We start from the raw sequence: 111865 nt of genomic DNA on the forward strand, positions 1-111865 counted from the left end.
TTCATCCGAGAAGATGACATTTCCCATGGTGTGTTTTGCAGATACCCCCGATTTGCGGCCCATTTGGAAAGTCGATGACGATGCAAAAGGATTTGACCTTGGGAAGGTCGACGGCAGCGTAACCCAAAAGCAGCCAGGCGCCTTCGGACTGTTTGAGGGCTGATCTGACGTTGCCGTGTTCCAACAGTTCCCCTGGCAGTAGCAGTAGCTGATTGGAACCTGTCACGCAGATGCTGTAGCCAGGCGCCTTCGGACTGTTTGAGGGCTGATCTGACGTTGCCGTGTTCCAACAGTTCCCCTGGCAGTAGCAGTAGCTGACTGGAACCTGTCGCGCAAACGCTGTAGTCAGATGTGGCGATCTTGAGCAGCTCTGTTTCTGTTTTCTTGTGTAAGGCATGACATTTTTCTGAAGTGATGAATGCTGAAATTTTGATCTGTATTTAAAGGGCCAGAGTGCAGGAAATGCACATGCAAAACGTGTGACATGGGACAGCTTAAAATCGTGAAAAAAGACAAGTGTTCCGTTTGCACGAACAAAGTTCATTACCGAGAACAAATATTGGGTTCAAACCCAGAACTCCACAAAAAGAGAGCCAACAAAAGTTTCTCTTATGTGCCATAAGATAGGAAAGCCCAAGAAAACGTTTGTCAGAAATATTTGACGAATTAGGCATTGCATTTCTAATGGCTTTGACTGTAGTTCAAAATGTCATTTTACTTGTCTTTACTACACTAGGATCTGGAAGGGCTGTTATATGACACACATGCTGGATGATGTTACAGCTAGTTTTTGGCGCGTGGGGCACAGAACTGTGGGTGACGCACTGATTTGTTAATCAAATAACCGGTCAGATCATCATGTAGTAGAGGCCATCAAAAGTATAAAAAGATAGGTTGCCAGGCAACGAAACATATGCCCACTGCAGCTTATCGTCTGGGCAGTCAACAAGAGTTATCGCATCTTTTTACTTTTTCAGTAATGAAACATTTATAATACATTAAAATCTGATTAAGAGTAATTATCAGAAAATCATTAGAATTTGTTTGGTTTTTATAAATTTTCTTCCCCATGCTAACGTTTAGTATACGAAATATTTAATATCATGGATTTAGCTGTTCAAGTTATCAAAATTCATGAAAATCAATATACTTGTTCGTTTCAAGACCTTAAACTCTGTGTATCAATCTAAAGTGAATCGGATGATAACATAATCCTCTAGAGCTTCACAAGATTTTTCAAAGTGAACAAGGGCCATAACTTTGGCAGTAATTATCAGAAATTGTTGAACTTCAATAGGATTCTTCGTCTCATGACCTCAAACACTGCGTATAAATTTAAAGTCTGGCAGTAATTATTGGAAATCGCTGAAAATCAATAGGCTTCTTCGTCTCATGACCTTAAATGCTGTGTACAAATTTAAAGTCAATCGGATATTAACTTTTGCCTCTAGAGCCTCCACAAGATTTTTCAAAGTGATCAAGGGTCAGAACTCTGGCAGTAATTATCGGAAATAGCTGAAAATGAATAGGCTTCTTCGTCTCATGACCTTAAACACTATTATAAATCAGATATTAACTTTAGCCTCTAGAGCGTCACCAACATTTTTTGAAGTGATCAAGGGCTATAACTCTGGCAGTAATTATTAGAAATCGTTGAAAATTAATAGGCTTCTTCGTCACATGACCTTAATCACTGTGTATCAATTTAAAGTCAATCAGATATTAACTTTAGCCTCTAGAGCATCCACAAGCAATTGTGGACAGGGGCAACGACAATGTACGACCACATGTGGGCGTATAAAAATGAAACAAACTATGAATATGTATTTAAAACAAATTGTACCTTACTCTCATAAATTAAATTTTTCGTAACAAGATCCGAGTATATATTCTATTTACCTTGTAAACCACCAGAATGTTATTCTGGATAAAAATGAGGCACTATTTTCAGGACATGGATTCTGAAATTAAAGAAGTCTGTGTTACATATACATTAAATATTAAACGACATGACAACTTATAAAATCTTTGTCAATTTAATAGTATTTGTCTGCAATAGACTGGCATTCAAACCCTAGTTTAAGCCTTGACATGGAAATATAGCCCACCTAATGTTTTTTGATGGATTATACATGTATATCTTCAATATTTGTAAATTATGAATCAGGATGATGCCACCTTGGCACCCTCTGGGAAATTTAAATATTCAAGAATGCCATGAGGCATTTTCTGGTTATTTAGTTGGGTAAAATTCATGACAAATTCCCTCGGACCTGCAGAATCCAATGAGCCTGTGTATCCCTACCAAAAATTCTGCTAGGGGTCAAATTCAAAACAGGGGCTTATTTTGGAGGGAAAAATATAAAGTCCCTTATATAGGTGTGTAATATATAGAAATATTGGTTTTCGGGGTCACTTACTTTAGATATAAACATACAATTATATTCCGACCAAAAGGTATCCCAATATGACTGCAATATTCAAAATGGTGACCACATCTGGCGGGACATTTTGATGTCAGTAATGTGATGGTATATGTTAAAAAGTGGGTTTTTGGGGTCAACGAATTCATATCTGAACAAATGTGCTATGACTGAACAAAACACCAATATGGTTCTCAAATTAGAACAATATCTAAGTTAAGAAGACCATGGAAAAAAATAGTAATGGAAATAGTTCTGTATCAAAAAAAAATGAAATGAAATGGGGTTTATTGTTCTACTCCGACTGGCCTAATGAAGAAAGAGTGTATCAAAGTAGTAAGAGCATGGCAGAATGAGTGTTAATAAAAACAATCACATGGAGGACACCATGCTCCTTGTATTCTCATAAAGAAACAAACACAATCCACCATCGGACCATAGTGAGTTAAAAGAAAATGTTTCTAAAACTTAACTCATGCTTACATCCAATTTAATAGTACAGCAACACATTTATTTGGGGCAGATGCTGTGTCTGGCTATTTTAGTTGCTCTAAAAAAGCTGTCTAAGACTCAACAGTGAAGTCAAAGTGTACGAAAAGTACCATTTGACCAGGGACATGTGAAGAAAATGATGCAATATACAGTGCATTGTGTATGCAATAGTGATACATTGGCAGTTTCCCAATCTTCTAAATGGACTTCTATATGAACATAAGAGGTTTCTCAGTTTACCACCAGATACAGGGATATGAACAGAAGCTACGAGAGTGAATTATCAAGAATGTATTATGATCCAGTATGATACCCGTCCATGCAAACTTCTCCACTAGAAAACTTGAGGGGAATTAAGACAGAGAGAATGCTTTCCAGCATGATACCCCTGCTGTACGAGTAACCTAATAACTGCAAAACAAAGTTCATCCTTTTTGAATGATACAAACGAAAGTGAAAAATCAGACTGCTCTACTGAATCCGAGTATACCAGTGATTCAATTGAGGATGAGTAAGATAAATATGTGATGTTGTTTATGACAAATATGTGAGTCCAGTTAGCTTTTAGAAATATTTCCCTTTAACTCACGATGGTCCAAGGGTTGATATTGTTTGGCTGTGAAGAATACAAGGTAGAATATCCTCGGGGTAGTTTAAAGGTAGTTGTTCTTGTTCACGCTCATGCTGCCTTGCTCTAAGTCCTTTGATACAGAAGTTTTTTCTTCCGTGGTCTCCTATACTTAGCTATTATGTCGATTTTCAGAACCATATTGGGATTTAGCTGTCCAGATATGAATTCGGCGACCTCGATAAACTACAGTTTAACATATCTCACCATCAATACTAACATCGTAATGTCTCTGAAATGTGACTGTCATTTTGAATATGGCGGTCATATTGCGATACCTTTTAGTCCAAATATATTTGTATGTTTATATCTGAACTAACCTATATTTCAATATATAAGGATACCAAAGCTCACTGGTTTCTTATAGAAACCACCTTCAAACCAAGGTCCAAGAGCTTTGTCACAAATTTTACTCAATTAAATAACCAGAAAATGTCTCATGGCGGCCATCTGAATCTACACATATATAATCCACCAAAAAACATTAGGTGCACTATATTTCCAGGTTTGTCAACCTGCTGACAGGCTACATGTAAGGCCTTAAGTTCTCAAAAAGTTATCTGTTCTCGTATGATGTTGGATAACTGTTCAAACGAAAAATACACAAAACATACATAATAGCCGTTACAAATTACATTTTATTAAAAATTGGGGGAGGTGGGGATGAAGTGGATGAACTTAACACGACACACAAATTAAGTGGAATCAAGTGTTCTAAAATGAGTGTGGACATTCTGCAATGTGCACAAATAAACTGTCATTTACAAAACACTTGTCATAACTAGCAACATAAGTTATTAAGTATGAGTGTTAATTTAACAAAGTCATATATTTAGAAATAAAAATATACTTACTAAAGGTTGTTCTACCACTGTCATGGGCTCTCTATCAACAAATATTGATAAGACTAGTTGTATAACAATAACAGGATAACAAACGAAAAACAAAGCAAATCTTACTGGATCCTCAATATTTCCCTGCAATTCAAAATCCTTTTTTTTTTAATGAAATTAAAATCATTATGTCATTTTATTAGACATGCATTATCCAAGAGTTAAATCTACCTATTGTAGTTTTTTTTTCTAACTTTAAATGTTAGATAAATTATTATTTAGATATTTATTCACATGACAAGCCCATAATAGTAAACTATCTAGGTCATCAGATGGCTTATATATTGAGTGGATTAAACAATGCCTGCCATATCTTCATTAAATGGGAATAATATGGCCGCCACTCAAAGAGAATGCTGATTGAAGGACTGAAAACCAGAGACATTGTTTATCATCATGGCAGTGGTAGTACTTGACAATCGAGAATATTAACTGTCAATCAACAATTTAAGCTAGTACTACTCTGTATGAATCTAAATATATCTCTGTGATAAACTGACAGATTTGTACACAATCTAAATTGAATATCCATGATGCAACAGTGCAGTCAATTATTAAGACCAACAAAGATTTTAATGCTACTTTAATGATTCTAGTTCTACAAAGTATCAGAATTTAAATTACATGTACTTACATTAAGGACAGCATGTCGTATCTTTGAACGAAAAGTAACAACGCCACATAAAGTAAATAATAACCAGAATAAAAACAAAAATCCGCAATTACGAATTCCTTTTCTTCTTTCAAACTCAACAACAAAACAAAACAGAAGCTGTAAAAAAATACATAATCTTTTTCAAAATATTTTTTTGATGAAAGTTATAGCTTGTAAATGAGGAATTTATGCGGCTTCATTAATATCATGTATTGTGATTCTGACAATACATGTATGGTATATATAAACAATCTAGATATGGTATATAAACAATTTTGCACCTTACAAACTTACCATGGAAAAAATAAATATAACCGGTGTTACAAAGTTTACAGACGGAACATTTTCATCATCTGCATACTGTTGTAACGTAAATAAAAATTCCATCAACTGTATAATCCCCAACAGCGTACCAAATGCCTGCAAAAAAAATCACATATGGTACTTTAGTAAGATTGAATCATTGATGAGTTTCATCAAGTTATATATATTTACAAGGTAAAGTTTTCATCAGTAATGATTTAATGTATCAATTCTCACAATATATAATATGGCATGCTGATCAAATCTACAATTCCATACAACAATATCAGAGACTTAAACTGAAAAGATATAAAACTGGCATGGACACAGTTCTGATAAAAAATTACCAGTAATATGAAAAGGATAGGAATGAAGATGAAATACTGGTATCTAGTCATTTGGAATATAAATGGGGTTTAACATCCACTCGACACAAACTAGGTCATTTCGGGACTAATATATAGTTCAATTTTATTTCTATAATTCGTTTGTGCGTAGGGAGGAAAACGGAGGACTCGGAGAAAACCCACAAGGTGGGACAGGCGACCCTACTCCTTGTCACGTACAACTGGGGACTCGAAACCACGCCAGTTGACTCAATGACAGACCTTATACAACGTGCACACGCTAAACATTTGAAAAGCTTTGGAGAGATAATTTTCTAGTTGATCTTACATTGGGAAAGATAATCTTCTAGTTGTTCTTTTATTGGGAACGATAATTTTCTAGTTGTTCTTGCATTTAGAACGATAATTTTCTAGTTGATCTTACATGTATCAATGGTTTAACAGTTTAGTATTATATATATGTTGTGTTGAAGAGAAAAGTTACTATACATATTTGTTTTTAGTCGGACAGAAATTATCATACAGTTTAAGAGTATGAAAAGCATAGGTGTACAAGCTAGGGTGGCAAGCTGCCCGCCTAACTGTTGGGTAAACGATTAAAGTGGAAAACCAGCAGCTGCCAGGCAGGATACGCCCACATTTTGCAAGAGATGGATGTGAACAAGCTAAACAAAAAGCGATTTTTCGTACAATCAGGGGCCATAATTCAGGAAGTTATGGTCCGATATGCGCAAATATCGAAAGGAACCAAGATCTTTGGGTTATAAACTTAGATTTCAAGTTTCATCAAAATCAGAAGAAAATTGTCACCTCTAGAGGGTCCACAACCATCGTATTGCATACTTTTGCACAATTTGCGTACAAAGAGCGGCCATTTTGTCGGACAGTTTCATTTTGATTTTCACGAAATTCAAATTCAACCTTCATTATGGTGGAATGGTTGAATATTTAAATGGTTTTTAAAATCGGAAAAAAAATTGTGGCATCTAGAGAATTCGCAAGCTAAAAATGCGATTTTTCGAACAATCAGGAGCCATAATCCAGGAAGTTACGTTCGGATATATGCGATTATCAAAAGGGAGAGAGAGAGAGAAAAATGGGGTTAATCGTCCACCCGACACAAACTAGGTCATTTCGGGGCTAACATATGGTTCAATTTTATTTCCATAATTTGCTTGTGCGTAGGGGTTTTTAGCAGTGGGAGAAAACGGGGGACCCAGAGAAAACCCATGAGCTTGGAGATAATCAAAAGCAACCAAGATCTTAGTGTGTAATGGTGATATATTCACATGTTTTTTTCTTAAATCAGAGAAAAATTGTGACCTCTACATGGACAGCAAGCTAAAAACGTGACTTTTGTACATTCAAGGGACATAATTCAGGAAGTTACAATCCGATACGCGCGAATATCAAAAGGAACCAAGATCTTTGGGTTATAAACATGTATTTCAACTCTCATCAAAATCGGATCAAAATTTTGACTTCTAGAGGGTCCACAAGCTTGATATTATACCAGATGCTGTACACTATTTGCATACGAGGGGCGGCCATTATGTCCGGCAGTTTTGGCCCGATTTTCACAAAATTCGAACTCAATAAACATTACGGTGTAACACTAACAGTGATATTTTCGAACGTTTTTTTTTAAATCGGATAATAATTGAGAACTCTAGAGGGACCACAAGATAAAAACGTGATTTTTCATGCAATCAGGGGCCATAATTCAGGAAGTTACTATCCGATATGCCCGAATATCAAAAGGAACCAAGATCCTTGGGTTATAAACATGCATTTTAAGTCCAAAACCTTGATATACCAGATGTTTATACTATTTGCGTACAAGGGGCAACCATTTTGTCCAACAGTTTTGGTCCGATTTTCACAAAATTCAAACTCAACCATCATTAGGGTGTAACGGTGATATATTAAAAGTTTTTTTTTTTAAATCGGATAAAAATTGTGACCTCTAGAGGGACCACAAGCTAAAAGCGCGATTTTTCGTACAATCAGGGACCATAATTCAGGAAGTTACGATCCGATATCGAAAGGGACCAAGATCTTTGGGATATAAACATGCATTCCAAGTTTCATCAAAATCGGATGAAAATTGTGACCTCTAGAGGGTCCACAAACAAATTGTGGTCGGACGGACAGGGGCGACGACAATATACATCCTCATGAAAATGTGGGTGTATAAAAAGTTATTTTGACAATATCACAAAATCAATGTTTATAAATAATGTTATTTGAAAATGGAAATTACAAACATAACAGGCCTTTAAAATTCCATACATATTTAACTAGAAACATCATCATTAACAACTGTCACTGGTTCTAGATAAATCAAAACAACTATGGATAAATCTAAATTAGGTATTCAACAAAACATTTGTGTTTAAATGATTGAAATATTAATCTTTGGAGATGGAATACATTTAATTTCTGAAGCAATTTTGTATATTTATTTCTGCATTTTCTTCATTTGGAGTTAGAAATAACTAGAGCATTGCTAGCGCTGCAATATACGTCCACATTCCTGCTTTCATTGTTATGGTACTTTTTAAAATGAAGAAAATAAAATATGAAATAGCTGCAATGACTGTAATATCACAAGAGCCAAAGAAGGCTAGGCGTTGGGTTTGTTTTGCCAAATTTAGAAACTAAATATTAACCAAAAAGTGGGACTGACACAGGCCCAGGGAGGCAGGGTATGCACCAAAATAAATAGTTGCTGTCTTTACTGTATAAATGAAATCAAATGAAATGGGGTTTAACGTCCTACTGTTCTGCTCCTATACTGGGCTAATGAAGACGGGCATACGCCATACAGTGTGCTATGAGGGAAATTTTGCCCGGGCAGCGGCACTATCGCCTACTCTTATATCGAATTCCAACTGCCAGGGGATCTTTTACGTGCATTCCAATATATACACGGGACCTCGGTTTTTCGTATCATCCAAAGGACTAGACAGCTGTCCTTGTCAGGCCCTCCGTCACTGACAAGGGGAAACCACGCCGTAAAAGCTGGATGAACTTTTTCGGCCAATGCAGGGATCGAACACCCGACCTCCAGGCTAGTGAGCCAGCGTCTTGCCCACTTAGCCACGTGATCCCCTTTTACAGTATAAGGAATAAATATGCAATGTTCCAAGATGATCCATTCAGAATTGCAGTCTGTGGATGATAAATACAAAAATTGAGCGTGGCTCTGCCCTAGGGGGGGTGGATTTGGAACAATATAAATAGGTACCACCCTTTTATTGAAATGCTGAATTTGAACAAAATCTGTTAATTATAGCAACCTGTAGAGTATTTACAGACAAAAAAGTGGGTTTGGAACCACACACTTGGGGGTCAGGACATGTACCAAATAAATATGATCCATTCTGAATTCCAGCCTGTAGACACAAATCTTGGGCCTGGCTCTGCCCCTGTGGGTTGGACATTCACCAATATAAGTAGGTACACACCTATGATGGATCAATCCGAATTGGAGAAATTATACATATATAAGAGTAGGCCGTAGTGCCGCTGTCCAGGCAAAAATTTCCCTCATAGCACACTGTATGCTGTATGCCGGTCTTCATAAGCCCAGTTCGGAGCAGAACCGTAGGACGTTAAACCCCATTTCTTTTCATTTTCCTATTGACTTTAAATTTATACACAGTGTTTATGGTAAACAGACGAAGAAACCTATTTCAACAATTTCCGATAATTATTGTCTGAGTTAAGGCCCTTGATAACTTTGAGACTTGTGGATGCTTTAGTTATCATCTGATTGATTTTATATTGATAACCCATGTTTACACCTATATATAATCGTTTTAATTGACTTGAGGTTGATACACCGAGTTTAAGATCTTGAGACGAACATGTACATGTGTATTGATTTTCAATGATTTTTGATAAATTTAGCAGCTAAATCCATGATATTAAATGTTTTATATACAAAACGTTAGCATGGGTCAAATAAATTCTAATGATTTTCTGATAATCAGATTTTAGTGTATTGTAAATGTTTCATTCCCGACAAAAGTAAAAATATGCAACAACTCTTGTTGACTGCCCGAACTATTTAGCTGTTTTGTTGCCTGGCAACCTGTCTTTTGTTTAGCTTGTTCTCTATCCATCTCTTGCAAATTGTGGGCGTATCTTGCCTGGCAACTGCTCGTTTGGCGTTTTCATGGATACCAGACAAACCACAGCCTACAGCCAAAAATTATTCTATGGCTTTTTTGGAATTGCAATTAGCATTGTCCATGCCAATTTTGATGAAAATCCATGCAGGCATAACTGAGAAAATTTGACTTTTGTTGTCATCAGCACCCGTTATTATCATGCTTGTGGGCCAAGTTTGGAACAATTGGCATCTTTTGGTGATTAATATGTAGTTCATTACCCCAAATAACTTGAAATGTATGATTATAATCCAAAGATCTTGGGTCCTTTCAATATTTGTGCATATCAGACCATAACTTCCTGGATTATGTCCCTTGATTGTACGAAAAATTGCTTCGGTTTTTTTTTAGCTTGTTCTCTGTCCATCTCTTGCAAAATGCAGGCATATCTTGCATGGCAACCGCTTGTTTACCTGTATATATTGTCTCGTTATATTTTATCATTGCTTGATAATGGCTGAAGAAGCCTAGTCGAAATTAGCAGTAATTGTTGCTTTGCTATGTAAAAAAGCCTGCCGCCATTTTGTTCTCCACGAAAATTTAATGGTAGGCTGTTTAAAATTTGAATCAAAGCCTGCCCTGGGACATTAGTATTTTGATTTTGTTTTCTTTATTAAATATTAAATAATCAATCTGAGTAAATATTAGCATAGATTAAGCCGTGAAACGCAAATGGTGCATCATTACTTTAAGGATTCTTAGAAAATGTGGAACTGAAAAGTAAAGAGAAATTACTAGTCTGCAGAAAATCTTGTATTTTTATTTATTTATTTGTTAAATAATTTGTTTTAGAAAATTATTGAACATAATTCAGGAAGTTACGAATTTGCTCTGAATTTCATGAAATTCGAAATCAGCTGACAAAACATTGTAACGGTGATATATTCAAACGTTTTTCAAATTGGATAATAATTGTGACCTCTAGAGGGATCACAAGCTAAAAACTTGATTTTTCGTACAATCAGGGGCCATGACTGAGAAATACATACCAGTTTTGTTTTGCTAAGACATGACCATGGTATAGAATATTTATCAACTCCATATAGAAATATTAATCGAAGAATCACTGTTAAAAAGAGAAAGGTACAAGGTACCCATATCAAAACTGTCTTCTGGAAGCAAGACGTGAAATCAGGATCAGACGTATTGACAGTTAAATGGTGATCCTGGAAAAGAAAAAATTTCAATAACAGTACTAATACTAACTGATATTAATTTTCATACTGCTTAGGCTGCATATTACTACTATAGTTGTCATTTGCTGTGTTAATATGTAAAACTATGACAAGCCAAAGCGGAATTAATTGCTCTTGAAGGGTCACATGCTCTTGAAGGGTCACGTGCTCGTGATGTATGATTTTTTTCGTCTTGACATGTGAATTTTTCCGTCTTGACATGTGAATTCTTTCGTCTTGACATGTGTATTTTTTTGTCTTGACATGTGAAAAATAATTTTGTTGAATTGTTTTTAAAAACCGAATATAGTGATAAAGTATTTCTATGAACAGTATAATTGACTTGACTATAACAAAATACAAGAGCAGCAGTGGAAAAAAATAATCTTTATTGATATACATCGTTTTGTACAGTAAAAAATGCTTGGAAGGTGATGAAAAAATTGTTATATACTCTATTTTTTCTCTTTTCATACAGAACCAGCGGCTGCCAGGCAGGATACGCCCACATTTTCGAGAGATGGATATAGAACAAGTTAAAAAGAAAGTGATTTTTCATACAATCAAGGGCGATAATTCAGGAAATTACAATTTAATATGCGCGAATATCGTAAGGAACCAAGATCTTTGGGTTATAAACTTACATTTCAAGTTTCAACAAAATTGGATAAAAATTGTGACCTCTATAGGTTCCACAACCTTGATATACCATATTTTTACGCTATTTGAGAACGAGGGGCGGCCATTTTGTCTGTCAGTTTTGCGCCGATTTTCACTAAATTCGAACTCAGCAATCCTTAGGGTGTAACGGTGATATAATTATACGTTTTTTTAAATCGGATAAAAATTATGACCTCTAAAGGGTCCAGAAGCTAAAAACGCTATTTTTCGTACAATCAGGGGCCATAATTCAGGAAGTTATGGTCCGATATGCGCGAATATCGAAAGGAACCGAAATCTTTGGGTTATAAACTTACATTTCAAGTTTCGACAAAATAGGGTGCACAACCTTGATATACCATATTCTTACGCTATTTGAGAACGATCGGCGGCCATTTTGTCAATTTTGGGCCTATTTTCACGAAATTCGAAATCAGTCATCCTTAGGGTGCAACGGTGATATACTAATACGGGTTTTTAAATCGGATAAAAATTATGACTTCTAAAGGGTCCACAAGCTAAAAACGCGATTTTTCGCACAATCAGGGGCCATAATTCAGGAAGTTATGGTCCGATATGCGCGAACCGAGATCTTTGGGTTATAAACTTACATTTCAAGTTTCAACAAAATCGGATAAAAATTGTGACCTCTATAGGGTCCACAAGCTAAAAACGTGATTTTTCGTACAAACAGGGGCCATAATCCATGAAGTTTCGATCCGATACATGCCAATATCGAAAGCAGCCGAGATCTTTTGAAGATAAACCTATATTTCAAGTTTCGTCAAAATCGGATATGAATTGTGACCTCTAGAGTGTCCACAAACAAATTACGGACGGACGGACCTCCAGACATTCGGACGGACAGGGGCGACGGCATAATACGTCCACATGAAAATGTGGGCGTATAAAAAGCGATTTTTTCGTACAATCAGGGGCCATAATTCAGGAAGTTACGATCCGATATGTGCAAATATCGAAAGGAACCAAGATCTTTAGGTTATAAACATACATTTCAAGTTTGACCAAAATCGAATTAAAATTGTGACCTCTATATAGGGTCCACAACCTTGACATACCATATTTTTACACTATTCGCATACAAACGGCGGCCATTTTGTCTGGCAATTTTGGTTCGATTTTCACGAAATTTGAACCCAACCTTCCTTACGGTGTAACGGTGATTTAATCAAACGTTTTTTAAATCGGATAATAATTGTGACCTCCAGAGGGACCACAAGCTAAAAAAGGCGATTTTTCGGATAATCAGGGGTCATAATTCAGGAAGTTACGTTCCGATGGGCGCAAATATCGAAAGGAACTAAGATCTTTGGGTTATAAACATGCATGTCAAGTTTCATCAAAATCAGTTCAAAATTGTGACCTCTATAGGCCAATATCGAAAGCAGCCGAGATCTTTTGGGGATAAACCTTTATTTCAAGTTTCGTCAAAATCGGATAAGAATTGTGACCTGTAGAGTCCACAAATAATAGTCGACCGACGGACGGACATCCGGACGGACAGGGGCGACAGCATAATACATCCACACGAAAATGTGGGTGTATAAAAATTGTGACCTCTATAGTGTCCACAACCTTGATATATACCATATTTTTACGCTATTTGAGAACGAAGGTCGGCCATTTTGTCTGTCTGTTTTGTTCCGATTTTCACGAAATTCATAGTCAGCCGTTCTTAGGGTCCACAAGCCAAAAAACGTGATTTTTCGTAAAATCAGGGGCCATAATTCATGAAGTAATGGTCAGATATGCGCAAATTTCGAAAGGAACTGAAATCTTTGTGTTATAAACTTATATTTCAAGTTTCAACAAAATCGGATAAAAATTGTGACCTCTATAGGGTCAACAACCTTGATATACCATATTTTTACGCTATTTGAGAAGGAAGGGCGGCCATTTTGTCTGTCAGTTTTGGGCCGATTTTCACAAAATTCTAACTCAGCGTCCTTAGGGTGTAACGGTGATATTCTAAAACGTTTTTTTTAAATCGGATAAAAGTTATGACCTCTATAGGGTCCACAAGCCAAAAAACATGATTTTTCGTACAATCAGGGGCCTTAATTCAGGAAGTTAAGGTCTGATATGCGCGAATATTGAAAGGAACTGAAATCTTTGGGTTATAAACTTACATTTCATGTTTCATCAAAATAGGATTAAAATTGTGACCTCTATAGGGTCCACAACTTTGATATACGCTATTTGAGAACGAAGGGCGGCCATTTTGTCTGTCACTTTTGGACCGATTTTCACGAAATACGAACTCGGCCATCCTTAGTGTGTAATAGTGATATAATCATACGTTTTTTTAAATCGGATAAAAATTATGACCTCTATAGGGTCCACAAACCTCAAAACGCAATTTTTCGTACAATCAGGGGCCATAATTCAGGAAGTTACAGTCCGATACGCGCGAATATCGAAAGGAACTGAGATCTTTGGGTTATAAACTTACATTTCAAGTTTCAACAAAATCGGATAAAAATTGTGACCTCTATAGAGTCCACAACCTTGATATAACATATTTTTACATCTAGAGAGTCCACAAACAAATTGTGGACGGACGGACAGACGTCCAGACGTCCGGACAGACAGGGGCGACGGCATAATACGTCCACATGAAAATGTGGGCGTATAAAAACCGAATATAGTGGTAAAATATTTCCGTGAACAGTATAAATTGACTTGACTATAACAAAATACAAGAGCAGCAATGGAAAAAAATAATCTTCATTGAATCTTTATACGTCGTTTTGTACAGAAAAAAATGCTTGAAAGGTGATGAAAAAATTGTTATATACTCGATTTTTTCTCTTTCCATGCAGAAAAACGCTCTTGCAATTAATTCCGCTTTGGCTTGCCATATAAAACACAAACAAACTGGTACCGGTACTAAAAAGAACATTTTTTAATTACTTTCAAACCTCACCCACAGTATATTTATTTAAATGAAAAAACAACACAGAAGGATTGGAATCTACTAGGTGACAGCATAAACTGTTGGCAAAAAATCATAATGCTATCTGCTACTCTTATCCACAGAGAAAAGTACAAGACTGTCACTATAAGTTATATAACAAATGTATTCAATTTAAATACCATAACAAAGCATCATGACCCCTTTTCTTTTTAATGGTGTTTCTTGAATAGGGGAAATTGTGCTAGCACTATCAGAATTTATTCTTGGACAACATGCAGATAGAATGATTAACACAGAGATTAGGAGAGGTTAATAATCAGTTTATTTCCATTAAGATTTAAGACAAGATAATCCTTGAGTGATGAGCCGCAATGTTAATATGCAGCAATGTTAAAGGGGAAGACCAACGATTTTCAACAAGGTTTCCATAAATCTTAAATATATATTGATAAATAATCCCCTCTGTAACACAAGCAAAAAGGTTTTTTGTAAGCGAGAAATTAATTTTTATTAAACCGGAAGTGACATAGTTGGTTCAACACGCTCACTGGTCTCTATATTAAGCATACAGATTTGGCACAAGTTTTCTGCTGTATTTAAGGTTTATGGAAAGCTTGTTGAAAATCGTTGGTCTTCCCCTTTTACATGCTTCAATTAAATGTTGTTTATTTTCTTTATCATGATTGGATTTGATTCAAATACATTCGATATCAACTTTCTATGAGTATATGTCTGGTGCTGTAATCATGTTGATTTACACATGTAGAAAAAAAGTTGCTAAGAACAGTAAGATGTTTGGGAATAGCATCAATGTATGCTTACCCATTCGGTAACCATAATATCCCCATATCTATCATAATGGCCTAGATCCTGCATGATTTCCATCTTAAGAAAGATTTAATTAAATAAGTACGATTGTATACTGTGTGGCATGTTGTTGGGTGAAATTCAACAAATCAACGCAGAATTGTTCAAACAAGAATGCCAATTTTCATGTCGATCAGACTTGAATTGACAGAGAAAGAGAGAAATGGGGTTTAACGTCCACTCGACACAAACTAGGTTATTTCAGGACTAATTGAATTGACAGAGCTTTACGCTTTTTCAAAGGACCTCACCCCACATCCAGTTCCTAGTCCAAAAATGTACTTAAAGACAGCCTGCATGATAAAGCAAAATTTTTCCTTCAACAGATACCAAACAATGATGATTCAATTAATATATGGCAAATGTCCAAAGTCAACATGGATCCAACCTCAAATTACCACATTGAAAATTAATCAATCCAATGTAATTTTCTAAATATTTTATGCAATTTTAATATTTGATTTTTTCAGTGCTTTATTATTCGAGACTGACTGATCATAGAAATATAGAAAAGACCTATATATTATATTGATTTCTGTGGAGTAAAAAAAAAAAAAAATATGCTGAAGCTCTTCAAGCTAGGGTTTCTAGTTCTATCGGAGCTGTTGCTTGTTTTATCACTTGAAAAATTGTCATTTGAGGCTGTATTAGACATCATACCTGGCGGTGTGTGTGTGCGGGGGGGGGGGGGGGCAAAACAGGTACTAAATTGTATCATCCAATGTGGTACAGTGTGTCTAATGAGGTCAACGCCGACAAGGAAATACTATACAGAATGTCAACAAATGTCAAATGATAAGAATGCAAAGAACAACTATTTTTATAACAAAAGAAAAAATGGGGACAGAAGAAATATATTTGTGGCATAATTGTTCGGCGGTAACGTGTCATCTTACAAAATTCTTGCAAGAAAATGTATAATATATTTCATTGATAATCTTACCCAAAACGGCGAATGACAAAATTCTTTCGCGGCGACCGCCATGCTGGATCCTTTAGAAGGGAGATAACTACAGTCGTGGTACCGATTCCTCATTCGGCATACCTCGGTTTTAACTCCAGTAGATCTACATGTAGGGTACCGGATTCTGCCGAATGCCGATTTATACCCCCCCCCCCCCAACAACAACCAGTCTGTCTATAGCTACAGAAAACAAATGAAAGAAACCGACCTATATGAATGAACTTCACTGAACCGGTATGTGATTATTAAAGTGCACCCATATCTATAGGCGTCAAGCAAAATAATTTTTTATCGGGCGATCATCAAATTTTCGGGCAGTGGCCGAATGATGAACAATAAAAAAAAATAAATTTCATTTGTCGGAAATATCTGGAGTTTTCACCCAACACATACTTTGAACGAACACACCCAACAGAAATAAGAATGCGAGGTCAGGTGTCATGTACGTAACTTGTAACAAAATGAACCTTTGAGTCGATTTTGCGGTGGTTCTTTTCTCGAACAAATCACCAGAAATTGGCAGAAAAGACCCTAAAGTTTTTTGTCCTGTTACATTCGGCAAAACTTTCATTTCACCACAAACTCATTTCAAAATTCCTTTCGGCCCGTCCGGCCATGAACAGTCGCGGTCTTTACAAATTTCAATTCATAGTCTCCGTTCTGTATATTTGGAAATATTTCAATTTTCTTCGCTAGCCGTTTTTGATCTCATAATCAGCTGGGTGGAAAAATAAAGTGCCCGAAATTTAATATAAAACTAATTCTACTTTTCTTTTAATTGATTACCGCGAATTTGTACGTGCGCGTTGTATCATAAGGTCTGTCATTGAGTCAACTGCTTGAACTGCCGTGGTTTCGATTCCCCGGTTGTATGTGACAAGGAGTATGGTCTGCTCCCACTGCTAAAGGCCCCTACGCGCAAGCGAAATATTGAAATAAAAAAAACTGAACCATATTATAGTCCTGAAATGACCTAGTTTGTGTCGAGTGGACGTTAAACCACATCTCTCTCTCTCTCTCTCTCTCTCTCTCTCTCTCTCTCTCATACAGCCGTGGCTCGATGTAGTTTACCGGAGTCAGCCGAGGTTTGCCGAGTGCCATGATATTATGCGCACTCGGCAAACCTGCCCATATGACGACGCCTTTGAAGAATGTTTTATCCATCACACAAATATTTCTGAAGCTGTTTTTCTTCAAGTTAATCCGATTTTAGTCAAACAAGGACAACTTTGCACTAAAAATTCTACACACGCTTCGAACGGCGCAATTTGATAACTTCTTAGTTCTATGGCTAGATGTAGACTAACGGAATCTGTTGAGGTTTGCCGAGGGATTATGCGGAGAACGCTAGATCGGAGATATGTGTTAGGGTAGCCTAAGGGTTAGGCTTTGCCCAGGGTTAGGGTTAGGGTTAGGACTAGCCCTGTAACCCTTACCATGTCCATAACCCACAATCCACATATGACATCATATGTGCTAAAATATGCAGGACCGTCACCGATCTTATGCTGATAGCCTAGGCTATATCTGCTCATGAAAACATGAGTGACAACATCAACATTAAAATTATACATACATAGCCTACATACCCGTAACATTTAATCGATACATTTGTTAAAATATTATCAGTGTATTAACTTTTTCTTCTTTTATCTTATTTCACAAAATTAGTAAAATAGACCGAAATTATAACTACCTGTGTGGAGCGCCAAAACTTGGCAGCTGCTAAATACCACGTTTCAAAATACCATGCTCGTCCCTATTGCTTCTATAAAATGTAACGTGGTGCGAGATTTTGGTACCACGTACTTTTTAATTATGGCGATTTGACCTTATTAAAACCTAATGTTTATAAAAAATGCACGACGTCCATGCACATGTTATCAGACAGCCATTGATTCTGTTATAATTTGAACAAATGTATGTATGCATGTGAAAGTATCGAATTGGCTCACAACCCATTTCACTTGAAGGGTTTAGTAGGCCTACTTGTCTAAGACTACAGTCTAAGCTAAAGGCCGGGGAAACATGACAGATCACATGGCAGGTTTATCACGATGTAGTTTCTATGCTGAGCTGAAGATCTAAAACCAACTTAACAATAAATTTTGATATATATCCTCATATCAAAACCCTACACAAATAATGGTGTCTAATGGATAATTATTCTGAAGGACCCTATCTGATCAGTGACTAATCTTCTTCGAAATCCAGATTGTTCATACTTCTCAGAGACAACTGATGTGTTAAATGTGTTTTATGTTTTATTACCTTTTCTATGCGCGCACGTTTTGTTTTGTATTTTTATAATTATATGTATCCTGAATGCAGGTTGTATACTGCCTATGCATGTGAGTGCTCAGAATTTATGCCCGTCCATATTTGTGTACCCGTCCATATTTTTTCTGTAATAATTTGTATATTGTATGCTGTCCTCGAAGGAAGTTTCTATGCAATAAAAAAATCAACTCTCTTAGATTTACATCCCCTGCAAGTGTGCTCCTCTCCAGATCACTCGACTGATATCAGTCAAATGCCTCCCCAATTTAGACAGCCAGTAACGTATCCCTTCTAGTAATTACCCATTGTCTCCTTACTTCAATATTGATATGAATTGGTATGGTAATGTGGTGCCACGATGGCTAAACGAGTAAGACGCTGGTTCGCTAGCCTGGAGGTCGCGGGTTCAATCCCGAAGTTGGCCGAGAAAGTTCATCGGGATTTTCCAGCGTGGTTTCCCCTTGTCAGTGGTGCAGGACGGAAGACCTGACAAGGACATGCTGTCTAGTCGTTTGGATGGTACGCAAATCCGAGATCCCGTGTACGCATTGGCGAGCACGTAAAAGATCCCCAGGCAGTTGGAATTCGATATAAGAATAGGCCGTAGCTCCGCTCTCCGTGCAAATGTCCCCCATAGCACACTGTATGGTCTATGGTTGTCTTCATTAGCCCAGCCGGAGCAGAACAGTAGGACGTTAAGCCCCATTTCATTCATTTCTGGCAGTGTGACTTTCATTAAATTACAACTGAGTCTCCTCCATACATCGTGCTTTTCCAATGGTTTGGTACCGGCTTGTTGCAAACATTCCTTTTCTTCGCAACGATCACACCCATAACAGTTGTCCAAAATCTACTAGAGGTGTATTTGATTCTCTGTTCACCCGTCTGTAGAAATTCGAGTCTCCAATGGACCCTGTAATGCGGAAAGAATGTCCCCCTAATCACTAAATCGTCCTTTTCACTCAAGTGATCGAAATGCATAGCATTCGCATTCCCAACATATACTTACCCATAATAAAGTTCCAGACTTTGGTATCCATAGCCCCCGTGACTATATTATTGTATTTTTATTTTGTATTTTATCAGACACACACCAATTCTCTTCATAAAATTTACCTTTTGCTCAATGGTCGGCAAAGGTTGGTTGACGATTAGTAATACATAATGGCAACTTTATGAAACATGGATTGGAAACATAGCCGCAGGGCACATTCACTGTTTGGTTCCAAATATTTCTAGGCTTTCTTGCAATTGGCCCAACGGCACTTTTCTGTGATGTTTCATGGAAATGTCTTAATAATAGGACAACATGTACAGAAGATAAAGTACACTTTACTTCATTCATCCAATTTCTACCTATCCGTCTCGATAGTAACCAACGCCGTCCTACCCGAGACAGCCTTGGTAAGAGACGGTTCATTTGAGAATTTCAGTACAGTTATCAATGTTTTTGGCATAACTTACCAGACCATTGTTGTCAGTATTGACTGATTCAGTCTTCCTGCACCTAATGAAGGATATAGGATTGACTCCTATAGATTCAATGTTTGGTCCAATTTTTCTAGACTTTCTTGCAATTGGCCCAATGGAACTGTTCTGTGATGTTTCATGGATGTGTCTTAATAATAGGACAACGTGTACAGAAGATAAAGTACACTTTACTTCATTTATCCAATTTCTCCCTATCCATCTCGTTAGTAACTATAATGCCGTCTTTCCTGAGGCGGCCTTGGTAAGAGACGGCTCATTTGAGAATTTCAGTACAGTTATCAATGTTTTTGGCATAATTTACCAGACCAATGTTGTCAGTATTGACTAATTCTGCCTCCCTGGCCGGAAGGATAAAGGGTTGACTCTTCAAGATTGTCACAGTTTTGACAAAAATGGAAAAGTTGGAAAATAATATTTTTAAAAAGACTTTAACTCCTTGTTCTGTTTTTGAAATTGGAAATGGAACCAAATAATGACCCTGGTGCTTGTTACTGATAAACTTTCTAAATATATATTCGCAAAATATTAATATTATTGATACAAACTAATGGCATTTAGTAACTGAATAGAGAAACAACAAAAACACATACTTATGGAAAACAGCTACTAATGTATTTTAAGGCGACGTTTAGAAGAGTATTCTCTCAAAGTTAGCAATGTAGCTGTTTTCCATAAGTATCTGTCTTTGTTGTTACAAATGATTTATTTTACAGAACCGATTCAATTAGGCCAGAGTTCCATCTATCTTTTGAATTCCGGTCAACTTTAACCAGATTTACCATTAGCTCCTATTATTCCATATTCCTATCACCGAGTTAGATGACATCTGATTTTGTTAAATAAATTATTTATGAATCTTCCATATAAACTAATGTTTTATTGCTCTATAAGAGGTGAATGAGACCTAAGACGGCAGTTAAATTCATTGGTATCTAATATTTGAAGCAATTTTTTGGGCAGGGCAAACACAGCATAATTTGGGGTCGTAACAGATAAGATACGATTGGAACCCATGATTTATTTCTTTAATATTAAAAATGTAACACTGTAAAAAAATTACTTCAAATAGATTTAGCAACGTCATGCCGGTTGGTATCACATATACACTACTAACGTTTCATTGAACTATGTTCCCAATGTATTTTCCAAGAGGATATACATTTTCACACTCAAGATCAATCTCCCAAACAGAGTTGTCTTCCCTTGCAGTCCAATGCTGGATAGTGAGACTTATGTGGCGAATGACTCAAGATATAACATATTGAACAAAAGGATATACATGTATTAGCGTGATACCCTTCAGGGATGAGGTGTTTTCTTAATGTCACACGTGTCGTAGTGCCATGTTTATACATTTAGTGCGATATGTCTATAAGCATTGTAATTAACACTAGTTGGGCTCTCATTTGCTAACAGCGTGTCAGTTCGATGAAAAGTTAATATAAATATTTGATACATTATTTGAATATTTTCACCAGTTCAAGTTTAGAATAATTGCTAATTACCAAGTAATTGACTCGAATTCGATTGACAGAAAGTTTGATGTGTATCTACGTTGAGTTGTCCAATTAAAATTAAAAGCAGTCTTTAAAAAGCAAAGAGGATATTATAGGCTATAAAGGAATTGCTATGTCAGTAAATTGAGATGTATTGATCTTTGTTTTACAGTATATCATGCGTCTGAAAATCATAATCATTTTTTTTTTACAATTCTATATATATACACTGTACGTGTACTTATACGTAATTGCCCAATAACCTCATTACTGTTTATTTTTATTTACCTTGCAAGTCCATTAAAACTAACCGTTTTTGGGAAACTTCTTAAACAAGATCTACTACTGGTTGATATTTTCCTTGTAATCTACAAAAGCTGACTTTATCATAGTGTCATTGTAATGTAGTCAACCAAAGCTAATGTGTTATAAATACCAAGCATTCAGAACCCCGTAGAACTGTTCTATTATAATCTGTTGATAGATCTTCAGTCTGTTGAATGTCGTGATATAGAGAAATGTTCTGGATCATTTAATGTCTAGGAAATATATAATTTTCTTTTAAGACGGGTCGATATATAATACTGATAAATATATAAGTGCATAGTCTATACTAGTTGGCGCATCGTTTTTATGACAGCCACGCACAAAGTTATTGGTGTGAAGAAGTGCCCTTTAATAAGTATGTCAAATGAACCATTTGCACTTTTGCTTTATTTTCTCGAGTAGGCATAATTATTGCTTTCCGTTTGGCTATAGTAAGCCTATATATTATAACCTAATTTTGTAACAGCGAAACTGGTTAGAAACAGAATGTTTGATTTTAAAGACACAAAGGGTAAGAAATAATAGTCAGTAATTCGTGTGGCTACCTCTGCGGTCACAAAACCTCACCACGCGGAGATGAGCCTTGGAATGCCCTTGGGAACCATGTCCATCATCGTTGCATTGCTGCGACCTGTGGTTTAAAGGCCACATATTATACTCCAATGTTTGCACCATAAAATCGTGATTTTCAACATCCCAAAGGTTTTGCACGAGTCTTTGCTAAATGTACAATTGACAGCGACTAAACCGATTGTTATAAAACATATCTGTATCTCTTATTTGCCTCAAATTTGTATATTCAATCTGATTATCGTACTGTATAATCAAATCAGGTCAAAACGAAAATCTTTTTTTTTTACCCAACTATCTCTAAAATGTAAAGCCTAAGTCACTCTTTAAGTTAATTTGAAAAAACACGATTCTGAACTATTAGTAAATCATTTAATACCGGCATATTCCCTCTCGTCGCCAGTATACGGCCGAAGAAACGCCTCACGTGTGTACAACTGTGTATTGATTCAATGAAATATTAAAATCCCAACTTCCTATTGTTGATTTCATGTGAGGACAACCCGTATCTGTAAAGATTTTCAGACACATTTTAGATGAAGTAAGCCATGTAGAAATTCTCCATTCACGGTAAATTGTTTGCAGGTTCAGAATTGTTCCGAATTCTAACATACACTGCAATAGTTGCTTGACAATTGTTCCAAGCTTACATGAAACGATAACATATACTTTGTAACGCGAGATGATATCCCCGGGCACAAAACTTAAAACGATTATATACTCTTCGAAAAACGTAGGGGATATTCAGAAACAATACAAAACTGCGGAAATGCACTGCTGTTTTTATTAGAGGTAACCAGTGTATGTTAATAACAGGCCACAGGCCAATTGCCTATGAACATAAGCAGTTCATATGGGCGGCTTATCTGACGGCCCCATTTCACTCGCAAAGAGATGAAAATGGACGTTTTTGATTTTTGTCTTAATATTGAGTAATTGCTCCACCAATCCTCAGACATTCAGCAATTCGTCGTGGCATGATCCTAATCAACCGTCCAATCACGATTTGGGACAATCTGACCCACTGCTCTTGCAGTGCCACGGCCCATTCTTGCAGTGTTGTCCGTTGACGTTGACGTCGACGAACGCAACAAGCACGCGGCAGTTTTCATCAACCCTTCCTTGAAGTGTCAAACTTGACAATGAACCCCTCCTGCGTGTATGGCGCTATTGCGTGTCACATGTGCAGTTCAGTGGTTCTGTTGGGGCGATAAGTTCTTCATCTGTGAACATACTCTCAAAGCATGTCAAGTGTCCATGACTATTTATCATATCACAACCTGCATAGGTATTTGCATTTCAATATCCCCTACTTTATGTTGCGGATGCATTTAATGAGTTTGGATTATAGAATACAACTGACTATTGGTGTAACTTCAAATTACGGATAAACGTGATATATAACTGAAACCCCCAAACTGGACTTGAAAGTAATAGATGTAAAGGGGACACTGTAATCAATACTCGAAGTGCCATGCAATTAGGAAGAGTGCGAATATAATCACGATTATTGCCTAACTGATATATTAAATTATGTGCATGCAATTAATATGTACTATATAATAAATAAGACCTTTTTTAATAATATAAAATGAAATCGGGTTTAAAGTCCTATACTTTAGTAATGATATTGGGCTTTGACAGCTGAATTGTAAACACAAATCCAGGGTGGTTAAGTGAACAGTCTAATTTACATAGTGTGTAGGCCTACGATATATCTACCACAGACTATACAGTGTCAGACAGACATATCAAGGAAATTGAAATAAGATGGAATAAAAGAGATAGGAAAGACAGAACAAGTAAATGTCATACATTGCGTGCTGTTTCGAACTAATCTGAATTGTCAGTCATGTCTAAAACTCGGGGGACTTTTCTCAACTCCTACACGACGTGAACAGCTGCTCATTTAATATCATTAACTATCCCCAGTGTTACCGTAATAATAATTCCTTTCTCAATCGTGTATATATAAAATAATCACAACACTAGCAGCATACCTACATTTTTATAAACCATCACAGAAAGGAAAGCCCGAAGCACTAATTCTTTTCAGATACTATTTATTTATATGTCGGATATTATGTCTGGGTTCAGGAATGCTCTTCAAGGTGTTGGCGCAAACGTCCTCTGATTCCAAATGACCCTTCGGGCTTCTGGTCTCCCGGATAAAAGTGGTTCGATTTCCATAACTCTACTTTAACCCTAGAATGTCACACATTTTCACGTCGCGTTTGTTTAGAACAGCGAGGACGAGAATATATTTTACACAAATTCGCTTTTCAGTGGAGACAAGAAAGCATTCTACACAAACCGAAGTACATGCGAAATACTAACTCGTTAATAGCGTTCAAATAACGACATGGATTATTATTATTATTAAAAGGACATTCGATAAAAGAAATAGAATAGTACAATCAGCATTTGGTGTCACCATTAATGAAAATGTGTCGCATCACAAATCACTTTGACTATAATGTATTTTTGGATTAAGAGTCGCTGAACCCTTTTTTTCGTTTACTGCTTTGTTCATTTAGCCAAACCCAAAGGTAAATATATCTAGATCTACAATGAATGATGCACCACTATCAAGGAGAATCAACAGGTATATGTGTTATAAATAGCTATTCATTAAAGGGGCATTAGATAAAGAGCTGGTCGGCCTCGCAGTAATATTTCAAAAATGGATAATGCAAAATGAATATATTGAAAATTTCATTCAAATTACTTTATTTGGAGCGAAGTTATCAATGGTTGTAGTTTGACAAGATGTGTGCATTGACCGTGACCACTGTACTGGCTAGTCGAGTCTTAGTCTCGCTTCTCCATTTTTAAATGAAATCATTAAATGGCCAAACCATTATAATCTACTTAAAATCGGAGCCACCCGATGGCATCGAAGGTTGGTTATGGTCTTGTTAATAAATGTCTAATTAATAATTTATGTAACATTTAAGGCCTAAACAAAAACCTGTAATAGGCAGATTTAGTTCTTACATAATGCCTGTTAAGAAAGATTCTGATGATTAGTGGGATCTAAATGTTGCAGAAACTGATCACAATAAAGGTTGGCTCTTCAGAAAATTTACATCAACACCCAACAAAGCTTTTCATACTAACCTTCGTTATATATATACTTATTTATGGTTTCCTCAATTGCACGATAACTTCATTCCATATGAGGGAGACACGGTGGCTAAGTGGGTAAGACGCTGACTCGTTAGTCTTGAAGTTGCGTGTTCGATCCCTGCATTGGCCGAGAAAGTTCATTAGGATTTTCCGACGTGGTTTCCCGTTGTCAGTGGTGCAGCATGAGGGGCTGATAAGGACAGTTATCTAGTCGTTTGGGTGGGACGAAAAACCGAGGTCCCATGGATATATTGGCATGCACGTAAAAGATCTCTTGGCAGTTGGATTTCGATATAAAACTAGTACCGCTGCCCAGGCAAAAATTTCCCTCATAGCACACTAAATGGCGTATGCCCGTTTTCATTAGCCCAGTCGGAGCAGAACAGTAGGACCTTAAACCCCATTTCATTTCATTTCCATTACCGTGATAACGATAAGATATATACCAGTAATGCTATTCAAAAATATTTTATTATGATATAGGGGTAGTTTATATATACTTTTACTGCCTTAACCCCGTACTTGTAGTGATTATGTTCACGTTATAAAGAGCTTATTTTATTTATGAATATAAAGATCTTACAAGTACTATTCACATGTTAGGTTATTCAAGCAGCACATAATAGAGTGTTAAATATACATAAAACATTAACATGCATTACACCTATGGCATTAATATACACAATTTTTTTTATGCCAATGTTTTATATTATAAGTCTAATATATGCACAAGCATGTTATCGTACAGAATTTACTTGATATGATATACTATATTATGATAAATATATAGACAGTTTGACAATCCCGCAAATAAATGGTCCCTGTCATTTATCATTTAAAGTTACGTATTGGGTACAATATAATACTTTATTATTTATGTGTATTTCACTAGAATTAGGCAAAAGTCGACAGGGTTAGTGTAAATCAATAAATTTATCAGATTACAATACTATACTACTATGGGGGTGTCCAACAAATGGGCACAAAGCCAGACCCGACTTTCCTATGCTAACACTTTGCGTAGAATACGTTGCCGAATGGTAATCAGATCCATCGTTGGGGGGTTGGATGGCTGAATGGTTAGCGTGCGGGCGCTGTATCATAAAGTCTGTCATTGAGTCGACTGGCGTGGTTTCGAATCCCCGGTTGTACGTGACAAGGAGTAGGGTCGCCTGTCCTCCCACTGCTAAAGACCCCTATGCGCAAGCGAATTATTGAAAAAAAATTAAACCATATGTTAGTCCCGAAATGACCTAGTTGTGTCGAGTGGACGTTAAACCCCATTTCTCTCTCTCTCTCAGATCCACCGTTGGGGCGTTTTCGAGATGTTTCGGGTCAAAGGTTAAATGAGGTCATTTACACTGAAAGTGAATGCGCAGCCATTCTTTTATCATGAAAACATTCTGAATATATATAATCGAAAGTAATCACTCTTTCAATAAAAATGCAAACTTGCTAAATTCACCTTTGTTCTTTGTGACCCCGGAGGTCTTAGCACCGTACGTTTATTTTGGAACGTCGAAAAAGATCTTGCACAACAGGACCAAAAGACTTGGAAACCCCTTTCAAAAACACGTAAAAACTGTCAAATCGAAATCTTACATTTTTATTGAAAGTGTGATTACTTTCGATCCTTTTCAGCATGTTTTCAGTGTAAATGACCTCATTTGACCTTTGACCCCGAATATCTCGAAAACGCCCCAACGGCGGATTGATTACCACTCGGCATCGTATTCTACGCAAAAAATTACTGTAGAAAAGTTGGGTCTGGTTTTGTGCCCATTCGATGGGCACCGCCCCCACCCACTCCCGCGCGCTGACTCTCCAGACTATACGTGTATAGCACTATCGGTATTTAGGACTTATTAGGGGTCGGACATGGACGTGATGACAATTCTCTAGAAACCCACTGCTAAAGATCCCAGCATAATAAAATGGAACTCGATATGTGTTTTTCCCGAAATGAGTTTATAATCTACGGCGCCTTTAATGTTATCATTTATAAAGTGGCATGATTAGTCTATATCAGAAGAAGTTTATTGTATCGCCATTTTATTCGGACATTACTCTGTCTCTAATCCTATTATTGATATAACAGGTGCCATTTGTAGCCAGACAGTTGCCAATATCCCGCAAGTTATTCTTCACTTCTCGCCTTGTAACGCTCCAGTGGTCGTGGAGTAGTTGAACACAGAAGCATTACCCAATGATTGACAATCGTCATTAGTTCAAGATTTGTAAATAGAAAATTTCCATCAACACTGAAAGCCGGTTATATATGTCATACCATTCCTGGTTTATTTCTACCACACTGACAATTTAAATGCTAATTGCATCGATAACTTTTAAATTAGATATAAAACTGAATGAAAATGATTCTTACTTCTCCTCATGTTTTGTAGCGATATTTGTTTTACATATATTTATTGATTACTAGTGATTACTATATAAGGGATTCGCGGACTGAATTTACCATTTTATCAATTCAGATAATGAATGGAACAACGCCCCCGATTCAGATAAGAACGGGGGGGGGGGTATATATAGAATTATCATATAGTATTGCGTGGGACTTTCAGTTGCCCAAAGCACTGCAAACATTAAGGAATCCACTAACTATACGCCAAATTAAATAGTACCAACAATGACAGTGTAGAGCCTTTTTTTCAAACCGGTAACAGAAAAGAAAATATTATACATACATGTACTAGAATGGGGTCACCAGTGTTGTTCGCTAATCTCAGATCTCCATAAAATTAAATTGATTAATAGCCCTCAGTTTAAACGAAACAAAATAGGATCTGTGTTTTAATCAGTTTGATCAGTATATATGCCAGTCTCCACTAGCCCGATTGGTGCAGATTGGTGTTAAAATAGTTTTCATTTCTTGAGCGCTATACAGCCCGGTCTTTCCAATATCCTAGTTTCTCATTCAATGACAGAAAACTATCATTAATACTGCCAATATTTCGTTCATGTTATTCGCCAACTATCAAATTTTGTTAGATGACCGGGACTTGAATATGATAGATATATTTGATGAAATGTTACCCAGAGGTATTTAGTCTATTGTATATGTAAAAGCTGGAGGGTTCAGGTTAATACTATAGTATTATTTCGTATTGTAAATGTTCATGTTTCAATTATTAGATAAATAGACTATATACAATAGATTATATTATTATTCTTTTCATCTGTATATTGTTAATGTGACTGTGTATTAAAGTGGCACTATGGCCATCTCAACCAAGCGTACTTACAATATAAAATAAAATAAAACCCTGTTCGACACTTCCATACTTATGATATTTCGCCGATTTAGAGATAACATTATCAGGGGTTGATAATATTAAAGATGCATTATGTAAGAGCTACATCTGCCCTTTTTCTGTCTTCAAATGCTATACATTATTAAACATTTATTAACATGACATGGCTCAGATTTTAAGTAGATTAGAATACCGCGGCTATTTAATGAAATAGATACAATAACCAGCACTCATAACTTATCTATTTTTAAAGTATTATATAGCAAGAACGTTCAGCTCTTTGTCTGATTCCTACATAATGTATCTTTAAATACCTTATTTAATTCACCAAGGTCTATATGTTTTATTGCAGATAACTGTCATACTTTATAATGTATTTAGCATGCTGAGTGTAATGTATAATTTACATGCTGCCCGAAAAGGGTGTTTTATGTAATAAAATCTATCTATCTTCCTATCTATCTATCTATCTATCTATCTACTTTAGATAAGGACTCAGACTAGCAATTATTTGCCCATTGACTTCAATGTTAAATGGCTGTAACATCACAGTCTGTAGCTTTTGGCTCAACATTCCGTTGGTTCCAATCTTTGTAGGCACAATGGGGACCACATTTGGCAATATCCTCATCATAAATTTGTAGGGGGTTGACCATTTAGATTTTTTGCTACGGGGATTTGAAGTTGACTGGGGTGAAAATCTCACTTCCGACACAATGATTGCTCTGCAGAAAGACACTTTACACCCCTATCCCTCCGCTGCAATATCATCAGTATTACCCAAAACTGCTATGAAATTGCAAATTTGATCCCTTTTCTCCAATTCTAGACCAAAAAGTCAACCCAAAAATGCAGGAAGAGGGGAGAAAAAAATTAAGGGAAAAATTGTCTATTTATAACTCGCACTACTAGTCTTAGTCCATAAAGGAAGCATCACGGAATATAACGTCTCGTCAACGCAATACTTTGGTCATATTTGGACTAGCATGATATCTTTTGCCATGATAGCGGTGTTTTAGTCTGCTCGTCATTGAATTCATTGCAAGATGTCAAAGTTTCTTTGACGTGCACGCAAATGTGTGCACGGGTGGACCTCGTCTATTATCGCGCTGTCCGAACGACAAGGCAAGACTTTACTTGCCAACCCCGCCGAAACTGCCCCTAACAAATGGGAAAACAGGACTAAATAATCCCGAGTTTCGAACCTGTGACATTCTAGTCGAGAGCCAAGCGGTATATTGCCCCGAACAGATGACCTAATTATGCTCAGTGGGCCATATCTTTAATTATTACTGCATTTCACTTTGTCTAATGCTTTATAGCAGAGTAGCTATGCGTTACGTGTACTAACATTATTTATTTATACGGTCAGTCTGAAATTAATGTTCATCTCCGATCGTTAAATTTGCAGTATATACGATTGTATATTAGTCGTAGTCGTAGTATAAGTATTTTTGACATTTGGAATTCCAGACTATCTCCCTCTTCCCTTGATAAAAAAGGGTGTTATGTCGCTTGCTGGCATATGTGTATATTCACTCATATATGTATGTTTTATTTTATGATCGCTTTTACTCTTAAAATCGATAAAACAGTAGTAACTAATATCCTGGATCAATACAAAATACAATTATAAACCAGTTTATTAAACAACATACAATTCTCTCGAGACATATGTTGATATAATAAATAAATCAGACTCCAGCATTGCTTCTCTATACGTGCTTAAATATTTTATTGAATGCTGAAACCACAATATTATTATAGATTCCACATCCCTGGCATACATCGATGTCATACTATTACACTTGGGATATTTAGAACCAGACCAAGGGGTGTCACTTAATCATTCTCGGTAACTCTGATTATTTAACCAGTGACACTACTGGAAAGGAAATTGGATCAGGCCCCCTAAAAGCCTTAATCAAAATATTCTATTTCGGTAGAGCAGGAAGGGGAGCAAGTAGAGTTCGATAACTGATTGTATTTCTAGGCTGGTTTTAACTCACCTATATTGTATCAATGCATAAATTATAGCCAAAATTATACAATGAGTAGCATAGTCCGAATCGGTGTGACTTGTATCGCGGATGGGAGCCACAGTTGGGCCATGCCTAAGAATTGAATAATATGAAAATAACTAAAGATACATCGTTTAAATGTATCGAAATGAAACTCAATGTTATTTTATTTTTTACATCAAAATATTTACAATTGATTTTTAAAATTGTATACTACATTGTATATAATTTAGGTATATAATTTAGAAATGAAATAGGGTTTAACACTGTTCTGCTCCGCCTGGGCTAATGAAGACGGGCACCTAATTTAGAATATCACGGAATAAGGAAATAACACGTTGCAGTTACCATATACAGTAGTGACCTACTGTTCTGGGAGGCCTAGTCTTACTGACACTGTACATATAGCAGTAAGACGAATCCCAATAATATTGTAAAATGTGTCGGTGACATTTGGAAATCTATCATACAGGCGCTGTCCTTGAAACGGTCATATTTCCATTCGTGCATGAACGTCATTGGCGTTGTATATGGCTGTAGAAGAGATATTTACCGCATCTTACGTTGAAAATGTGGTTTTAAACCTGACATTGATTTCGCATTTCACTTTTAAAGGTGCTAAACCTCTAATTCAAAATTTTCCATAACAATTGAAATTAAAAGCACGAATTAGAATTCAATTTTGGTCCATTTCAATCAATATTAATATTTTTAACTTGTCGTGAAAATGTTGGATTCTAATATCCGTATTAAATTTAAGACATAATGAACATTTTATAACCAATACAAGAGTCATATATTCTATGCTTTTGGGTGCTATTGGTAATGTACAAAGAAAAACAATGCGCAAGTAATTAGTAATGGCTGATTCACAAACGATAAAATAATAATTAAAAAACGTGTAGAATGTCAATTTGGACTTTTCGGGTATTTCACCGAACATAACTGATTAGAAATTACAATATTTCTTTTTAAAAAAAAATGAACATTAATCACTTTATATGCTTTCATATTACATTAACATGTGCTTTAGACCCATCTTCGTCTATTTTAAGGTTCCAAAAAATAGAGCCATGCGCCCTTTAAAATTAAATATTGATTGGATTATCAAGGCTATATTTAATGTTGACAAAGCTTGGAATGGGAATTCATTTTGAAAAATTACTTGCAAGAATTTACCCTTTGATCGGATTAAAAATGATAAACCTTATAATACCATGTTTCGAATTAGTATTATTATTTTGTCTATGGCAAATTGCATGCATTATAGACGTCGACAGATATATCTTGTAATATTCCTTAAGTGTCATATTATTTTGTATAGTACGGCATGGGGGATTTCAAATTTACTCAGAAAGAAAATAAACACGTCATTTGCTCAAAACCAGTTTAACACAATACAAACCTGTTGCTAAATCTTTGAACAAATTACATAACAAAACCATTGCAAATTGCTGTATATGAAACAGAGTGGCTAAAACATGCTACATTGTAACTCCCCAAAATATGTGTGGCCGGTAATGCGTTCTAGAAATAGTAAGCATACCCCTCTTTTAATGAGGGGCGCCTGTCCAACCTCGTGGGTTTTCTCCGGGTCCTCCGGTTTCCTCCCACTGCTAAAGACCCCTATGCGCAAGCGAATTATTGAAATAAAATTAAACCATATGTTAGTCCCGAAATGACCTAGTTTGTGTCGAGTGGACGTTAAACCCCATTACTCTCTCTCTCTCTCCTCTTTTAATGTATTGGTAAAATCGACAAAAATACACTTTTTTTAACATTCCGCAGACATGAGCGACCAGGCGATAAAATAATTTGGACGGAATGATAAATTTAGAAGTATGGTGTAAGTTCCCGTTCGTAAATAAACACGCTAAAATTGCTTTCGAAAGCATGAGGATGGGGTTGGATGATATTAATTGATAGTAACCAAAACTAACCGTTTCTTTATTTGAATAAATCTGGTTTAAAACCCAGGGCCCCGTTTCTCGAAAACTTAACTAATGATAAAATCCAAATTTTAGTAGATACTTCAATTTTGATTGGCTAAGCACTAAAATCAATGTAATATTATCCAATCAAATTACTAAAATTTGGATTTTATCTTAGTTAAAATTTCGTGAAACAGGCCCCAGGTAAGGTACGTGACATGGGAACAGATATGACTGTAATCAGTGTGCGTGGTTGGGTTTGTGGATATAACGGGATCGAGCGAAAATGATGGGCTGTAATACTTTTAGTAGAATTTTTGCTCGAGAAATAACATATTCGCATAATATGTGATATGTACTTAAAATACTTAAATCAACTTAGGGTTTGAATGACATATTGTGATATAAAAACACTTGTAGAGCCATAACATAACTGGTTCTATGTCAACAACATGTTAACAGATATCTCATGAGAATATACTCCAGTAAAATTCCATTCCACCATATAAGGGTGGGTTGTCGACGTCATTGGGCTCAATTAACCAATCTCTATAATTATTTACATCATATTTGACCAATTGGATAATTGATTGTCCAAAACCAGTAGATACAAAATTAGGATACTGGTGAGAATTCGCCAGACTTCTATTAGGTTCCAGAGAGCTTCCATCTGAGTTCCTAGACAGCCGCGAGGCTGGCCAAGGTAGAGAAATGGTTTTAGCTAGTATTGTTATCTATTATGCTTGTATACCTGTATTCAGCTATATATATATAAAAATGTAGAAGCAAACTGTCGTATTGTTATTCCTGGTAAGACAACGTCTTAAGAAACTGTAAGAAGTAAATACACAACGTGAAGCAGAAGTAAAGACAGCTAGAGACAAATTCTAGACGATCACAAGGCTACAGAAATATGTAGTAAGAAAAGGTGAATGGGTCGTATTTAGGATGTGGCGACCGGTGTAATACTTTTAGTAGAATTTTTGCTCGAGAAATAACATATTCGCATAATATGTGATATGTACTTAAAATACTTAAATCAACTTAGGGTTTGAATGACATATTGTGATATAAAAACACTTGTAGAGCCATAACATAACTGGTTCTATGTCAACAACATGTTAACAGATATCTCATGAGAATATTCTTCAGTAAAATTCCATTCCACCATATAAGGGTGGGTTGTCGACGTCATTGGGCTCAATTAACCAATCTCTATAATTATTTACATCATATTAGACCAATTGGATAATTGAATGTCCAAAACCAGTAGATACAAAATTAGGATACTGGTGAGAATTCGCCAGACTTCTATTAGGTTCCAGAGGGCTTACATCTGAGTTCCTAGACAGCCGCGAGGCTGGCTAGGGTAGAGAAGTGGTTTTAGCTATATAGTATTGTAATTTGTGCTATGCTTGTATACCTGTATTCAGTTATATGCTATATAAAATGTAGAAGCGAACTATGCATTATTATTCCTGGTAAGACAAACGTCTTAAGAAACTAGAAGAAGTAAATACACAACGTGAAGCAGAAGTAAAGACAGCTAGAGACAAATTCTAGACGATCACAAGGCTACAGAAATATGAAGTAAGAAAAGATGCATGGGTCGTATGTAGGATGTGGCGACCGGTTCCCTTAAATCTGCTCTCCACGTCAGACAGAAGGCTCATGGTGCTACACCGGTTTCCGACATATGCCCGCTCTCCACGTCAGACAGAAGACCTGTGGTGCTACAGGGCATGTTCAAGTATACTCCGAATGTTGACTTTGAATAAAAGGGGAAATTCACATGACTGTCTACATCAGCACTGCATATATATACTTCACTATTCATTATAGAAAAATCTTCAAAGAAATAAAAATCATTTTATTTTGACAGTTATATCTTTAATTCAAAGGGTTACATATATTGAAGAACAAATTGTCAACATGGATAGCTGGGATAAGAATTGCATTGCAGCATACCAGTAACCATTAATAATTTATCTTGCTGGCGTTGAAATATCACTCGATTAGATTTTATTACATACTTCGAGAAGGTATTTGTTGAGTAATAAAACCTTCTAGTATTTTATCGAGGGCTGGCCGTCCGGATAAACATTCACGGCAAATATAAAATCGTAATGTCCGAAAATGTGTTGGCTACATTGCTTTTCACGCCACCCAACTCCCACCACTGCCATCATGCATCCATACCGCACCCAATGCGTTGCTGGTTGGCTGGCTATAATACTGTATATTTTCATTAATCATATCATAGTTTTATTTGAACATTATATTTTTAAAAAAAAAGCAATAACCCGTAGACATACTTCATACATAACATGTTTATTTTTGTAGCATTATTGTTTTTATTCTCGCTGCAGATGAAGTACTGAAGTAGATAACGATGAATACAAAAGAAACAAAGCAGAACAGAACATAACAATAATATATACAATGAATTAACAATGAGCTAGTGCATGTTTTGTGTTCCCTTGTCATGTATAATATTGATTTGCTGTATACCATTATTATTTAAAGGACGAGTATAATGTTAAATTAATATTTGAAATCGTCGGTTTAAAACCAGGCAGTTTAAAACGAGACCTTAAAAGATCATATTGTTGTCACTGTCGACAATAGTCTATATTTGATTTAATACCCATGACCTATCGAGAATTTAAAGTGCAAATGCGCTAAACAATTTATCAAGATACTGTGTATTAAACATGCATTATGCATGAGCAAAATCTACTTATGACAAGTTTTTCTTTAGGCCTGAAATGTTATCTAAATTATCAATTAGACATTAATTAAACATGCATAATGCAAGAGCTAAATCTGATTATTGCAAGTCTTAATTTAGGCTTCGGATGTTATAGAAATTATAAATTAGATCTTTATTTAAACAACAAGACCAAAATCAACTCTGTAGACCCACGGATGGCTCGGTTACAGCTCGGATTTAAATAGGATTTCACTAATTGATTAAATCAGATAAGGGGTAACCTGATGAAAATACGTCAGTTAGATCGAGGCTAAATGATAGAGTGTACTTAGCGAGGCCGCTGTAAAGCGTTTCCGTATGCCATTGAAAACTTTACTTGGTAATCGAGATATGTAGGTGGAGTTAACGCCTGTCAATCAAACGTTCGGCGAAGGTGAAGACACATTTCGCTACCATTTCTAGGCAAATATTACAACGATGATAACTATGTTCAGAATAAAGTAATTTGACTAAATTTTTCAATATATTCTTCTTTCATCATCTACTTTTGAACTGTTATAGCAAGAATGGCCAACTCTCTATAAATATCTCCCATAATGTATCTTTAACTTATCCAGACCATAATAAACTCTCGATGTCAAGGCTAGCCTTCGATGTTGGCTGGATTAGATTACTATATGCCGCTTAACGGCCATTGATAATTAAATCAAAACAGTGGATAATCGAGACTATGCTGTTTATATTAATGATTTTAGTAATGATGACCGAGACTATGCGAAAATTTCACCCGCTTCGTTCTCGGCTCATAGTGGATCAATTTGACTGAAATTTTCAGCAAATTATCTCCCATAATGTATCTTTAAAGTATATCTGAAATGATATGTTCAAATCGCTCCCCCATACCACCCCGAACCATTCCCCCCAAACCAACTCACGACAAAAATATCCTAAAACAAAATAAAAACACGCTCACTGCTCTTATTTTCAAAATTAAAAAAAAACAAAAACATTTCCTTTAATACCCATCTTCCTCGCATGAATTATTTTATATATCTTTTCTAACATCCCTATCGATTTTAATTTCTATAAATCAATAGTTTGTGATGGGTTCCGTGACGACTACAGAGATATAAAATATTATGCAATCAATTTGTTAATAGGAGGGTTATCCTAACCTAGAAATTTGATTTTAAAATAGCCTGCATAATATCAGTATAGTCTACGATATAATACCTGTCTACTGAAAGGGGATTTAAGATCAGACACTGTCTATATGTATACCTTTTAATAATTTGATCATGGGCCTTGTCAATTTTATCTAATTAATCATGAATTTTTCCAGAACACCCTGTACCACTGTCAATGAGATTTTCTCAGGCACTTTGTCCTCTTATTGTTGCTCAATTTTGTTTCATTTGTGACATATTACTTCATATTTAGTGCGTGCATTATTCTGGGTTACTCGTCGAAACGTTGATAATGCTGAAGTATTAATTTAGAATAGGATCAGAAGTTCATGTACCATAGACCAATTCTCTTGGGCATCATAATTCTATCAATGCAAATGTCTTCCAGAAGAAACACTGGAGATACGGAGAATTCGTTGCTTCATGATAATAAGATATAAATGACATAAAAGTGTCCTTAAGTTTGATATGAGGGGTAAAAAACCGCGAGTAATTGTGTTTTTATCAGATCTATCACTTCGATGACAGAAGTAGTAGAATACGAGTTAAATCAATACCTATATCTTGTCTATATTGGCAACCAGGCTACAATTCTCAAAGGACTCACAGTGGATTTATCATATTATACAATAGACTGAATAGACGACCAGAAGAGTCATTGGCATTGTGTATAGCGTTCATTCAGCAGGTTTATAATAATATAGAGCTTACGAGCCTTGGTTCTTAGGTAAAATTTCTACTGAGATTATAGACTGCAGGTCCAGGTCACACTAGACAGATTTGAACGTTGAAATGTCCATAAATTCCCTACCCATGCGGTTATCATTCTTTAGATTATTGCGCAAATTTTGTCCATCTTTATGGTTTAAAAATATACAGAAATTGATCTTTTTTTCAGTCAGATGTGCTTGATATTTTAAAATGGATGTAGGCCTAACAAGTTAAATGATCTTTATGAGCGGGCCATCTTTTCGAAACAAGGGTTAGATTTGTCCGACTGGTACTTGTCGTCAATTCTATAGAATTTAGATTTTTTTAAAAAAGAAAAACCCTTAAATCCCGTTAATACCATATTCCTGAAGCAATGGTCCGAGAAATCCCTCTCTGCCCATTGCTGGATTGGCTTCTGATACGTGAGCTTTTGAGGTAGTGTGTGTATTTTCCGTTCAATCAAATCAATCGCAAATGCAGCAACATGGCAGCCCTTCGTTTAATCTGGGCTCTTCCCTAAAACTTTGGACGGTGATTTAAGGTATTAAAAACGGTGAAAGTATTCTTCGTCTCCATATAGTATTGTTTACATTGTATTCGTGTTGATAGCCTCGTTTGTCACACAATTAGTTTTTCTGCAATATTCTGCTATGCACAGGTTAATTGGGCATAATAAAATCGTGAGTCATGACGTAACGTTATGTAAACATATTTGGTCCAATCTGGAGCTTTGTTTAAAATGTAACGATATTTGTTACGCAGTTAGCTTTTGGTTGTTAATCGGACTATTGACCAGTCATAATTTGGAACAGAAATTTGCTTCCATTAAAGCAGTGTTTAGTGAGATTAGCTCTAATCAAACGAAACACTGCGAGGAGTATGGTTAATACGGGAATTGATATGTTGCCTTGTATACATTGGGTCAACTATAAAACCCATTTAACAAACCCTTTTAGTAATAATACTTGCAAGCTTGCTAACCAATCACCAATATTAATCTTTTACCTTCTGCAACTTAAATTCTAGAACATATTTTTTGTTTTTGAGGTATGAGAAAAATAAATAAAGGTGTTTGAAGTATATTAGGATAAAAAATATTTCCTATTTAGTGTAAATGGTGAATAAAATGAGTAAACGGCATCATTCTGTCCGAACCAGTTTACGTTACTATACGTCTTATGTAAACAATGCACGCGCCATGGAGCCAATGATCGACGCCGTGTAATGTGACGTCACGTGTCGAAGGCATTTTAGGCTAAAGGTCAGCCAGAGAAGTCTTTCCCAATATCTCTGTGTAACTGATAGTGGCGTTCCTAGTGTAGTCATAGATCGTATACTACATTTATATGGTGCAATGAAGACAAGTGAAACGAAATTTTGCATCGAAAAAACGAAACGAAATAGGATCTGTGTTTCAATCAGATTACAAGAGAGAGAGAGAGAGAGAGAGAGAGAGAGAGAGAGGGGGGGGCTAGAGGGGGTTTAACGTACACTCACTCATCACAACTAGATCGGAGGCTCAGTGCAGGGGGTGGGGTGGGGTCCATCAAATGGGCACAAAACCAGACCCAACTTTTCTAGAGTAAAATTTTGCGTAGAATACAATACCGAGTGGTAATCATTCCGCCGTTGTGGCGTTTTCGAGATATTCGGAGTGAAAGGTCAAATGAGGTCATTTGCACTGAAAGTGAATGCGCAGCCATTCTTGTCATAAAATCACCTTTGTTCTTTGTGACCCCGGAGGTTAAAAGGTCAAATTTTCCCTTGTACGGGGAAGATTTAAAGCAATAAAATGTCAGCGTAAAATATAAAAACTAAAGCGAAACCTGTTCGAATTAATAATAGGAACATTTAAAACTTATCTTAAGGTGGTCTTAGCACCGTACATTTGCTTTGGAACGTCGAAAAAGATCTTGCATTACAGAACCAAAACACCTCGAAACCTGTTCCAAAAATAAGTAAAAACTGTCAAATCGAAATCTTCGCGATTTAGTTTAACAATGATTGTTACACATAATGAAACTAGTTGTCCGAAAAACAATTGAATAGTTTTATGGTTGGTTTCCAGTCTGCAGGCCGCATGGATTTCCGGGAATACCAATCTGGGAAAACCGACGTTATGAGTTTTCATGAATTTCATTGGAGTGGAACATGGACACAGATAAAACCGACGATTGCATTGTACATAATGGCTCACGGAATATAAATGCCGTATTGGTAAATATTACCTAGATAACAAACCTCATCTCTCAACCCTCCGGCCGTGTTTCGAGATAAGAGATGGTGCTATATAGTTCCACGTATCAAAGCCCAACGCAAATAATATCGGGTCTCAGTAAGCAAAATTTACAATATTTTTCATCAAAACAACGATTGATTATTGTTATTTATAATATTTCTGTCACATCCGACTACAGTTATCAGGTATAAATCATCGTATTTAAAATCGATGCGTTAAGCCGTTACTACGAACGCAAATTTTTAAACGGGCGATGTATGACGGTGTATGTCGGATAAAAACAACGCTTCATTAAAGATGCATTATGGGAGATTCGATAATGAATTGGCAGTTCTCACTATAATAGTTAAAAACTAGATAATATAAAGGCAATTTGCTGAAAATTTAATTCAAATTGATCCACTATGAACCGAGAACTAAGCGATTGAAATTTCCGCCTAGCCTCGATCATCATTACTAAAGTCAGTACGATAAACAGCATAGTCCCGATCATCCATTTAATCGTTAAATCGTGAAGGAAAGTTATGCAGTAAATCGGCTCATATTCCACTAAAGATCGCAGGCTAGCGATGCCATCTAGAGTTGATTATGATCTGGATAGGTTAATTACTGTCTAATTAATAATTTAGATAACAATTCAGGCCTAAAGAAAGACCTACAATAGACAGATTTATCTCTTGCATAATGTATGTTTAATTTAAACGCGAATATTTGGAGTTAGGCGATAGTTGTTCCACTACATTGGCCTCTGTAGGTTTAATTAGTCATAATAGTATTAAATTATCTTATTTTTAAGATGTTACATGCATTAATAAAGAAATTGAGTTTGCCACTTGGCACTAAAGGCACCCAATCGTAGCTAAAAACAAGAACATCAGTATATCTCAACTGACAACTAACTAGTTTCATTATGTGTAACAATCGTTGTTAAACTAAATCGGGGAGATTTTATTCCTATTATTAGTTAGAAGATGTTTCGCTTTAGTTTTTATATTTTAAACTGACATTTATTGCCTTAAATCTTCCTAGTGCAAAAACGGAAAATTTGAACTTATGACGTCCAGGGTCACAAAGAACAAAGGTGAATTTAATAAGTTTACATTTTTAATGAAAGGGTGTCCCCCCCATATATCTAGTCTTCCCTCTGTTTACCCCCCCCCCCCCCGCCCACCAATAATTTTAGAAAATAAAAAAAAGTATTTGTGGTATGTTTCGGTAATCCATCTACGGTGATTAAAGATACATTATGGGAGATTTTAATAGAGAGTTGACCATAACAGTTGCTATAACAGTTCAAAAATAGCTGATGAAAGAAGAATATATTGAAAATTTCAGTCAAATTACTTTATTCTGAACAAAGTTATCACCATTGTAATTTTTGACTAAGTTTGGTATGATGGCGCGGGGGGGGGGGGGGGGCGGGCATTTACCCGAGGGCGACACTCCTTGGGGGTGGCAAATACAAGAAGTATTCAAATAAAATAAAACCAAGTACGAATAATCCAAACCATAAGACAGAATTCGAAGTCCTAAAAAACGTTATAGGCAAAATAGTGTATTCAAGCAAAATAGTGTAATCAGCAAATGGACTGCTCCTCGGGTTATAGTGTGGTATGACATGTCATCAAAACAGCTCCCGTAGGATTTGTATGCTAAAATTGATTTTTTTGTTGTTTTGGGTTGATGTTGGATCAATCTATTCAAAAATGTTGGGGTTCAAATTTTCTGACCCCTTAACCCCTCTGGGAGGGTCATTTTTGAAATGGAGACCCCTCTGAACGAGAACATGGCTATCTCCGCTAATAATGGTTGGATTTTCATGAACTGAAGTCTGTTATCGTGTTTTTTCATCATTCCGATCCCATCTATGATACACTTAAAGCGATTGGAAGTAGTTTTCATTGACTTCCGGTGGTGGGGAATACCAATTTCCGGTGTCAAACTCGGATTGATTTCAGCCAATAATCTTTGGATTTTCATGATCTGAAGTTCATTCTGGTTTTTTTTCATCATGCCGACCCCATCTATGATACACTTAAAGCGAATGGAAGTAGTTTTCATTGACTTCCGGTGGTGGGGAATACAAATTTCCGGTGTCAAACTCGGATTGATTTCAGTCAATAATCTTTGGATTTTCATGATCTGAAGTTCATTCTGGTTTTTTTTTCATCATGCCGACCCGATCTATGATACATTTAAAGCGAATTGAAGTAGTTTCCATTGACTTCCGGTAGGAAATATCAATTTCCGGTGTCAAACTCTGGTTGATTTCAGCCGATAATCTTTGGATTTTCATGATCTGAAGTTCATTCTGGGTGTTTTTCTTCATCATGCCGACCCCGTGTATGATACACTTCAAGCGAATGGAAGTATTTTTTATTGACTTCTGGTTGGAAATACCAATTCCCGGTGTCAAACTCGGATCGATTTCATCACACAGTACCACTTTTTTGGACTCCTGAATCGATTCGCATGGTGAATGCCACTTCTAGGCCAGGAAGTTTCTGCATGTTTGATGTTTTCTTCATACTCTGACGTACAGCAATAGCTTAAATGATGAGAAGTTTGGGTGGTGTGGCCTGTGCTGTATCTACCAGGCTAGCATGACACTGGTTGAGCCTTTGCTCCTTCAACAGCATATCCTAGCATGTTTGATACTTCAAAGGGTTCTCATCATTGAGAAACTCTTAGATCTTGCATCTGTAGCTGAGAGTTACTGGCGGGAAGCACGTGTTTGGTCACGTGACGCCGATGACCTCACAATTCTCATGGACCTTGTCTCCCGGGGTCGTCTCGGTATTCGTAGTCATCTCAGGTTTGTAACCGAGAAGGCCGCAAAACACAGAGGCCTAGAGATAGATGTGATCGAGGGAGTGTATGTCATTGGAAGTCATAAGTGTCAAGGTCTGATTGGACTTCGCAGCTTCTCTGGTACTGACTGGAGAGGTAAACTTGTGGGCACCACAAAGAAAACAAGGGCTGGTGCATACATGGAGCTTGATGGTGATGACTCTGTTATCATCTGTTTCAAGAAGTTTGGAGAAGGGTGACTTGCCTTTGCAAGTCAAGGAATTGGAGAGATTTGCCTGCCAAGTCTACTCTTCACCTGTTCCTTTAAACCTTACGGCACTTAGATGGCAATTGTTCAGTTCAGAAACCCTGGGAGAGATAGAGATGCTTCCACTGACTCGTACTGCATTGTCGCCCCATATCGCAGGAACAAAGTACATCGCGATACGCGGCAAGTCGTAGCTAACCCGATCCCTGAACCTTCCTGCCATTTAAAAACAGCGGCTGGCAGTTGGACAAGGGCATTTATGTTCCTGTGCCGAATCTTGATCTGCCTGCCCATCGTGCTGCATAGGGCGATGCAGTTGCTAAAAATGGTCTGCCTTATACATCTTTCTACACGTGTTTTGATAAGGACCGTACCAATACGATTAGGGTGTTAGGAGAACGAGGATGATGAATAACTGGTGTATTTATTTCCAAGATAGGATCGTTTTGTTTCATTTCTGGCGACTTCTGGCTTGTTAAGATTCTTTATGTTTTTGATAATAAACTTGTTTACTTGTTACAAATGTCAAAGTGTCTTGAATCTCATGACAGAACATTCCAGTCACCCAAAAGTGGCCATATTAATCATTTTACCATGCTTCAAAATCCACAAAAGGTGGTAGGCTGAGACACCGGAAATTGGTATTCCCCACCGGAATTCAATGAAACTCCACCCATTTGCTTTAAGTGTATCATAGATGGGGTCGGCATGAACTTCAGATTGTGAAAATCCAACCATTGTTGGCAGAGATTGCCATGGACTCGGTCAGAGGGGTCCCGATTTAAAAAAAAAACCTCCCAGAGGGGTAAAGGGGTCGGAAAATTTGAACCCCAACATTTTGGATAGCTTGGTCCAACATCAACCCAAAACAACAAAAAAAATCAATTTTAGCATACAAATCCTACGGGATGACATGTCATACCACACTATAGAGCAGGAGCCCAGGGGGTTAACCTAGCTGAAAAGTGTACCAATTTTATCCTATATGGTATCAATGTATGTATATCTGGTATCATCAGAATGTAAGTCTGCCGGGTTTCTGGTGGTGGGTGGGGTATTCCACGCCCAAAATGCGATGCCCCCCCCCAACTAGTCTAGATTAGCTCAAAAGTGTACCACATGAAAATCGCACAGCAATGTACCGTACATCTTCAGGTATTACAAAAATACTCTGACAGACATTTCTAGTGGTGGGGTACCCCTGACAGAGCTATGTAATTGCCAGACATTTGTAGTGATGGAGTATCCCTGACAAGAGTTATCTAATTTCCAGACCAAAGCTAGGCTAGATTAGCTCAAATCTGTACCACCTAAAACAGCTTTGGAGTTGTTCAGTACCACCACAGGAATCCTGAATGACCACTGCCAGGCAGTTTGTGCGGTGGGTTGCCCCTAACAGACACGCCCAAAATAACACGACCCCCCACTAGGATAGATTAGTCGGCACTGTTCCTGTGGTCCAAAAAATTAAAAATTGTGCCAGGATGCGTAGAATACTAATACCTAGCACATATGGAAGAGGTGATAAACTGCGGTTGTAGGAACAATTTTATTTTTGAAAAACGCATTTTTAGCCCCATAAAATGTTTTTTGCCCAAAAATCAATTTCTTGCAATCGCAGTTTATCGCCTCTTCCATACGTGCTAGGTATTAGTATCCTAAGCATCCTGGCTAAAAATCTAATTTTTTAGAACACGGGAACAGTGCCTGCGAAGCTAGCCTAGTTGGGGGCGTGGCATTTTGGGGCGTGTCTGTTAGGGGTAACCCACCGCACAAACTGTCTGGCAGTGGTCATTCATGACTCCTGTGGTGGTACTGAACAACTCCAAAGCTGTTTTAGGTGGTACAGATTTCAGCTTATCTAGCCTAGCTTTGGTCTAAATATTAGATAACTCTTGTCAGGGATACTCCACCACTATAAATGTCTGGCAATTACATAGCTCTGTCAGGGGTACCCCACCACTAGAAATGTCTGTCAGAGTGTTTTTGTAATACCTGAAGGTGTACGGTACACTGCAGTAAGATTTTCGTGTGGTACACTTTTGCGCTAATCTAGCCTAGTTAGGGATCATGGCATTTAGGGCGTGGAATACCCCACCCACCACCAGAAACCCGGCAGACTTACATTCTGATGATACCAGATATACATACATTGATACCATATGGGAGAAAATTGGTACACTTTTCAGCTAGGTTGACCCCCTGGGCTCCCGGTCTACTATTACCCTTTGAATATTTATAGACTAGCAAATCACCAGCCTTCTCTTCCCTTAAACCTGTGTAAACTAGTTCATAATTTAGCAAATAGAGAAGGTAGAGTTATGATTTTTCCAAGATAATTATAGGGTTCTTAGATCAAATGGAGAGTTGAAGGGAAATAACCATAACATTTTTACATATAGGTTGATTTAATAAATAGTTATTTAGATAAACTGTTAAAAGTATAAAAATTGTATTTTAAAATTTCGTTAAGCATAAAAATCAACAGAGCACAGGGGCACTGAACAAATCAGTTACCGTATGCAATGGGGGGGGGGGGGGTCGTCACTGAAACTTTTGCCTTGGGGCGCCATATTATAGGCTTGTGATGGCCCTGCGAAACTTTTATCCTTGTTTGTGCAACTACAAGCGGGGAATCGAAACGACCTTATACCGCACGCCTTATATCCCCCCCCCCCCCGGCCCACCCGCCCAATGCAGGATGAAATAAATATACAAATCACACAAACCACGTTAAACTAATCTAGCGAACTTTCCCAAGCGGCTCAGTATTTTGATTAGAAATTTTCATACACTCTACTGTTAAATCTCGGACTTCCTCTTTAAATATTAATGATCCATATAGATTGTATACGTTGCCGTTATTGGGGGGGGGGGGCAGGGGTTGAAAATGAAAGTCGCACAGATGGGCCTCGATGTGCTAATATTATGTGGACCGCGCGTTAGGCATCATGGCCACGATGGCCTGCTGCAAATTGGTTTCATTGTTTATTTCAAAAATTTTCGCGACATGTAGGGCCTACTTGGCAATATTCGACTTTCAACTTTCTAATCTGGAATTCATATTTCATAATGGACTGGTGCGCCAATTAAACAGGCGACGTCAAAATGCGAAACAAGCCACATTAAGGCATAGTTTGGCAAAAGGCAATAAGATATCCATAGTCTTTATTAACCAGCCTTTCAAAAATGTTGATGAGATTGCGAATAAGGAAGTAGGTCATCTTGGATGCCTCCCGATTCCTGACAAACTTGAACGTCTATGATGATAAAATGTTTTTGTATTTTGTACAGCTATTACAATACCAATTGTTAATAAAATGTTTTCATGTGTTTTAATCTAAATGCAAGTCCATTCTTTCTGATTGACGGTAGAAATGAAATATTTTATATTATTTTATCGGTTAGTAGCGCCATCCAATATTCCCTGGGCGATGGTAAAGTTGCGCAAACCAATGCGCAGTAATGCATTTCTGTATGCAAATACTATGTTGTGAACGCCATCTTGAATCGGATAGGAGAGAGTAGCTGTTTTATCTAGAAAATATCGTATCAATAGAGTGCCATCAACGGCACATTTACTTTTGTTTTACTGTAGGTGAGCCCGAAGATGGCTTCTACAGACAGTAAGCTTTCGACGACGGAAAGGATTGTCAAAAGTAAGTTTTATATCTCGCCGTTTCTCTATGGTCCGACTCTATCGCCATGTTAGCCTAGTTGTCAGCCATTATCATAAACGCGCAGATGTTAGAAATGTCAAAAATATTCAGAAACTGTATAACGTTTTACACCAAAATATAGTGCATTTTGAACTAACATGGCTATTTTTTGTGTTATTCATATTAAGATTTTTAATGCCTTGAAATTATCCGATACTGGAGTGGAAGATCTTTGTGTGTAGGCCTAGTCAATGATGAATAAAATAATACCTCGACTCATAACTAGTACTGCCAGTGACAGGACATAACACCGTCTGACTTATAGCTCAGTAATACGATTTGCGAAGTTATTGCCAAAGTATAAAATCGAGGTTTACTATCAATATTAATGGTACTGAGAATTTAGGCAATTTAATTTGATAGTAAATATAACTATAACAATAACCCGTATCTTCATATAGATCTAATATTATAAATAAAGTTCTTCCGAATGATTGAAATTGAAATACTCATACTCATACTGTACACATGTACTTACTGCATACATGTTCCTAGTATTATTTCCATTTCTTTATATTTGTAACTTGGCATTGTCATTGATTGAATTGTTACATACAAAATAAGTTCAATGCTAAATTTCAAATGTCAACCAACCTAGATTTGTCCATGACAGTCATTAGGCCGATTAGTATACTATTACTATGTTGTCTACAAAATTGGATTTTGTACAATTTTCTTTCAAGTTGCCAGGCAATGAAACTTAAGCTTGCAGGTAGGTTACCATCGGTGCTGCAAAGTGCTAAAAACACTGATGACAACACAACATTGTAGCTCAATCTATTTGTTGAATGTTAATTATGGCAATTATGCATTAAACGTATTGTGAAAGTTGAAACTCGAAACATATCAATCCAAACATTTTTCAATTCTGGCCCTCTTTTAGTTTTCAAGCACCTGTTTAATGGAATAATCTAAAAGATGTTGTACATCTCTATCACTGACTAGTCTATGATGTATGTATTCTCTTAAAACACATTTATTTATTTATTCAGGCTTTTAACTGACTCTGTATACAACTGTTAACATGTCCATAATCTTGTTGTAAGGGTTTCAGGTCAAAGTTTTAAATGACAAGAACAAATTTTTTAAAACTATTTTGTGAAAATTTACATAAAATGCTACCCCAAATTCTTTATTTGTTTAAAAATTCCAATTAGATCCAAAGTTTTGGTATTTTAAAATCTGAGGTCGACGTCAATATTGTACCGTAATCAAAATGCTCTATTACAGTCAATGTCTGCCATGGCACCAAAATAAGTGCTTTTCAGTCATATCTGAGTGATGTCATTTTATAAGCGGTATTTTGCCTTCAGAATTGCTAGTACCAATTTTAAAACTGAAATCTGCACGTTATAGTCCGCTAAGATTTATTAAAATCGTAATAATTTGAATGATATGTCAAATATTTATAATCTGGATGATATTGATACCACAAAAAAAGTAGGCTATATTTCGTGAAAATTTATGAAATTTCATTCAGCAAACAGAAAAATCATGTTTTCTACGCCTGTAGTTGTTGTAGCTCGGGGTATCGAGCACCATAATAATCACAAAAATCGGGCCTCGAAATGTCTAAAAAAAGGTTTCTTTTCTTCATACCTGTCGCTTCAGTAAATAACCTGTCACTCTCAATTATCAAACTCAAAGACTAATCACATCACACATATCCATACATGTAGGTACACACGCACGTGATTAGGTCAAACACACATGGTTAGGTCTTTGACGTACATATCGTAATATGAAACCTTTTTATTTCTTCGACATCGGATTGCCTAAAAGTTCTTGAAAGTCGGCGAATCTGCTTTGGCTCAGCGACTCGAAGATTCGTACAATTCTATCATCCGTATCCACGTGAATTCCGCAAAGTATCATGGTACCACACTTCCGTACTAAATCGAATACTTCACCGTTGAGTTGTAGAATTCAGATTTTAAAATATCCGTAATAAATTGAATATCAAAACAGGTGCATGGCACTGTATTTACATCTACCGCGTGTGAAGGACAGATAACGCCACCTGGGATTGCCTTCTCACATATCCGGACTATATTTACGCTGCAAATTATATATAAATATATATGAAATATTTTTCCAACCTGATTTTTTGATTTTGTCAAATTGTCTTATAAATTATTCATAGCCTTTAATTATGGAAATTGTTTAAAACTTTTTAAATGATTAAATACACCAAGCAACGAGCCGCGTGCATTTCCATTCCAACCACTACTATATTTACTGTGGTGTCGTTACGGTAGAATTATTTCAGTTGACTTGGGGGTGCGTTTTAATTTATTTAGATATTATACTCCATAATGCTATAAACTAGTGTCAAGCAGATGAAAACAAGCGTAGATGGTGTGAAATTCATTGATATAAAATTGTCTACTTCCAAACTGTGGGAGTAACTGTAGCCTACGACAGAGCGAAATGTAAACAGTGCAAATGGCGGCTTTCCGCGGTATTTATTATTTACGTGCTTAATTGAATAATTCTTGCATTTAGAAACAAATAATTAAATTTACGTGACGTGGACGTGAGTATTGTGGTCAATTTACTGAACATCAAGTAAAATTTAGTCCACCTGTTGCAAGCGACAGGTAGTTTTATTTGCTACCTGTCAGACGAAAAAATCGCCTGTCGGCGACAAGTAGACAGGCAAACATTTCGAGCCATGCACACAGGTCATTGGAACCATTCATCATGGCGTGTGTGTAAATGTGTAGTAAATTCTTTGGAAATACCTGACATGTTAAATAATCAAAATTATCTTGTATTTAAAAATACAAAGGTATGCTTTCAAATATTTATGTCAGAACTAATCTAATCTTATAAAAGTATAAGTGAGTCTTTTGGTTTTAAATCAACCTGATTTCAACTGGTTTATAGTAACCTGTCAAAGCGTGCAAGATGGAGAAATGTCAAGAATGAATGAATAGAAGGGGTACAAAAAATGTCCATACAGCTCTAAGTTTTACTACAGAAAATCTATTGTTATGATTGAGTTTTCCTTGGAATTTGAGAAATAAATGTGCGATGGTTTACAGTTTATTTATCTATATCGTCACTAGTTTAATTCACAAATCAATGAAAGGGCACTAGCCCAGGACTAGTACAGCTAAATGATCACTAGCCCGTAAGTTATTTTTGGTAGCCCCGGGCGTTGGGCTAGTGGATTTTTACAATCCTGACTCGAACACATCCTGGCACGCCATTGGTGTGTTAATTTAAAAATTTTCATTTTGTCTTAAATATTAGATATCAGAAGCCTATCTTTTCATGGTAATATAACATCAGTGTTAATTTAAATTGACCAATAAGTCGTGTTTGAAATGTCAAAGACTGGGTGATATTGAGTTAGATTTTACTGCCAATTTAGCCCTGATGGAAAATTAGATATTTTCAAAAAAATGCAAAATTAGAAGCGGCTCTAAAAAATTTCAACATTGAGATATCATTTGTAATTGTATTGACATAATTTGTACATTTGACATCATGGTTCACTATTTCAATTCTTTCCATTCCAGGTGTACCCTTTCCCCCTAGTCATAAGCTTACTATGAGTGAAGTATTTGATGCCAAAGGTAAACCAAGGCCAGATGTTTTAAAACAACATTTTATCTTAGAAGGTAGAGTAACAGAAGATGTAGGAATAAGACTGATCAATGAAGGAGCTGCTTTATTACGACAAGAAAAGACAATGATAGAAATAGAAGCACCTGTAACAGGTATATTATGATTTTTTGAAATTAGTCTTTTATAATATTGACAGTTTTGATGAGATGCAAGTCTAGACATTGTTGTAGACTTGATTATAGTGCCGATATGGTGGTTCAGTGTGTACGGTAATTGTTCCAGCAGCCAGGAGGTTCGATCGCAATGTTGGCCGAAAAACTTGCTTCTTTATATTTTCCAACCAGTGATGAAGGAAGGATGATCTGCAAAGAAAAAGATGTCATTGCAAACGAGAAACCCCAAGTCAACCAATACTACATTGTGTCTTACATTTGGTTAAAAAGGATTTCATTTCAATTAGTTAAGAATAGGGCCATCAAAAAGAATTAATATACTTTTATTGCTGCCTGCTGTATGAGTTTCTAGTGGTTTAGACATGTAATATTACTTTGGTGCTTTACGACACAATATCAAGCTTCTAGTTGAGATTGCAGCATATTTGAAATCTTATTTTTTAAAATTTTGTTTTCAGTATGTGGTGATATTCACGGTCAGTTTTATGACTTAATGAAATTATTTGAAGTTGGTGGCCCACCTTCAACAACTCGCTACCTCTTCCTAGGAGACTATGTAGACAGAGGTTACTTTAGCATAGAGGTAAGTTTATTATTCTTTCACATTGAAATGGGGGTCATATCTTCTTGTCGCCCCCATCCCAGGGTCCATGAATCCCATTAATTTGAATGATGATTTTCAATAATTGCTGTCGATAGTCCTTGATCAATTTGCAAAATCTTGTGGAAGCTCTAGAGGCTAAAATTAAATGAATTTGAAATTGGTACACAGTAGGGGTATAAAAAACAATTTGAATCCACTAGCCCAGGGCTATTAGTCTACTGTCGGACGCCCGGCTCTTAATTTTCACTGCTTTCTGTACCTTCTTATCTTTTAAACGGATTTCTTCGATTATGAACAAACTATGTTATTTTGGATATTGTAAACTTACGTGTGTTTGAAATAAATTCGGTTGAAGATACATTCTTGGGTACAAACTGGGTGATTTGATGATATATTTGGACTAAAAACATATTCAAACTAATTAATTTATCATAATTTTGCTTCAAATCCTGAACAAAACATTGCAATTGTCAGGGAATAGCCGACTATAAAAAATCGATCAAAGCGAGGTCGGGGGAGAATTCGTTGCATACACAAAACGATGTTGCCTTTATCGTTAAATATTTATTACAAATATCGAAGCCTAAGGCCGTGTTGAATTGATTCCTTGTTTCTCCTCGCCAGTGCGCTTAGGTCGAGGACCCCGAAAATCGTGGCTTAGGTTTTTAACATCTAAAAAAAAGTTCTATCAAACATCAGAAGTCAATTCTCGTTGTTTATTCCTCGTTACGAACTAAATAAGTAAGTGCAGGGGGGGCGCACTACAAGCAAAACAAAAATCTACAAGATAAACCTGCGGACAAGACAGAAAATAGGCATTGCACCAAATAAACAAATATCAAATCAAGTGAATGGATCCGGTTGATAATACACATGTAGGGGCCCGCATACTATGGAATAAGTTACACTGTATATGATTGGATGAATTCCGCAAAATGGCGCATGTAACAGTCATTTCGGCTAATGAGAAAGCATATTATAAACTGTAAGACAGTCGCTAATATTCAACCGGGAACCTGAATAATCAATTTTTTCATTGGCTAAAATTATAACACGTGTCATTATTATTCAAGTATTACCCAATCATATCTTGTGTAATAAATAATGCACGCCTTACAAAATGGTGAGCTATGCCGGGACATAGGTAAATTCGCGTACCGGTCGGCCTAATTTATTGATATTCAAGGAAATAATAGTGGTCCCGTTCGTTCGTTTCTGGAGTTTAATGAACGAACGAACGGGACCACTATTATTTCCTTGAACATCAATAAATTAACGAACGAACGAGACCACTAATATTTCCTTGAACATCAATAAATTAGGCCGACCGGTACGCGAATTTACTTATCTCGACTCGACTTTGGTGTGTATTCCCAGCACTTTCACGTTCGATGATATTGTCGAAACCATCTATAACTCAACAAACGAATCAAATTTCGTCTAACTGGAATGTTTCCATTGTATTGTAACACAAGAATAAGGAAAATTTATATCAAAATATGGTTATTTCATTTTTTAAAAAGTTAAACAAAGAAGCCACTTGTTACCAAATTTTAGTTTATTAAATTTATTTAATTAAATAAATATTATCTGTGTTTTTATTCTAACCAATAATATAACTAGATAATATATAATATTATTAAAAATGGTACACAACCCTCAGACTATATAGGTATTATGCCAGACCACTTTGTGTTTTGAAACCCACTTTGTGTTGTGTTTACCGCACTACCGCACATGATTGCCAGAGTGGTGGCAGGAGAAACAAGGAATCAATTCAACACAGCCTAATTAAATTCTCGGATTATCCACTGTACGACTCTTTTTCCGTGATTTTTTTCTCGGAAAGTGTTTTACGTCAAGCGCTCAATCGTTATAATCGTCGGACTGTCAATTAGGGAAACTGGTACATTTTTGTCCTGTATGTGCTCCATGAGTGTTTTTCAGGGAATCCATTATTTTTCTAGTAAGATTGGATATTTCTACTTGCCATATATACCAAAATTGTCATACTTTTATTGAAAATAACCACCCAATAAATACTTTTCTGGGAACATAGCTTTAAATACAATCTGTTGCACAATTCAATATCCCAGCGAAAAAAAAAGTACTCTCTTGAAAAATTTGGCATGATTACGTATATTTTCGACCGAGTACAAGACAACACTGCTTTCGTCACACGTTGGGCGAAACCAGTGAGGCTGTTGCGGGGGTGGGTTAACATTGACAGAGAGTTTGATAACCGCAAGTTGCAATGAAAACAAACCGCGATCGGCTCGATTGTTTGAGTTTGGGCAACGAAAAGTATCAACTGAAGGCAATTACATGTACATAAAAGATTTATATTGAAACCATTGATGGCCAGTCTACCAAATTGTATTCACAATGAAAATATCAATGATTGTAAGGATACTTGAAAAAATAAAGTCATATAAACTAAAACTTTCCTACATGTATCTTCTTTTTCTTATGAATAATTTAACAAACAAAATGGGTACAATTTTAAAGCCTGTTAAACGAATGTCATTATTTTTGTGCCGCATTTGTGTTCAAAAGAAAATTCTCCCATCCGACTAATCAAATAATTATAACAAAATATTTTAAAAGAAAATTTATAAACATGGATTTTACTAGAATGTAAAAAGATGGTAACAAAATAAAGGGATACGGGCAGTATGTGTAAATGCCCAAATTCAATACTGAGCTGAGACTGATAGCTTATACACCTTGAATTGTTGTAAATGTACTGCAAACCGTTTCGATGTGGCATGCTGTCACCCCTTTATATGAAATGATCTCTCCCAAAGAGTGACGTTATCGGGCTCAATTTTGGTATTGCCTGATGTCAACGGTTTGTGGTAGTTTAATTTTTCAAGAGAGAACTTTTTATTTGTTGGGATATTTGATTGTGCAAAGGATTCTATTTAACCAGAGTTGATTTTCAAACACACAGGTAAGTTTATAATAACCAAAGTTAATTAGTTTGTTCACAATCAAATTCTGTCTAACTGAACTGTATACTTATTCTCAGAGTCAGATCTCAATTATTTGGGCGTATGTTTTGTTGGCTCCCAACCTATCTTTTTAATTGCATAATAATTAAGGATGTAATAAATGGTTACTCCTTTAATGGATTATGGTGCAGTTGCACTGGTGAACCGGTTCAAAAAATGACTAACCAATATTCGTTTTCATATCATATCTGACCTTCAAACCCAGGAATGGTAGCCACAACAATGTTTTCTTTCATTAAAGACCACATAAATACTTCATGTAGTCTTGTCATTTGTAATAAGTCATGTGCAGGAAGTTAATGCTTTAGATTCCTGCTGCAAGTTTTGTATACTTATAAGCACTCGCTGCCAAGCATGAAGCTATCAAGCATGTGATAGCCTTCACTGATTGAGAAATTAATTGTTTATATTAATTATCACTCCAGCGAGGTAAAAGTTAACGACATACAGGTTACTGGTATCCTACAGCAATTCTGTAATCAAAATGTTTTTGTATTTAAAATTCCAAAGGCAGGCTTTCAAATATATGTCAAGACTAATCTTATGACGTATTAGTGAGGCTTGTTCAAATCAACCTGCTTTCTGAACTGGTGTTTAGTGAAGAAATGAAATGTCAAGAATGAATGAATAGAAGGGTGCAATATCCATACTGCTCCAAGTTATAATTCACAAACTATAAAAGATCAGCAGTGAAAGTGCACTAGTCCAGGACTAACACAGCTAAATACAGGTCACTAGCGTGTAAGTTACGTTTGGTAGTCACGAATCACGATCATCTAGTATCTAATACCTATTACTGCTCAAAGTAAAGTTTTAGCGCCCCCTATATTACGCGGAGTTACACATAATACTGCCAGAATTATGACCCTTGATCACTTTGAAAAATCTTGTGTTCGCTCTAGAGGCTAAAGTTAAAGGAGCTAAGTCGCTAATATTTGGGACCTACAAATTGACGCAAATGGGTTGCAACACGTACAATAATGTAATATGAATGTATATAAATTGATTTACATTCAATCGTTTCTGTTTTTACTGTAATTTCAAATCAGTTAGATTCGGCGACATACGCCAGTATTCTCAATTGAATTTCAATCCTAGCTTCTGGCTATTCCAGTCTACGCCGATAGTATTTATTGGGCATGCTCTCCAGATAAGAATATACATGTAGCATCACCGTTTGACATGACTTGTGGAATATGCCTAGCCTCGTTTTTCGAGTCCCTTATTACAAATAGGGCTGAAACGCATTATGGTACACGATTCGTGTACCAATTGTAAAATGTTTATCTTGTCTTAAATATTGGATATCAGAATGCCATCTTTTCCCGGTAAGATCACAACATCAATGTTGATTTAAACCGACAAATAAATCGTGTTTTCAATGTCGAAGATTTTGGATGATATTGAGTTAGAGACTTAGCTACTTTAATATCCGATTGCATTTAAATTTATACAGTGTTTAAGGTCATGAGACGAAGAAGTCTATTCATTTTCAGTGATTTCCAATAATTACTGCCAGAGTTATGGCCCTTGATCACTTCAAAAAATCTTGTGAATGCTCTAGAGGCTAAAGTTAATATCCGATTGACTTTTAATTTATACAGTGTTTGAGGTCATGAGACGAAGATTTCCGATAATTACTGCCAAAGTTATGGCCCTTGATCACTTTGAGAAATCTTGTGACGCTCAAGAGGCTAAAGTTATCATCTGATTGACTTCAGATTGATACACAGAACAAGTATATTGATTTTCAATGAATTTTTATGACTTGTAAAGCGGCATGCCTATGGTGTCCTGCGTTTGCACGCCTTTAATGTGACAATTTTTTTCAGTTGGTTATATACACGTAAGCTTGCGTAAGGCACTTCAGTAAATAACCTGTCACTCTCAATTATCAAAGACCAATCACATGGCACATTATCCATACATGTAGGTACACACATACGCTCTTAAATTGTTTATGTCTTGACGCACATTGCTCCATATAAACATTGTAATATGAAACTTTTTTATTTCTTCGACATAGAAATGCCAAAGAGTTTTTGAAAGTTGGCGAATCGGCTTTAGCTGAGTGGCTCGAAGATTCGTACAATTCTATCATCTGTATCCATGCGAATTCTGCCAAGTATCATGGTACCAAACTTGCGTACTAAATCGAATACTTCGCCGTTGAGGTGTAGAATTCAGATTTTAAAATATCCGTAATACATTGATTATCAAAACACGAATCACACCTGTGCATGCTCCTGCATTTACATGTACCGCGTGCGGAGGGCAGGTAGCGCCCCCTGTAATTCCTTTCTCACATATCCTGTCTATATTTAGGCTACAAATTATATTTATATATGAAATATTTTTCCAATCTAATTATTTGATTTTGTAAATTTTCTTATGATTCATAGCCTTTATTTATGGAAATTGTTTTAAACTTTTTAAATAATTAATCACACCAGGCAATGAGCCGTGTTGCATTTCCATTCCAGCTACCACTATATTTACTGTGGTGGTGTTACGATAGAACTATTTTAGGTGACCTGGGGGTGCGTTTTAATTTATTTAGATACATGTATAATACTTCATATGCTATAAACTAGTGTCAAGCAGAAGGAAACAAGCGTAGATGGTGTGAAATCCATTGTTATAAAATTGTCTACTTTCAAATTGTGTGAGTAACTGCTGCCTACGACAGAGCGAAATGTAAACAGTGCAAATGGCGGCTTTTCACGGTATTTCCATGCTTAATACTTGCATTTAGAAACGAATAATTAAATGTACGTGACGTGGACGTGAGTATTGTGGTCTTAAGTCAATTTACTGAACATCAAGTAATATCTAGTCCACCTGTCGCAAGCGACAGGTACATGTAGTTTTACTTGCTACCTGTCAGACAAAAAAACGCCTGTCGGCGACAGTAAACAAGCGAACTTTTTGAGCCATGCGTAACGTGGGCAATTCCACGGTAACAGCCGTACATTTTGAACTCGTCATATTTTGAATACTTCCAATATTATCTAACCATGTATAATTAACTGTTTGGGTTTATATAGCATTAAAGAACATATGTTTTAAGTATAATTGACATATGATTTTATTTGTTCATGAACACCTGAAATAAATATTGGCTCCTCAAAGTATAGGTAACGGACATACAGAAATGAACACCATGATTTGCCTTCATGAACATTGCAAAACTCTGTGCATTGTCCTGTGGAATTCAAAAGTTTTAATCCCTATAAGATGTGTACTGTATGATCACTTCTCACATTTGGATCCTTCAGGGGCGTAAAAAAATTTTTGAATCCACTATCCCAGGGCTAGTAGTCTACTGTCAGGCACTAGCCCGGCATTAATATCCACTAGTCCATAGTTTGACATGGTACAAAATTTAATTTTCAATATTTTGGCATATATTTTGTTGCCTGCCAACCTATTGTTTTTAATAAAGATCGTAGACTTGATTGCCTAATAATTAATGATGTATATGCTACACAGTAAACCGGTCACGGTTCGGTTGCACTGGTGAAACGGTTAAAAAAAACTACAATCCGATATTCGTTTTCATATCATATCTGACCTTCAAAACCAGGAATGGTAGCCACAACAATCTTTTCTTTCACTAAAGACCATATAAATACTTCATATAGCACATGTCATTTATAATATATCACGGTAAATTAACGTCCTTTAATTCCCGCTCAAAGATTTGTATATGTTACGTTATTATTAACACTTACTGCAAAGCACAAGATAGCCTGACATGTTAAATAATCAAAATTATCTTGTATTTAAAAATACAAAGGTATGCTTTCAAATATTTATGTCAGAACTAATCTAATATAAAGTATTAGTGAGTCTTTTGTTTTTAAATCAACCTGATTTCAACTGGTTTATACGTGACCTGTCAAAGCGTGGAATATGAGGAATAAATGTGGGATGTTTTACAGCTTATCTATATCGTCACTAGTTTAATTCACAAACCGGTGAAAGGGCACTAGCCCAGGACTAGTACGGCTAAATAGATCACTAGCCCGTAAGTTATTTTTGGTAGCCCCGGGCGTCGGGCTAGTGGATTTTTACAACCCTGGGATCCTTGTAACTCAGTAAATGAGAAATTATTCTGGTAATGGATGTACGAGTGCAAATTGCTAACCCATTACATGAGATATGTAAACTTTCAAGTAATGGGACTGATAGATAATAATATTAATGGAGCTGTTACTTTCCTAAAAACATTACTTCTTGAATAAGATATTTTCGGTCGGCGAAGCTTGTAATTTTGCTTGTTTGGGTGGTGTAGCGTCAGTAGCATGACTATCATCATTTTTCCCCAACTGAGACTCACTGCGAGACGAAGTTACTTTACTAGTAAAGTAAGACGATATAGGTTTGATTCGTCTGCTAGCCATGCTGTCAGCTGTCTCGCAAACTTCCGATAAATACAGCGCATGCGCAATGAGAATTTCCTCGCAAAGGACAATGAGATTGACCCAATTTCAAACCAGGAAAGTAACAAGAGTGACATTTGACTGGGATCATTGCCGATTACGTTATCTTTACGGAGAAAAGTTCAGATAGCTATAGTGTTAATTGGGGACTTCAAGATTTTTGTTCACTCGCCAGAAACCTAGCATTTATAAATATCTGGTGGCCATTGTCAAAATTCACTCAGTCGCATTGTAGAGCCTTGTCAGTTATGGCCCTTGATCACTTTGAAAAATCTTGTGGAAGCTCTAGAGGCTAAAGTTAACATCCAATTGACTTTAACTTAAAAGACACAATGTTTAAGGTAATGAGACGAAGAAGCCTATTGAATTTCACCGATTTCCGATAATTACTGCCAGAGTTGATCAGTTTCAAAAATCTTGTGGCACTCTAGATACTAAAGTTAATACCCTATTTTTAAAGGTGAGGAGGCCTATTGATTTTCACCGATTTCCAATTATTACTGCCAGAGTTATGGCCCTTGATCACTTTGAAAAATCTTGTTGACGCCCTACATGTTAAAAGTTAATATCTGATTGATTTTAAATTTGTACACAGTGTTTAAGGTCACGAGACGAAGAAGTCTATTTCTGATTATTACTGCCATAGTTATGGCCCTTGATCACTTTGATAAATCTTGTGGATGCTTTATGACCATAGATGTCATCTGATTGATTTTATAATTATACACCATGTTTACACATATAATCGTTTCGATTGACTTTCGATTGATACAGAGTTTAAGGTCTTGAAACGAACAAGTATATTGATTTTCAATGTTTTTTGATAATTTCAACAGCTAAAATCTATGATATTGAATGTTTTGTATATTAACGTTAGCATAGGCCAAACAAATTTGTATGATTTTCTGATAATGAGTTGTTACTCTAAAATCAGATTTTAGTGTATTATAAATGTTTTATTACCGACAAAAGTAAAAATATGCGACAACTCTTGTTGGCGGCCCGAACGATTTATCTGCTGTGGGCATATGTTTCGTTGCCTGACAACCTATCTTTTACCAAACTGCTATGCAATACCGATTATCATATTCCCTGTAGATACATTGTACTGTCTGGCATATGCCCGTGTTCATTATCCAGTTGGAGCAGAATAATAGGAAGTTAAACCCGATTTCATTTCATAATACATTGTATCCTGCTTTCATTAACCCAGTCAGTGCAGAACATTTGGGCATTGAACTCTTTCTCTTCATTTATTGATAAATTATTAAAGTAGCCAAGTATCTAACTCAATATTATCCAAAGTCTTTGAGGTTGAAAACACAAATTATTTGTCAGTTTAAATCAACATTGATATTCTGATCTTACTGGGAAAAGATGGGCTTCTGATATCTACAGTACACTTCAGGCGGAAGTTCTAAATTTCCCCGAGGTCCGACCTGGGCGGAAATGAAAAATCGCCAGAGTCAGTCAATCAATCCGCTATGGCCACGCTCAAAATTCCGCTCTAAATTTCCTCCGCGAATTTAAATAAACCGCCGACCTCCGCGATTATTTTAAACCGCCGCCCACCGCAAAATTTTAAAAAGTCGGACTTTCCACGCATGTACAGTAAGCACATCCATAGCTGGTTTGAAATGGGTATATTTATCGTGCGATTCCACGGCAGTGATATCGTAGTCGAATATCGGCTAATACGGCATGTTAATTTAACACGGTTCGACACACAGATTTTACTGGCTTATATTGAAAAGAAACTAATATCAAACAGGCTTTTAAATAATAAAATTATGGCGTACCGATACATTACTTCATCAATATGTTCGACATTTTTAAGACTTGCATCGATCGACTATTTCAAACTCATTCAAATTACGAAAATTTCAAAGTTTACACACATAGATGCTGGTCTTACCGTGGGCGAAAGTTTTGTCCATCGAAATAGCCATTTCCATTCTGACAAATAAGTCACACAATGCATTTTAAATTGATAAATCACAAATCTGTATCTTAAAGTAAAATACAAAACTGAAATAAGTAGACAGTCTTCCAGCTTCTATCCAATACATGACATTTGATTTTGGGGACATAAAATATATACTGAACGTTGGTTGCCGAATCGTCATTTTAATTGAATTACATGTATTGTTAAACTAAATATCGGGGAGAAAATATACCTTACTCGCAAGTTGTGCCAATTCGTTTATTTCTACGAGTATCGTTAAATTCTTGTTCATAATTAAAACTGATAATAAATCAGTATATAAAAATGTTGTTGTTAGTTAGTTGTATTTTACGTGACATCCGCTTCCACTGAGGTGATATCGCAGACAAGTATATATATAAAAAAAAAAAAATCTCCAGCATATTTTAAGACATTCACGTGCAAATCGCTACCTTCTAAATATGTTTATTGTCGTCCATTTTCAGACAATGTTATCAGATGTACATTATAAATGAATTCAGCATTACGGACATTTTAGGAAATGAATGCATTTCATTGGTACACTTTAGTTATTTGTCCAAACGCAATTTGAAAAGAGTATTATGAATATATGAATTACCGGTGAACTAAAACGACTAATATACTCATGATATTGTTCCATTAAATATGTGTTTCTTTCTAATAACCTTGTGACAATATGGACTAAATTACTACGACTATTTTGAATCACGGTGGACCATAATCCGCCGCGAATTTTATGTTTCCACCGACTATAATCCTCCGCGAATTTCATATTTTCGCGGACAATAATCCACCGCGAATTTTATATTTTCGCGGACTTTTTTCCTCCCAGAACCTCTCTAATTCTGCGAAGTGTATATGAGAAAAACGTCGCGTTTTATGAGCGGAAAAAAACGCTCACAAGGACTAATTTCATACTTCCGCTCGAAGTGTACTGTAATATTTACTATAAAATTTTACCATTGGTACACGAATTGTGTACCACAATGCGTTTCAGCACCATTTGTAACAAGGGACTCGAAAAATGATGCTAAACATATTCCACAAGTCATGTCCGACAGTGACACCATGTGATTATCTGGAGAGCATGCACAATAAAAAATTATCATTGTAGACTGGAATAACCAGACGCTAGTGATTGCCATTCGATTGAGACTTAAGGTGTTTTTCGCCGAACATAGCTGATTTGAAATTGAGAGTAAAAACGGAAACGATAGAATGTAAATCAGATTATATACATTAATATTTGTCCCCCGCCTTTCGAAGAAAGCAGGGGACTATTAAAATGGGTTCGTCCGTCTGTCTGTCTGTCTGTCTGTCTGTCCGTCTGTCTGTCCTTCTGTCTGTCCGTCTGTCTGTCCGTCACACTTTTTGGGACACAATAACTCTCTTCCTAATTGAGCTAGAATGTTCAAACTTGGTGTATGTGTTTATTAGGTCAATGCCTTGATGGAGTTCGAAGATGAGCATTTTCCGCTTAGGGTAAGCAGAGATAAGCAATTTGATTGGTTGATGCTTTGGGACACGATAACTCTCTTCCTAATTGGGCTAGAATGTTCAAACTTGGTGTATGTGTTGATTAGGTCAATGCCTTGATGGAGTTCGAAGATGAGCATTTTCAGCTTAGGGTAAGCAGAGATAAGCAATTTGATTGGTTGATGCTTTGGGACACGATAACTTTTAATTGAGCTAGAATGTTCAAACTTGGTGTATGTGTTTATTAGGTCAATGCCTTGATGGAGTTCGAAGATGAGCATTTTCCGCTGAGGGTAAGCAGAGATAAGCAATTTGATTGGTTGATACTTTGGGGCACGATAACTCTCTTCCTAATTGAGCTAGAATGTTCAAACTTGGTGTATGTGTTGATTAGGTCAATGCCTTGATGGAGTTCGAAGATGAGCATTTTCAGCTTAGGGTAAGCAGAGATAAGCAATTTGATTGGTTGATGCTTTGGGACACGATAACTTTAGTTCTAATTAAGTGAGATTGATGAAACTTGGTGTATAGTTTCATTACAGTAATACCTTGACTAAGTTTGATAATGAGCATTTTCTGCTCAGGGTAAGCAGAGCGATACGCAATTTGATTGGTCGAGACTTTGGAAAACAATAACTCTCCTACTTTGATTGTCCCCCGCCTTTCGAAGAAAGCAGGGAACTATTAAAATGGGTTCGTCCGTCTGTCTGTTTGTCTGTCTGTCCGTTCCGCTTATGGTAAGCAGAGATAAACAATTTGATTGGTTGATCTTCGAATTGAGTAAATGTTCATGCTTATTGTCCCCCGCCTTTCGAAGAAAGCAGGGAACTATTAAAATGGGTTCGTCCGTCTGTCTGTTTGTCTGTCCGTTCCGCTTAGGGTAAGCAGAGATAAACAATTTGATTGGTTGATGCTTTGGGACACTATAACTTTAGTTCTAATTAAGTGAGAGTGATGAAACTTGGTGTATAGTTTCATTACAGTAATACCTTGACTAAGATCGATAATGAGCATTTTCTGCTCAGATTAAGCAGAGCGATAAGCAATTTGATTTGCTGAGACTTTGGAACACAATAACTCTCTAATTATTTTCCTATTTCGGCGGGGGACATCAGCCTCACTGTTGGCTTGTACATTATTATATGCATTGTAACCCATTTGTGTCAATTTCTTGGTCCCAAATATTATCGATTTAGCTTCTGTAAAGCTAACAAATTGATTATCAGATTTTGAAATTATAGTTTCATTTTGTAAGTTTTTAAACAGTAACTGAGTAACAGTATCTGGATTAAACAGTGCTTGTTAATGTACATTTAGAAGAAGAAATAGAATCTTTAGACATCGTATGATGCTGCATTGTATCTATAATGATTGGAATATGCTGTAAAATTTTATAAAAGAACAGGCAGTGATAAGCCCCCAAGTGAACTACATGGATGTACTGTGTATTGTTAGATGTTGGTTGAATATTGAATTGATCTTGCTGTTTCTATATTCTGCCGTGAGTTTGATGTAGAATGAATTGCTTAGGAATGGAATGAGTCCAGGCAAAATTTTAGTAGGAAGAATATTGATTGTAATTTTGTAAAGAGATTGAAGATATCGTGGTTGTGGGCAGGAATATGGTTGTAAATCCAGTTATAACTGTACAAGCTAAAATGGAGAACTTATTTATTTCTAAACATACCATGTACATGTATTTATTGGTTCCTGCCTTTTAGTGGACTATTAGTATTATGGGTCTGTCCAGTTCATTTTCTGGAACACAATACCTCTGCTTGTACATACAGGACATGTACGTGTTTATTTTTCGATGCTTTGATTATAATTTTCCCCGGTCTTTGAAAGCTTCCAACTATTGAGGTACATGTAGAATGTTCAAAATTGGTGTAGGTGTCTATTATGTGAATGCCTTCACATAGTTCGTTCATGCTCATTTTCCACTAAGGCTAAGCAGAGATGAGCAATTTGATTTGTTCAGACTTTTGTACACGGTAACTTTGGTTCTAATTGGGTGAGAGCAATGAAACTCTTGAGTATAGATTCATTATATCAATATATTGACTAAGTTCGATGATGAGAATTTTGGGAGAATACCAACCCAAACTCTTTTTAAAAGACTGAACTTGGATCCAATTTACCTTTTACCCCCTCTTAAAAGGGTTAGGGTTGATATTCCCCAAAATAATCATGCGGCCATTGTGGACTCAATTTCATTCCAATTTACCATTGGAAATAACCTCCCCAACCAGCCTACAATTAGTATTAACCCAGGTCGCCTAGGAACAGTTAAATAGAGATTTTTCTGATCACGGACCTTCTTGACACATAATGAACACTAGATAGTTGGCATTATTTGTACGTCTGCCTTATCAAAAGTTTGATAACAAAATCAATGATTCCTTTCACAAATCAAAGCAATGGTAATACCGTAATGAAAATACCCATTTACTCATATCAGACCGTAACTTCCTGAATTATGGCCCCTGATTGTACGAAAAATCACGTTTTTAGCTTGTGGACTATATAGAGGTCATAATTTTTATCAGATTTTGTTGAAACTTGAAATGTAAGTTTATAACCCAAAGATCTCGGTTCCTTTCGATATTCGCGCATATCGGACCGTAACTTCCTGAATTATGGCTCCTGATTGTACGAAAAATCACGTTTTTAGCTTGTGGACCCTATAGAGGTCATAATTTTTATCCGATTTAAAAAAACGTATTATTATATCGCCGTTACATCCTAAGGACGGCTGAGTTCGAATTTCGTGAAAATCAGCCCAAAATTGACAGACAAAATGGCCGCCGTTCTCAAATAGTGTAAAAATATGCAAATATGGTATATCAAGGTTGTGGGCGTATCCTGCCTGGCAGCCGCTGGTCAAATATTTCTGATAATTACTGCCAGAATTATTGCCTTTGATTACTTTGAAAGATCTTGTGGACACGATAGCGGCTAAAGTTAATATCCGATTGACTTTATACTAAATGTTAGTATAGAGAAGAACTACATGTATGTAGAAGCCAAATGTGTTGTTACTCGTCAGATTTTAGTGTGTTTGTAAATGTTTTCATTTCTCAAAAAAGAAAAAAAATATGCGAGGCTCTTTGACTTCCCGGACATCTTGGCTCAGATGACTTGGCTGTTGTGGGCATATGTTATGTTGCCTAGCAACCTATCTTTGTCATCTGTTTTTGGCACTTATCTATATTTTAGACAAAGTCTGACCCTTCTTACTCTTTCTTAGTAGAATTTCAAGTTTGCAGGGATTGTTCATTGGGTTTCAATAGAACGAAGAAAGTCACCCCTGTTGAAATTCATGAAATCTTATGAATATGATGCTGAAGTACCATTTAGTGATGATCACTGTGACATTGAACTGTGAATAAACAGCAATATATCTTTTTTTCTCTTTTTTTCCAGTGTGTATTATATTTATGGGCTTTGAAAATACTGTATCCCAACACATTTTTTCTTTTACGAGGAAACCACGAATGTAGACATCTAACAGAATATTTCACATTTAAACAAGAATGTAAGTATATTTTTGGGGGACTGTGCCGGTTTGATAACCTTGCCTTGAGCAAGATATTTTTTTACAAGAGCTTGTTAAGTTAAAATCAGAGCCATTGATTTACTCCCTAGACTAACAATTATCAACATTCATAGCTCCTATTCTGAAGTTTCACCAATGATCAGATGTCATGATTAGGCACAAGCTGACAGCCGTGATTTTGAAGAGGCATTTATTGGATTTCTACAATTCAAAAAATGTACATGTCCTTTTAATATTAACTAATTAATGCAATTATTCTAATAGTGTTATATTCTTGAAAAAATTTAATACCGGTAAATGAAATCAACTTAATCTTAGTTGTTGAATCTTATTACGGTATTTATTTTTATACGTTGAATTTCAGCATTCTACGACATTTGGTTCCCCTGTCATTCCAACAGCAAAATTTCTTGTTATTTCGCTAGAGTTTTGACTGTTTTTTGTACGCCCACATTTTCGTGGGGATGCATTATGCCGTCGCCCCTGTACGATTATTTTTATGGTAGGACCATAAACATCCGTCTGTCCACAATTTGTTTGTGGATACTCTACAGGTCACAATTTTTATCTGATTTTGCCAAAACTTGAAATATAGGTTTATCTCCCAAAGATCTCCATCCTTTTGATATTGGCATGTATCGGACCATAACTTCATGAATTATGCATATTTATGTCCCAAAGATCTTGGTTCCTTTTGCTGTTTGTGCATATCAGACCATGACTTCCTGATCGTATGAAAAATCATGCTTTTTATACGCCCACATGGAAATGTGGTCCTATATTGCCGTCGCCCCTGTCCATTGGTCCGTCCGTCTGTCCATCATCCACAATTTCTTGTGAACACTCTACAGACTACATTTATCATCTGATTGTTTTGAGATTGATATATGTCGTTTGCATTAGTGAGATGAAGCCCATTTAATTTCAAGAACTTGCGTTAATTTCTTCTGGAGTTATGGCCCTTGTTTCACTTTGTTGCACCTTGTGACAAAAGTTATCAACCGATCTGTATGAAATTTATATGCATCATTCAAATTAGTAAAACAAAGAATCCTTTTGAATTTCAGCAATTTCCGTTAATTACATCTAGAGTTATGGTCCTTGTTTCACTTTGTTGCACCTTGTGAATGCTCTAACATCAAAAGTTATCTGCCGATCTGTATGAAATATACATGCGTCATTTAAATTAGTAAAGAGAAGAATCCTATTAAATTTCCGCAATTTCCGTTTATTACTTCTAGAGTTATTCAAATTGCCCTTGTTTAACTTTGTTCAGCCTTGTTAATGCTCGATTGATGAAAGTTATCGTCCGATATGTATGAAATTTATATGCATCATTTAAATTTGTGTAACAAAAAAGCCTGTCAATTTCAACAATTTCTGTAGATTACTTCCAGAGTTGAGACCCTTGTTTCAATTTGTAGAACCCTGTGAACCTTCTAACGGCAAAAATTATAATCTGATCTGTATGGACTGTCTTGTAATGGCCCTCAATTACCTACAAATTAGTACAAAGGAATAAATATGCGACAACCCTTGTCGACCGCTTGGACGATTTAGCCACTGTGGGTGTATGTTTCGTTGCCTGGCAACCTATCTTTTAGTTAAGTGGATCTAAGTAAATCACACCTTGATAGATGTTCTGTAGCTTGGTGTTATAATAACACTAAGTCATAGAACAGTTGCCCACTATTTTATTGATTTTAACTTGACAAAAGCAGAAATATTTTAAAAAGAGTTTAAAAACAAATTGACACAAAATGTTTGTTGGAAATATAACAGTAAAGATCTGTTTGTTCCCAAAGACTGGTGTTGTAGTAATAGCCATTGCAAAATGGAATCAGAGAAGTGTTTCAGTATGTGTGAAATGTTAACTATTGCTGTTATCCAGCCAAATAATAATTATATCAAAACTGTAGAAGTCAAAGCATCAACAATTTTAACTAAAATGGGAGAGAAAGTCTATGTCAATTTCCAAGATCGCTGATTAGGATGCCTAGTTGCACGAGCGGGTGGGCTACTGTATGATACAGGCATAGAGAACATCAACCCTATAAAATATCAGAATGAAGCCTAGTTATTACTAATATAAGTTTTGATATGATCCTGTGAGTGTTCAACACTATCTAGACCGGTCTTCTACATATGTGTGTGTGTGTTGTTTTTATTTAAAGATCGTGACAAATTGGCATTTTCTCAGAACACATATTTTGCACCTTACGAAACCAATAAAATAAAAACTATTATACCTAGAACAATGAAATATGGCATGTTTTTAGCCATATTCTCACTAGATAAGAGAACATGAAAGAAAAACAGAAAAAGTCCATGCATTACCATGATTTTATTAAGTATAGAACGAATAAAAACAAGTACATGTATGGACTATTTCTGTTGTTCTTGTGTTCTCTTATCTAATGACATTCAATTACTTTTTTGAATTGTCAGATATTCTCTTACAATCTTCCAACAATTATTAGTGAGCAGAAATTAGCCTGTTTAGGCCTATCTGTTATCACTCGTCACTTCTGTCAGTTATATAGAGGGATAACTCATGTTTTTCTTTTGCGTTCGTCACTTCCGATTGTTAAAACCTTCATTACGCACCTATCGTAGCAATGATCTCAGTGTTACAATTATATTTGGAACGTGTTTAACCAGTTCTATCACATGTGATAATGACTGACACCAATATTGTCCTTTAAGGTCATGAGAAGAAGCCTATCAATTTTCAATGATTATGGCAATTGATATTAAATGTTTTGTATGCTAAATGTTGGAATAGGGTAGAACTAGAAGCCAAATGGGTTGTTACTCGTAATCAGATTTTAGTGTGTTGTAAAAGTTCTAACAAAAGAAAACAAAATAATCAACAACCCTTGTTGACTCCCTGGATGATTTTTCTTTGATTCTTATCTCCCCAATTTGGGGGTTGTATAAAAAGTACCAAGTTAAAAGACAAAGGCTTTCGAAAGCACTAGACTATTAAAATGAATGCGTCTGTCTGTTCGTCCAACTGTCACACTTTTTGGGACACAATAACTCTTTCCAATTGAGCTAGAATGTTCAAACTTGGTGTAGGTGTTTATTAGGTCAATGCCTTGATGGAGTTCGAAGATGAGCATTTTCTGCTTAGGGTAAGCAGAGATAAGCAATTTGATTGGTTGATGCTTTGGGACACGATAACTTTAGTTCTAATTGAGTGATGAAATTTGATATATAGTTTTATTACAACAATACTTTGACTAAGTTCGGTAATGAACATTTTCTGCTCAGGGTAAGCAGAGTTATAAGCAATTTGATTGGTCGAGACTTTGGAACACAATAACTCTCATTCTATTTGAGCTAGAATGTTCACACTTGAAGTAGGTGTTTATTAGGTGAATGCCTTGATGGAGTTCAGAGTTAGAAGATGAGATTTTTCTGCTTAGGGTAAGCAGATATAAGCAATTTGATTGGTTGATGCTTTGGGACATGATAACTTTAGTTCTAATTGAGTGATGAAATTTGATATATAGTTTTATTACAACAAAACCTTGACTAAGTTTGATAATGAGCATTTCCTGCTCAGGGTAAGCAGAGCTATAAGCAATTCGATTGGTCGAGACTTCGGAACACAATAACTCTCATTCTAATTGAGCTAGAATGTTCACACGTGACGTAGGTGTTTATTAGCTGAATGCCTTGATGGAGTTCATAGTTAGAAGATAAGAATTTTCTGCTTAGGGTAAGCAGATATAAGCAATTTGATTGGTTGATGCTTTGGGACACAATAACTTTAGTTCTAATTAAGTGAGAGTGAGGACACTTGATGTATAGTTTTATCACATCAATCACATCAATACCTTGACTAAGTTCGATAATAAGCATTTTCTGCTTAGGGTAAGCAGAGCCAAAAGCAATTTGATTGGTCAAGACTTGGGAACACAATAACTCTGCTTCTAGTTGAGGTTGAATGTTCAAACTTGGTGTAGGCTTTCATTAGGTGAATGCCTTGATGGAGTTCGATGATAAACATTTTCTGCTTACGGTAAGCAGAGATAAGCTATCTGATTGGTTGATGCTTTAGGGCCAATGACTTTGGTTTTAATTAAGTGAGACTCTGAATATTGATTCATTATATCATTACCTTGACTAAGTTTGATGATGAGAATTCTCTGCTTCGGCTAAGGATCGATAAGCAGTTTGATTGGTCAAGACTTTGGATGATAACTCTGCTTTTAATTTAGGTAGAATGTATAAAGTTGATGTTGATGTTCATTAGGTGAATGTCTTGACCGAGTTCAATGATTAACATTTCGAGCTAAAGCTAAACAGAGCTAAGCAATTTTATTGTTTGATGCTTTGGGACCAGATAACTTTGATTCTATCTGATAGAGAGTGATGAAACTTGGTGTATAGTTGATAATCGGTGCGATTAAACATACATTATGCAAGAGCTAAATCTGCCTATTTCAGGTCTTTCTTTTTAGCCCTGAAATGTTATCTAAATTATTAATTAGACATTAATTAACCTATCCAGGTCATAATCAACTCTAGATGGCAGCGCTAGCCTGCGATCTTTAGTGGATTGTAAGCCGATTTACTGCATAACTTTCCTTCTCGATTAGACGATTAAATGGATAATCGAGACTATGCTGTTTATCGTACTGACTTTAGTAATGATGACCGAGGCTTACTGGAATTTCAGTCGCCCAGTTCTCGGGTTCATAGTGGATCAATTTGAATGAAATTTTCACCAAATTGCCTTTACATTATCTAGTTTTTTATACGCCCACATTGAAATGTGGTCGTATATTGTCGTCGCCCCCGTCCGGCGTCCACAATTGCTTGTGGACACTCTAGAGGCTAAAGTTAATATCCGATTGACTTTAAATTTATATACAGTGTTTAAGTCCATGAGACGAAGAAGCCTATTGATTTTCAGCGATTTCCGATAATTACTGCCAGAGTTATGGCCCTTGATCACTTCAAAAAATCTTGTGGACGCTCTAGAGGCCAAAGTTAATATCCGATTGACTTTAAATTTATGCACAGTGTTTAAGGTCATGAGACGAAGAAGCCTATTGATTTTCGGCGATTTCCGATAATTACAGCCAGAGTTATGGCCCTTGATCACTTCAAAAAATCTTGTGGACGCTCTAGAGGCCAAAGTTAATATCCGATTGACTTCAGATTGATACACAGAGTTTAAGATCTTGAGACGAACAAGTATATTGATTTTCAATGAATTTTTATGACTTGGAACAGCTAAATCCATGATACAGTATTAAAAGTTTTGTATACAAAACATTAGCATTGGGCAGAACTTTATAAACACCAAAGAAATTCTAATGGTTTTCTGAGTTGTTGCTCTTAATCAGATTTTAGTGTATTATAAATGTTTCATTGCCGAAAAAAGTAAAAATATGCGACATCTCTTGTTGACTGCTCGGACGATTTAGCTGCTGTGGGCGTATGTTTCGTTGCCTGGCAACCTATCTTAACTGTTATAGTGAGAACTGCCAACTCGTTACCGAATCTCCCATAATGTATCTTTAATTAATATGTGTCATCTATTTATTTTGGGATTTTGGCGGGGGACATCAGCCTCACTGTTGGCTCGTTATCTTGTGTTATAAGCTCAGGTATATAAGTTTATTTTGCTGATATACAATTTGAATTGACTTCATTGTGTTATTCATATCATTAGAAATATGATTTATTATTTATAGGTAAAATAAAATACACAGAAAGAGTATATGATGCGTGTATGGAAGCCTTCGATTGTCTGCCATTAGCAGCTTTAATGAATCAACAGTTTATCTGTGTTCATGGTGGATTATCACCAGAAATACACACATTAGAAGATATTAGAAAGGTAAACTTTTAGAAATGAAATGTTCACAATTGTTTTAACTTTTTGATCTTGGTGATGCATTTTAAATTGTCATTCACATAATATGTGGAGATACTTGATTAACTATAGTATTATTGTCACCCGTCTTTCGAACAAAGCAGGGGACTATTAAAATGGATTCGTCTGTCTATCCGACCCTCACACTTTTTAGGACACAATAACTCTTCTAATTCTTCTTATTGAACTAGAATGATCAAACTTGGTGTAGGTGTTTATTAGGTCGATGCCTTGATGGAGTACGAAGATGGGAATTTTCTGCTAAGCAGAGATAAGCAATTTGATTGGTTGATGCTTTGAGACACAATAACTTTAGTTCTAACTAATAGTATTGAAACTACTATTCGGATATCCTTTAACGGATACAAAATGACGATTACCGAATCATTTTACTATCCGTTACAATTTTCTGAAATTCTGTTATGTTCTATATATAGTCATTTTTACATATGATCACGTAGCCGTAGGCAGCTCTGTGTACTTTTTAAACATATCAACATTGTGTCATTTTATTAAGCAATACTAACTAATAAAGAATGTATTTTAAACTATTTACATTTTTGTATTTTCCATTAAATCCACTTGACACCAATTTTGTCTTGTGCGGTTGGTTCATCCACATGCAGTCAAATCTCGATCCCGACACAGCGAACAAACTTATTTTTCTTTGACAAGCGTTAAATAATAAAAAAAAAATAAAGTAGGCTAACTATTGTGATCACGTATATCAAAAGTGGTGAATATTAGAAAAGTATTTTATTATTTTTTTATCTTTTCTCGTTACCTCTTGCTGACTGTTGAATTTAATATTTGTTTATACATGTATTGGAACGAACCCTTGACATGAGTGACGTGTAATAACAAAATTGGGTAAAAATTATACTATCCATGGGTAGATCCTGGACATTAAAATGGGTTCATCCGCCTGTCCATCCGTCTGTCTGTCTGTCCGTCACACTTTTTGGGACACAATAATTTCTTTCTAATTGAGCTAGAATGTTCAAACTTGGTGCAAGTGTGTATTAGGTCAATATGTCTGTCTGTTCGTCCAACCGTCACACTTTTTGGGACACAATAACTCTTTCCAATTGAGCTAGAATGTTCAAACTTGGTGTAGGTGTTTATTAGGTTAATGCCTTGATGGAGTTCGAAGATGAGCATTTTCTGCTTAGGGTAAGCAGAGATAAGCAATTTGATTGGTTGATGTTTGGGACACAATAACTTTAGTTCTAATTAAGTGAGAGTGATGAAACCTTGACTAAGTTCGATAATGAGCATTTTCTGCTCAGGGTAAGCAAAGCGATAAACAATTTGATTGGCCGAGACTTTGCAACACAATAACTCTCCTTCTAATTAAGCTAGAATGTTCAAACTTGGTGTAGGTGTTTATTAGGTGAATGCCTTGATGGAGTTCGAAGATGAGTATTTTCTGCTTAGGGTAAGCAGAGATAAGCAATTTGATTGGTTGATGCTTTGGGACATAACTTAAGTTCTGACTAGAACTGCGAAGCAGTAATGAAGGGTTTCACTGGTGCCACGTTACCACAACTTATGTCACTTTCGGTGCCACGTTACCCTTAAACTCATATCACTTCCAGTACCATGGAACCGCTAAACAGATTTCCACATAAACATTGCAGACATGTTATAAAATGGACGCAGAATCAATCAAACCCAGCAATATCAATTCCATTCATACATTTGTTACCATGTGTAACTGCTTTTTTAATCAAATGATGTCACTTTTGTGAAAGTCCATTAATAATTGACTATTTTACAGGCAAAACAACAAAAACAGTGACTTATGCAAAATTGCCCATTTCTAGTTAACGCCGTATATTACAAACTAATTTTAACATACATTTTCTTCGTATGGATTATAGCTAAAAGTTAATAAAAGTTATGTAGAAATATTCTTAAAATCGAATTCGCTCGAAAATGAAATCGAAATTAAAAAAACTGAGCTCACAATTTTTTGCGCTTTTAAAGATCACACTCTTTTAGTTACATGTACATCAGTTTTAAAAAAAAAATTTCTTTCAAAAAGTGGAACCAAACTGTCAAAATTGTAGTTTTTGGTAAAATTATGCCACTTCCTGGGCCGACAGATAACACTATCGGTAACAAAAAAAATGACAATTGAGACAACGGAGCATATGAACTTTGTTTTATACAAATCGAACAATAAATAATTAATCTAAGACTGAAAAACTGAATTAGCCAACGGTGACCAAGGAAAATTACTGAGAAAAAAATTTCACATTTTCGCTCAAGTCAGATGACTCTTTAATTTTGTCTAAAACACATCTAAAAAATATTCATAAATAAAAAAGTTTTTTGTAAAAAATTTAATTTTTTAAATTTGGCGCCTAATATCTGCGAAGATTTGCAGAAAATCAAAAGTAGCGTAGCTATGTAGCTATGTGCCCTGTCTCCGGCTATGCCAAAATGTATCAAAAGTAAAAATCCAACGATTATTGTTAAAATTACTGCAATATTTTTAAAAATGATAACTTCAGTGATTTCGGACATTTCACATTGTTGCAGAAAGATCAAAATAGCTTTATCCTGTAAGTCACACCCACTTTCCCAGTAAATCCGAAGAAATCGAAACGATGCGACAAGCAGTTGCTGAGATTAAATCAAAATGGAATTTGAATAATAATAAGAATAACTAGGTCTGCTAAGCAGATATTAAAGCTTTCATATTCACAATCACTTCCTGTCACATGTCATATGGGTCATATAAAGAATCTGAACAAGATAAAGAAAAACCCATTAAAATCGGTGAAAAACCTGCGAAGTTAATGCAATTTTTCACTTGTAAACAACTTTATCGGCACGAAAAACGTCAAAGGCAAAATTCGAAATTGTGACATTTTCAAATACCATAAATTCAACCCTGATCCCGGCTATCCAGAAATGTGTTCATTTTGGAAATAGGAGGCATATTCTCCAAACTACGGCCTATTGTTTTCATCTTCATGTCCGTTATCGTCAATTTTCACTTTTTCTAATATTCACTTCCAAATGGTGACCATCTGTTGACAGATATCAAAATTCTGATCCAATAGATTTTTAGGCATTCCTTCAAGGATTCAGAAAATGTAACTCTCATATTTGTAAGTAAAATACTGCAAAAGCCTTATGGATTTTTCACGTTTCAAGATGGTTGCACTTCCGATTCAATTGTGTACACATTAGTCCTTTCTTAGCTAGTAGTACAGAAAAAAAATTTCAAGGCACTCTGACCTATATTTCGTCGATTTTTTTTAAAACTTTGATCTTTAATTTCATCAAGGGGAGATAATTTAGAAAAATTCTAATGACATCTTTTAAGTCGCGTCTGTAAGATCTACTTACATACTAAATTTCATGAAAATTGGGCAACTATTAAAGAAGTTGTCAAATTGGTCTCAACTTCCGGTTCGAAATCACAGCGGCGAAATTGCAGATATGAAGTAAATGTTTCAAGGTACACTGCGGCGCCTCCAGCATTCACGGTGCTTCGCAGTGTGAAACCCTAATTGAGAGTGGGGACACTTGGTGTATAGTTTTATCACATCAATACCTTGACTAAGTTCGATAATAAGCATTTTCTGCTTATGGTAAACAGAGCGATAAACAGTTTGATTGGTCGAGACTTTGGAACACAATAACTCTACTTCTAGTTGAGGTAGAATGTTTAAACTTGGTGTAGGCGTTCATTCGGTGAATGCCTTGATGGAGTTCGATGATAAACTTTGTCTGTTTATGGTCAGCAGAGATAAGCAAACTGATTGGTTGATGCTTTAGGGCCAATAACTTTGGTTTATATAAAATGAGAGTGATGAAACTCTGAGTATAGATTGATTAAATTTGAGAATTTTCTGCTTAGGCTAAGGATCGATAAGCAATTTGATTGGTCAAGACTTTGGAACATAACAACTCTGCTTTTAATTGAGGTAGAATGTTTAAACTTGATGTAGATGTTCATTAGGTGAATGTCTTGACCGAGTTCGATGATAACATTTCGAGCTAACGCTAAACAGCTAACCAATTTTATTGGTCATTGCCTTTGGTAAGGGTGTGACGACTAAGCAAAACTTGAACCGGTTAGTTGGCGGCTAAAAAAACGAACCAATTCGGTTTAGTTGGTAATGAAAACTAACTGAAAAATATTAGTCTTCCATAGTCTACAATACACGCTAATATACTGGCCTTTATATACGGAGCTTAAAACTGTAATGGCGACATCAGATACAGTTTTATGTGTGCAGTACATTAAAAAATTTGGTTTTGTTTGTACTATGTAGTTTGTTCAAATCTCCTGTTGAACCTTTTTAATAAAAGTAATAAATACAACATATAAAAAACTTCAAACAATGGCGTATTGATCAATAATATTAGTGATAAACCGACGAGAAAGCGTATCTGGGCATCAGCTCAGTGCGCATGCCTATTGACCTAACCTGGAGGATTGCTTGTTTCTGATTGGGCACTTCAACCATTGACCTTAGCGACCGACCAATCAAATAACGTATTCTTAAAATAACTTCATTAGGTAATCAAAAACACACTCGCTTGTAATCGCGAGAATATCCACAACCGATTACGGAATATAGTATATACTGTCTCGTTATTATTATTGTCGACCATTTATCAATGATGTAGCTTATTGCTTATTCGCCCCCATAATTATCGATCGTTAATACATGTACCTTTATAAAAAAAAAACATGTTATAATATTCGGGCGGCTGGTTTATATCTTGCTGTATTTTTTAGACGACTATCGATTTCCCGAAAGTTGAACCGGTTTGTAGGTAAAACCGAACCGACTCTGACTAAACCGACTAATCGTCACACCCTTAGCCTTGGGATCAGATAACTTTGATTCTATCTGATAGAGAGTGGTGAAACTTGGTGTATAGTTGATAATCAGTTTGATTGCTTGATACTTTTGAAAAATAAATGTGTGATTACTTAATAATAATATGCATCATCTATTTATTTTGGGATTTCGGCGGGGGACATCAGCCTCACTGTTGGCTTGTTTTCATTGCAGTTGGATAGATTTAAAGAACCACCTGCGTTTGGTCCCATGTGTGATTTGCTGTGGTCTGATCCTTTAGAGGATTTTGGAAATGAAAAAACATCTGAACACTTTACACACAATACTGTTAGGGGTTGCTCATATTTCTACAGGTAAGGTTAACTACAGTAAATTACATAGTTTTGAACAATTTGAATGATTCTGTAAGTTTAAAACAAAGATAAATGGTCTGGTTATGTTTATCTCAATTTTATCCGAAAAACCATTCAAAAGTCCGAACATTAGATTATAAGGTACAGTTGTGTATATGTCCTCTATTTAGTCAAAAGAAACCTTTTTATTTCTACACCAATTAGACCAAAAGGTGTTTGTGTGGTTAGCTGATTTAGAATGATGACTTAATTTAAAAACGAATTTGTGTATAAATAATAGTACAGATTGAAACCAGCCTGGCTAGTTAATAGCCTATTTAACATCATTACTGAAACTACAAATCAATCTATCAGCCATGCTTACTATTTTATTCTTAACAAGAGAGAAATCATTCAAACTCTTCGATGAAATTAAGTTCTTGTGCATACTTTGAACTGGGCTTTTAGGATGTATATAACATTGTGACTATTGATTTTCTTAACAGTATCTCTAGTGTTATGTGTGAGATCGTGTTGTAATAGTTTTATCACAAAGGAAATATAGGATTACCAGAACCTGTTATGTATCGTAATTTACATGTACATGCATCATATTCTTGAAGTTTTATTATTCTCAAACTAGGGAAGAGCAGTTGCTCACTGAAATTCTACTTGAAATGGAATTAATAAACCTACGTTGCCAGAAGTATCTAATCATAAAATTGGAAGGTTTGTCCCAACATATTTTCTGGATGAATACCTGGTACAGGTTTTTTTTTGTTTTTTTTTTGTCATTTCATATTTCAGCTATGCAGCATGTTGTGATTTCTTACAACAGAACAACTTGTTGTCTATTATAAGAGCACATGAAGCCCAAGATGCTGGGTAAGTGAGTATTATTGTTCAAGAAAATAAGATTTTGTAAAATCTTTGTAAGCAGTGTATGAGGGGAATCAAATATATTTTAATGCATTAAACTGTGTACGGTAGTTAAAGATTAATTATGAAAGATTTATGTAAAGAGCTTTCAGTTCTCAATATAAGACTTCAAATATAGGAAATTCAAAATTAATAAATTGAAAATTTCATTCAAATTACTTTATTCAGGGCGATGTTATCGCTGTTTGAAGTTTGGCATAGATTGTTTATTATCGTAGCAACGTTACTTGTTAATTGAGACTCGGTCTCACTACTCCAATTTTAGACACACACATTGAAATGTGGTTGTATATTGCCTTCATCAGTCCAGCGTCCACAGTTGCTTCTGGACGCTCAAAGGCTAAAATTAATATCCAAATGTCTTGAAATTTAGCCACAGTGTTTTAGGTCATGAGACAAGGAAGCCCATTGATTTTCAAAGATTTCTGATAATTTTTGCCAGAGGTCGCAGTGGATCAATTTCGAGTTGCGTAAAGATATGCAGACATTCCAAAATTTTGAGTTTTTGCCGTCTACATCTGTGTGACTTAGAGCCTCTCAAAATACTCAATAAATTAGAAGCAAGTAAAATCGATTTAAACAACTCTATTTTAAGCATCCTTATTTTATAGATACTGTATTTAGTCTTATGAAGACTGGAGGTTGACAGCATATCTATATGGTTGACGGCAGTCATTTCAATCTTTCACTTCGACAGGAAGTAAAGAGCAAACTATGTGCTTTATTGCTTCCAGTACGGCAAAATAGGGGTGTCTCAGAATAGCTGTGTATAGAAGGCTTACTGAATGAAATAAAAGGAAATGTAAAAACCTACAGTAGCAGTCTGTAAATGCCATGTGAAGCATATAAATTGATGACGTATTGTACCAACTCCTACATAAAATAATCTAATTATTCTTACATCGGGAGACTTTCTGCGTGTAAATTATGCAGCGTCCGTCAATATTTGCATTTATTTTGAAAAAATTGTGTAAAAAACGCTGATTTTTGTGTGACTGCAACCTCTGGTTATGGCCCTTGATCACTTTGAAAAATCTTATTGACACCCTTAGAGTAGTTAGAGGCTAAAGTTAATATCCCATTGACTATAATTTTAACTTGCAATGAAGAATCCTATTGATTTTTTGATAATTACTGCTAGAGTTATGGCCCTTGATTACTTTGAAAAATCTTGTGGACACTCTAGAGGTTAAAGGGCCAATCCCGATAATATTTTGGAGAATAAAACTGCTTAATTTTGTGTTAAAACTCCTTAATATCCCGTACGTAAGGGCCGATCAACTAATTCAATATTTGTGATATGTTTTCAAACAACTTACACCCGTCAGTCTTCATCTGGAAATGGAGACCGGTGTCCCAAGCTGTATTATGCGTTGTCTGGATAAAACAGACTTTTATTTTATAAAAACAATGTGTAGGTGAAATTTACGTTTCATTATCCAGTACGGCACATGGGTCATTCACTGTATAGACCTCTAAAGGAACGGCGATAGATTATCAGGTCACCCAACGAAAAAAATGACCAGAAATCATAAAAGGGTTACGTGTCCGGATAAGCATTTTTGACGTTCACGTCCAAACAACTCAATATTTTGAGCTGAAATTTTGAGGCAGGGTAAATACACCATTCCTCTATATTTTGGCGCTTAAATTTCATACAAACTCGGACTTTTATTTTTGAGACTCTGTTCAAATCGGGATAGTCCCTTTAAGGTTATTACCCGATTGACTATAAATTTATACATAATTTGATATGAAGAAGTCTATTGCTTTTCAATGATTTCCGATAATTACTGACCGGGCTATGGCCCTTGAACACTCGAGAAATCTTGTGGATGCTAAAGGCTAGGTTAATATAAAATATAAATTTATACGGTACAGTGTTTATGCTTATGAGACAAACTATGGAAATATTTTTTTATGATTTCTGATAATTACTTAAATGGGCATATGGGAGATTAGATAAATAGCTGGCAGTTCTCGCTATAACAGTTAAAGAATAAATAAAGTAAAGAGAATATGCTGAAAATTTCTGTCAAATAGCTCTATTCTGAACCGAGATATTAGAGATCGAATTTTAGGCCTAGACTCGATCAGCATTACTGAAGTCGGTACGATAAAAAACAAAGTCTTAATTATCAATTTTGACTTTAAATCATTCATCACAAAATGTATTCAAATCCAGTAAATATCGCAGGCTAGCGATGGCATTGAGAGTGAAGTAATGTCTAATTGATAATTTAGGTAAAATTTCAGGCCTAAAGAAAGACCTGCAATTAGGCAGATTTATCTCTTGCATAGTGTATGTTTAATGGGTTGTTACTCGTAATCAGATTTTAGTGTGTTGTAAATGTTGTCATTACTGACAAAAGAAAAGATGTGTGACAACCCCTGTCGATTGCCCGGACGCCTTAGCTGCTGGGGTGGCATATGTTTTGTTGCCTGGCAACCAATCTTTGAATTAAATCATTAAATGGTAATCTTATTCAATTCGTTTACATCTGCGCCATTTGATGTTCTAGTGAGTTATTGTAGGCTTGTCATGTGGATAAATGTCAAAATAATTTGTGTAAGAACATATGAAGCCAAAATAGAAACCTGCAATAGGCAGTTTTGGCTCTTACATAATGTATCTTTAATATAGTTACTTCTCGGTTGCTAGTGTGTAAGCAACACTGGACTGGTTAAATCTCTGGATTTGAAGAAAATAAATGAATGGTAGCTATTGGAAGTCGTTGACTATAGCATGAAGGAGATTGCATGTGGTAATGTTCAGGGCCTTATAAGTTGGCTTAAAGTGCACATAAGATGGCCTTGGGAACTTTTCGAAACGTGTAGCCAATGGTTACTATATCAACTTTACGGCAAGTTCCCACCAATCTGATTGAAATTTATTCAGTTATCTTCACTCAAAGTCGTAAAAATAGACCTCCTGTAAAAACGACTTTGCCAATTAGCGAAAACACTCTTAATCCCCTCAGACGCCAGTGACATCACAGTGACCGAATGCTTATTCGGAATGTTTATTCATTAATTACCTATATACAGCCGGCGTGTGTATTCATTAACGCCTGACTGATTCCTTAATCCCCCTAATTAAATAAAACAATTGACTACGGAATAATTTGTTTTGTAATTCATTTTAATTTAAGATCCAATTTAGAATTTGTTTCATAATGTACGGTCGCTCTCGTTTCTCACGACAGCAATTTTAATACCCTGTAACATCGTGTGCAGTCCAATCGATTTGAGATACATTTTCGTCAAAAGAGTATTGTTCTAATTTCCCCCGAATAAAAGAGTACAGGAGTAAAAAGATGTGGTCATGCAAAATGTATCATAAAAGTCAAACATGATTGAAAAGCGATTTGTAAATGACGATCCGTTATCATCGTACGGCGGATATGACTTCATTACTCTGAAATAGACCGTAAAATTGAAATACGAAAAAATATCTCAATATTTTAGAATTAACAGTACAAATAAATTTTGTTGGTAACCATCTAAATGGAATAACAGACAGATTGAGAAGGGTCATCTCAATATTTTAGAATTAACAGTACAAATAAATTTTGTTGGTAACCATCTAAATGGAATAACAGACAGATTGAGAAGGGTCATCTAACTATCTTTGTTTATTGATAATAAGGCAACACAAATAAAATAACTTGTTTCTCGGGCACCGCCCGCACGCAAAATTGGTTGCGCGTGCAGTCTATTTATTAGTCTTGATGAAAAAAAATAAATATGTAACGCCCGCCCGCACATCGACAAGCAAGTCGTAAAAAAAATATCCCGCATGTACCTACATCCGCCATACATGTATATCTATTCAAATGTATTAAAACTGATTCAGATGAACATGCTGTCTTTTTTATCCGAACAATGGCGAAGTTTGGCAGATTTGCCTTTTTTATTGATATCGAAAGAACCTCCATTTTGTATCACGTGGTATTAATTACCTCCCCTGATAAACTAGAATTTGATTCGTGTTAAAAGTCATTGGCGACAATATTTCAATCATTCGATCGTAATCGGCTCATTATTGCCGGCTTCAGTCGGTCCTTGTTTGGAAAATCCTATTGATAAAATAATGAACCGTAGAACAGGTTAATTAATTATAGCTAAGAATACGATACGATGACGATAGTCGTCATAATGTATACCTTAGAATCTGGGTCATTATTAGCACATTTACGGTAGTTTCGATAATCCGGAAAATAATAATTGGATTACCGATTTGATGGTTTTACTGACCAGTTGTTAGTTAGATTTAAATAGTCATTCAATATAAACACCGGATAGAACACCGAATATCCTGAGAAACACACCGAATATCCCAAGAAACAGTATTTCCGGCAATCTCCAATACCGATGACACGGTGTGACATCCATTGGTTGGAATTCGGTAAATAATTATAAATAAACCGGCGATACTAGATTTTGTTTTAAATACTGTTTACCATGATTATTATTTTTGATACACTTGGTGAAAGAGGCTTAGTTTTTAAAAATATTGTTGTCTTTATTGAGGGCTATTATACATAGTCGTATGGAATTTTATTTTAAACCAATTTCAATTATGTGAATTAAATATGGAAAATTATTTTCCTTTCAGTCAGTGTTCAGTCTCAGTGTTTTAGTAGACTTGATTTTGGGTTTATGTTTTAAGTATGTACAATAAAGTTGAATATAACGGAAAGCAAAAACGTAAACAAGTAATGACTTTCTCATTTAAAAAAAAAAAAAAAGAAAGACCGCCCTCCCGCCCCAACAATTTTCAGCAATAGCCAAATTTTATTTTGCACCATCAATGAGTAAAAAAAAAAAAGAAACCGCCCTCCCTCCCTACAGTTTCAGCTGTCAGTTGCCCGAGAAACAAGACATTTATTTTGTGTGGCCTAATATGGCAAGTAGCGTCGTTAATATCTGTCATTAATTAATCAGTCCGACTAAAGTTATACAGACTTAGGGTCATAAATTAATTTACATCTCGGTGTTAGCAGTATTTATTAGTGGGATTAAGAATGCTGATTAAGTAATTATCTTTTTTACACCGGCCAGATCAAAGACATCACTCTAGGTGGAACGTGTGCGTGGTACCCACGAATGAACTATTGGTAGAATTCGTACGGCATTTTAAATTCACTCTAAAACATTCCAATCACAAATGTCTAATCTATTACAACGCAAGACGATATTTTGGTGATTTTGATTATGCCAGTCACATGTTAATTGGACCGACACGTACACACTTGTCGGCACGCTGTCATTCTATGGTACTACGATGTCATGTAATTTTGTAGGAATATTATTGACATAAATTTGAATACCGTACGGGAATTAAATATGAAAAATAACGAGGTGCACCTATTATTTTTTTTTATTAAGTATGAATTTGAATATTTTGTTGACACATCATTCCTAGTGGTTTGAAAACGCCTGCTTAAATAACGATAAGAGTTATGTCCCTTTATTTTCGGGAAGAAAATGTCCGACAACTAAAATTTTGAAATCCCATCACTGGTGTATTGTATAGATCATGTATATACATGTAGTATGTGTAGTGCCTGGGACGTCACCAGCCAATCAACTGGATTAAGGTTGTAATTGAAAATTTGAAAAGCGTTTTTGGCTTTCGGATACTTGAACTGCAATAGCTGAATTAATATTAATCAGATTGGTTTGAACTTCCCGTAAAATAGATATAGTAACCATTGGCTATAAGTACATTCAATTAAGTTTTTTTAATCTTATGTGGTCTTTAAGGTCCTGTTAAGATATTTACGAAATTATCCCATTGATGTCAAACTTATTTCATTTGAATAGTGCCATTAACATCTATGGATATGCTGATGCCACACGTGTCAACTTGGATTAAAGATAATCATTGTTTAATTGTATGATATTATGTTTTCTGTTTAAAATTCATATGTAGAATATAAAGTTAAAATTAACTTGTTAATTAACAGGTACAGTTCCTCCCAAATTTTTTGGACCGAAATCCCCGCGACGCGGTGAAAAAAAACCTCTCAGAATTCTCTTAGATTTCTCTAAGATTCGCTAGGAATTCACCGAGTTTCTCTAGGAATTCGCCGTGTTTCTCTAGGAATTCACCTTGTTTCGATAAGAATACATCGTGTTTTGCCGTGCTTCCTGCAAGGAATTAGCGAGCCTACCTTAAGCTAGGGTCGAACTAATATTGTCTATAATAAATTAATATAGTAATATAGTAATGCTCCCGGGAAACATGTAGATGTATAATGTACAGGCAGGTTTGAATAACAAATGAGTTAGGTAATCTCGGGAAGACATTTACCGGCATTCTGTATCGGTTAGGATTTTTTCCCCAACGCACATTGTACATACATAACGCCGGCCAAAATGTATGCAAACTATGAACAACTTACAATTTTTTTAAACATATCAATTCATCTTCGTTTATAACTTAGATGTAATCCGTCAATTTGGGGCTGCTATCAAATCCAAACTTTAAATTATATACGATGAGCTTTTACACATTACTTCATTACTCGCAGCTTCGGTAATCTAAATCAATCATCCATACAGCACGTACAGTAAATCACTCCGCGGGTCGCTAAACGGTATGTTACATGGTCAGAAACGCGCTGTTTTACTCGGCGAATAATATCCGCTGTGACAATATACATCTACTTTATGTCACCCAATTCATTTCGGTGGGAGCAGATATTGAATAAAGCCATTTCACACACACATACGTGTACATTACATGCGCCTCATATATTTATACAATATCCACGAGAGTGTTAATTCTCGTCTTCATCCCGTTATAATTTACTTATTTTGAGTACACTTTCTGAATGATTCCATTCTTTTGTACGTCCAACTTGTCGATTTCCTACTGCATATACATGTACCCTGCAGTCCATGCGAAATGATATTTTTTTTACTGGACATTTGGGCAGGTATTATTCCAACTATTGCTGGACCGAATGAGATTTTACTGGTCCAAAAAAGTTCATACCAAAAATATGCATAAAATAAGTAATAATGGCCTAAAACTCGAAAACAACAAACAGTATTTTCATTCTATTGTTACTTAATATTATCTATGATACATGTAAATCATTATTATTTTCTATCAACAATAGCTTGGACTTATAATTAAATTTTTATCGCACCAATATTTACAATCGTTTTACTGTTCTATAAATAGACCGCGTAAAGAAAATATAATCCCTTAGATGACAATCGAGTCTACCAGAAGCCAATGTTATTAATACAATAAAAGAACTTGCGTTTTAGTCTGGATTAACCTAGCCTACTACTTACTAGACTAGCTCGATATACGGTACTACGTACTCGAGATAAGATTTTGTTTACATTTTAAACAATAGTGAAATTAACACAATAAATTAAACGAGATTTCAACAGTCCGTGCACGAAGTGCCGTCAGTCAGTGCCAATACGTGTAATACTTTTAGTAGAATTTTTGCTCGAGAAAGAACATATTCGCATAATATGTGATATGTACTTAAAATACTTAAATCAACTTAGTCTGTAATTGATAGTTGACACATAAAAAAGAGCGATTTATCGAAAACATATGTCACTCATTTACCACCGAATTACACGTGAGTGGAATTATTCCAATTTCATCATTTGATTTAAAGTAACCAATCATTTTGTTAATTACACAAGTTCAGGGCCATGATCACGCGTTATTGTGCATGATATTCACTTACCTTTAAGAGAAACCGGGGAACCCTGTAAGTCAGACTTGCATTAGATTCCAGAGATCGAGGGTACATCTGAGTTCCTAGACAGCAGAGAGGCTGGATAGGGTGGAGAAGTGGTTTTAGCTATATAGTATTGTAATTTGTGCTATGCTTGTATACCTGTATTCAGTTATATGCTATATAAAATGTAGAAGCGAACTATGCATTATTATTCCTGGTAAGACAGACGTCTTAAGAAACTGTGATAAGTAAATACACAACGTGAAGCAGAAGTAAAGACACCTAGAGACAAATTCTAGACGATCACAAGGCTACAGAAATATGTAGTATGCATGGGTTGTATGTAGGATGTGGCGACCGGTTTCCCATAGACGCTCTCCACGTCAGACAGAAGACTCGTGGTGCTACATACGGCGATGATTTAATATTTGTAAGTTGAGTGTCCGTTAACCGTCCACAAGCAAACCCGTCCACGGTTAAGGTTATACCGGTACTTGACTTGTATATTATTTAATTGATTAGAATAGATCACTTTTACTCATTGGTTGTTTATATTGTTTTATTTACCTAATAATCAACTAGCGTGGCTCGCCATCCCGACAGCGATTAGTTCAAGTTCAAATTCTTTATTCCTTTAAGCCAAAGACTCATCAGGTATAACATATAGTACAAACAAATAAATAAATACAATGTGTACAAAAACAATATAGTTCACCGATGTTTTTGTAATAAAGAACAATAGTATTGTTTGTTGATTAGCGTTATGATTTTAGACAAAATGGTAAGTTCACCAATGTTTTTGTAATAAAGTAGACCCGTATTGTTTGTTAATTGACTTTATCCCATGATTTAGTATTGTTTGTTGATTAGCGTTATGATTTTAGATAAAATGGTAAGTTCACCAATGTTTTTGTAATAAAGTAGACCTGTATTGTTTGTTAATTGACTTTATCCCATGATTTAAAAAATTGGCGATGGTTAATATTGGCTCAAAAATAATTCCTTAAATTGCGCCGGAGCTCCTCTTAGATTAATTGAATTCGCATAAAAACAACAAAGAGTGGCTACGTGCGATTTTATTCTTTGATCTTGATACACGGGACATTTCTGTTATTCAAACAAATCTGCACGAGAATGACAACATACAAGTTGACAGTTACCATTGGTTTGGGGTTCATGAAGAATAGGCTCTTCTATCGAGCCTACAGTTATTCTTTTCTAAAATAAAATGAGTGCCTTGGATTTTTGTGTGGATTTGATAGCGGTTATACTTTACTAATATTCTCTGACATCGGAGACTTGTGTCGCGTTCATTTTTTTTTTGCGGTAAGTACGAGCTTCTTATGTCTGATTTGAAAGCGCTTTCGACTCCGGTTGCAAGTTCTATTTGTCACTTTTGTGACTTTCGCAGTGTACCCCCTCCCACCCATATTATTTTAATACGTCATAATACATTATTATCATATACCGGTGACAGTCAAGATTAGCTAAATACTTTTCGCCAAGTAACACAGCGTAAGAATATATAGTCCCTGTGTTGAACCCAACATTTCATGTTTTCGCGCGTTTCTGACCACATGACGTACGGTTAATCGCATTGCGGAGTGATTTACATGTATGGCACTGTGATTTATGAATGGTTGATTTAGATTAACTGAAGCTGCGAGTTATTCATTGTTTGCATACACGTACATTGTGGCACCACGTTATACATGTACAGTGTGTTAAGAAATACGACCGTAGCTGCCTCGCCAACGGTTAACATATCTTGTATTGAACTTAAATAAATTACATTTTTCGTCAACATGCTTACATCGGGATGATATCGGCACTCAAGCGATTCACCGTGTTTCACCGCGAAACACCATAATTCACCGCGAAACACCCTATTTCGCGGTGATTTGGCTAGCTGCCGTTTCGCTAGCGATTCTCCAAGATTCCACCGTGAAATAGAGTGTTTTTCCGCGGTGTTCGGCAATTATAGTCCCAAACTCCAGCACTGTAGTGTAATGAGGAATTCAACTAATCCTTTAATCAAATTACCGCTACACCTTCTTAGTCTGTTATGACCTATAAAAACATTGTCCTTGTTCTGAGAAGATACCATCCATTAATCCAATATATTTCGGAGAACACAAAATGACACACAAACTATTATTACATTCAAAAATTATCTTTTATATTTAAATGTAGGGTGACCTGTAGAGTGAAAATTGGACTAACTATACCTTTAGGAGCGACATCTTTTGGTTAAAGTACAAATAATATCTCTGCAACACTTTCGTTAGGCAAGAACATGATACTAACAGTAGTTTCATTTTATTTTTACAAGGTTCTTAAAACAATTGGTGAGTTGCCTAACAGGCGTGTTTCTAAATTCTATTTCTTGTTCCAGCTTTCTGTTACGTTTCGTAAAAAAAATAGTCTTAATTATCCCGGTCTGTCAATCCGACGTAGAATGGTCGGTAGACTTGTTAAGCAAGACTAATTTCAAAACAAGGGCATGTAACCTATTTTTTTACTCACAAATGCCCGGATGTTATGGCCGACACTCGTAACCATCTTTCAGTGTATTATACTATTCAAAAAAAGTAAGGGATAATTGTTTTTGGGGGCATAATACTAAAATATGCAAATGACTACGAAAAAAGTCACTATAGAACCTAACAGAAGAAACATTTCCAGTTACATGTGACGCCCAAACGCACCAATAGCTACCGCATGGAATGCAGGTGATGCTTGGGATCATCATGGGGGTCCAACCCAAGATTTGCACGACTCTGACTTTGAATGTTACAGTCATTGTGGCATTGAATTCCAGGGTGGAAACATCAGTTTAATTGTTTTAGTGACCAGAAAACAAATTTTGATATGCGTCGGCTTACCCAAAATGAAAGGTTACGTGCCCTTGGCATGCTACAGATCGGCACAACACAGGCGGTTGTGGCGCGGACGATGAATGTTTCTCAGTCTGTCATAAGCAGGCTATGGTCCAGATACCGTGATACACAATCTGTACAGGACAGACCACGCTCAGGATGACCAAGGGCGACAACTCAAGCCCAGGATCAATTTATCCGTACCTTGGCCTTGAGAAATCGTGTCATCACAGCAAATCAGATCAGCGCTCGTCTTCAAACAGACACTGGTGTGAGAGTGAGTGGCCAGACGATTCGGAATCGACTGCATAGGGGTCACCTTCGCGCCCGACGTCCTCGCGTGATCCCTTGTTTGAGAGATCATCACATTCAGGCAAGACGTCGTTGGTGTAGGGATCGTCAACACTGGGATAATCGACGCTGGAGCAATGTGATGTTTTCAGATGAGTCAAGGTTCACTGTTGATTTTTTTGACAGACGTAGGAGGGTGTGGCGTCGTCGAAACGAGCGCTTCCAAGACGTTAACGTCATCAGACATGATCGATTTGGGGGTGGTTCTGTTATGGTGTGGGGAGGCATCACTGTTGCTGGAAGAACGGCTTTACATATTGTTGCAGGGCGTGTTACAGGCCAGTACTACCGGGACAACATCTTGGCAGTCCATGTTGTGCCGTTCGCACGACGTCATGGCCGCCGTTTCATCTTCCAGGTTGACAACGCAAGATGTCCCAGGGCCAGGATCGTTACAGGTTACCTCCAACAACAGAACATCACCACATTACCTTGGCCAGCACTGAGTCCCGACCTCTCCCCCATCGAGCATGTCTGGGACATGCTTGGACAGAGGTTACGTCAACGTCAACAACGTCCTGCCAATGTCCAAGAACTTGCTGCTACGTTGCAACAGGAATGGGACAATCTGGACCAAAATGACCTTAGACGTCTCATTAGGAGTATGCCACGTCGGATCAATGCTTGTTTGGCAAACAGAGGAGGATTTACCCGTTACTGACTTGGTTGTGATGCTGTGGTAACTTTGCTGTTTGACCCCGGGTATCATTTTACCCTTATAATGGTCAGTCTGTGCCTTACTTAGTCTAACGATCATTTGGAATAAATCGATGAATGTGAACTTAATTTCATTTTGTCATTTGTTTCTTCGTCAGTTTCATTAGGTGACTTTAATAACACTTAAAAATCAAATATCCCCTACTTTTTTTGAATAGTATATTTATAAATGTTTAAATGGTTATAGCTTATTAAGTATAACATTACTGTTTATTTAGTGACTATAAATGTGCGAAACTGATTTAAGGCCTGATATATATATATAAATATTGTGGTGTAATTGTCGAGATATTTATTTATGGTGGGTCACCCTATCAAATGAAGATAAGAAAATCGGCATTACAATGGTCTAAAAAATTAAGCAGTATTGCAAAGTACATGTAACAACATGTAAATAAGTGGAAAAGGTGATTTTGAGATTATGATTATACATTTGATTTTATTGGTTTAACAAGTAGATCTCATCATTCTTCTCACAAAACTCTTTATAGATTCAAAATTGGATGGAAATTTTTTTTTTTTTTTTTTTATGGAGGCTCAAAATTTGTGATATTTGACTTTTCGTAGAAGAAAGGTTTTTTCAACACTTTGAAAAAGTCATTTTTGGGATGCCATAGTTCATTTCATAGCAAAACTATCAAAAATGTGGACGTATATTGCCGTCGCCCCCGTCCATCCGTCCAACGTCCACAATTTCTTGTGAACACTCTAATGCCAAAAGGTATCATCCAATTGTTTTAAAATTGATATATGTTGTTTACATTAGTGAGATGAAGAATCCTATTTAATTTCAACAATTTCCTTTTATTACGTCTAGAGATGATTTGAATTAGTGAAACGAAGAAGCCTATTGAATTTCACCAATTTCTGTCAATTAATTCTAGAGTTATGGCCCATGTTTCACCTTGATGCACCATGGGAAAGCTCTAACTCTCTGCCGATCTGTATGAAATTTACATGTGTCATTTAAATTAGTCAAGAGAAGAATCCTATTGAATTTCAGCAATTTCCGTATATTACTTCTAGAGTTATGGCCCTTGTTTCACTTGGTTGGACTTTGTGAACGCTCTAACCGCTAAAGTTAACTGCCGATCTGTGCCATTTAAGTTAGTAAAAAGAACAATCCTATTGAATTTCAGAAATTTCTGTTTATTACGTCTAGAATTATGACTCTTTTCACTTTATTGAACCTTGTGAACGCTCCAGCGCCGAAAGTTATCATGAAGCCTATTGAATTTCAGCAATTTACAAGACTTATGGCGATTGTGAAGGTTTGAATGACAAAAATGATCATGTGATCTGTATGAAATTTATATGCATTATTTAAATTAGTAAAACGAAAAAACCTGTCAAATTTCAACAATTTCTGTAGATTACTTCCAGAGTTGAGACCATTGTTTCGGTTTGTAGAACCTTGTAAACCCTCAAACGACAAAATTTATAATCTGATCTGTATGGAACTGTCTTGTAAAGGCCCCAAATTACCTACAAAGGAATAAATATGCGACAACCCTTATCGACCGCTCGGACGATTTAGCTGCTGTGGACGTATGTTTCGTTGCCTGGCAACCTATATTTGAAATTAATATAAGGAACACGGCATATATAAAAATTATATCAAACAAAAGAACAGTTCATCTGCTTCCAAAATATTTTAAAATTATTACAAATGATTAAATAGCGATTATGTAACGTTTATTTGAAAAAAGGTTACAAATCGGGGGAAAAAACGACTTTCTTCCAATGCGAGCAATGGAGCTGTGACACCTAATGTAAAACAAATAAGTCAGTTGACAAGTCCTTAAATAATGGTTTGCTTCATTTTCAAGTCAATAATTCTCATTAGATTAGTGCCTTATTTTTATGAGTGTAATTTGAAAAAGTAAGGCCATACAAACAAAATAAGTAGGTGCTTAGGAAATTTGATGTTGAAAAAATGGAACTGGTTAAAATAAAATTTACTCAAATACTAGTAAATTGTTCTGACAGCTGGGGATGTGATAATTATATGGTACACCAACAAAAGATGGAAGATATATAGTGTATATTTATTGTATTTTGAGCTTTGTGCATGGATGGAAATTTGTGGTTTGTAAAAATACAGTAGAAAGTCCCCATCAATACCATAATCACAAATTGTCAAAGTCATATGTCAAGTCTGGGTGCAATTTTTTGAGTGATATACCAATATGGCTACTATCAGTTTTACAGAAATCACATATTGACAGTGAAACATATTCGCAGATACAAATACAATTACCGATAGTGGCTAATTAAAAAAATATTACACATTAAAATGCCTCGAATGTCATGGTAATTAATGTTGATGTCATTGATAGTCGGGGAATCAGATAAACACAATATTTATTAAAGGATTAATTGGGTCATGCTTCCCTTGGGAGTTAAAAATACCCAACACTATTTTAGAAAGTGAACATGTTTCTGAAATACTTAATTGTAACTGTAAACACTATTTAAAACTAATTCTTGCATCGCTCTATTATTGACCTACATTGTAATTCCAAGTCCAACTGTCCCTCTGACTGTATAATATTACTATCTATATAAAAGGAATACATTTTTGTGTAGGAAACCATCTAGTATGTCATTTCTATTACATGAACACTTATACGTGTACACGTTGACAGGGGCACAATTTAGGCTGTTTTTATTTTGCCGTAGCAGTCTGTTTGCTTTGACTTTACCATAGTTTTGCCGTATGCTGTGGTTAAAATTTCAAGCACTAGCTGTATGATGGAGATTATGATTTATTAAATGTTGATTAGAATATTAATCCCCAAATTTGTCTGAACCCGTACAATGGTTCATAGCGAATAGTGATAGCTTCTGTCTTTTACAATTTCACATGAAACTATCCATATTTTTATATTGAGTTAAAAATACATCTATCTGAACGTTGAGTCTTGTATTATGTCTAACTAGTCTCACACACACAGCAACTAAAATAAGAGCTGAGTGGCAAACAATTTAAAGATATTTGCCAAGTCTTTTTGAACAGATATCGACTACGCAAATGACGACAAAATGACCGTCTATCGGCTGATACTAATTTCTACTGATAGGCTACTTTCGGCCAATTACCGATAGTATAAAAAAATATTTTCAGGAAAGATGCGAGTTATTTCCCCATGTAACAATTAGATAGCCCTCATAACAGACATCACTTTGTAGCACATCTTTGATTGGACTAGACTTGATGATGGAATTCTGATTGCGTCATGCCAGGCCATTCAGGATATAGCTGTATTAATCGGCCAGTCAGGTTCAAAGTGTTAAACAAATCTTGTTTATGAATTAACATTTTCTGATTTTCAGGTATCGTATGTATAGGAAAAGCCAGACTACCGGTTTTCCATCTTTGATAACAATATTTTCAGCACCGAACTATCTGGATGTTTATAATAATAAGGGTAAGATGAATTAACATTTTCTAATTTTCAGGTATCGAATGTATAGGAAAAGTCAGACTACCGGTTTTCCATCTTTAATAACAATGTTTTCTGCACCAAACTATCTGGATGTCTATAATAATAAGGGTAAGATGATGGCTTTATCATTATGTACCCATATTCCTATTATTGTGACCATATTAACAGAATCAATAACCATTTCAACATTTTTTGTTTGATAATAATTTTAAAATGTCACATACTTGATAATTAAAATTGTTGAAATGAAATGTCATTAAGTGTATAACAAGTAGAATCATGCCTGTTCATAACTTTTCTGTTCAAATTACAAGAACTTTCAAAATCTTTTGTGTGTAGGCCTTGAATAACTTAATGCCTATTCGATCCCAGTATGCTTTCCCCTTATTAGTGGTTTAGGAAGTAGGGCCTTGCAAGGTACATCGCCTAGTCGTTAGCATGCATATAAAAAAACTCTTGGTAGCTGGAATTCGATGAAGAGGAGACATTAACCCCTCAGTGAAGGCAATATTTCCATAGAAAAGTAGGATATTAAATTTCATTTCTATTCTAAAAAAAACCATTACCTTTGTGTTATCACTGGTACACAATTCTAAATAAGACCCATTGTAGTTTTTGTCCCTTGAAACATGCTGTAAATGTAAATAAGTATTGGAACTAAATCCTTTCAGAAAAACTGGAAAATTGCCTTTTTATACGCCCACATTGAAATGTCCGTCCGTCCGGTGTCCACAATTGCTTGTGGACGCTCTAGAGGCTAAAGTTAATATCCGTGTTTGAGGTCATGAGACGAAGAAGCCTATTGATTTTCAGCGATTTCCGATAATTACTGCCAGAGTTATGGCCCTTGATCACTTCAAAAAATCTTGTGGACGCTCTAGAGGTCAAAGTTAATATCCGATTAATTTCAAATTTATACACAGTGTTTAAGGTCATGAGACAAAGAAGCCTATTGATTTTCAACGATTTCCGATAATTACTGCCTGAGTTATGGCTCTTGATCACTTAAAAAAATCTTGTGGATGCTCTAGAGGTCAAAGTTAATATCCGATTGACTTTAAATTTATACACAGTGTTTAAGGTCATGAGATGAAGTATCCTATTGATTTTCAGCGATTTCCAATAAATACTGCCAGAGTTATGGCCCTTGATCACTTTGAAAAATCTTGTGGACGCTCTAGAAGCCAAAGTTAATGTCCGATTGACCTTAAATTTATACACAGTGTTTAAGGTCATGAGACGAAGAAGCCTATTGGTTTTCATCGATTTCCGATAATTACTGCCAAATTTATGGCCCTTGATTTTCAATGATTTCCAGTCTAAAGGCTAAAATTATCATCCGATTGACTTCAGATTGATACACAGAGTTTAAGATCTTGAGATGAACAAGTATATTGATTTTCAATGAATTTTTATGACTTGAACAGCTAAATTCATGATATTAATAGTTTTGTATACAAAACGTTAGCATGTGGCAGAACTTTATAAAAACCAAACAAATTCTAATGGTTTTCTGATAATTACTTCATGAGTTGTTGCTCTTAATCAGATTTTAGTGTATTATAAATATTTCATTACCGAAAAAAGTAGGAATATGTGACAACTCTTGTTGACTGCCCGGACGATTTAGCTGCTGTGGGGCGTATGTTTTGTTGCCTGGCAACCTATCTTTTTAACATTGTTTTTCAGCTGCCATTCTTAAATACGAAAACAATGTAATGAATATAAGGCAATTTAATTGTTCTCCTCATCCATATTGGTTACCAAATTTTATGGATGTGTTCACATGGTCATTACCATTTGTAGGAGAAAAAGGTAAATTAGTTTGGGTTTTTTTTCCTGTAAAACCAGTGCTTATAAGAAAAAAGATTAATCTCACAGTGAATTATTTGTACTCTTTACTGAAATATAACTATTCAACACTAAACAATGTAGTCACTTTTGGTTTCTTCTGAATGAAATGTGCCATGATTAGTCTATTGCTGAATTAACCCTAATACAGCATGTTGAGATAATTGCTGAAAATGTTTTGGGGTTCTTTTTTTTCACAGTAACTGAAATGCTAGTTAACATTCTCAATATTTGTTCTGATGATGAACTGATGACAGAAGGAGATGAAAATGTTGATGGTATGTTAAATTATGTTTATTTATTTTCTTTACTGTAGATAAATGCAATTTGATACAATACTAATGTCATATGCTCTTCATATATGAAGATCACTTTTCTAAGGGATATTGTGTTCAGTTTGCAAAATTTATAGAATTTGATAATCCATTGTAAAATCTATTCTAATGACTATGTATTGTGTTTGTTTTGTAACGTTTGTTTTAAAGGCCGGAGAGACTAATAGAGTATAGTACGAAATCCCAGAAGGCTCATTCCAAATTCATGTCTTAATAAAATAGCAAATTAGCATCAGCAACACTTTTCTCTTTAGCAGCCATGATGATTGTAATGTCAGGTAATTATGTCAAATTTGGAATTTCAAATCTAGTAATTTGGAACGGGTGTTTATCTGGCTCGGCATCAGATAGGTAAACTAGCACTAATTAGTTGTGTAAAATTACAATTTATTAAAAAATTTATTCGTTTGAGGGGGGATGCCAATTTGCTATTTTATTGGTAAGACATGAATTTGGAATTTCGCATTTGGAATTTGGAATGAGCCTTCTGTTCTTTTGTAGTATAGTATGTAAATATATATATATAAACATCAGTCAAGATAATTCTAGCTAATGTTACAGTCCTGAATAAGTTTAGAATCATTTATTTTTATATGCCCACATGGAAATGTGGTGGTTTATTGCCTTCGCCTCTGTCCGTTGTCCATAATTTCTTGTGAACACTCTACAGACTACATTTATTATCTGATCAGTTTTGAATTTATATATATTAACATTAGTGAGACGAAGAAGCATATCAAATTTCACTCAACTTCTAGAGTAATGGCCCTTGTTTAACTTTGCTTAACCTTATGAAAGCTTTAACTACAAAAGTTATTATCTGTTCTGTATTAAATTTACATGCATTATTTAACAGCAATTTAAGTTAAAATCTTGTAGCGTTATGTCTCTTGTTTCACTTTATTGAACCTTAATAACTTCTTGCATTATGGCTCTTGTTCCACTTTGTTAAACCTTGTGAACGCTCTATCGACAATACAGTAAACTTCGCAGAATTCCCTTTACATTATCTAGTTTTTAACTATTGCAGTGAGAACTGTCAGCTTTTTATGTAATCTCCCAAGCATTATTTAAATTAGTAAAACGAAGAGGCCTATTGAATTTCAATAATTTCCATTAATTACTTCTACAATTATTGGCCCTTGTTTCACTTTGTTGTGCCACACCTTTTGAAGAAAGCAGGGGACTATTAAAATGAGTTCGTCCGTCTGTCTGTCACACTTTTTGGGACACAATAACTCTTTCTAATTGAGCTAAAATGTTCAAACTTGGCGCAAGTTTATTAGGCCATTGCCTTGATGGAGTTCGAAGATTAGCATTTTCTGCTTAGGGTAAGCAGAGATAAGCAATTTGATTGGTTGATGCTTTGGGACACGATAACTTTAGTACTAATTAATTGAGAGTGATGAAATTTGGTGTATAGTTTCATTACATCAATACCTTGACTAAGTTCGATAATGAGCATTTTCTGCTCAGGGTAAGCAGAGCGATAAGCAATTTGATTGGCCGAGACTTTGGAACACAATAACTCTCCTAATTGAGGTAGAATGTCCAAACTTGGTGTAGGCGTTCATTACCTTGACTAAGTTCGATGGTGAGAAATTTTCTGCTTAGGCTAAGGAGCGATAAGCAATTTAATTGGTCAAGACTTTGGAACATAACATCTCTGCTTTTAATTGAGGTAGAATGTTTAAACTTGATGTAGATGTTCATTAGGTGAATGTCTTGACTGAGTTCAATGATTAACATTTTGAGCTGAAGGTAAGCAGAGCTAATCAATTTCATTAGGCGATGCTTTGGGACAAGATAACTTTGATTCTATCTGATAGAGACTGATGAAACTTAGTGTATAGTTGATAATCAGTTTGATTGCTCGATACTTTTAAAAAAAATAAATGAGCGATTAATTAATGTGTCATCTATTTATTTTGGGATTTCGGCGGTGGACATCAACCTCACTGTTGGCTTGTTGAACCTTGTGAACATTCAATCTGTATGAAATTGATATCAGTGTCTTGCAAATGCTCCTATGATCTACAAAAGCATATATACTATTCAAAAAAAGTAGGGGATATTTGAATTTTAAGTGTTATTAAAGTCACCTAATGAAACTGACGAAGAAACAAATGACAAAATGAAATGAAGTTCACATTCATCGATTTATTCCAAATGATCGTTAGACTAAGTAAGGCACAGACTGACCATTATAAGGGTAAAATGATACCCGGGGTCAAACAGCAAAGTTACCACAGCATCACAACCAAGTCAGTAACGGGTAAATCCTCCTCTGTTTGCCAAACAAGCATTGGCAGGACGTTGTTGACGTTGACGTAACCTCTGTCCAAGCATGTCCCAGACATGCTCGATGGGGGAGAGGTCGGGACTCCGTGCTGGCCAAGGTAATGTGGTGATGTTCTGTTGTTGGAGGTAACCTGTAACGATCCTGGCCCTGTGACATCTTGCGTTGTCATCCTGGAAGATGAAATGGCGGCCATGACGTCGTGCGAACGGCACAACATGGACTGCCAAGATGTTGTCCCGGTAGTACTGGCCTGTAACACGCCCTGCAACAACATGTAAAGCCGTTCTTCCAGCAACAGTGATGCCTCCCCACACCATAACAGAACCACCCCCAAATCGATCATGTCTGATGACGTTAACGTCTTGGAAGCGCTCGTTTCGACGACGCCACACCCTCCTACGTCTGTCCAAAAAATCAACAGTGAACCTTGACTCATCTGAAAACATCACATTGCTCCAGCGTCGATTATCCCAGTGTTGACGATCCCTACACCAACGACGTCTTGCCTGAATGTGATGATCTCTCAAACAAGGGATCACGCGAGGACGTCGGGCGCGAAGGTGACCCCTATGCAGTCGATTCCGAATCGTCTGGCCACTCACTCTCACACCAGTGTCTGTTTGAAGACGAGCGCTGATCTGATTTGCTGTGATGACACGATTTCTCAAGGCCAAGGTACGGATAAATCGATCCTGGGCTTGAGTTGTCGCCCTTGGTCGACCTGAGCATGGTCTGTCCTGTACAGATTGTGTATCACGGTATCTGGACCATAGCCTGCTTATGACAGACTGAGAAACATTCATCGTCCGCGCCACAACCGCCTGTGTTGTGCAGATCTGTAGCATGCCAAGGGCACGTAACCTTTCATTTTGGGTAAGCCGACGCATATCAAAATTTTTCTGGTCACTAAAACAATTAAACTGATGTTTCCACCCTGGAATTCAATGCCACAATGACTGTAACATTCAAAGTCAGAGTCGTGCAAATCTTGGGTTGGACCCCCATGATGATCCCAAGCATCACCTGCATTCTATGCAGTAGCTATTGGTGCGTTTGGGCGTCACATGTAACTGGAAATGTTTCTTCTGTTAGGTTCTATAGTGACTTTTTTCGTAGTCATTTGCATATTTTAGTATTATGCCCCCAAAATCAAATATCCCCTACTTTTTTTGAATAGTATATATGTGACAACCCTTGTCGACTGCTGAGACGATTTAGCTGCTACAGGTGTATGATTTGTTGCCTGTCAACTTATCTTTTGGGGAGCCAAGGGGATAAACCAGCATGGCGTTAAAGAAAGTAGATTTAAGATTTTTATGAAGTTGTTTTCTCCCCGTAACATTTATTTTCAAATACAAAATACTAAGACACCTTCGCTTTTACTAAATACGTAGTAATTGAGGTATCCAAATATAAATCATAATTTATTTTGTGCAACTTGTATAAATCTGTGGCCGGATACAAATAGTAATTTAGAAAAATTAGGATATAGGATTTTTTGGTAATGACATTTCAACACAAGTTGATAGCTATATCCTCTGCTTTTCTACCTTTTCTGCTGTTCCTGCATTATTTAGATCCAAAGGATAAACACTCTGGTAAGTGGACTTCTCTACAGCCACTGTTATTTAACGATTGTACGCTGCCTCCTATTGTCTTGATTCTAATCCAGTGATATTCATGGTGTTTCGTAAAAGGCACTTTTCTTGCAAAACAAAGTGCTTGCCTGCGAAATTCCAACTGTCGTCCAAACCTGTTTGAGAATGTTAACATAACTACCATGTTCTTTGGTTTGCTGTAAGATAATTTACCTTAGATGTCCTTACTTGACTAATATTTCTGTAATGTGCATGCCCCTATGCTCTTCTCTCGGACCTGAACAAAAACTAAAGATTATCCCTTAATCCATGATATTCAAGTTGTTGTGAGTTGCCCCCTTTCTTACTGTAATAACAATCCAAGCTAACTGTTACCTGTTTTGATTGTGTAGAAGTTAACATGGTGGGTAATGTATAATGGTATTTTCAAGATAAGAAAAGGAAAAAGAATATATGGGAGGTCAACTACAATCATTAAAAATATAGAAATGAAAATGAACGACAGTAATACAGTTTGCATTGCTTGTTGAAATTAGAAGTTTGATTGTTGGAGACATTGCTAAAACCAGTTTTAAGCTAATTGTCATGTCAAATTGAAAGAAAACAAAATTTCAATCAAATTTCTAATTATTTATGGAGAATGTGTTGATGGTAGTAAAACAAAGACATTTTGTATTGAACTGGTTTCAGGAATGTCATTAGGCTGTGATACGTATATATTTACTTTGATTTAATTTTTCAGTTTAGGCAAATTTCTAATAGAATAGCTTGCTTGTCATCCATTATCTTTATTTGATAGTCACTACATGTATATTAGTAGTATTATTAGAAAACTTTAGCGTATCTCTATGATTGTATTGATTCAATTAACTTAAAATTGACAAAATCTTGTAAATTATAAATTACGATTAATCCAGCCTCTTGTAACTTCTAAGCCTTTTGTAAAGTTTGTTGGTCTTTTCAAAATGTAGATCATAAGGATTGGTGTTATTTAGATCTTCATTTGAAATATTTGAATGTAGATATTTTTATTTTATGCTGTAATAGCTCCTGTGGTGTAAGATGTTTAAATGACAATCTTTTTATTATATTTTGCAAGTATATTTGTCATCTTGCTGCATCAGTTTAGTTTTATGATGTCGCTTGCCAAAGTTTTAATCCTTAACAGGTCATCTGTTCTATAAAAGAACGTTTGTTAATTATTAAAAATAAGTCAGAATTAATAAGCTTTCTGTCTAACTTGTGCAAAAGTGAGAAAAGATGATCTATTGATTATGTTAATATAGTTCACATATGGATAAGGACTCTAACCATAGATACTTTGCATCTGTATTAAAAATCAGTTTGCATTACTTCCCCAGATGTAAAGTATTTTTGACTGGTGTTTTTGACTAGCTGTACAAAAGTGAGATATATATACCGGAATTATTTATAATGTGGGAATGTAATATCTAGAAATCAGTAAATTTTAAAGATTAGAATGTAATTTAATTGTAAACAGAAATATTTGTTAGTATATTTATGAATGCACAAACTAAGTATTCAGCCATTCCTGAGAAATGCAATTCGTTAAAGAGTGATACAATTGTTGGAATAACACGCGATGTTGTAAAACATTATTAGTCCCAAATGTCTATAACCGAATTCATTTCCATAGCACTCACTGTATGGCATATACACCCATCTTCATTAGCCAAGTCGATGCAGAAAAGTAGGACATTCAACCCCATTTCATTTCCTATGAAATAGGAGAATTTGGAATGATCTGAAAAGTAGTTTCTGGGATGAAAAGCAAAATGAACAAAACAAAAAACCAACATAGCCGAACACTTTGTAAATGCCAAATACTGAGGTCAACTATGTCACATGAAGAACAGTTTAAGTGTTTTGTTATCACATAATCCCAGAGCTTTAGATGTACCTCAGTAGTAATGCTTGGATACAAATATAAATGGATACAAATTTTAAAGAAGATGGTGCAATAAATTTTGGGGGGAATAAAGTGTTTAATCAATTCTGACTTTTGAATTGTTTAAACTGTAATTAACATATATTAACAATACCTCATTGAACAGAGAAAATCATTGCTCACAAGATATCACATCACGCTTACATAGTTCTAGTCATACCTTTAATTTAGATACAAAACAAGACTTTCTTCAGATTTTAGTGTTAAAAGATATAGATAAAAGCACTATGTACACAGTCAGATTTATTGATAAAGCCGTAAACCGCTTACTGAAACTTCTTTTCATACAAATTTGACTTTTCCAGTTTTCTAATTTTATGTTTTATAATGCCTGCTGTCTATCAAGGCAATTATTGACATTATATAGGCAAATGGGCTTTTAGTGTGATAAGTCAACTGATAGATGTACAGAATTGACATTATGTATTCTTTGATTCGCATCATTCCATCCTAACTGATCATATTCCATTCTATTCTTCAGTTGCAGCAGTTGAAGCAAGAAAAGATGTTATCAGAAACAAAATTAGAGCCATTGGCAAGATGGCTAGAGTGTTCACAGTTCTCCGGTTAGTTTCAATAATGAATGACTTAAAATTTTCAAAGAATCATGCTTACCAATTTCTCTTCTGAATATACCATTAACTCTGATGAAAACAATTTTATTTATTCATATCATGACTTGTGAAACTTGAGTGGCCATTCAAACACAAATCCGAGCTACGTATAGGTAGTGATTATTGTTATGTATGAGGCAGAGTGTGCTTAGATTCTGAAACTTAATAATATTTCTCTAGAAAGTTGAAATAGGTAACACTTTCTGTTCTACATATTGTAGTTTTCCACAGGAAATCGTTCAAACTAGGCTTTTTATTTTCATTCCAAATTAGTCTTGTCAGGAAGATGCAACTGTAATCAGGTTAGTACAAAATTGTAGAAATATTGTTAACAAATGGTAAATTTTAATTGCAGAGAAGAGAGTGAAAGTGTTCTACAATTAAAAGGTTTAACACCAAATGGTCTATTGCCTCTAGGAGCTTTATCAGGGGGTAAAGAAACACTTAGTACAGGTAGGTTTTTTTTTTTTATGTTGGTGATTGGAAAGCAATGTAAATACTATATACCTGGGGCTTGTTTCACAAAATTTTAACTAAGATAAAAATCCAAATTTTCGTAATTTGATTGGATAATATTAGATTGATTTTAGTGCTTAGCCAATCAAAATTGAGGTATCTACTAAGGGCCCTGGTAACCAAAGTGAATAGATACAACTAGCTTGTAGATATTTTAACCTAGATAATACTTGGGACATAAGATTAGTTAAATGAAACATTAGTATTTAAATATGAAATATTTAAATGAATGTGTACAATTGGCTCATTTCTCTGTATTTGTTTATGGTGGTAACATATGCATATAATATATGTGGTGGCTTCTCAATCTAAGACATTGACTGCTGAAAAATTTTTATAACCTAAAATTATACTATGAAATAAAAGCTGTTGAACCCTCATTTCAACAGTGTAAGAAGAAGTTGGCAAGATACTTGCCTTATGAAAGTTTCAACAGCCCTATGTATCCATTGTGATACTGTCCAACCTTGTGGGTGTTCTCCGAGTTATCCGGTTTCCTCCCACTGCTAAAGACCCCTACGCACAAATTATTGAAATAAAATTGTACCATGTGTTAGTCCCAAAATGACCTAGTTTGTGTGGAGTGGCTGTTAAACCCCATTTCTCTCTTGTCTCTTATGATACTAACCTAACAAAACACATGGTATGAAATAGTGCCTTGTGCTTAGTCATTGTTCATATTTTGTTGTGTTCAACCTATACATTATTGAAATTATTTGTACTTTTTTTTTTTTTTTTTTTTTTTTGCTTTTTAAGCTTTGAGTGGATTTTCTCCTACGCACAAGATCAGTGGTTTTGAAGAGGCTAAATGTTTAGATAAAATGAATGAACGTATGCCACCTCGTAAGGAGGCTTTGAATTCTAACAATAAAGATAAGGCATAAAAAAGGCTGTTTTTAAAAATAAATAAAAATAGATAAAAAAAAAAAAAAAATCTGGATGGAAGGGGCTACATGTGTGAAGTCCCTGTCGATCAGTCACTTGTGCGCCACAGGAAGCTGGCTTCCTTGCTTATTGACCCCATGTACATGATAAATGTAGATTTCTTTTTTCTTTTTTTTTTAAAATTATTTACCTTTTGATCTCGACAAGGTGTAATTTATTGTTTCTATTTAAAAAATATATATAAGAATCTTTGAATATATTATATATAAGTTGTTTGTTTCACTTTATTATGTTATTTTTTTTTTTTATGTGCTTACAATGACGTCCTTGAACTTGTGATAAGGAATTCTGTTGTTAAATCTTTAGTTTACTCAATCTAGTCAGTTACCTAATAATAATAAAAGAAAAACAGGAAAGACAGCTTTCTGGGCTACAGTGACTGGACTCTTCAACTCTCCAAACCACATAATACATTTATGTATGTATTGAGGTCATATACTGGTTAACCGGTGCCAAAGGCCGAACTGTACATGAATCTACCTTTGCTAGTTCTACTTTATCCCAATCTATCAGTGACTGGATGTTGCTTTAACAAAAGGGGTTTTTTTGTTTTGTTTTTTTACCATTATAAAGATTACCAACTGTGTTTTATGGACTGAACACTGTGTTTTATTCTACAGTGATATATATTATTAATGAGTGATCTGCTATGAAATATTTGTGATCAATCTGTTGGAGTTCAATGGAATCTGTGGAGAATTGCTCAGCTGTGAATACTAATTGTGTTTTACATGGAGTAACTTCTACATATTTCGGATTATAATTCTATAGGAGCTTGATTTCATTTTCCCAACTATAAGAGATCTTATACACTAGCTCAGTATCGCTCGACTAAAAATAATTTTGGCTCCCTCTCTTTTTTTTCATCGCAGTTATTGTGTGTGCTATAATTACTTTATAAGGGGAAAAAGCCTTTCCGTTTCAAATTTGATATTCATGCAATGGTTACCTTGTGTGGTGTTTTAATTGAAATCAAAGGATAACTCTATTTCCATTGTATTGATATTGCACCAGCATTACTAGCACATTTTAAACATTTCCATGTCTCTATATTTTTGTCTTTTAAAAGAGAAATGTAGTCTAATTTATTTCCATTAGTGCTATAGCTATTTAATCCTTGGAACAAATGTCCTTTTATTATTATAATATATATATGAATGAATGAATGATTTCGATGAATATTAAAACTTGTATGTGTGACATATAATATGAAATAACTGCTATATTCATGAAGCTGCCTAAATATTTTGGCAACAATAGATCTGTTACAAATCTTTATTATATATTCAAGAACAAAATTTTTGTTTTTTTTTGTTTTATAAAATATAGAACAATTCTTCCCTAATATAGCAGAAATAAATTGACTGCTACTTTGGGTTGTTAATGTATGTTTGTTGTATTCAACTGGGGTTAAATTTTTTTCCAGTGTTCTATAAATGTATGTTATAAATTCCCATTCCCATTGAAACCTTGATATTTTCCTATGATGAATTCACGTTAAAAATCCCTTGTTTGCTCATTAATCTGTAAAATCTAATTGATTATTCCTCTACTTCAATGAATTTTTTATACCCTTTTCTCCAACTTTTGCATTTCACAAAGCTTTTTGTATTTTTGATCTGTAGATGTTAGATTCAATTTTACATTTTTCTTAGAACTGTAAAGTCACAATTTAAAATTAAAATGAACACTTGCATACTTTTTTTCCCAAAACATTTTTTTAAATTTCTTTTTGAATGTAGTTGAGTATAGATATTGCCATTGACAGTAGTGTACACCATATGAACAAAAAAAAATACAGTTATTGTGAAATGAAACCTGCTTTTGATGTCCATTATAATTTATGCCATTATTAATTTAAAAATGAATTATTACTGCAAATTTTAATATTCTGAATATTAGTTGTTTAATATTGCAAATTTTGATATTCTAAATATTAGCATAAATAGTGTGAACTTCTTTTAATTTAGTTTTAGAATTATTATTTTAGAGTCCTGTTTCACTTATATTAAGATTAAATGTTGCATCATTTCAAACTTTTTGTGATACTTTCATTGACTTGCAAGTATATAAAACAAAAATTGATTAAAATCCTGTTATAACATCTATGTATGTAAAACGCAGCAAGAAAAAGGAATTTACATTTTATATTATGCAATTTGCATAAGCTTAATCTTTAAAAAATTTCTTGAGGTGAGCACCGGTTTACAAAGATCTGTAAGTAAATTTAAAACTAAAAACAGAGAAAAGAGGGGCATTCTATTCAACATTTATAGGTTACTGAAAGAGTTGAGCATATTGTATGTATTTTGGTTGTGAAATGAATTGAATAAATGAATGGTTGAAAAAGAAAAAGGTATTAAATATTAAAGTTAAACGATAGCATAATGATGTAACAGGGAACGATTGAGTATCTTATTACTGTATATTTCATAATACTGACTGTTTATTATGGTGTGTTAAAATATACCCAAGTGAATGATATATCATCCATGCATTTAATGATATGTATGGACTTTTCTCCTTTTTTTTTATGAGAATAATATTGTTGAAACTTCTATGTTTACAGCTCTTTATAAACGTTCATTTTCTTTTGGTTTTTTCGTCAGTTGTCAAGACATTGTTGTAAATCATGCATGTATTCATAATTGTACAATTTGTGTTAAAAAATTAAATTTTAAAAAAGTCAAGAAAAATCTAATCGAAATATAATTTTGTTGTTTTCTTTCTAATATTCTGAGCATATGTCAGCAGATCACCAGACAATTTATCCAGGTGAAAGGTAGGTTTCTTGGAATGCCCAGTGTGGGCGTATTGTATCACTGTATCATAATTACGATAGATTTAGAATTTTCGTGAAAATAGGACCGAAGCTTACCATCAAAGTGACCGCTTCCTTTAACGCAAAGTGTTCCAAAAAAAAAAAAAAAAACGTTATACCAAGGTCGTGGTCACTATTTTTGTGCGATTCAGATGAAACTTAAAGTTGCATAATGTAAAAGATAAATCTGCCTTATGCAGATCTGTGGTTTGGCCTCAAATGTTATATAATTAGACTTTTATTCACATGCCAAGGCCATTATCAACTCGAGAATAATGGATGCTTTTGATTTTCAATACATTTTAAACACGAATGGAATTTAATTTTAAAATGAATAATCAAGACTTTTGTTTATCGTAACAGCTTTAGCTATGATGTTTTATAAACGGCCATAACCACGCTCCGAACAAAGTAATTTGGCTAAATTTTCAACATATTACCTCTTCATTATCAAATTTTTATACTCCCACATTTTCATGTGGACGTATATTGTTGCCCCTCTACAGGTCTTTATTTTTATCCTATTTTGATGAAACTTGAAATATATGTTTATGTCCCGGTACCTTTCGATATTGGCATGTATCGGATAAATATTTCATGGATTATGCCCCCTGATTGTACAAAAGATTATTTTTAGCTAGTGGGCCCTCTCAAGGTCACAATTTTTATACGCCCACGTATAAATGTGGAGGTATATTGTCCACGATTTCTTGTACATGCCCAAACGCCAAAAGTTATGATCCAATTGTTTTGAAATTGATATATGTTTACATTAGTAAGATGAAGGAGTCCAATTAATTTTAATAATTTCCGTTTATTACGTCAAGGGTTACGGCCCTTGTTTCATTTTGTTGAACGCCAAAAGTTATCATCCAATCTTTGTGAAATTTATATGCATTATTTAAATTAGTGAAACGAAGAAGCCCTTTGAATTTCTATTTATTACGTCTAGAGTTATGGCCCTCTTTTCACTTTATTGTCCCCCGCCTTTCGAAGAAAGCAGGGGACTATTAAAATGGGTTCGTCCGTCTGTCTGTCCGTCACACTTTTTGGGACACAATAACTCTTTCTAATTTACCTAGAATGGTCAAACTTGGTGCAGGTGTTTATTAGGTCAGTGTCTTGATGGAATTCGAAGATGAGCATTTTCTGCTTAGGGGAAGCAATTTGATTGGTTGATGCTTTGGGGCACGATAACTTTAGTTCTAATTAAGTGAGAGTGATGAAACTTGGTGTATCGTTTCATTACATCAATACCTTGACTAAGTTCGATTATGAGCATTTTCTGCTCAGGGTAAGCAGAGTGATAAGCAATTTGATTGGTCGAAACTTTGGAACACAATAACTCATTCTAATTGAGTTCGAATGTTCACACTTGGCGTAGGTGTCTATTAGGTGAATGGCGAAAGCCTTGATGGAATTCGAAGATGAGAATTTTCTGCTTAAGGTAAGGAGTTTGATTTGTTGATGCTTTGGGACACGATAACTTTGGTTTTAATTAAGTGAGAGTGATGAAACTTGGTGTATTGTTTAAGTTCAATAATGAATATTTTTTGCTGAGAGTAATGATAGTGATAAGCAATTTGATTGGTTGAGACTTTGGATCACAATAACTCTCCTAATTGAGGTAGAATGATTAAACTTGGCGTAGGTGAATGTTTAAACTTGATGTAGATGTTCATTAGGAGAATGTTTAAACTTGATGTAGATGTTCATTAGGTGAATGTCTTGACTGAGTTCAATGATAAACATTTCGAGCTGACGCTAGCTAAGCAGAGCTAATTGATTTCATTTGTCGATGGTTTGGGACAAGATAATCTTGATTCTGTCTGGTAGAGAATGATGAAACTTAATGTATGGTTTAAATGCTTGATACTTTTGAAAAAAATAAATGTGCGATTAATTAATATGTCATCTTTTTATTTCGGTATTTCGGCGGGGGACATCAGCCTCACTGTTGGCTTGTTGAACCTTGTGAACTCTCTAAATCCAAAAATCGTTTCACTTTATTGCACCTTGTGAACGCTCTGTATGAAATTTATATGCATCATTTAGATTAGTGAAATCACGAAGCCTATTGAATTTCAGCAATTTACAATAATTACTTCTAGAGTTCTGGCTCATGTTTCATTTTGTTCAAATTAAATTCAGCAATTTCCATTTATTACGTCTAGAGTTATGGCCCTTGTTTCACCTTCTTGAATCTTGTGAACGCTCGAATGCCAAAAGTTATCATCCGCTCTGTGTGAAATATATACTCAGCCAAATTAAGAACTTTGACACTCGGGATTTTTGGGACTAGATTTTTAATATTTGGTTTAAGGCAACTATTTTAGTGTTATGTTGTGCACAGACGACTTTGACATCAACAGAAAGCAAGAATACGTCTCGCCGAAAGTCCTTGACATTGATAACGTTCGTGATGTCACAGTACCCCCCAAAATGAAATTCACAGACTTGGAGAACAATCGGAATAAAGTGTTTAGTAATGGTTGTGGCCTCCTCTAGCCTCTCGTACTGCCACACAACGTCTTCTCATGGATCCCAGAACATTAGTAAACACTACCCGAGGAAGACGTCGCCGTAGATGGGTCGCTGCGTGCAGTATGTTCCGCCCTTGGGCGGTCGGCAATAGTTCCAGTTTGAAGCACTCCCATTCTAAGATTAATTATTGTCTGGCGTGAACAATTAAAGGCTCTTGCAACAGTGACCACAGACTGACCAGCATAGAGCCTACCTATAGCACGTATATGAAATTAAAGGCGTGTTACTACTTACTATCGTTAGAAACACTTTAAAATTTATTTGACTTACCAGAAAAAAAAATTTGTTGAAATTCATCAGTGTCAAGTTTTTAATTTGGCTGAGTATATATGCATTATTTAAATTAATGATACGAAGAATTCTATTGAATTTCAGTTTATTACGTCAAGAGTTATGGCACTTGTTTCACTTTGTTGAACCTTGTGAATGCTCTAACGCCAAAAGTTATCATCCGATCTTTCTGAAATTTATATGCATTATTTCAATTAGTGAAACGAAGAAGCCTAAAGTTATCATCCGATCTGTATGAAATTCATATGCACCATTTATATTAGTGAAACCACGAAGCCTATTGAATTTCAGCAATTTGCAATAATTATTTCTAGAGTTATTGTCCTTGTTTTATCATGTGAACGTTTGTATGACAAAAGTTATCATCCGATCTGTATAAAATTTATATGCATTATTTAAAGGACAATATTGGTGCCAGTCATTATCACATATGTGATAGAACTGGTTAAACACGTTCCAAATATTATTTTATCACAGAGATCATTGCTACGATAGATGTGTAATCAATGCTTGAACAATCAGAAGTGACGAACGCAAAAGGAAAACACGAGTTATCCCTCTATATACGATAACTGAGTGAAGTGACGAGTGATAACAGATAATGGACGAATTTCTGCTCACTAATAAAACAATTCAATAGTTTCATGGCTGGTCTCCAGCCTGCAGGCCGCGCCACGAAGCCTGCCAAACTTTTACCCGGTAATATTTACCAATACGGCATTTATATCCCGTAAGCTATTATGTACAATGCATCCGTCGGTTTTATTTGTGTCCATGATCCGGCAAAATTCATGAAAACTCATAAAAAAAATTTGCAAACTTTTAATCAAGTCGTCAGATGCGTGTTTTCCGGTCACGAATAAACGTCGGTTTTCCAAGATTGGGATTCTCGGAAATTCTCGCGGCCTGCAGGCTGGAGGCAAACCATGAAACTATTCAATTATTTTTCGGACAACTAATTTCATTATGTATAACAATCGTTGTTCAACTAAATCGGGGAGATTTCGATTTGACAGTTTTTACGTATTTTTGATACGGGTTTCGAAGTGTTTTGGTTCTGTTATGCAATATCTTTTTCGACGTTCCAAAGTAAATGTACGGTGCTAAAAACCACCTTCAGATAGGTTTTTAATGTTCCTATTATTAATAGAACATGTTTCGCTTTAGTTTTTATATTTAACGCTGACATTTTATTGCTTTAAATCTTCATAGTGCAAAACTTGACCTTTTGACCTCCCTGGTCACAAAGAACAAAGGTGAATTTAGCAAGTTTACATTTTTTACGCCCACATTTTCATGTGGACGTTTATATGGTCGTCGCCAATGTCCGTCCGGACGTCTGTCCGTCCACAATTTGTTTGTGGACACTCTACAGGTCACAATTATATGATTTTGACGAAACAACTTGAAATATAGGTCTATCTCCCAAAGATCTCGGTTCCTTACGATATTCGCATGTATCGGACCATAACTTCATGGATTATGACCCCTGATTGTACGAAAAATTACGTTTTTAGCTTATCGATCCGATTTTGATGAAACTTGAAATGCATGTTTATAACCCAAATATCTTGTTTCCTTTCGATATTCGCGCATATCGGATCGTAACTTCCTGAATTATGGCCCCTGATTGTACGAAAAATCTCGTTTTGAGCTTGTGGTTCCTATAGAGGTCACAAATTTTATCCGATTTAAAAAAAAAACTTGTGAATATATCAGTTATACACTAATTAGTAATGATGGTTGAGTTCGAATTTCGTGAAAATGGAACCAAAATTATACGCAAATAGTGTAAAAATATGGTATATCAAGGTTTTGGACCCTCTAGAGGTCACAGTTTTTATCCGATTTGTATGAAACTTTAAATTATATGTTTTTATCATAAAGATCTTGATTGCTTTTGATAATCACACATATCCGAATGAAACTTCCTGGATTATGGCCCCTGATTGGGTTAAAAATCGCATTTTTAGCTTGTGGATTATCTAGAGGTCACATTTTTTTCCGATTTTAAAACCGATTAAGTATATCACCATTCCACCATAATAAAGGTTGAATTTGAATTTCGGGAAAATGGAAATGAAACTGGCCGATAAAATTGCCGCTCTTTGTACGCAAATTGCGTATAAGTATGTAATACAAAGGTTATGGACCCTCTAGAGGTCACAATTTTTATCCAATTTTGATGAAACTTAAAACATATCTCTATATTCCAAAAATATCAGTCCCTTTTCATATTTGCGCATTTAAGACCACAAATTTCTGGATTATGGGCCCTGATTGTACAAAAAATGCTTTTTGTTTTTAGCTTGATCTCTACTCATCTCTTGCAAAATGTGGGCGTATCCTGCCTTGCAGCCGCTGGTTATTGAAAGAGTGATTACTCTCGATCATATTCAGCAAGTTGTCATGATATAAGAATGGCTGCGCATTCACTTTCTGTGCAAATGACCTCATTTGACCTTTGACCCAGAATATCTCGAAAACGCCCGAACGGCGGACTGATTACCATTCGGTGTCGTATTCTACGCAAAATTTTACTCTAGAAAAGTTGGGTCTGGTTTTGTGATCATTTGATGGACCCAACACCACGACATTAAAAAAAATGTAATGTCGCGTAAAAATGTCGTATCGTCGGGTTAAAATGTGTTATCGTGATGTAGTGTCGGATTATCGGCCATATTCCTCTCAATAGCCTACTATGATTATGTTCCCCGGGATTTTGCAGCGCGGTTTCTCCATTTTGGTAGTGCAGGACAAAGGGTCTGGCAAAGAACAGTGTCTGGTTTTGTAGATAGAACAAAAAAAACCACAAAAAACAAGCTCCTGTGTACACATTTGCGTGCACATACAAAAATCCTTAACAGTTGAAATTCGATGAAGAAATGCCACGGTCCATTGGAAATTTCCGTCATATCACTTTGCACAGCGTATGCTTATCTTCAATAGTCCGAAGGAATTATTAGTGAGCAGAAATTCACCCATGTATCTGTTATCACTCGTCACTTCAGTCAGTTATAGAGAGGGATAACTCGTGTTTTCCTTTTGCGTTCGTCACTTCCGATTGTTGAAAGATTGATTACGCATCTGTCGTAGCAATGATCTCTGTGATAAAATCATATTTGGAACGTGTTTAACCAGTTCTATCACATGTGATAATGACTGGCACCAATATTGTCCTTTAAGCTGGGACTAAGTAGTGTGTCTAAATTATATTACATTCATGTTCGAAAGCGAAATTATCAAATTCAGGACATCCATTTCGTGCGACGATGAGCTAAATCCCTATTCTTTGGCACCTTAAAATGGACACAATGGGTAGCAACGCATATAATTTATTATAATAATGTAATATGAATGTAGATAAACTGGTTTACAAGTTAAACTCAATCGTTTCTGTATTACTGTAATTTCTAATCAGTTATGTTCGGCGAGTCCAAATTGAACGGCAGTCTTTGGCGTCTTGTTATTCCAGTCTACGCCGCT

General features: G+C 35.6%; 1 protein-coding gene across 3 annotated transcripts; it reads left to right on the plus strand.

The window, feature by feature from the left end:
* The first annotated feature begins 46404 nt into the window (after positions 1–46404).
* LOC126810519 (protein phosphatase 3 catalytic subunit alpha) lies at positions 46405–105435 on the plus strand. 3 transcript variants are annotated; one of them, XM_050535630.2, is made up of 14 exons: positions 46405–46604; positions 50192–50392; positions 50872–50996; positions 65345–65456; positions 71192–71337; positions 76419–76558; positions 77345–77422; positions 92481–92575; positions 94283–94408; positions 94645–94722; positions 98659–98679; positions 101130–101214; positions 101618–101715; positions 102535–105435. In XM_050535630.2, exons 1-14 carry the CDS (start codon positions 46556–46558, stop codon positions 102660–102662), a joined length of 1482 nt encoding a protein of 493 aa, XP_050391587.1. In that variant the 5' UTR covers positions 46405–46555; the 3' UTR covers positions 102663–105435. The 3 variants fall into 3 exon arrangements, with proteins under 3 accessions (XP_050391587.1, XP_050391589.1, XP_050391588.1); XM_050535631.2 differs by lacking the exon at positions 92481–92575 and adding an exon at positions 92607–92701 and having other exon boundaries at positions 46408–46604; XM_050535632.2 differs by lacking the exon at positions 98659–98679 and having other exon boundaries at positions 46406–46604.
* The last annotated feature ends 6430 nt before the right edge of the window (positions 105436–111865 follow it).

The sequence above is a fragment of the Patella vulgata genome, chromosome 2, assembly GCF_932274485.2.
Source record: "Patella vulgata chromosome 2, xgPatVulg1.2, whole genome shotgun sequence".
NCBI classification, from domain to species: domain Eukaryota; kingdom Metazoa; phylum Mollusca; class Gastropoda; family Patellidae; genus Patella; species Patella vulgata.

Coding starts and splice junctions, on each gene's coding strand:
- LOC126810519 (XM_050535630.2), top strand. CDS start 46,556: ATGGCTTCTACAGACAGTAAGCTTTCGACGACGGAAAGGATTGTCAAA. Junction 76,559..77,344: donor GGTTGCTCATATTTCTACAG/GTAAGGTTAACT, acceptor TTCATATTTCAG/CTATGCAGCATGTTGTGATT. Junction 98,680..101,129: donor TCCAAAGGATAAACACTCTG/GTAAGTGGACTT, acceptor TCTATTCTTCAG/TTGCAGCAGTTGAAGCAAGA.